Below are 144,179 nucleotides of genomic sequence, written 5' to 3' on the forward strand. Positions count from 1 at the left end.
GGATTGATTTATTCGAGTTTTTGTTTAAACTTATTTGTAAATATTTATAATTTTATAATACTATTTGATTCTAACTTAAAAAAAATTATATAACCATATCCAATCTACATATATATTTTATATTTTTTCATATGTGGTATATATATATTATACATAATTGACAGACTCGCTCAAATTTGAAACAATCCATTAATTATTAAATTTTTTAGTTATTCAAGTTATTTGAGTTATATCTTATAACTTGACTCGAATTTGATTTTTTTTAGTTGATAATAGTTTAAGAAATTACGAGTCAAGTCAAGTTTTTTTAGCATCGAGTTTAGTTGAAAATTCAAATTTTTTAGTCAAATTAAGTTTTGCTCTCCCCTAATTGATTGTAACAAATAAATTTGTTATTATATTGTTAAGTGTGTAATGCACATTGTTTTTAGTTAGAATTGGGTGATCTGATTATAATTAAAATTTTAATTTATATTTTTTACTTTTAACAATAGACTTAAATATTTATTATAATCAATTAGTTGAGTGACTTATTCGTAATGTTTTTAAATAAAATGATCCATTTATGATTTTATTAATAATTGAGTGAATGCAGTGTAATTTACTCAATATTAATAAAAGAAAGATTTTTATGTGTTTCCAATTATATGGCACTTACACGTGTCTTTTTTCGTACATTGAAATTGACATGTCTTTTTCTTTTATAGATTATTATTTTCAATCATTTAATTATAAAATAAACACTTTAATTTTCGTCCTCAAAAAATATAGAGAAAGAAGAAGAAAACACATATTTATTGAGAATTTCCAGCCATTAATAAGTGACATCCCAGCGTTGGATCACACGTGTTCGCTTGTCACTTACTGTGTTTGGGAACATCCCAGTTTCCCAACTATTCCTGTTAGGAATATGACAAACCCGAATAGTACACGCAAGTTCAGAGAATCTTAAAGATCCGATGGGACAAAGAATGATTGGTGGTGATTAAAATATATATTAATAGATAGGTTTTGAAAAATAATTATTATCTTTACTGTGAGAAATAATAAATTTTATTAATATTTTTTAACAATTATATGTTTAGTTTATAATTTGAATTTTCAATATTTCAAAATATTTTTATTAATGAAATTGATTCAAGTGATAAGCAGTTTCATATAATTAAAGCAAGTCTTTAGTTTGAGTCATTTTATATGTAGAAAATCATGATTAGGAGACTCACCCACCAAACTCAGATGAACGACCCAAATCAGTTTAGATTAATCAGGACGAAATCTTGAAAACCAGGAGGGTAGCCAAATAAAATATTTCAAAATATTTTTTTATTAAGATTAACGATTGATTTTTTAAATTAAATAAAAATTGCTTTTAATTTTTAATAAAAATAATTAATTTTAATAAATAAAAAGAAAATGTTTTAAAAAAACTATTTAAAAATCATCAAAGCACATAAATTAGCTATCTAAGAATAGAACAAGTATCAAACAAGAAAATAGTTAAAAAAATAATCAAGCAACCGGAACAAATAATAAATACAAACAAACTGACATTATCACAACTTAATCATGACCTATCTTCGGTGATTGAGAGTATTTATCCATTTAAATTGAGTATCCAAAACAAAAATAGATCAATAAAATAATCAAAATAAGTATCATTTAGGTCAGATAATCAATGTTAAATCTAATCATGAAAAAAATATGCTATAAGAGCATACAAAAGACATGCTACAAGAGCCGATAAAATCATATGTTATTTCATACAAAAAAAAAAGATTAATTAAACGAAAGATAATATAACTCAAATTAAAGGAGAGAAATGAGAAGAACAATAAAAGTAAATGGTTGACAATCAATTCAAGACTGATATTAATATAGTCATTAACAATAAAAAAATATAAGAAAATTAGAAAAACAAACAATAAAAAAAAGAAAGCAACTAAAATTCAATATTAAAATTTTGGATAAAGCGAATAAATGATTCCTGACAATAAGGTATTGTTTGGTTAAGTCCTCTGATCAGGAAATCACCTGGCGGCAAGGCTCCACGTAAGCAGCTAGCTACGAAGGCCGCTCGGAAATCAGCACCGGCGACCGGAGGAGTGAAGAAGCCTCACCGATTCAGGCCTGAAACTGTTGCGCTGAGAGAAATTAGAAAGTACCAGAAGAGCATTGAGCTTCTGATCAGGAAGCTCCCTTTCCAGAGGCTGGTGAGAGAAATCGCTCAAGATTTTAAAACCGATCCGAGATTTCAAAGCAGCGCTGTTGCAGCTCTTCAAGAAGCCGCCGAGGCTTATCTCGTCGGATTGTTTGATGGCATTAATCTCTGCGCTATTCATGCTAAGAGGGTTACGATTATGCCGAAGGATATCCAGCTTGCTAGGAGGACTAGAGTGAGTAGCATGTTTGCTTTGTTTTTAGTTAATAGAATGACTGAAATTAGAGGACTTCTGATCATAATTTGCTTTCTCCGGAATTGTTGATGTAACTCGTTGGAATTTGGATGTATTATTTTATATTTTGATCGACCATTCAAACTTTTTTCCTTGGATTTGTGTTTGGAAATTCCAGATATCAACCATTTTATCATCTTTAGCCCATTTCTTTCATCATTTTCCGATATCTGTAATTTCCCCGATTTCGTCTTCTTGGTGGATCCGATAGGCACCGAGCAAACTACTCCAAGCACAAGCCTTGCCCAATTCGGAAGGTATGTCATTGATCAATTGATGTGCTTCCTCAACTTGATCTGCTCGACCAAGCATATCGACGATGCAAGCATAGTGATCCGGTGTAGGATAGACCCCATGCCCATCCTTCATCTTCTAAAACATGTTCATGCTTGTTATTGAACTTAGAAATAAATAAGCAATAATATGATAATAATTAAAAATGAATAATATTATTGTAAAAAGATGTCAATCTAAAACAGAAAATGAGGAGTTTTCGGAAAGAAATCTCCGAATCTCTCAAGGTTCACTTGAGTATAGGATATTTGATAGTAGGGTGATGACTCCAAATGTATAAAATAATTCACGTGGAATTGGTAACTGGTAAAAGGATTTGTTGAGATTTATATAAAGAAGACAAATTTAATCCTTATATTGGCGTTTGAGAATATTGGATGTATATCTTCTGAAATACAATAAAGATAGTTTTATATTGTATGGATTTACTCTTATTAACTGCAATTGAGATTGATTTACACCCTGCGCCTACGCACAAGATAGAGCTTTTTGGCTTGCACACTTGGTAACAAATTGGTTTTATCTTATAAATACTTTCCAAATTTCATATTATTCTCGTATGAGATGAAAATGTTTTAAGATATTAAATTTTCATCAACAGTATTCATATATGGTTTACTTTAAACATTAATTTATCATTTATCACTCTATCATTTCAAACATATTATACACCGTTGTACATGTATCATAAAAATCGAATACAAAACTATGATTTTATTATTTAAATTTATAATTTATCGATAAATAATATGCCTCAAAATCTCAAAAAAATCTATTATTTTACAACAAGGCCTTCACTTACCATCCCCTAGTGACTACATGCTACAAGTATAGCAATACAAGTTACGTTATTAGGCTTGACTTCCTTGACCATATGGTTGAACAACTACAAGGCTTCTGCTCCCTTGTCATGCATGCCATAAGCCTTAATAAAGACATTTCAAGTAATTACATTTAGAGAGGGAATTATGTTTAAGTGAAATTAAAACTCTCATGCTCATAAAAACTTCCGTTCTTGTTCAACTCTTTGCATAAAGAAGTGCTTACATACTTTACCTGTATACATGATTTTTCATATTTAAAAATTCTATTGATGATGTTTTAAACCCAAATATTCTATTTATAAATCAAACAATAATCGTGAAATGGCTTCATTTACTACAGCTTTGTGAAACCATTCGCATTAAACACGACTTGTTTGGCATTACAATTTAATCATAAATGCTGAAAAAGAGAAGTATCAATTATTATATATCCAACAAACTTTAAGTAGCGAATCTCATTAAAACAATCTGATCCAAAGCTGTGTGCATGGGGGGAAAATCTTTCAGCATTAGCCAGTTATTATGATATTGTTGTTTATTAAGCACTGCTTTTACGCATGTAAACTAAAAGGCAAGTCAAGAAATAAACTAAGAGATACGCAGAGATAGGATCTCAATTCTCAACTTGAGAGGGGTAAAGTACAACTTTTTTAAAAATAAAGGATAATTCAGAATTATCTTATAAATATTTAAATTATATATATAAATTAAATGTAAAATGATAATCCTTAACGTGCACACTCGATCCGTATAGGACTATACTTCTCTTATTAGTTTTTGACCGAAAGAAAAGAAATCATATAAAGACTCCGTATAATATTAGATGTTTTCTTATCGGTAAGTAACCTTATAAATGTATAGGAATTAATTGATCACACACCCTCGAACTATGATTCTTATTCTAAATTGGTTTCTAAATTTTAAATATTTCTATTTTATCCTCAAATTATGATCCTCATTTTAAATTGGTCCTAAACTTTTAAACATTTCAATTTCATCCCAAACTATCATTATGTATTAATCACATATCTTGTTTATAGAATTGTTAGGCCAAGCTATGTTATTATATGTTTGACAAAATAAAATTTAGGTTAAACCATGGTTGAAACTTGAAACTAATTACATATTTGGATGAATTTAGGGGTGAAATTAGAAGATTTAATAGTTTGTTGACCAATTTAGAATTAGGGGCATAGTTTGAGGATGAAATTGAAATTTTCAAAAGTTTAAAGACTAAATTAAAATAAGAACCATAATTTGAGAATGAAATTGAAATATTTCAAATTTGATGATCAATTTAAAATAACATAATTTGGAAACATATTTTATTGGAATTATAGATAACCTTTGTGATGAAGATAACCTCTTCAAACCTTATAAACCGATCATATGAACCAGAGGTTAGATGTGAGTTTATTAACCCTTCAATCGCATATAGTCGTATCTATTGTAATCTCTTTCTCGCCGTGATAAAAATTCTTCTTATTTGTCTGTGATTTTCCTGTTATAAATTTTCACGTAAATATTGACGTCTTATTTTCTTTCTCTTTTTTCGTTGTCATTGTTTATACGTGATTACTTGTTGTTATCACTCTATATGGTAACATCAACCATTGTTTGTGAACTAGATGGTATCAAAACTTTTTCTTTCTCTCGTATTTTTTCTACTTAGTTTGATTCTCTTCAAAACTAATAAAATTGAAATTAAAACTTCGATGTTATCTTGGTCTAATTTATAATCTCTATTTTGTGATCATCGTAAAATCGAAACATATTGCTTTTCTCTTTACTTTTGGCCTCTTCACTATTTATATTTGGAAGAAAATACTTTTACACCAGTGAATCAAAGGAAGTAAAAAAAAATTAGATTTGAAATGTAGCCAAAAAGTTTAAACCGCGTTAAGCACTTAACTTGGATTAAAGCTGCCATACATTTATTGGAAGTCCTCCTGGTAAAGTGGCATGTCTCTTGTTTTCTTCAAATTTTCCCATTTCAAACATAATGGAGAATCATTCATTTGGTTGAATTTATGGCATACAGACACCCTTGGTTACACTAACTGGTGAACTCTTTTTGGGCATTATTAAAAAAAATCATTTCTTGGCACTGATTAAAATTTTGAAAAAGTGGGAATATTATTGTTTGACATTCAAGTTTGAACTAAGTGCCCATGCTTTCAACCATAATTGAGGGGGGAACTAACTACATGGCATGTTGGAACAACAACTGAAACTAGTCCTTTCCCATGTTATTGTTTTCCTTTACAGGAGCATTTCTAAATACGCACAACTAGTGACGGATGTAAGATTTTATATTAAAAATGATGAATTTATAAAATTTCAAGAATAAAAAAATTATACAATTTTCAGAAGAATAAAAATAAAATTTTAATAAAATAATATCTAAAATATAAAATAATTTAAAAATTTTAGGGCGACCGCATACCATTCCTGGAAACAAGTGGCCAAAAGATCATGTAAACAATATGGGGGTGGTTGTGGATTCTGTGGCATATGCCTGAGAAAAAACAAGCCAACTGAGATTATACAAATCCTTGAATTGATAGTGGAAGAGGGAAGGGAAAGGGGTCCCATGGGAGGGAGGGTATTGTCTAGTTATGGGTCGCATTTGGCCTTACATGAAGTGGAAAGTCTCTTTTCATGAACCATGTGGCAGCAATGGCCGGTGGGTTTGATCAGTTTCTTGAGTGGTGTCTGTTGGTACGCGTGCATATAATTCAATCGCACGTGTGAAGCTCGAGCTGTAGCGGATTCACCTTATGTTTAAGATAGGCAAGTATATATCCTAAAATCTAAATTTTCTGTTGTTGGTTATTTATGTATTGATTGTACTCACTTTAAAATTTATTTGTATTTACCCATTTTGTGGTGTTAATACATGTGTATGAATCCTCAAGCGATCTCAATGATAAAAGAGAGTATTATTTTTCTTAGAAATCATGAATTTAAGCAGCTACGTCTACATGATCTGTGTACGTTGTCAATTATTAAGAAATATTCTATATATACTAGCTTGTAATCACTTAAACTATTTATATATGTGTGTTCTTATTCTCAAAAATATTTTTAGATCTATCACATAATTCGAGTACCATCCTGCACGTGCGGTGCACTTGGGCGGCATTTGTTTCTGTGTTTATGCACGTGTGAGGGATAGAGATGAGTTCTTTGTCAACTTTGCTTGACCCTACTGAACAATAATTATTGTTATTGTCAACGTCGATTTTGTGGTGTTTATATATGTTTTGAATGCTTAGAGCTTATATCCGAAATTTGAAAGAAGTGAGAGTTTTGGGCAAGGGTAGTTTCATATATAAGGGGAGGACTCAGAGAAGGAACAGTAATTGAGAAATTTTGTTTTAAAAGGAAAAGACGGATGTGGGCATATAATTGTAATTTTGTGGAAAGTTTGATAATATATTTATTTATTAGGACAATGGTGAATTAATTATTATATGCTTATTGTTGAAAAGACGGATATGGGCCTGTCGTTAGAATTTCTTTTTTAAAGTTTAATACTTTTGAATGCCTGAAAAATGCTTAAATTATACATCTTATTAATTTTATGTGTTTAATTTTTTTATTAAAATAAATGTTTATGTTTTTAAAGTTATTATTTTAAGGTTAATTTTATCATATACGTTAAAATAAATTTTTTAATCGCTCCAAAATATTATATGTGTTAGTGTTTATAATTTTTTTAAAAAAATCTTTTAACTTAAAATTAATATTTTAAAAATTATTAAATTTCTTTAAAAAATTAAAAAAAAACTAAGATCCTTAATCTCTAATTCATTCCTCTGTCAACGGTCACCACCGAATATCCACATATTCGTCGAACCACCATTGTTAGTTATCCACTTGATTGTAACCTTAATCTCTTAAATCTCTATACTTAAATCTTAAATCTCCCTAAATTCTCTCAAAACTCTAAACTTTAATCATTTCTCATCGTAGGTTGTCATCACCACCGCCAAACACCCACCCACCTATTGTTGGATCTATATTGTCGGTCATCTTATTATTATTGTCTAAATCTCTTAAATCCCTAAATTTAGTTAGAAAGTTAGGATTTCATGAATTTTGAGTTGTTTTTCGGAAATAAAAACTATAGGGTTTCTCTTAAATGTTATAAATTTTATTTTTAAAAATTTAAGAAAATTAAAATTTAGGTCAAACACTAAGTTTTTGACGAACTTTTTAAATAACAATTAAAGGTCATACGCTTAAAATGGTAAGTGAGCAAATGTTAGCCACCCGCTTTGATAAAAAAAATAACTTTAAGCACGTAAAGTGAACAAGAGATATAATTTGAACACTTATTTTTTAATTAATTTTTTTATATTTTTATTTTATTTTTTAGTATAATCATCTTCTTTGATCTATTGACGGATTAATTCATAGAATATATATATATATATATATAATATTATAAGTATTGTTTACCCTGATAATTAAAAGTACTTCAAGTTTGAGTCCCATATTTGAATTCTATTATTTCCTTATTATTTATTTTTTATGTCATAAAATAAGATGATACATAAAAAATTTTTGCAATCTAATAATAAATATGAGTTTATTTTAATGGTTGACACGTGTCCGAAGTCAGTCGTAGTCCCTAGTTTGATTCTCCCAAACAATAATACTTCTTTAATCTATTTTTCTTTTAATGAAATGTATATGTAGATAGGGTGACTAACCAAACGGCTCACACACTAGTTATTTGGGCTTTACAATCTAATAATAATTTATATTTTTACTCAATTTATTCTGAGATCATAAATACTACTCTCCCTATCACATTAAATATATCCCTTATTCATTTTTTATTGTTAAAATTTTTAAATTTTGATTCATTATTTTTTAAATTTACTATTATAAAATATGAAAAGTATATTTTAGAAACCTTAAATCAAGTAATTTTAAATATATATTTTATAAAAAAATTATTTATTTAAAATAATAATAATTAAATTTTAAAAAATTTAACTTTCATCAAAAAATTATCCCATTTTTTAAGAAAATCGTACTTTAATAGTGAAAAAAAAGTGGAGTTCGAACAGAAATATAGTGAAAAAGGACAGTTTCGGCAATTCATAAAAATAAAAATCATTGGTTACCGAAAGTTGTGTAGCCAGCAGTGTTCCCTGAAAACAAAGCGCAACGTTTGTCATCATCGATGAATATAAAACCCAAAGCCTCAATTAGAAAAAGATGATACGACACTAAGGATAATTACACCACATGTCAATTAATTAATAGTAAGATTATAATTAAGGTATTGTATTTTGAAATTTTTTAAATAGACAATACTATTATTGATTATAGGGGTGAGCATTCGATGGAGCCAAGTCAAGTCAACCTTTTTTGAGTTAGTCGAGTTGACGAGTCTTGTTTAAAAAATCAAACTTTATTTAACTTTTTAGTATAATTTATGAAATTTGGATTGATTTATTCGAGTTTTTGTTTAAACTTATTTGTAATATTTATAATACTATTTGATTCTAACTTAAAAAAATTTATATAACCATATCCAATCTACATATATAATTTATTTTTTTCATATGTGGTATACACATATTATACATAATTGACAGACTCGCTCAAATTTGAAAATCAATCCATTAATTATTAAATTTTTTAGTTATTCAAGTTATTTGAGTTATATCTTATAACTTGACTCGAATTTGATTTTTTTTAGTTGATAATAGTTTAAGAAATTATGAGTCAAGTCAAGTTTTTTTAGCATCGAGTTGAGTTGAAAATTCAAATTTTTTAGTCAAATTAAGTTTTGCTCTCCCCTAATTGATTGTAACAAATAAATTTGTTATTATATTGTTAAGTGTATAATGCACATTGTTTTTAGTTAGAATTGGGTGATCTGGTTATAATTAAAATTTTAATTTATATTTTTTACTTTTAACAATAGACTTAAATATTTATTATAATCAATTAGTTGAGTGACTTATTCGTAATGTTTTTAAAATAAAATGATCCATTTATGATTTTATTAATAATTGAGTGAAATGCAGTGTAATTTACTCAATATTAATAAAAGAAAGATTTTTATGTGTTTCCAATTATATGGCACTTACACGTGTCTTTTTTCGTACATTGAAATTGACATGTCTTTTTCCTTTATAGATTATTATTTTCAATCATTTAATTATAAAATAAACACTTTAATTTTCGTCCTCAAAAAATATAGAGAAAGAAGAAGAAAACACATATTTATTGAGAATTTCCAGCCATTAATAAGTGACATCCCAGCGTTGGATCACACGTGGTTCGCTTGTCACTTACTGTGTTTGGGAACATCCCAGTTTCCCAACTATTCCTGTTAGGAATATGACAAACCCGAATAGTACACGCAAGTTCAGAGAATCTTAAAGATCCGATGGGACAAAGAATGATTGGTGGTGATTAAAATATATATTAATAGATAGGTTTTGAAAAATAATTATTATCTTTACTGTGAGAAATAATAAATTTTATTAATATTTTTTAACAATTATATGTTAACTTTATAATTTGAATTTTCAATATTTCAAAATATTTTTATTAATGAAACTCATTCAGGTGCTAAGCAACTTCATATAATTAAAACAAGTCTTGAGTTTAAGTCATTGTGTATGCAGAAAATTCCTATTAAATAAGTCAAATATTTCTCTTTAAATCATCAAAGCACATAAATTATCTATCTAAGAATAGAACAAGGATCAAACAAGAAAATAGTTAAAAAATAATAATCTAGCAACCGGAACAAATAATGAATACAAGCAAACTAACATTATCACAACTTAATCATGACCTATCTTCGGTGATTGAGAGTATTTATCCATTTAAATTGAGTATCCAAAACAAAAATAGATCAATAAGATAATCAAAATAAGTATCAATTAGGTTAGATAATCAATATTAAGTCTAATCATGAAAAAAACATATGTTATAAGAGCATACAAAAGACATGCTACAAGAGCTGATAAAAATCGTAATTTATTTTCACACCAAAAAAATATTAATTAAACGAAAGATAATATAACTCAAATTAAAGGAGAAAAATGAGAAGAACAATAAAAATAAATGGTTGACAATCAATTCAAGACTAATATTAATATAGTCAATAACAATAAAAAATAAAAAAAAATTAGAAAAAAAAACATAAGAAAAAAAGAAAGCAACTAAAATTCAATATTAAAATTTTGGATAAAGCGAACAAATGATTCCTGACAATATGGTATTGTTTGGTTAAGTCCTCTGATCAGGAAATCACCTGGCGGCAAGGCTCCACGTAAGCAGCTAGCTACGAAGGCCGCTCGGAAATCAGCACCGGCGACCGGAGGAGTGAAGAAGCCTCACCGATTCAGGCCTGAAACTGTTGCGCTGAGAGAAATTAGAAAGTACCAGAAGAGCATTGAGCTTCTGATCAGGAAGCTCCCTTTCCAGAGGCTGGTGAGAGAAATCGCTCAAGATTTTAAAACCGATCCGAGATTTCAAAGCAGCGCTGTTGCAGCTCTTCAAGAAGCCGCCGAGGCTTATCTCGTCGGACTGTTTGATGGCATTAATCTCTGCGCTATTCATGCTAAGAGGGTTACGATTATGCCGAAGGATATCCAGCTTGCTAGGAGGACTAGAGGTGAGAGTAGCATGTTTGCTTTGTTTTTAGTTAATAGAATGACTGAAATTAGAGGACTTCTGATCATAATTTGCTTTCTCCGGAATTGTTGATGTAACTCGTTGGAATTTGGATGTATTATTTTATATTTTGATCGACCATTCAAACTTTTTTCCTTGGATTTGTGTTTGGAAATTCCAGATATCAACCATTTTATCATCTTTAGCCCATTTCTTTCATCATTTTCCGATATCTGTAATTTCCCCGATTTCGTCTTCTTGGTGGATCCGATAGGCACCGAGCAAACTACTCCAAGCACAAGCCTTGCCCAATTCGGAAGGTATGTCATTGATTAATTGATGTGCTTCCTCAACTTGATCTGCTCGACCAAGCATATCGACGATGCAAGCATAGTGATCCGGTGTAGGATAGACCCCATGCCCATCCTTCATCTTCTAAAACATGTTCATGCTTGTTATTGAACTTAGAAATAAATAAGCAATAATATGATAATAATTAAAAATGAATAATATTATTGTAAAAAGATGTTAATCTAAAACAGAAAATGAGGAGTTTTCGGAAAGAAATCTCCGAATCTCTCAAGGTTCACTTGAGTATAGGATATTTGATAGTAGGGTGATGACTCCAAATGTATAAAATAATTCACGTGGAATTGGTAACTGGTAAAAGGATTTGTTGAGATTTATATAAAGAAGACAAATTTAATCCTTATATTGGCGTTTGAGAATATTGGATGTATATTTCTGAAATACAATAAAGATAGTTTTATATTGTATGGATTTACTCTTATTAACTGCAATTGAGATTGATTTACACCCTGCGCCTACGCACAAGATAGAGCTTTTTGGCTTGCACACTTGGTAACAAATTGGTTTTATCTTATAAATACTTTCCAAATTTCATATTATTCTCGTATGAGATGAAAATGTTTTAAGATATTAAATTTTCATCAACAGTATTCATATATGGTTTACTTTAAACATTAATTTACCATTTATCACTCTATCATTTCAAACATATTATACACCGTTGTACATGTATCATAAAATCGAATACAAAACTATGATTTTATTATTTAAATTTATAATTTATCGATAAATAATATGCCTCAAAATCTCAAAAAAATCTATTATTTTACAACAAGGCCTTCACTTACCATCCCCTAGTGACTACATGCTACAAGTATAGCAATACAAGTTACGTTATTAGGCTTGACTTCCTTGACCATATGGTTGAACAACTACAAGGCTTCTGCTCCCTTGTCATGCATGCCATAAGCCTTAATAAAGACATTTCAAGTAATTACATTTAGAGAGGGAATTATGTTTAAGTGAAATTAAAACTCTCATGCTCATAAAAACTTCCGTTCTTGTTCAACTCTTTGCATAAAGAAGTGCTTACATACTTTATGCTCGAACCCTGTATACATGATTTTTCATATTTAAAAATTCTATTGATGATGTTTTAAACCCAAATATTCTATTTATAAATCAAACAATAATCGTGAAATGGCTTCATTTACTACAGCTTTGTGAAACCATTCGCATTAAACACGACTTGTTTGGCATTACAATTTAATCATAAATGCTGAAAAAGAGAAGTATCAATTATTATATATCCAACAAACTTTAAGTAGCGAATCTCATTAAAACAATCTGATCCAAAGCTGTGTGCATGGGGGGAAAATCTTTCAGCATTAGCCAGTTATTATGATATTGTTGTTTATTAAGCACTGCTTTTACGCATGTAAACTAAAAGGCAAGTCAAGAAATAAACTAAGAGATACGCAGAGATAGGATCTCAATTCTCAACTTGAGAGGGGTAAAGTATAACTTTTTTAAAAATAAAGGATAATTCAGAATTATCTTATAAATATTTAAATTATATATATAAATTAAATGTAAAATGATAATCCTTAACGTGCACACTCGATCCGTATAGGACTACACTTCTCTTATTAGTTTTTGACCGAAAGAAAAGAAATCATATAAAGACTCCGTATAATATTAGATGTTTTCTTATCGGTAAGTAACCTTATAAATGTATAGGAATTAATTGATCACACACCCTCGAACTATGATTCTTATTCTAAATTGGTTTCTAAATTTTAAATATTTCAATTTTATCCTCAAATTATGATCCTCATTTTAAATTGGTCCTAAACTTTTAAACATTTCAATTTCATCCCAAACTATCATTATGTATTAATCACATATCTTGTTTATAGAATTGTTAGGCCAAGCTATGTTATTATATGTTTGACAAAATAAAATTTAGGTTAAACCATGGTTGAAACTTGAAACTAATTACATATTTGGATGAATTTAGGGGTGAAATTAGAAGATTTAATAATTTGTTGACCAATTTAGAATTAGGGGCATAGTTTGAGGATGAAATTGGAATTTTCAAAAGTTTAAAGACTAAATTAAAATAAGAACCATAATTTGAGAATGAAATTGAAATATTTCAAATTTGATGATCAATTTAAAATAAAAATCATAATTTGGAAACATATTTTATTGGAATTATAGATAACCTTTGTGATGAAGATAACCTCTTCAAACCTTATAAACCGATCATATGAACCAGAGGTTAGATATGAGTTTATTAACCCTATTATAATTTTTCACGTAAATCTTGACGTCTTATTTTCTTTCTCTTTTTTCGTTGTCATTGCTCATACGATATTACTTGTTGTTATCACTCTATATGGTAACATCGACCATTGTTTGTGAACTAGATGGTATCAAAACTTTTTCTTTCTCTCGTATTTTTTCTACTTAGTTTGATTCTCTTCAAAACTAATAAAATTGAAATTAAAACTTCGATGTTATCCTGGTCTAATTTATAATCTCTATTTTGTGATCATCGTAAAATCGAAACATATTGCTTTTCTCTTTACTTTTGGCCTCTTCACTATTTATATTTGAAAGAAAATACTTCTACACCAGTGAATCAAAGGAAGTAAAAAAAAAATTAGATTCGAAATGTAGCCAAAAAGTTTAAACCGCGTTAAGCACTTAACTTGGATTAAAGCTGGCATACATTTATTGGAAGTCCTCCTGGTAAAGTGGCATGTCTCTTGTTTTCTTCAAATTTTCCCATTTCAAACATAATGGAGAATCATTCATTTGGTTGAATTTATGGCATACAGACACCCTTGGTTACACTAACTGGTGAACTCTTTTTGGGCATTATTAAAAAAAATCATTTCTTGGCACTGATTAAAATTTTGAAAAAGTGGGAATATTATTGTTTGACATTCAAGTTTGAACTAAGTGCCCATGCTTTCAACCATAATTGAGGGGGGAACTAACTACATGGCATGTTGGAACAACAACTGAAACTAGTCCATTCCCATGTTATTGTTTTCCTTTACGGGAGCATTTCTAAATACGCACAACTAGTGACGGATGTAAGATTTTATATTAAAAAATGATGAATTTATTTAATTTTAAGAATAAAAAAATTATACAATTTTAAGAAGAATAAAAATAAAATTTTAATAAAATAATTTAAAATTTTTAGGGCGACCGCATACCATTCCTGGAAACAAGTGGCCAAAAGATCATGTAAACAATATGGGGGTGGTTGTGGATTCTGTGGCATATGCCTGAGAAAAAACAAGCCAACTGAGATTATACAAATCCTTGAATTGATAGTGGAAGAGGGAAGGGAAAGGGGTCCCATGGGAGGGAGGGTATTGTCTAGTTATGGGTCACATTTGGCCTTACATGAAGTGGAAAGTCTCTTTTTCATGAACCATGTGGCAGCAATGGCCGGTGGGTTTGATCAGTTTCTTGAGTGGTGTCTGTTGGTACGCGTGCATATAATTCAATCGCACGTGTGAAGCTCGAGCTGTAGCGGATTCACCTTATGTTTAAGATAGGCAAGTATATCCTAAAATCTAAATTTTCTTTTGTTGGTTATTTATGTATTTATTGTACTCACTTTAAAATTTATTTGTATTTACCCATTTTGTGGTGTTAATACATGTGTATGAATCCTCAAACGATCTCAATGATAAAAGAGAGTATTATTTTTCTTAGAAATCATGAATTTAAGCAGCTACGTCTACATGATCTGTGTACGTTGTCAATTATTAAGAAATATTCTATATATATACTAGCTTGTAATCACCTTAAACTATTTATATATGTGTGTTCTTATTCTCAAAAATATTTTTAGATCTATCACATAATTCGAGTACCATCCTGCACGTGCGGTGCACTTGGGCGGCATTTGTTTCTGTGTTTATGCACGTGTGAGGGATAGAGATGAGTTCTTTGTCAACTTTGCTTGACCCTACTGAACAATAATTATTGTTATTGTCAACGTCGATTTTAAGCATCCCCCTCCCCCTCAATGTATTTGAGTCTTCAATAATGTCTTCATATAGTGGTAGGACTGACAAACATATATTCATGTTGATTGAAAGGTATCTAAATCTTAGCTTGTTATAGGTTCAACTTTAACAAACCCTAAAATTAAAAAATTAAAATTTTTAAAAATAGGTATTTATCAAACCTATTTAATCCCATTTTACTTCACTTTTAGGTCAAGGTATCTTTAATTTTTCATTTGCAGCAACAAAAGGGCTTGATCTATATGATCCCATGACAGATTTCTGTAAAACTATATATAATCTTATCTAAATAGAAGCAATTTCTTGATTGATACATCTGTGATCTTCATTCTCCCTGCAAAGAAAGTCGGCTACACCGTTTTCTTCCATTGAAATCGACCATTGGGAAGCTTAAAGAACCATCATTTATGCAGTGCTGAAACATTGTTTTCATGTCAAACAGAAAGGATCACACTGTCTGTGTTACAACGTGAAACGTTTCTCATACCCCATTATCTTTTGGCTGCATTTCAGGGAAAAGTTTGCTTTCTTTTCCCTTGTTTTCATATGCCAAATAAAAAGGGTTAGTAAAACATGCTCTAAATTCTCCTTTTCTGTGAAACTTTTTCAAGTCACTGCTGGTTTCTGTTTTTTTTTTTCCATGCAGAAAAACAAAAGGTTAAGGGTCAAGGGAGCCTTTTGGGGGGCTTGAGGGGGCATCAAATGCACTAATGAAAGCTGCCTATGGTTCATTATTTTCACACAAATTTCAATACTAAAGATTGAAGATTATATATTGGTTTTTGAGTGTTCCTGATTCCAATTTTCATCTTAACCACCCTCAATCATCATCACCTTTAAAATTCCATATTTATTTTCTAAAAAAAGAAGAAGAAAAAAAAATGGTTTTAATCAGTGGTACAACCTTTCCACTCATAACTTGATAAACCTAATCCCTACCTTTAATTTATATCAAGAAACATGAGCAATAATCTGTCTCAATTACTTAGTGGAGAGTACCTATTAACTTCAACATTATTCATTTATTTGTTAGATTTGTTGCCTATAAAAGGGGAAGCTAGTTCCCAAAACACATCCAAGTTGTGAGTTCAAGTTAACATATAAGTTTAAAGCCTTCTTTCAACATATACTTCTCTCTTGTCTTCCCCTTTTCAGCATTGCTGTGCTCTTTTTTCTTCTTCCATTTGTTGAATATAAGAAAAAATGGTCAGTTCTCTGAGTTCCATTAACACTATGAAACATTGTATTGTATTAATCAAAGCTTCTGAAAATGTTTTGTTCATGTATTTCCAGGAAGGGAAGATGAGTTGGACGGTGGCCGACGCGGTGGACTACAAGGGTTTCCCCGCTGACAGGCTGAAAACCGGTGGTTGGGTTCCGGCTGCACTCGTCCTAGGTATGTTTGTTACATCAACCACCATGAACATAAGCAAAAAGTTAGGAGATCCAGAAGTAATACAAGATACCCTTCTATAGATAAGAGGAAAGGGTTGTAGATGTTGAGATCCAAACTATATTTGAGCGCGGTCAAACCGGTTTTTACATATTATTACTTCGAATATTATTAAATGTCATGTCATTTTCTGATTGGAGATTGGATAAGGAAGATCTTTATCATGCATGTAGAAGGCTCTGAATTATTGAGATGTCCTCAAAGTCAATCTGCTTGCCACTATAGTTCTTTGTGGTATTTAATATTACTCACTTTTACAACATTATAGGCTTCGCTTTCTTCTAACATTCCTTATCCGCCCAAAAACAGCGAAAAAAGGGTTTCCTTTTTTTTTTTTACTTAATTATACTATACTTAATAAGTAATCATACGCTTTCTTTGAGTTCTTACTGTTTCATATATGAAGAAGAAAAGGAAAATATAACTTTGGAATGATTTCATAGGGATTGAGGTCTGTGAGAGGCTTTCAACAATGGGAATAGCGGTTAACCTTGTGACATACTTGGTTGGGGTGATGTATTTGCCGAGTTCAACATCGGCCAATGTTGTAACAGATTTCATGGGCACATCGTTCCTCTTGTGCTTGCTCGGAGGCTTTCTTGCTGATTCGTTCTTCGGCCGGTACAAGACAATCGCCATCTTTTCCTTCATACAGACACTGGTGTGTATTTAAGAAGAGAATTGTTTATAATTTTCAATATCTTTTGTGCTGCATGTTCAGCTTTTGATCTGTGATGAATGATGATAATGGTGATCATTTTTTAGGGGACTGGGGCATTAGCAATAGCTACAAAGCTGTCACAGTTACGCCCGCCACCGTGCCATGCATCGGAATCCCATACATGCAAACCAGCAAATGGATTTCAGATGGGGATTTTATACATGGCCTTATATCTAATTGCACTAGGCACAGGTGGCCTGAAATCAAGTGTCTCCGGATTCGGAACTGATCAATTCGATGAGAAAGATGAGAAGGAGAAAGCCCAAATGACCTATTTTTTCAACAGGTTCTTCTTCTTCATCAGTATCGGAACCCTGACCGCGGTTACCGTGCTCGTCTACTTACAAGACGAAGTCGGTCGAAGCTGGAGTTACGGAATCTGCTGTGTTTCCATGCTTGTAGCCATCTTGATATTCTTATCAGGGACTAAAAGATACAGATACAAGAAAAGTTCAGGAAGTCCAATAGTTCAGATTTTCCAAGTTATTGTCGCTGCAATAAACAAAAGGAAGATGGAATTCCCTTACGCTGTTGAATTACTGTATGAGGATACCCCGGAAGCTCAAAGAATTCATCACACAGATCAATTCCAGTGAGTTTATTTCATTGCTCTTCAATGTTTGCATGGGACTAATCAATAAATACTATACCTAATCACTTACTTCTTTGTTTTTGTTACCCTAGCTTCTTGGACAAGGCAGCAATTGTTGCCGAAGGCGATTTCGAAAGAAATGTCGTTGTTTCAGCTCCGAATCCTTGGAAACTTTGCTCGGTGACACGGGTGGAAGAGGTCAAGATGATGGTGGGACTTTTGCCAATATGGGCCACAACCATCATATTTTGGACCACTTATGCACAGATGATCACTTTTTCAGTGGAGCAAGCGTCCACCATGGAAAGATCAATTGGAGGTTTCCTAATTCCTGCTGGTTCCCTCACCGTCTTTTTCGTCGTGGCGATATTGATCACCCTCGCCGTATACGACCGGCTCATCATGCCGGTTTGGAAGAAATGGAAAGGAAAACCAGGTAAGCATGTGACACCTAAAATTCTTCCCAAGTAGCTACAGATAATTGTTTCAATGTTCCTAATTAATTAATCACCATTTTCCCGCAACAGGTTTCACCAACTTACAGAGAATTGCCATTGGCCTAGTCCTATCATCGTTCGGAATGGCAGCCGCAGCACTAGCCGAGGAGAAACGATTGTCGGTGGCTAGAACCACCGGTACCACGACGACAACGCTGCCTATAAGCGTGTTCTTTCTGATTCCACAATTCTTCCTAGTTGGAGCCGGCGAGGCCTTCATATACACAGGCCAACTCGATTTCTTCATCACTCAATCCCCCAAAGGAATGAAAACGATGAGCACGGGCCTCTTCCTCACGACGCTATCGCTCGGTTTCTTCGTCAGCAGCTTCTTGGTATCCGTGGTGAAGAGAGTAACCGGAGGAAGCAATGGTGGGCAAGGATGGCTGGCTGATAACATAAACCATGGGAGACTTGATTGCTTCTATGGACTTTTAGCAGTTCTGGGGATCATAAACTTTGTACTGTATCTTGTTTGTGCCGTGTGGTACAAGCCGAGGAACCCGAAACCTGCCATACAGATGGAGACCATTGTCAACGGCTCATCTGCTGAGAATAAGTGCTAGGGTTCTTTACAAAGTTTGCATGGTAATAATTTTTGTCTTTGTGGATTAAACAACTTGTTTGGCTTTGGTTTTATTTCTTTTATTGTTTTTAATCATTTAATCCGTCGATAACACAAATCATTTAAAGAAAAAACATTACTACTAAAATTACATAATGAGTTCAACAATTTAATCTATTTAAATATAGAGATATACCATGTAATTTTAATTATCCAAATATGGCTAAATGAACAAGAATTATTGCATTCATTTTCTAAACATTCTAATACGATTATAAGTAATATTAGTATCGGATTTTAATTTAAATAAATTTAAATATATCTATAAATAAAGTTATTTATGTCTGAATATTTAAGAAGAAATTTTTTCTTTTTATTAAATCTCATTTGAATTGTAAAGTATAATACATTATTGGAAAAACATATATTAAAGGAACCACCTAGCGAATTTAAATACATGAATTTACTACAGCAAAACGAATGAACAGCCATACATGCCATGCATGCAGAGTAAAGAAAACGACGAGCCTTTCATTTCATATTTCACTTTTTCCCATAAATTTTAAATTTTTATTTACCCTGTCTGATCTAATCTTATTTTCTTAAAAATATTTGATTTAATCTGACCAAAACTCATTACAACAACAACAACAACAACAAAACCCAATTCCCATATGTATGGGGTAAGGGGGAGGTAGGGTAGTAGGCTACCCCCAACGCCAGGTTGAGAGTAGCTTCCGTGGAAGACCTCCGGCAGTCAGAAAATTAAAAATTTAGATAAAATGCAATGCATGTATAAATAAATACATAAATACATAGCTAAAACAGTATTCATATGCAGTCATTAAAATCATATGTGCGTCTGTAACGGGAAATTAATCCCTGCATAAATATCCCTGCGAAAGAATCTCTGCATATAGACAGAAACATAAGATCCGGCTAAATTTAAAAGAGGAAACATGAAGAGAATGATACACAGAAGTCAACGTTAGCAAGCCCAGTTCTAATCTTTCATAAATACCAATAACAGAAACGTATAAAAAGTATAAGTCATGGAAAATACTACAAAGACATTAAAAGAAGACAGAAATGATACACCCTATAGATGTGACCCACACTACTCGACTACCCTAGTCTTTAGCCTCCATATTTTCCTATCAGAGGTCATGTCTTCGGTAAGGGCTAAATCCCTCAAATCAGATCTCAAGCAGTCTTCCCACTTTCGCCTTGGTCGTCCTTTCCTTCTGGCACCGTCGACTGTAATCGACTCTACCCTCCTTACGCATCCGACGGTAGTCGCCTAAGGACATGCCCAAACCACCGTAGTCTTCCCTCCCTCAATTTTTCGGAAACAGACACCACCCCCAAGGACATCCTAATAGCAGAGTTTGTCGTCATATCCCTCAGAGTCCTACCACATGTCCATCGAAGCATTCTCATTTCTGCGGCCTCAATCCTCCTTACGTGATCCTTCTTGGTTGCCCAACATTCTGATCCATACAACAGCGCTGGTCTTATTGCCATTCTATAAAATTTTCCCTTAAGTTTTAGAGGGACCTTCTTGTCACACAGAACTCCAGTAGCGGCCCTCCACTTTAGCCATCCCGCCTTTATACGGTGTGTAACGTCATCATCTACACCCCCATCTTTATGTATCATAGACCCTAGGTACTTGAAACAATCCTTTGAGGGGAGAACGTGTCCTTCTATGCATACTTCTACATCTTCATCGTTTTGGTTCCCATTGAAGTTTGAACATAAATACTCTGTCTTTTCAATATTGATCCTTAAACCTTTTTCTTCCAAAGCAGTCTTCCAGGTAGCCAGTCTACTATTCAACTCATATTTTGTTTCAGCAACTAAGACAATGTCGTCAGCGAAAAGCATACACCATGGTACACCGTCTGGTGTCGCACAATAGATGTCGTCCATAATCAAGGCGAAGATGTAAGGGCTAAGAGCCGACCCCTGGTGGAGTCCGATTTCAACCGGGAATGCCTCGGTGTCGCCAACTGTAGTCCTGACGTAAGTAGTAGATCTATAATACATATCACGAATCGCCCGGATATAAGCAGTTGGGATCCGTCTCGTTTCCAAAGTCTTCCAGATCGTATCGCGGGGAACACTATCATAAGCCTTCTCAAGGTCAATGAACGCCATGTGAAGATCTCTAGACTTTTCCCTATATTTCTCCATAAGCCGTCGAAGTAGATGAATCGCCTCCGTGGTAGACCTGCCTGGCATAAAGCCAAATTGGTTTTCCGAAACCCTAGTAACTTGTCTCAACCTAGCCTCTATCACCCTTTCCCATAGCTTCATGGTATGGCTGAGGAGTTTAATACCTCTGTAGTTACCACAACGTTGGGGATCTCCTTTATTTTTATAGATTGGTATCACCGTAGACTCTCTCCACTCCTCTGGCATCTTGGCAGTCTCTAAAATAATATTAAAGATGTTGGTCAACCACTTAACTCCCTCTTCTCCTAGGGCCAACCACACAGTGATAGGAATTTGATCAGGACCGACAGCTTTGTCCCTTCCCATCTTTCTAAGAGCCATTTTGACTTCCTCAAACCCAATCCTACTTGTAGGGCAGTCATTGGCCGTAGTATGATAGTCGGCTAAACCATCAACGATACTATCTCTACATGGAGAGGCACCGTCATTAAATAAGCCAAAGAAGTAACTACCCCAAACCCTCTTAATATCGTGATCTTTCGCTAAAAGAACACCATTGTTGTCCTTAATAAACCTAATGTTACATAGATCCTTTTTCCTAATCTCCCTAGATTTTGCAAGTCTGAAGATGCCATTTTGTCCTTCCTTGGTGTCTAATCTCTTGTACATTTCCTCGTATGCCTTATCCTTTGCTTTAGCTACCGTTTTCTTGGCTTCCCGCTTTGCCTCCTGGTATCTTTGTTTAGCTCTCGACCTTTCTTCGTCGTCATTGCATTGTAGAAACTCCTTGAAGCAAGTATGTTTTGTCTTCACCTTAGTTTGGACTTCGTCGTTCCACCACCACGATTCTTTATGTTCCTTGGCCTTCCCCGTCGACAACCCAAGGGTATTTTTACCAACGTCTCTTATGGAATTTGCCATATTTTTCCATAACATATCTGCATTTTTTGAGTTTGTAGTTTCAAAACTTGTATTAGACAAAACCTTACTCCTAAAGTCATCAATTGTCGCTCCATATAAGTTCTTCCAGAGGATCCTAGGTTTACCAAGTTTAGCCCTCCTATGAGTGCTCCGCCCGTGGGGAACGCGGTACACCAAAACCAACAATTTGTGTTGTGATGCACATGCCTCTTCAGGGAACACCTTACAGTCAATGCAAGCCCATCGTTCCTGATTTCTAATCAAGATGTAGTCGATTTGGGTACAATGTCCCCCGCTATGAAACGTAATCAAGTTCGCATCTCTCTTATTAAAGAAGGAGTTAGTGATCACCAAATCGTGAGCAGTAGCAAAATCAAGCAACGTACGCCCTCCATCGTTCCTGCTACCATAACCGAAACCCCCATGAACACCATCATACCCGTCAGTTGCACTTCCTATATGGCCATTGAAGTCTCCCCCTATGAAAACTCTTTGGTCCTCCGGAATGCTCCTAAGTATATCATCTAACTGATCCCAGAAGCAACGTTTCTCCCCCTCCCCTAGGCCAACGTGGGGCGTACACTGAAAGGACATTCACTACTTCCTCTTCTATAATAACCTTAATCATCATGATCCTATCCCGGTATCTGCAAACTTCAACTACATTTTCCTTGAGCCTAGAGGATGCCAAGATACCCACCCCATTTCTAGCGTTATCTACGCCTGAATACCACAACTTGTACCCATTACACTCTCTGGCGCGAGACCCTTTCCACCTAGTCTCCTGAATACAAGCAAAATCAATTTTTCTATTATTAAGTACGTCGGTCAGCTCCAGCAGCCTAGCATTTAATGTGCCTACATTCAGCGAGCAAACTCTTAATCTAGTCTCATTGTCACCACTCTGTCGAGCCCTCCCCCTATACGCCCCATGGGATCTAAAAGAATGACATGACCTCAAGTAATCATCTGTAACCGAAGCTATGAGAAACTATGAAAAAAGAATCCAAATAAGACAGAAGATGCACTAATAAAACGCTAGAGAATTGAGGAGAACTAAAAATCCTAGTTGGTTACTTAATAGGATTTTAAGGAAAAATAATACTATCTTATTTAACTATAGGCCAATATCTAGAAACTATAATTTAAAATGTTCAATAAATATTCGAGCTAAGCAAAAAAGGATTAAAATTGTAACACGAGATATAAGAGTAATGAAATCCTACTCAACTAATTGAAAAACATCAAACCCAAAGCTGGTAAAAAAAGATCAGTATAAAAACAAGAGAAAAAACAGCAAGAAGTTAAGTCAAAGAAAGCAGATCCAACAACAACAAGATTAAGAAATATTAAGTACAAAAATATGCAAGGGATATGCAAAACAACGACAGAGCTAAAAGAGATATATCAAAATTCGTGGATGCGAAATTAACAATCTTTGTTCAGATAAAAATCTGATAAAAATCGTGCTATAACACAAAAAATCAAACCTTTATAACAGTTATACTCAATTTGAAATATCGGTAATGGTATAAGAAACTAGGAGTCTAGGATAATAAAAGAAATAAGGAAGCAAAAATAGGATTAGATCTGCTACGAACAAAGAAAATTAACTTTACTAGAAAACAAAATTGACAGATATTTGAAAGAGAAAAGACCAAATCGCAGACAAATTTTCTAGGTACTAAATTTATAATTTACGCTAAAAAATGTTGAGTTCGTTAAAACCTTCAATGCAATAATAATTTATGACATGAATATTTGGACTTGCACAATAACCAGATTTTTCAATAATCAACAGCCACAATAATAAGAGTTTATGCTTTCAGAACTAATAATCAATAAAACAACTTCAAGATTCTTCTAATAATAAAATGTAAGGATTTATCTTTTTCACTTAAAATCGTTGATTTCGATTAAAAGAAACACAAACGCACAAGCAGAATTCAGATCTAAATGCAGAAAGACTAATGATGGACTCAAATCTCAGAAGATCCACAGAAGATGATAAACAGATCTAACTTAACTTACCGAGTTCATAAAAGAGCAGAGGATAGAGAAGAAAAAGTAAGGAAAAAAGAGAGTAACCGTTGAAGGTTTCTATGAACAACTAAACCCAGATCTCGATGCAAACCGTAAGCAAATTACAAGACGACGAAGGGATTGCAATGAAGAGATGTTTTGTTGCTATTATCTAAATTTTCCACACAGATCTCAAAAGCAGAGAAAATACCTTATATATTTGTGTTAGGTACCTTCTAAGAAAATTCAAACCAACCCAGCTTGGATTCTTCACGGCCGGTCCAGAAAACGGTATCAAAAAGAAAATCTCCAAGGGAAGTAGAAATGTTAACATTTACCCACAGATCTCAGTGCAGAGCTTGGATAAACCCTGACCAAAACTCATTAGATAGTCCTAAATCGAATCAAATTAGATCAATACTAATCAAATTCGAATCAAATGCCCATCTTTAACCTTAATAGTAAGATTAAACCTAGTAAAAATTCACGTAATTACTTTGTTAAAGATAAGTGTTAAATAGGGATGGGTAGCGCCGTAGCATACTTAATATAGTTCGTCCCACTAAATGTGTCAATTTTGATTTTTAAAATTATCTCATTCAAAATGTTCTATTAGAAAATTAAACAAATAACAACATTTATATTCCTTTTTTATCCTTGTGTGTCCCACTCTTTTACACCTATCAAAATAAATCTATGAAATCTATAAATCATTTTTTAAGAATATTTTTTCATTTCCCTTAATTAAATATATATATATATCTAAATCTATGTGCATAGTCAATATCAAAATTAAGAAATGATTTTGATGGGATTTTATTTTTTATATTAAATCTATTTTTCTTTATAAAAAATTAAATTCCACCAAAATGATATAAACTTTAAATATTTGATAAATATAAATATCAAAACAGATAACATATTTTTTTTATAAAAAAATAAAATCAAAATAAGATAAAATTTGAAATATTACCTTAGTTTTAGAGTAATTTGAGTTTAGTTAAACAAAATAGAAACAAATACTTCAGAATATTATCATGGACTCTTTCAATTCCTCCCACCAAGAATCCAGGAATTTGCAGAAATATTTTCTCTCTCCACTATATCTGATATAGATATACTAAATTATTTTATTTATTTATATATATATATAATATTAAAAATGTAAAAGGAATGGCATAGTATATATATATTGCTTAATAGGGCTTTATTGATTCTATACCCCATGTATGGAATCAGACAAATTGTGGAATAGAGCCTAAAGTTCCATATTTTGTCAAAGAGATCACATCTTTTCCACCATCAAATGATAAAAAAAGAGAGCATATTCTCCCATGTATCACATTCATCGTTTTCATTGCTTTTTGGATGTCAAATCTTTGATGAACCAAAGGGGTGAGTGCACCGATTATGGGAGAGGTTGACGGGAACAGTAGTTTTTTTGTTGTTGCTATAATACGTATTATAAAATTTTATATATTTCATCTTTTAATATAAAATTATATGTTCATTTCTAAATCAGGAAGAGAAATTGAGAGTCTGATTGATGATATATTATTATTCTCTTTGTTCCAATGGTGTGCTTACTTTAGTTACGTGGGGTGTTATGGTACACAATTTTAGAAAAGTTTGGGACAGCTTGTATATAAGTTTCAACGAGGCTAGTAATGCAGTTTCAACTTTCACCACTCAATTTACAATCTCATCTGTAGAGGTAAGAAAGATCGAATCATATTAAATCTCGATTTTTATCTGTATCTTGTTTTATGTTGATGTTATCTTAATTATATTTTTTTTGTTTACAAATTTTTAACATGTGCGTTGAAGGATATTTTTCGTTATCACGATAAATTAAAATGTCATATAATTAATAAATAGTAGAACGAATAGAATTAAAGATATTAAAATTATGTATGAACAATCGGGTGAATCCTTGAACTTTGTTTCAAATCTCTTGATTTAGCGTTAAGCAAAGTTCAAACTCGTAACCCAAAAACCATGCTCAATCACGCATCACATGCATACTGCATAGGGTTTATGCTTCAAAGTTAAAATCATAAAAAAATTAATTGCATTATACATCCTCAAATTATAATTCTTATTTTAAATTGATCTCTAAACTTTTGAACGTTATAATTTCATATTTAAACTATGACTTTCATGCTGAATTAATCCTCAAACTTTTTAACATTCCAATTTCATCCCCAAACGATGACTCTTGTTCTAAATTCATCTCCAAACTTTTCGACATTTCAATTTCGTTCCAAACTATCGATATATGCTAATGACATATTATGTCAAAAAAACTATTAGGCCAAGCTATACTATTATATGTTTGAAAAAATGGGTTAATCTATGGTTGAAACTAATTATATATATGGATGAATTTGGGGACGAAATTGGAAGATTCAAAAGTTTGGGTACCGATTTAGATGAGTGTCATAGTTTGGGGATGAATTTGAAATGATCAAAAGTTTAGAGACTAACTTAGAATGAGAGTCATAATTTGAAGATGAAATTGAAATATTCAAAAGTTTGAGGACTAATTTAGAATGAGGGTCATAGTTTAAGGATTTGTGATACAATTAACTCTAAAAAAAACATATATGTTCTTTCGGAAAAACTTTCGAGATAATGTTCTGAAAGAAATTAATTCACGAGCTAATGCACTCCCAAAATTAATTGCTCAAATAGGGTGAAATCCACAGTGTTGGCCGTAGGTCGCCATGCCTTCTGGGCGACCTACTAGGTCGCCATGTCTTCCCGGCGACCTACAAGAGATTGCATGTTCCATGCACGTCCCAACACGCTGGGCATCCGGACCATCCGACCGAGGCCATCCGAACGAGCTATGCGAGGGCATCCGAGGGCAACCGAGCGAGCTATGCGAGAGAATCCGAGGGCAACCGAGCGAGGGTAGGCTCGGTTGCCCTCGGATTCCCTCGCATAGCTCGTTCGGATGGCCTCGGTCGGATGGCCTCGGATGCCCAGCGTGTTGGGACGTGCATGGCACATGCAATCTCTTGTAGCTCGCCGGGAAGACATGGCGACCTACGGCCAACACTGTGGATTTCACCTTATTTAAGCAATTAATCTTGGGAGTGCTTTATCTCCTGAATTAATTTTTTCCAGAACATTATCTCGAAAGTTTTGCCATGTTCCTTATATTGGAATCATAGAAAGAAAGCAACCTTCCTTCCATGCATGCATGATAAAAAAGGAGAAGTGGAAATACATCTTTTTTATGTAGGAAACAAAGCAACAAAAAACATAAAAGTGTTAAGCAATCAAAGTATTCAGTACTCCTAAACATGGAGATCAATGATGACCATTAGTCATCATCTTCATTGACTCGAATCTCGGTCTCTTCTCCGAGAACTTTGTGGTCGAATACAACTCCAAGTAATCTCCGAAACGATAACCACCAGGATACAATAATTTCGGAGCCGGAGAAATCGTCGCATCACCAGCGGGGTTATAAAACGTAGCAATCGAAAGCCTACTTCCTTGTTTTTCGGCCATCACACGGTGCAACACACTCTTGTACCTCCCATTGCTCAACACCTCAAGCTGGTCGCCCGTGTTGACGAAGATGGTGTTGTTTCTCGACGGGGGAATCCTCTGCCATTGTCCGTCTTTCAGGAATTCGAGGCCCGGGACTTGGTCATCTTGGAGCAACAATATGATACCTCCCGCATCGGTGTGTTCTCGGAGACCTCTCACGAGGTTCGGGTTAGGACATTGAGGGTATATCGCCACTTTCGTTCCCACGGATGGGCCTTTGGTGCCTGAGAAGGCTTGCTTTATGTGATTTTGGTCCAGCCCTAGATTCTCACACATGAGTTCGGAGAGAGTTTCCGCTAGTTTCAGCAGCTGTGCTATGTATTCATCCATTGTTTCACTGTAAAAACATTCATCATTTCTGAGTCACCAATAAATCATGTTCTTAGAGCATCCATAGAAGTTACATCTCTGTATTAGATCAACTTTTAATTCTGACTCGATTACACCCCTTTAATTCTAATTCGATCCCTTTTGATATTAAAGTCACCTTTAAAGTGTTTTACATTGGGTCTGTCTATATAATATATATATAAAAACTTATTCAAGTTGGTTTATTCAGTTTTTTTTATAATAATTTTTAATATATAAATCGGTTCAAGCCATTCTTTAGAAATATGATAATATCTAAGGATAATCATGAGCCGGGTCAAATTTTTTATCCTCCTAAACCATTTGACTCGGCTTTAGGAGAGTCCCATTAGACTCAAACTTTATTTTTGAGGTTAAACTTTGTAAATGACCTGATTTGACCTATATATATATTAAGTAAAATAAAGAACTTCAATATATATATATATATATATATAAAGAGGTATTATTACGATTATCTTTAAATATATAAGAGATAATTGTAATATTATCTCATGTCGAGTTTGATGTTTTACACTCTAAACCTAAATCCAACCCAACTTGACCCATCCTTCAAAAAACCCAACTCGAAATTTTAAAAAAAAATTAAAGCTGATCAGGTTGGACCAGAACTCGTCGAGTTCGGATCAAATGTCTCTTCATAATTATATCATAGTAATTGAACTATCAGATCAATCTATTTTCAGTTTAAATTAATTTCAACCATAGTGATGTTATTTTAATTCAGATATAAGTGTCAAATATGAACATATTTTAACCTATATAATTTATTGTTTATTTCTTTTAATTGAAAACGAGTGTGGAATATGAATATTTGTAGAAGGATAATATTAACTCACCAGAGTTCCTTTGATATGTTTGGGATGTCACGAATGTTGTTATTTGGACGATGCGAAATGAAGAAAGTGGTTTCCCAATCCCTATCTGAGATGAATTCATTGTCGTTTAAGCTTCTAACAATCTCAGATTCATAGAACTCTCCTTTCAAACTCTCGTCATAATAACCATTCACCAACTGCTTCACCTTCTCCATCAACTCCTTGTCGATCCCATGGTTATCAATCTGCACAAAACCCATCATTGAAATCACATTTGCAGCTACAAATCTTCGATGCGATTGTAAAAACACGAAAGGTTTTTAAAAGAAAAGCATATCTGGAGTTGAAATAAAGAGAAAAGGATGGATGATCCCTTAACCTGAAAGCAGCCCCATTTCTCGCAAGCTTCGTTGAGGAGCGCCATTGTTTTGCTCCTTTTTTCGCCATTGAGTGCAGCAAAATCTATCACTGGAAGCTCCATTGTTAATCGCAAATCGCAAAGAAATGGGTAACTTGGAAGACTATTTATAGGCTACCAAGATGTTGCTTGCTCTGGTTAAAGTTGTGTAATGTTTTTTTACTATTTTTTCCCTGTAGTTGATCTAAAAATATTTTTTAGTGTACACACATTAATATCATACAACTTTTATATGACAAATAAAATTACAGGATAAGTATTAATTTCAAGGTGAGCACGTGTTCACCTTCATACAAGAACGGATCCCACTTCTCTTAAGCTTAGATAAATATCAATAGATGACATTTGATTTGATTAACTCGAATTCAAATGTAATAATAAAAAGCCAATAACTGGAAATTAAATTAATCACAACTTGATACATACTAAAGTATCAAATAATTTGAATTCAGAGTAACTCAAATCTAAAATGATTCAAGCTTGAAGGTGATCTTACTCAATTTGACCTACGACTTGGACATATTTAAACTTGATATAATTGGATCTTTAAAAAATTTAAATTTTAAAATTGAACTCGAAACTGAATCAAATTAGAAATTGACAAGTCCAATTAAGAGTCAGTGTAATGAAAGCAATGCTGTCTTGTGAAGGAATCATGAATTTTCTTTCATTTTCCTAAGAAACAAAAGGAAAAATACAATTTTCCCTCATTGGCTCACTGATTCGCATCATGTGGACTTTTCTCAATACTTGCTTCGTTTACCATTTCAGTATTTAATCTAATCTTTGCTTTCTATATAATCCAATTTGTTGGAAATCCAACCGCCGAATCACCAGTTTTCTTACATTCAACAAAAACTAGGGGTGGACACGACCAATTCCTTGGTTTCAAACAACTAAACTCCATGCATATAAAATATTGTTTTTACTATTCAAATTTGGAATGATTATAGGTTAGGTTTTTATCACATATGAATCTGATCTAAAAATTAATTTTTCATCCTAAACATGAACCTAACTCGATCGACCACATCCTTAAAAGAACCTCAATCTAAACCCAAATTTTTAAAACAAAAAATTTGAATCGATCGAACTGGATCGAAAAAGTCAGAAGCTGTCAGATCCAAATGAAGTGCGCATCTTTAATTCGAAAATATTATCTTCTAAGATGTTGCAATGATAATATAAATTAAATCATTTATAAAATTTATGATATTTTGAATATTATATATGAGTTGAAATAAAACAACATAAAACAAACATATAAAAACAACATAAGAGAAACAGGGGACAGTTTATATGGGAAAGAATTTTAACAATGGGCGGTTCCGAGTTTTCTGGCTAAGTTGAATGAATTTGTAATTTTGATTTTGTCCTATCGTGATTTATGGGAACTGGTATTATGGGACTGCTGGTTTAATATTTTAATACTTGTTTCTGTACCAAATTATCAAAAACCCATCTTGATTATGCTCGTTATATCATGTTCCCGATTATACCCTTTTTGAGAGATATTTTCATGATATGGTCGGTCCAGGTCGAAATTTTTAATAATTTTATATTTTTGAAGTAGTGTTATCGTAGAATGTTTGGAATTTTATCTCCCAACTTCTAAAGAACTCTGAGGACCAGAGAATGGGCATAATCTGAAAATCGTATAGGACGTAAAATGTTTAATCGCACTTGATTATACACTTCTTAAAGGATATTTTGATTATATGATCAGTTAGAATCTTCAACAATTGTATATTATATTTTTTAGGTATTTTATCTCTTATCTTCTAATGAGTCCTGAGGAGTACTTAAGAAAAAGAGAGCACGACATAAAGATAATGTGGGGCATAAAGTGTTTACTATGACTTAACTCTTGGCATCACATGATGACCTAATTAAGGGCATGGGGTGGAGAGGACTTGATTGTGAAGTTGACAAAGCTTGGAGGGCTGATTGGTGAATAGTGGAAAGTCAGTCTAAAGTGAAGAGCTAATGGGCGTTTGGGGGCTCGGATCACATAATGACCTAATTATGGGCGTTTGGGGGCTCGGATCACATAATGACCTAATTAAGGGCGTTTGGGGGCGTTTGGAGAGTACGTTTGGTTCACGGAATGTAAGATTATCGGTAGGAATAAAAGATTATCAGGAAATAGGATTACTGGGAATGTTGTATTTTGTGTTTGGTTGGTTTAGTAGGAATGTAAGATTACCGTGTTTGTTTAAAGGAATAAAATATTATTGGAATGTATATTTGACCAGATTATCCTTATTATATATTTTTTAACAAGTTGAATTCTACTATAATATTACTATAAGATATTTATATATTTTCTTTATAATAATTAAATTCATAAAATTTATATAATTTTCTTACAAAATTGAAAATATAAAATAGTTTAATGAAAGGGTAAAATCTTATTTTAACCCCTTAACTTCATATAAAATTTCAATTATAAACTTTTTTAGTAAATCTAAAATAGTTTAAGGATAAATTTGTAATTTAACCTTCGTAGAATTTTTATTATTCAACAACAGAAGAATCATATTTTCGAAAAAGAAAAATTTTAAGGGCATTTTAGTCCAAAACGCCGATAATCCAATAATACATAAGGAAAGAGGAATAATCACATTCCCGGTAATATACCTAAAAAATCTACTATTAATAATAAAAGATTATCAGAAATAAGATTATCGATCAACCAAACGGGAGAATGAGGATTTCATTCCCCCAGTAATATAATATTCCTTGAACCAAACGGGGCCTTAAAGGGAATTTTTTATGCACGCAGAAAGACGAGCATTACACGGGAAAAATTCTTATATCCATACAAAGAGGATTCGATAGGAGGAACGAATTGATCGAATATGATACGATCTTACCCCTTTGAAATTTTAAATTTTATATAATTTAAATATTTTTTATATTTTCTATTAATGATCTAATTTCATACCCCTTAAATTTATAATATAACTTTTTAAGTTCCCACTCCCAACCATATAGTTAATTTTATTTAGTTAATTAATGAGGGAAATTAAAGGATTGGAATAATTTTATGGTAGATGCATAGTAAGGCACTAGGGAAAGCCATTTCTAAGATAAAATTGAGTCAGCGGGAATAGGAAATTAACACCATCAAAATTCAAACCCGTCCATTTCCTCTTCCATTGGAATTCTGCCCTCTAGAATCTGATGATGAACTTGGGAACACATAGCTTGATCTCTTCTTCTTAATAGTATTCCATGTAATTATTCGCTCATTCCATAAACTTCCTCCACCCTGATGCTCTGATTTTTCGACCCCAAGATCCCGATATTCGGGTTTCTTTGGAGCTGATGAACCATAGGTAGTATCTTCACTTGTTCCTTCACTTACGGCTGGCATATTGTCGTTCCTAAATTCTACCCCTATGTTATTACCAGCCAACTCATTGCTCTCATCAGCTGGAAGGTTGTCTTTTCTCCTCCTCTTGCTTGGTAACTTCTTTTCCATGTCTTCTGCATTTTCCACAGCCCTCATGAACTGTAGGTCACTCATCGTATCGGGGTAATAGTTCCCGCCCTTCCTTTTTCGCTTCCCTAATTCAACGTTGCTTTCTAGAGCTTTTACCTTCCTATCATCATCATTAAGTACAAACACCCACTCAGGTACCTCATAGTCTTCCATGAGACGAGACCGATAATTCTCCTTTACTCTTCTTTCCTCATCCATTTGCTCAAACATTCGGAACTCATCATCTGAGCGAGCTGCAAGTCGGTTGATTTCCCTCTCACTTGGAACATCTGTTCCAAGCGAACTTGTTCCTCTCCGCATGATTTCTTCCAGCATTTCTTTTCGGTCCCGAGCTGCATAAGTGAAGATGATCACATTAGCTGGGTATTGAATTAACTCGAGCAGGAATACAATCAAAACATGAACTAAAAGAGTTGTTGTCATGTGATAGATGAAAAAGAAAATTTATTCAACTCCAACCAGTTCAAATGGACTTTTCAGCATCTGGTATATATATTTTACAGAGAGAACAATAAACATATTTTAACAAATAAAAGAGGAAAAATATTCTTTTTCCGCATTTTACCGTCCCACCTATATGCATACGCATGCACAAACACAGACACACACTATGCAAACACCCTATGGATCTTACGACTGCTGATTATAGAATATAACACGACAGAACTGAGGAAATTTTCCTTATTCTTACTCATGCCATGCTGATTTTATGTTGCATGCATTACACAGATAAAATCAATTCAAGCACAACAGACCTGTGGAAGTTGTATTAAACAATCCAGCCTGGATGACCTTAGCATCAATACCCATCTTCTGCTTTGCACGCTCTAAAATAACCTCTTCAATTGATCCAACACTAACCAGCACAAAAACCCTGACTTCCTTCTTCTGTCCTATACGATGGGCTCTATCCTCTGCCTGTTGGTCCATTTGAGGGTTCCAGTCACTATCGAAAATTATTACAGTGTCTGCTGTCTGCAAGTTTAGCCCAAGACCTCCAGCACGAGTACTTAATAGAAACATAAAATACGGAGAGTCTGGAGCATTGAACTTCTTAAGCAAAGTGCCTCTTTCCTCCGTTTTTGTTGAGCCATCAAGTCTAAGATACATAAAATAGTTGAGTCTCAGATATATTTCAAGAATGTCCATGAGATGAGTCATTTGGGAGAAGAGAAGGACGCGATGGCCAGATCTGTGAAGTTTTGGAAGCAACCTATCAAGGAGCTCAAATTTCCCTGATGCTCTAACAATCTCCTCTTTCTGCCACATATTGTAGGTAGGCACAAAGAGATATGGGTGGTTACAACACTTCCTCAATTGCATTGTTAGGTTCTGGAGGCTCTTTGATTTCCCAGACCCTGCAAAAATTTAGACTTTCTTATTAACCAATTGGAAACTATTTCTGTTTTCCTGTTCCAGTAAGATAATACTACCACCAAGCAGGAAACCATGTAATGCAGTCCAAATGATCTCAAAAGTTAAACAGTAAGGTTAAAACTCAACTAGTCTAAAATTGATAAAAGGATATGGAAAAGATCATACAAGATGGATACAAACCGGGGAATTAAGAAGCATAATACTAAAACTCAGCTCCATTTGAAAAGATTATATGGTAGACATATTGTAACTCACATGTTACATTTGTACTTACCCCTCCTCGTTTTTTAACATCGTGTCAGTAACTAGAAACTAGTTGCTTAGAAGTTGGAAACAATATAAATCCTCTTAAATTAAAGAGAAGCTAAACTTACTACCAAAAGAACAATACCACACAATGTAAGTCCCAGCCTAAAAAATATAATTCAAAGAACGCAAGTACAGTTTCTTGACAAATTGATTAAGTGATAAACCGTCGAAATAGCTTTGATCACATGAAAAATAGAATCTACAAACCATTGTCTAGTCCGACCCTGCCCTTTTCTGTTACTTGCTGATAGTATGCTTTCTGCCACGCTGACAGATCACATTTTAGTATAACCTGGGATTTTCCTGGAAGATATTTCTCCACCTCATCTTTTTTTCTCCTTAAGATGAATGGCCTTATAACCTGAAAATCAAGGGATTTTATTTAGTATTAAGAAGTCAAAGGATAGATAAGTCAGTTTGAAACTAATGAAGACCTACATGATGCAGACGACGAATAATCAAGAGTTGTTCTTCATCAGTAAGAGAAACATCACCACGATCTGCAAACGGTGCATTAAACCACTCCTCAAAATTTTGAACTGAATTGAAAATGTCCGGGAGTAGAAAGTTAAGGAGGGACCACAGTTCTTGTAAACTATTTTGAATAGGGGTCCCAGTTAACAGAAGTCTGCGCTGGATCTGATAGCTGCACACAAGTGAAAATTCAATTAGAACAGCCTTTCCAGTTCTCTTGCAAATATAAGATGACATCCTCAATTCTCCAGCACTGGAAAACACTCATAATGTTAGTTATCTTAGAAATAACATATCTTTCATAATGCACTAAATGCAGTGAAATACTTTAGCCTTATGTATCAAAAGAGTAAAGTACTCGCCAAACTTCAGTTGAAATTGTTTTCAAAGTACCCATGAGCTGCTTGTCTTCAAAAGGCATTCTGAACTCAATAGCACAAGAAGAGAAAGGAGGGAGGATTTTGAAGCATTATATGCCAACATTCGAGCCAAAATAATCGTATCAGTCAAGGGGTATACTGCATTAATAGGTTTTCCAGGCAAACCAAAGCAACACTACATAGCATAATTAATAGTTAGTCTGTTAGTGCTTCCATCTATGTTTCTACACATCTGAATCCCTACATATACAAACTAAAATAAAGGCCTGTAAGTTGCAAAGTAAAATGTCGATGAGACATCTATAGGATCAAGAATACCAACAGGCAATGGTAGGGAAAACGGCTGTATAACCTTCCCAAACAACATGATTACAGTCTGCAGAAAAAAGAATCATAAAGTTTATCAGCATACCCTGAAATAAGGGTTCGTGCAAGAGCACACTCATGATTCTTTAACCGATGGCCTTCATCAACAATCATGTAGTACCAGGGTATCTTCTTCAAGAATGCTTTATCTCTCATAATAAGATCATAGTGTGTGATCAAAACACTAAATTTTTCATCTCTTGATATTTCTTCCCTCATTGACTTCCTCTCATCCAAACGTCCGTCATAAAGAACTGCATGAATGCTGAAACAAGAAGAAATTTCAAATTATATATTACATGTAGAAAAGTAAATGCAACTTTTTGAATAAATGTGTGCATGTGTTGATAATACCCATCCATGACAGATAGAGATGCTTTCGAAAAATACTTGTGTACCTAGGAGCCCATGTCGAGAATTCATGGATCCAATTTGGTAATACAGCTTTCGGAGCCACTATCAAGTGGGGCCCAGTCACCCCTTTGTTCTCCATGAGGTATGCAATTAATGAAATAGTCTGTATTGTTTTTCCCAACCCCATCTCATCAGCTAAAATTCCATTAAGGTTGTTATTGAACAAAGAAAGCATCCATTGGAGCCCTTCTAACTGGTACGACCTTAACTCTCCACCTTGAAGCATGGATGGTTGCTCCGTTACCTGTTTACAGAACACAAATTTAGTAGCTTCTTCCCAAAAAAGAAAATTATACAGAATTAACACATCACAAATATTGAGAACATGGATGATTTGCAATGCGTATAGAAAATAATTAATAAGATATCATATGGTAGCAATTGGTTGGACACCAAGGAACTAAGACTGAATTGGTAGAGGAGTGACAATTTACAGGCCTCAACCTGAACCTGTTCTATATTATTGAGTATATAGTACACTCCCATTAGCAAATTAGCCACAACCAGTAAATACCACAAAAAAACAAGAATAATCTATTATATGTTCAAAAAGATGGAATCCATAACTAAGAGATTGCAAATGGACACATTGGAAATACCACGAAATAATTTTCCAACAGTTAAAAGGAGGCAACTAAACCATTTAAGCTAATTTTATCATGATGAATTTGCAGCAAGTAGACATGCATATTGTTCCCACATTTCACAGCACAATTGAATTCTAAAAATCACATGTGAATGGTCCTTTGGCCAAATATAAACTTAATGGTCCAGGGCAAAACATTAACAATGAAAACATGGTACACAAGGATACAGATAATAAGGTTTACAATCTTACTTTTTCCTGAATTGAGTGAATGGCCAAGTTATACTGCCGCTGACCTTCAAGTAAATCACTGGATTCATCATTCTGATCAGAATCAATGGCATCTATATCCTCTTCAGGAAGTGAATCTCGAGGAGTTCCATCCTTCGAAGCATCCAACTCAGGTGAATCAGAATCTAAATCCTCAATACCATCTGAATGTTTAGCATCTTTCTGACGCTGAACAGCAGCTCCTAAATTAACAAGGAGCTTATTTGTTTCTGAAAGAAGCATAGTTAATCGTTCATTCTTGCTCTCCTTTACTAGTCTCATATATGCTTCTTGATCATCAGCCTTCAAGGCCTGGAACCTCAATTTCTCAGCTCTTGTAGCACGTTGTCTTTGCCTTCCATGCCATGCCTGTTAAAATACCAAACTTATGCTATAGGTCTCTTATGATTTATACCAAATGGTATGTTAACTACAGGTATTTGTAAGTGATGCTAAATCCAACAATAGAAATATATAAAGCACTGTTAGAATTAGAAAAGACGATTAACTGGGCAACTTATTTCTTGGAAGTCTTCCTTTTGTCTAAAATAAGTTCTTACACTTCTGTCAAAATATATTCAATATCTAAATATTGTAATCATGGTGTTGTTTCAAGTAAAAGGAAAGTAAGCATATATATAATCATCACAAAGAGTACCAAAAGCTTTTCATATTTGGCTCAGAGAGCTGGTATGCTTCTATGACATGAATAAACCTCTAGATAATATTAACTGAGGATGTTCCAATAATAGGGAAACATCAGCCACTATAAAATGCTTGATTGAAGGTACAAGTACTGGAATTCTCCATACTAATGGAAGAAGAGTTCAGAATTTCATTCGTTTTATCTGATAATTATGTTGGATTGGAGACATATGCTAAACCTTTGGTAAATGAGAGATGAGGAAGCATGACTCTGCATATAATAAATATAATAATGCAAAAGACTTATAGTTATCAGAAAAACAATAGAAACATCTTTTAGTTGGAGTACGTGCAATATCATAATTAAACCAGTTACAGTAGGACTTAATTATAATGCGAGTAAGTGTCCATATCAAAGAGTTTAATGCCTATTGTAGATAGATATCAAAAGGCCAGAAGGCACTCTATGTGGTGCTTAAGTTCACAATTCTTTGTTGAAAAGCTTAAATCAGGGATGTAGTTTTATCTATTACCTAACATCTATATGTCACTTCCCTATGCATTCCGTAAATGAGTTCCATTAGTTTGAACAATATTGGCTCAAGACAAACATGTTCCAAAAAATTCCACATATATTCTTCCCATTAACTAAGTAAAGCACATGAGTTGCCTCCTTTTAAGCTAAACTGGAAGTCAAGTGGACTAGACGGGATTTTAAGAGATGAAGCTGGTTCGGTGCTAGGTTCTTTCCAAGAAGCTGCTGGTCCGGGTCCACCTACCTTAATGGAGCTTAAGGCAATTAAGCAGGGTTTAATTTTCTTTGATTCCTTTCGAGGGTGCTTCAAGAAACGATTAATTATTGAAAGTGATAGCAAGTTGTCAATGGAGTGGGTAAAGAATATGGATAAATGTCCTGATGTTTTTGTTACTATTGTTAAGGATATTGCTGATAGGTTAAGAGTTTTGGAGGGTCTAATTCGCTGCGTAGCTAGGACAACTAATATTGAGGCTGACGGTTTAGCTAAATTTGGTGTTGGCTAAGTTAGGGAGCATCTGCTTGGGTGGTTTTTCTTTTTGATTTTCGGGATTTCAGTTGTAAGGGGGGATGATCTTGGATGTATTCTACTCTATGTAATATTTTTTATTAATAAAATTTGAGGCACTCTTTTCCTCCTTCAGCTGATTAAGGAATTCCTTTAGGCGTTCCACTAATCATGAAGGGGGTTTTTAACGAGGCCTCCTCTTCTTATAAAAAAAAAGTAAAGCACAACTTTGCATCCCTCCATCCCTACCATATGAATGATAAAACACTGAAAGTACACCACATAGAAAGAACATTTATACCAGGACTCCATCATTCCTTTGTTTTCGACGCTTTAGAGTAGCTTGAATCTGCAATTGGAAGTCACGGAATGCATTAACTATTTCTGAGAAAAATTTCTTCTTTCTATTCTCCAAAAGGTTCCTTTCCTCCTCTCTCAATCGTGATAGCCTCTGCACAAACAAAAAATCACTTCATCAACAGCACACGAGAAATTCCAATATCCTTTTGACACATGAATATATATATATACACACACAAAGAGACATACATATACATATTACTTTTAGATAAAGCTTAAAATGATTTTTCATTCTACAAGTTATCTTCCTTTTCTCCTACTACAAAGGTTGGCAACACTCGTTAAAGGGGGTTCCTATGATTCTACCATACCAAAAATTGACTAACTGAACACTCTTAGCAATTTTATCCTTTTCTCATAAATCCTCTAGAAAATCTCTGCATGGGTCGATTGCCATATCCTTCACATAGCCTCTCTCGTGTCCAAATAAATGAAGAGCTCAGGAAATCAGATCTCCAAGGGAAAATAATTTGAAAGGTAAATACAAAATGGAAAAACACAAATTTCTGAGGACAACCTCATCCCATGAAGTTGAACTTCAGTTATTACAGAGTTATTAAAAATCAATGTAGATTTCAATACCCACTTTCTCAAGCAACATTAATTAAAATGACTAATAAATAAAGCAAACGACCTCGTAGTCCTGTTTCTTTCTCGTTTGATCATCAGCTTCTGTACTGAATGGAACAAAAATGCCATATGGAGGAAAAGGCAATCGTGTCATGCCCCAGTCAAACAATTGCTTGTCAGGATATGCACAATTGACATGAAGCCAGTATTCAGAACTTATATAAGAGCGTATCTTGCTTTGCAACTCTGCTAGCTGCCAGAGAAAAGGTCTCATGTCATTCATCAATACCAAGATAAAGTGAAATATGGAAAATTATTCATCATAACCAATCTAAGACCTTCAGCTGCAGTCATTAATTAGATAAAGGGCTAAAAGTGCAACAGGGAAGATAGTGATATCATATCTTGCCCATTATATTGACTGCATTTGGTCAACTTTACAGAACTTTGAAAGTCCTTAACAGATAGTAACAACATGAAACAAAATTGTAAAACAAATTAATTCCGCATCCAAAGTCTATAAGGGGAGAAACAACTTAATGATAGTGCAATCAACAGTTCCTCTAACAGTACAACAGATGATTGCATTTGCGGTAATAATATGGAGCTCGCATAGCACTTGAGAAAAACGGATTTTTCTGTGTATCTGCAACTTTACCACATTAGTTTACCTTTAGTCCATAGAGTTCAATTAAACACTTTGTCTGCAGGTCCTCCCCTCTGCTTGAAGGCAAATCTGATTCAAAACATAAATGCATAAGTAATCCTTCTAAAATGGTTGTCAAAATACAACTTGAAATGAAGTGTTTCTAACCTTAAACTCATAGATGTCAGTAATGGCGAAGAAAATAAGATTTTCAATCACTAATTTTAACATATCATGACTACAAAAAAAGGAAAAATACAGAATATAAAGTGAAGATCCTTCTTAGAAAATGATAACCTTCAAGTTCATTCAATCGATGATGAATGTGGCTCTGGTGACGGTTTTCCTTTGATGCTGCCAAGCCAAAACCTGACGTGCATTTTGAGCGTTGTTTCGATAGTGCAACATCAAGATCACACAACAAGTCATCCTTCTCAGAAATAGAAGGATCATCCTGCCACATATTAAATCAATTTAAGAACACAGAAGTCAATTTATGACAGTTACAATTCAGAAGTACTGAAATTATTGCACACAGCAATGGCAACCAAGCTTTTGAGAAATTAATTTCCTTGTAAAAAGGCCAATACTGAAAGCCTAAAAACCTACAAATCAAATATACAAATAAAATTCGGTCAATTCAAACAGCAGAAGAGGGGGGATACGTCTTACTGAAACAGAATCCTCCAACTCCTTCCCTCCAAAAACTTCAAAATTTTCAACAGCAAAATGGAAGAACAATAAGAGAAAATTATTTCTCCCTATAACAGATCAAATTCAGATGTCATAAGAGAATCAAATCCAAAAATCTAAACTCATTTTCAGTACACGGACATGTTAGAGTTACAAACGAAACAAAAAATTACCATCTCAACAATAAAAGAGAGTGCCAAAATTTCAAAAACAGTTCGTCGCACAACATCAAATATAATAAGAGAGTATCTACTAAAGACACAAAAATACAAAATTCTCAGAGAATGTTTTTAGGTTATTAGATGAATTAAGTTACTACATTTGGTGATTCAGTTATGTTTTTCTTTAAAAGAAATACTAATTTTATACTAGTATTGCTATTTTGTAATTTAATTACAAATACAATACTTCAAAAATATGTATATTTTAGTTAATGGAAAGATCACTTAAAAACATGTATTCAAGCAACAAAAATTTAACTAAAAACTTAATAATGTTGACCAGTATTGGAAGAAAATTCACATAAAAATCAATTTCGAAAAAAATTACTCGCGGATATGGGATTCTGTATTGAAATAAACAAAAGGGTATATAATGAAATAGCATAAACAAAGAGGAATAGACGCAAAAGAAAAAACAATTCACACATTTCTAAACAAAACAAACTTAAAGAACAAAAAAACCTCAAATTCACAGCAACTGCTACGGAATGAAAAGCGAAAAATCAAAAGGGAAAATCCAAAACTACTCACCGTCGTGTGGGCAAGTCCGGGCACATCAGGTCCAACCTCAACCTGGGTCCCATTATCAATGGCCTCGAGAAGCCCCTCCTCTTCTTCATCAAAGCAAATAGAGGAAACGACGTCGAATAAATGGGGAGGGAGGGGGAGATTTCTAGAGACGAAGCTAAGGGCACAGATCAAAGACTTGACCTTCTGTAAATCGTCTAAACAAGGTTCCTCCTCCTGCTGCTGCTGTTGGGGATCTAACTTAGCCACCATGGCGAGAATCAATCTGTTGGTTTTGATTGTGGGTTTGGGGGTGTGGTTAGCATAGGGAGGGGGAAACAAAGGAAACAAAAAATCCCTCTTTAATTTATTTTAGGTTTAAATTTGTTAATGGTCCTTGTACTATTTTTAAAATATATAATTTAATCTTTATATTTTGATTTTATAATGTTAAATCCTTAAATTATTTTTGATTTAGTTTTATATATAAATTATTTTTATAATCACATCTTTTAAATTGGTGAAGGATTATGAGACTTTCTTGGCATATATGCGTGATGTATTTGTGTGTTAGACTCGTAGTTTAATTTTTTTTTGACTGATTTAGAGTATTCTTATGTGTTTTTTTAAGAATTGTTTGGTTTATCACCTGATCGAGAGTTGGAATTTGACATTGGGATTTTACTTGGTATTACATTAATATCCACAACATCATGTCATATGATACCGATCGAGTTAAAGGAGTTGAAAGCTCAACTTCAAGAGTTATTGAACCAAAACATTATAGTCTTAGTATACATCCTAGTATATCTCGATTAACAGGTTAACGTCTAGCTCATTTGACCATCAATTTTTTAAAAGAAAAGAACGAATTTGAAATAAATGAATAATTAGGTTATCATTTTGTAACTTTTAATAATTGATAAATTTAACAAAATAATTTCTTATAATAGAAATACACAACAAAACAACGTCAAGACATTTGTATATTTTACCTTAAAAATAAGATCAACCTCCTTATTACATTGTCACTATAATGATCAAACGCATCAAATAAAAAAACAAAAAAGGTAAAAACCTTAGATACGAACCAAAAACGGTCGAGAAAAAAAAGGAAAACCCCTAGAAATAGACACTCTTTAATGTGATACAATAAAAATTAAATGTTAAGTTGATGTGTTTTATAAAAGAAATAATTAAATGTAAATATGAAAAAATATTAGAACTTTTATTTCATACAACTCCTTTATAAAATATATATACATAAAAGTTGTAGGGTCCAGTTTATTTGTAAAACATATTCGTTTTATCAATAAAGACGGACATATAATTTTATGTCAAGTGTACAAACTTAATAAATTATATTGAAATTTATGAGGTAAAAAATTACAAAATTTTAACTTATGTAAAATTAAATCATCAATGAAATATATAAAAAAATTGAATAAACTATATAAAAATTTTAAATTTTTTTAAGAGTGTGATTGTAGCCTAATACTCTCCTAAATCTATCTCTCATTATTTCATTTTTTGATGATGACTTATTTTATTTTTTTTATTTTTTAATTAATTTTAATTATATACTTATAAATTTATTATGAGATCAATTTTTTTAAAAATATTATATTTATAATATTTAAATTTAAAATTCTTAAATTATTCAAAAAATATATAATATTTATCCTTACAGTAGCCATTAAGCAAAGGGCACTTCCGTAATTCAGTTAAACTGAACCGTCTTATCCTCAGTTTAGCCTTATCAAGTCGGAACAACTGAAAGACACATATTCAATCTCTGAATTTCAATTCAAAGCTTTATAAACATAAAGCAGTTAAAAAATTGGAAAATCTCTTAAGACTTAAGGATGTCAAACTCTGTGTGCTTTACTTCTGTTTGTTCCTTCAACACTCCCTGTAAACCAGGTAATCAACAAGTAGATGTTTTAGTGATATTGGTTTATTCATATACGGCCATGTTTTGACCCCTTTTTTTCTGCATTTGTTTTAGGGTTAATTGTTGATAATAAATCTTTCCCGAGGACGGATTTTCGGGTAAATGAAGTGTTTAAGAGTTCAAGGAATGCCAGAATTCAATCTGTAGAAGCTAGGGTAAGAGTTATTTTCTTTTAATTTCATTCACAGTCCTGTTAAATTGTCTTAATTTTGAAGTTTTTAGTGAGGTTTGGGAATTTTCAAGTTCGTTTGGACGGACGCCGGATTTTATGCTTGTGGCGAGCTTATAAAATTTAGAGATGAAAATAGACTATCAATAGAAAATACGAAGAAAATAATTATATGAGAATTTGAAATGTTCAAGGCAACCGCCCCCTCTCAGTCCATCCTTGAATATGAAGGATGATTTAGATACTGATGTTAGTTGGGTTTTTGGACTTAATTTCTGAGAATGTCTATGGAAGTTTCCCATTCTAGAGTGGATGATAAAATAGAGAACTAGGGGAAGCAATGCAAATTTCAACTTTATAGTCAGTGTCGATATATCAGTATCCGGCTACATGAGTATGCCGGTTATGAAAAAGGAACGATTCACTGGATAGTGAGAGTATGAGGATTATGAATTCACCCTTGATTCTGATGAAATGAATGGGCATTGTCTTGTTGGGGCATCAAATTTAGGCTTTAAAGAAATCACGGATCTTTGTATAGGACTGGAATTGGGAAAGGTAGAATATGTTTAAGGGGAAAGTTCAGTTTTTTTTTTTGAAATCTTTCTTCTTAGTTTCTTCTTATCTTTCTGTAATTTTCTGCTTGCATGTTTACTTAGATTTTGGTTTAACAGGCTGCAGATAAAAATCAAAGTGTTAAACCAAAGAGCATCGTTTGCGAAGATTGTGAGGGAAATGGTAAGCTCAATTGTGGCTAGTTACTTTATGCAGCTGGACATATGGTATCCTGAACATCGACCTAGAAGGATGCCTTTGAACTGCCAATTTTATTAGTGTGTTTAGTGATGACATTCCGCTCTCTCTCTCTCTTTATCTATATATATAAATTTCCTGCTGACGAGTGATATATGCATACTATATGTTAAGAATAAGCGAATATTAGTCTTCATCACTTTTGGTCTATATGCACCCTATGATGCTCACTTATTACTTGAGAGTTCTTTGTTTGAGTTCTCTAATTAAGACAACCGGAATACAATTACAACTACTCTATGTATCCGACTACCAGGTGCCAAACAGTGTCATCAATGCAAAGGTACTGGAGTTAATGCTGTTGATCACTTCAACGGACGATTTAAAGCCGGTGGCTTGTGCTGGCTTTGCAGGTGCCAATCTCTTTGCCTCCTCCAGTCATGATAACTTGCACTAATATCATTTATGTCAATACATCTCATTGTTCACATTCAAAATTAATTATTTATTCTTCTTTACTCCTGCTGTTTGCATAATGGGATAAGCGGCCGTCGAAAGTTTGAGTTCCTATTTCGAATCATTATCGAGAACAAGATGGAACACTGATGTAATTGTTGCAAAAGAAAGTAAAATATTATCTCTGAGCTGTTCAATTGACCACAGTTACTAGGGTCTTACCAAGTATCAGGACTTATCTGCCATTGTAGAAACAGCTGGCACATTCTTGGTTTCAAAGCCAGTTCACTGCATGAGTTCATCGATTCTTTGTTTCCCATGTAGGAATCCCTAGTTCGATGCACGATGAACCCTATTCTGTAAACCCTTAGAGTAAAAGCATGGAACATGAAGCGGCAATGTTAGGAATTATTGCTTGATACAATTAATCTGTGTGTGTTGTGTTGCAGGGGGAAAAGGGAGATTTTATGCGGGAACTGTAATGGAGCTGGCTTTATGGGTGGATTTATGAGCACATCTGATTGACTAATGTAACATGCTCAAATTATGGGTTACTTTTAAGGACATGTATGATTATCATAACATGTTTTGGATTTTTTTTTGTGTTTCTGTCATGGGATTGATTGATTGTTTTTGAAATGCTTCAAACCGTTTACATGTCTATACTATAATTCCTGCTTACGGCATTGGCATGCGCATCTCTAAGTCTAATTGGTGGTGCCATCAACTTCTGTTAATAAGAAGTAAAAATAATTTTATGTAACCGAAACATCAGCGTCGCTTTCGCCGAGTGGTTAAGGGGTGTGCTTGCTAAGTACGTGGGTTTATCCCGCGAGAGTTGAGGAGACGTTTTTAAACTTGTATTTGAAAATATTTATTCTCAAATCAAAAAATATATTAGGAAAAACTACATATTTTGTCCTTAAACGTTTAGCAAATTTTCTTTTTGGTCACTAAACTATAATTTTTTTTGCATATATTCACTAAACGTTCAAGCAACGTTCCATTTTTGCATGTATTCAACTCGACTGAAACTTTATATACTCGATTCGAATTGAAAATGTTTTAAATTTTGAGTCGTAAAATACAACTCGTTAGTTTGAATAATCCATAATTTTTTTACTCGACTCGATCGAATAATCACTCCTATGTGATCATAATATAATTTTTATTTATATATATATATAAAGATGATTTTTATAGTATTCTTCTCTATTTTATTAAATAAAATAATTATATATATATATGGATCAATTGAGTGAAGTTTAATGTTTTATCTCAAAAATTAAATTAAGTTTTGAATCAAATAAAATATTGTTAAAAATAGATCAAATTGTACAAATTGAGCGATCTCTCTGACGATTGTTATCATTATAGATCGTGGGTTCAAATACTATCTCTGTAGAAGTATTTAAGCCTTTAGAACAAATATTATCTTATAATATCTTCTGATTAATTAAAAAAATTGGATAATCAACTTCAAATTCAAAGTAAAGAAGATATACTTCTCTATCAAATTAGATTAGACAAAATTTCAATTGAATCCGATCCGTTGTAATCAATATCATATAATACACGCGGTCTGAACTCTCTGGCTGACCAACACGCAAGTTTTGATGATTCACACACACGCATATCTCATATATGTAATGTGCCCTTCACATAGACGAATTATATTGTGATTTTTAAATCAAAACAGAAGAACATCGATTCATTACTATGATTTAATCTGTAGTTTTACAACAAAACAAAGCAATAAAGGAATCCAACTGTGAGAAAATCAAATAAAATCAACTAACGAAAAGCAAAAAAGATGAACCTCGTAGACTAGTTCTTGTGGGTAGTTTTATGATACTTATCTTTGATCCATTGAATCCCCGAAAACGTTCCTTGTTTGACCTTCTTCATCCCGGTTGAAGCTGCAGATTTGGTTTTCTCAAGCCCATCCCCGACCTTCTGCTTGTACTTTGCGGTTACACCACCGCCGCCGCCGGCGCTGCTTTTCTTCTCGGTCGGAGCCGCCGGGTTGCTGGTGTCCCACTGGTCCGCCCACGATGATCCGGTGCCGTAGGAGTTGTTTCCTTCCATTACGAGAGAGATGTAAGAAGAGAATATCGGTTATATTTTGTGCAGAGGATTGGGAGTTGCTTTCGCTGGTCAGAGATGCTTGGGAAATGTTTGGCGTGCTTTTATAGCCGTTTATGACTCCAACCAAGAATACTTGGCCGTGTCGAATGGCTCGAAATCACGAAAATAACCTTTCCTTTTTATTTAAAGAATATGTTCTTTTAGTTATTGTATTTCATCTATTTATCGACTATTTCAAATCAGGTTTTATAAAAATTTATTATAGAAGTGATATTTTAAATCTAATTTGTTTCATTGGTAAATATTAGAATTTACAGAAATCCATTATAAGAATAACTTTCTCGATCTAATTTGTTTCATTCACAAACATTATGGCTTAAACTTCTGAACTTATTTAAAAGATATAATACTTAGTTTCATTAGATCATTTAATTGTTGATAAAAAAATATATATGATTTTTTAATAGTTTAAGGAATATGCTATGCATGCTTAATTAAGGGAAATGAATCCTTAATTTTTTTAGAGATTGAGAGATAATATTAGATTAATTAAAGAAATAAAATTATTTTTATAATGTTGCACACGAGGCTGTTAAGAGAGATAGATTAAGATGGAAAAGGTTTTGGATTTGAAGAAGAAGAAAAGAATAAGAGAAGACACATGATTTTTGTTTTATTTTTTTAATTGCCTCTTAATACTTATGTTAGTAGATTAACGGAAGTTAACGACTGAGGGATTAAAACCAAACAGACTAATAATGTAAGTGATCAAAATCATTTTTTTAACCGGTGACCAAAATCGAACATACCAAATTCATAGGGGATCATCTGTATAGTTTACCCTTTTTTAATTCTAAAAATAAATTTAATTAATCGTCTCACTGATAGATCCATGAATATTTTTTAAGATAGACACGTATATAATAATAACAACATAATTTTTTGAATGGGTAGACACAAATAAAATTTAACGGTGAGCATCATCAACAAAATAAGCAACTAATATAAAAAAAAATCAGATTTTAAACTGTGTACGTGTCCATCCTAAAATACATATACATATATCACTCAATCGTTGTGTGCTTTTAATAATTATTTTTTAAAAAGGAAATTTTAATAATTATTTGAATATTAATAATTAAACACATATTGCTATATTATCTTAAATTTAGATGGTAAATATCATGGTAAAATCAGTGTATATTTTAACCTCATTGAAAGCCTTTCAAGTTCAATTACGTTAAATCACATTTGTAATACGATTTAATCAAAAGTGAATTTATATCATTTTTAATTATTTTCTTTTACAAAAAGTGTACTATTGTTTTTATATAAATTGTTATCTTTTTTATTTTATCTTAACCAATTTCCGATTATCTTAATTTTTTTACATTAAAATTGCAATGATATATTTGGTAAATATTATTTTTGAAAATTATTTGGTAAATAATTGGATTAATAACAATGGGTTGAAAAGATGATCAAAGGACATTTTTATTTGGGAAAAAAAACATTGAAGGGGTAGTGTGGCCAAAGCGACATTAAAAAAAAAAAGAACCGCGTAATTTTATTGAGCTTCTAGAATTATCTAGAAAGCCAAAAAAAGAAAAGAAAAAAGGTGGTGGGATAAAGTCCTCTCCAAGAAGCTTCCGCCTATGGTCATGGCCTACGCCATGTCTCCGCCGCCACCCGTGTACCTTTCAACAATATCAATCTGTGACAAAAATATCAATTTTTGTAATGTCAATGACCAAAATAAAAATATATTAATAATTAAATATCAACAATTAAATTGAATTATTTAAATAAAACTATAATATTTAATCTTTCTAAATATAAAATTTAAATCTCAAACTTTGTTTAAACAATCAATAACAAGTGAAAAAGGATGATATATGTAATATCCTAATTTCTTCTAAATTCTTTTTAAATCACAATAAACAATTAATCCAAAATCTAAAAAATCAAATAAATACTTATTTGAATCAAGTTACAAAATATAATAACCCAATTACAAAATCCAATATCCATTACATACATTGAGCCCAATCCAACTTATCCAAGAACCAATTAAAGGAAAACATCAGTTAACCCAATGGCCTAAACGACCCAAATCTACTAATCATTGACCCAATTAAACCTATTTACATATCTACAACCCAAAAACATTACCTAAACCTACAGCCCACCACCTTAACCCATTAAAACGACCCAACTACATAACCAAATATCTAAATCGATTAATCCAGATCGAATATTGCAAATACATATTATAAGGATAATATTTCTAATTCTGTTTATTTTATTCACAATGTCAAAATTTAAACTTTTAATCTTATTTAAAGATCTAGTACCTTATTCTATTAGATTAATTGTTGATTATTAATTATTTTCTTTATTGTACATTTTTTACCCAGTATCTTAACAATTAATTTAAATGATCAAATCAAGGTGGTTAAATAAGACTGACCCTCTTATCTATAAGCAGGGACGAAACCATAACTAAATATTGGTATGGACCGAAATATTGGACTATTTAAAAAAATATAAATACTTATTAAGTATTTAAACTCGAAATTCAACATGAACTAAGCAACCTTAGTAATTAAGTGATTGTTGTTATCCTTGAGGTCTCGAGTTCGAGCACTGCTCATGTGGGGTATGAGCGTTCTTTGTTAAATAGTTGAGAGTCTTTGTACATATATTATCTTGTATTCACCCTAGTTTATTTAAAAATAAAAGAAAAGAAAAACTCAAAATTCACAAGATAACATTTAATTTGTGTAATATTAAGACTTACAATGACCTAAATTGTTATAGACAAAAAAATTTGAGAACACGAGGTTATCATTCTTTAATTCGATCCTACTTGATTAATTATAAGGAGCATTTAAATAAAATAAACCTAAAAGAATAGGACACCTTACTTAATCCAACAAAACATTACAACATTCAAGGCCAACCAATAACTTAGGCTAGTTGGCTTTAGCTACTCTAATTATTTATTTATCACGTAGTTTTTTTAAAAAAATCATGCCATTTTTTTTCTACATCTTCTTCATGAGATGATCGGAAAATATAAGAGACAATAGTATGTTTTAAAGATTTTAAATTCTTATATAATTTAAATATTTTTTATTGATATCTATTTTTATATTTTTAAAAATTTTAAAATAATTTCTTAAACATTCATGTTCCTAACATAAAACCATACATATTTTATTGTTTTTTCATCTCCAACTTTTAGGTTTTAATTGTTTTGCTAGGAAATTGTGGTTAGTAGATAATTTTTTTGAGATATAATATTTTTTTATCTTTTTTGAGACGTGTAAGTATTATTTTTAGACATAATATTAAAAATAGCTTCCAACATTTATCAAACAGTTTGTTTGGTCTCTATTTTTTTTAGTATTTTAGTCCCAAACGATTGATTTTAGGGCAAAAGACTCTTAATTAATATTTAACTAAATAGTCACTTCGACCATTGTTTTTTTCTTGAGTATTTTGATCTTTTAATATTTTATTTTAAGATAAAAATACCTTTATTTTGGAACATTAATTGTGTATTAACTAACGATTTTCATTAATGAAATAAATTTTATCTCAAAATTAAATATTGGTGGGTAAAATACTCATAAAAAGAAAAGAATTGAAACTAAAATGATTGTTTAATTAAATTTTAGGAATATTTTTTTATATTATGGATTTTATTTATAGGTTATTGGTAGGGGCTACCACACTCTTCTGTGTTTTAAGAACCCAACGGTTATTGGTGCGTAGGCCAAGGAAACCATTGTGGTCCTTCTTCTTGCCCCTTTTCTAGGATCGACGGAGATTTTATGTTGATATATAAATTTATAAAACTTTAGGAGGTAGATTTATAAAATTTTAATATATGAAAATAAATTATCATTAAAAAAATATATCTAAAATACATGAAAATTTAAAATTTTAAAAATATAAAATTAAATTTGTACTCTCATGTGCCCCTCTCTCTATATATATAACGGTAGAAGGATTCATTTGTATTTGTAAAATTGAGTTTTGCACACATTAGCAAGTTTATATACTATTAATATTTAAACAATTTAATCTTTGAATTTATTAATATCATTGTATTTATTATGAATGTAAATTTTTGAATCAATATAATATATCTATCATGTCGATTTAAAAAATATATTTATTATAAACAACTAGTTGGTCTAGAGGATAAGGCGTTGAATCCTTTAAAAAAGGTCACGGGCTCAAATCCTGATGTTTGCGAATAGAGCAAATTATATTGAGGGGGTCCCTATTGACTCTGCAGTATCCAATCTGAATTAATCGATTAATAAATAAAAAAATGTTGGTTAAAATAAAAGTAATATATTTTATTAATTATTTACATAAAACAAATAATTAAATATTTTCAATTTATTTATAACTTGACGTACACAATCTATATAAATAGAACATAACATTAATGATTGAATTATTAAAAGATTAATAGTATAAAAACTCACAAATGCATATAAAATTCACTTAATTTTACATTGATATATAAGATTATTTTAGTTACATGTCACACGCATGATATTATCAAATTCTAACATAGTCTAATTAAATTCAAATTATAACATTATATTATTATAAAAACTTACATGTGTGTATAAAATCCATTTATTTTCTTAATATTTTTTGGAAATATTTTATCAGGAGAAGTGATTGGATTAAATTCAATTTTATTTTGTCAATATAAAATTTTACACACAAAAATGGAAAATATTTTAAAAATAAAATTCCTATATCATAGATAATTAATCCTCATTTAGAGCATGATTTTCATCCCAAATCATAAGCTGAAATCAAGGTAATATTGATTAATATATTCAAATTATATTAATTTTCCATACATAAAAACAAAAATTACTATGATACCTCTGTCATTAATTTTTGCATGCATAAAAGGACTGAAAACCCAAACCTTATTATCATGAACAAAATCATGTCTCATATATCAACAATTGTCCTTTTGCTTTCACTGATTGTATCCTTTACAACACAATCACTCTCGCTATCAGTAGAAAAAGATGATTTGATCCCAAAAAACATCAAGAAAACTGGGTTTGACCTTAAAGGACTTGCGTTGATATCAGTGGAGATACTTCAAGAACATGCTAATGACACTTTAACTTTCATTGTTGACCTATACAGAAATGTTACCGACCCCAGTTTATCGAGATTCTACGGCAGCTGCGTCGAAAATTACGGTGCCTCGGTCGAAAGGTTCCTGCCGGAAGCCGTTAAAGCTTTGGGTTCTAAAGACTATGTGACGGCGAAAAATGACGCGGCAGCCGTGGCGAGTTATGTTGACGCTTGTGACCAGCAGTTCTCCGAGAAGACGCCGTTTAGTGATAGGAATAAGCTTGTGCACGATCTTTCTGTTGTGGTATCTAGCATTATTGGTTTGCTGGGTTAATTAGGTTGATCTTTGTTCATGTTGTCGAGAGTCATGTTCGGTGCGACGGTTAATCAATAATGACAATGAACAAGATATATGTTTTCTTTGTTTCTAATTCCCATTTTTCATAAATCTTGAAATTGAAATCCTTGGCATTTAGTTTAAAAACTAGTTAATCCACGTTATTATTTTGTAATATATATTTTTTTAGTTCTTTTTGGTTTATCGATTCATTTTTTATTTTAAGTCTGTTTTTCTTTTATTAAATTTGAATCACATGTTCCTCGACTATTATAAAATATCGTATTGCTTCAAATCATCATTTGGAAAGTAACTTTTTCCTTGTTGTAATTTAACCCTCCAATTTTGCATTATTTTCTTGTTCCTTTGATTCTTTTTTTTTTAAGTAAAACTTCAAATAAATTTAAAATAATAAAATGATACTCATAAACTAAAGGGTAAAGCACATAAATGATCCTCTGATTATAGGATATTACTTTGTTGAGTCCCATAACTATTAAAAGTTATAAAACGGTCCTTCATTTATAGGGAGTTATTTTGTTGAGTCCCTCGACTATTAAAAGTTACAAAATGACCACCCAACTATTCATGATGTTTCAAATTAGTCATTTTCCATTAAACAATTAACGACGGTTTGAGATGGACATTAACTTGCTAATTGAGATATGATAAAATATGATCTTATAATCTCAAACGACTATCATATCTCAGTCAGTATGTTAATGTCTAGCTCATACGACCGTTAATTTTTTAACTAAAAAAGGACGGGTTTGAAACATTATGAATAGTCATGTGACCATTTGTAACTTTTAATAGTTAAGGGACTCGACAAAACAACTCCCTATAGTTGTTGGACCATTTTATAACTTTTAATAGTTAAAAGACTCAATAAAATAATATCTTATAGTCGGAAGACTATTTATGTACTTTATCCTAAACTAAATTAACATATTTTTAAATATTTTTTAAAATTAAGTAAAAATATATTATATTCCCTAAATAAATATCAAGATTCTAACTCATAAAATAATACAACATAAACATTCTTCATCACTCTATCAATTAATAAATTTTAATATATATATATATATTATTTGAATCCACTTGATCGAATATTAAAACTTTAAACAAGTTATTTAAGGGAGGCCCTTGATAGTCCTAAGGAGGCCAAATTTCGTGTGGGTATTGGTAGGAAGTCCTACAACTGGACTGACCTCCAATTGTCATAGATTCCCCTATATAGGGTCTACCGTACCCCTCGAAAAGCCGAAAGACACCCCAACCTTGTCCCTTTTTCAGCTTTTCATCACGTAGTTTCTCTAAAGAAACAGAAGTTTCTCACTTTCTATGACATTCAAATAAAAAAATAGAAAAGATATGAAAAGAAAAAGGCACACCAATCAGATATCATCTATATATAAAAATATCACCCATTTAATTCCAATATTTTATTCAAAGTTTCACACCAGTTTGCTTGTGTTCACAACCAAAACACAAAAAAGCATCAGTTTTTAACAAACATGGCTTCAATATTGAGCTCCCAAGTAATGGTGTTCGCCGAAGCTATGGCGGTCTCCGGAACTGTAATTCTTCTCGCCTTCAGATTCCAGAAATGTTTCCCTCTCGATCAAATCCATATTGCATTCCCATATTTTAGCCCGCTGTTCATAACTATTTTCACCATTTTTATTTTCTTGGGTTCTTAGAAGGGAAGAAAAGAGAGAAGAAGAAGAAGAAGAAAGTGTCCAAGAAGCAATGGAGAAGAGTTCAGATTAGGGATGAAGAATCGTGTTGGGATATTCAGCAATGATTCTTCTTCAACTGAAGCTTTGAACTGTTCCAGCTCGAAGTTGAACAAAGTGGGTGGTAAAAATGGAGGAGAAATGCCTGCAAACAGAGTTGCTCTTTACAATGGAATTCTAAGGGTTCGTGGTGTTCAACGATTGCCTTACTCTTGCTGACAAAATGAATGCACAACCTTTTTTTTTAATAATTTGCTGCACAGTCAATTTTCTTTTCACTGCAGTTTGAGGTTTCTGTAATTTTTAATTTTGTAAAATAGTAGACTATATATATTCATTTTGATGTCATTTTTGTAAAAGGCTTTAATGACAATACTTGTCTTTTTCTGTAAAAGTTATTTTGGTATGTTTGAATTTTAGAATTTAAAATATATAATAATAACTGTATAAACTAAATTAAGATATTAAATATTTTAAATTAAGCTAATTAATTTTTTCAGGATATTGGGCATCGGTTCAGTTGACACGACTACTATTACAATATTGAGGAAGTTCAGATTCAGTGATGTATCTGACTCTGATTTTAGAAATTTAACAGTTATGAATGATCTAAATATTATAATTTTTTTCAAGAGGTTTTGGTTTGAACAATGTAATTATCTTTACTTTATAAATTTAAGAGTTATAAATAATTTAAATACAAGTATCTTTACAAAAAGATTAATTTCACCAACTCATATAAAATCTTAAGAGATAAAAACTCTTTTAAATAATATTTAGAATTCAAAATATACAAATCAATCACATTTCTCTTGAATGTGGGAAAAAGATTTGAAATTTATGACTTCTTATTAATTAATTTTCTTTAAAAATATAGAATAAAATTGATTATCATCTTTTAAGATGCGTTTGATTTATAAAAAAAATATTATTATTATAGAAAATAATGATTTTTTTCTTCAGAAAATCATTATCACATTTGTTTTGCAAAAATTCTCTCAGGTGAATGAAACATTACAAATATCGTCATTTCCCCCTCATAATAGTAGGGTTGTGAAAAAATACCCGACCCGGTTGACTCGATCCGAACCTAAAAAAATTGGGTACTTTTCTAAAAATTTTAACCGGTCGAGTCGGGTACCCGACCCGACATTTCCCGGATCGGGTCTGGGTCACAAAATTGAATTTTTTTCGAGTAACCGGTTAGGAATTTTTGTTTATATATAAAATAATATTATATTATTATATATTTAATTATTAATAACATTATATATTAAACTTATGGGTTATTTATATCTAATAAACTAATTGCTTGTAGGAAAGGAGAATGACAAATGAAGAAGTGTAGCCATGATCATGATTCAAGTATCAAGGTATCTACTCGTATATTTAGCTAAGAAATTTTATGTTTTATTTATATTATCGATTATTAGATTTTGTATTTCGAAGTTTTAAATTTTATGTTTGGATGTTGGATTATATAATTCGAAGTTTCGAAAATTTAAATTTGTGTTTATTTTTTAATTAATAATTTGAAAAAAAAATAGGTATCTGGGTAACCGTAAAATCTGGGTACCCGCAACATCCGGGCTGAGACATAAATTACCCGAAGATTGTCCGACACTTGGGATACCCGAAAACTCGGGTACCCGGATTTGCACACCCCTCCATAATAGTGGAAATATCATTTCCACTTATTTTTAGGTACTGGATTAAAACTGTATCTTATTTTATTTTAATAAAATTCACTGTCGTTTTAAGGTTAATTTTTTTTCATTATATAGATTCTTGAGACATCTTTCATCTAAATTACTTGTAAATTCAATTTTTGAATCATGTTTATTGAGACATTTTGATGATTAAAAATGATTTACAAAACTTTTGTAGTGATTTGATCTTTAGGTGATCTTACATTCGTTTCAATATTTAAAGTTTATTAAAAAAATATATCATCGAAGATAAATTGATAAAATTTACTTTTGATAAATTATATATATTTTTCATAGAATATTTATTATTTAGAACATATATTATATAATTACTTTAGATTAATAAAAGATAATCTTATATTCTATAAATAAACGTTTTTTTATAACGATCCTTGCATACAATTTATTTTCCCGAAAATTGGAACATTCCACTGTTTGAAAGTTCACGAGAAAGCACCCTTGACCTAAAGCCTCAAAGTTGATGAATGATTGATTGGCCACCTTTCAAAGAAAATATGGGATTTCCACTATTTTAATTAAAGTTTAAATATACATTTTACTTTTTTAATTGTGAGCTGATTAAATCTTTAATTGAAAAATTGTGATAAGTTGAACGTCTTTACTCGGTGGCAGATTCATTCTTACTTTAACGTGGGTATGCATTCATTTTAAAATCTAATTTTTTTGGTTAGTTATTTATGTTATTGATGTACCCGTTCTAAAATTTTAATTGTAGATTCCCTATATAAAATTTTTATATTATTAATATATATATATATATCCGTCCTAAAAAATATTTATGAGGACGCCACTACCTCTGTGATTATATCATCGTTGATCACACATCAAACTTGCATATGCTCCTTGTTTAATTATTGCAACGTATTCCACTGATTCAACATGAGTAACTTCCGTCTGGCAAGAGGAACGCATGATCCACAAAACCTGGAAACCCATGTGCAGGACGGTGGGTTGGAAAAGCTTAGCTGAAGAGGATTTGCTTGCTTCAGCGTGTCTGCGTGTCGGATTTTGCGTAAGGAGGATCAGCAAGTCATTGATCTAATAAAACTGGGACTTCTGTTGGTTTCCAGATGATACTTTCTAGCTTAGAACAGAAATTCTTGTAGAACTGCGGAAAGGAAACATCAGTATATCAGTAATTGATCGGTGATAGACATTACTTGACAATTTACTCGGATATCAAACAATATACAAGAACAAGCTAGCATAATTACACACTCTAAGAAAAGTTTATGAGCAATTAATTGCTTGATTAATAACCATCCATATTCAAGTCAAAAAAGGTTTTGCAAAACTACAAGACCAAGGCAGCTAAGAACTAGCCACATGCATGTTGGGAAAACTACAGAGACAGTACAACAAACTAAAATGAATCCACGATAATGTTCACTCTTCATTCATAAAATAGCAGGAGATTCCTATCAAAAAAAATAAAATAGCAGGAGAAAAGCTTAGAGATAGATGTTTTAACTCATGCAAAGAAGATTGAAAACAGTGGCAAAAACGGTGAAAGGTAAAACTTCGAATCGTTTAAGACAAAAATGGCAGAAGGAAAGACGACTAAGAACATGCAAAAGTACATGGCCATTTACTAGAGCATGATGAAAATTTAATCTCTCTAGCAAGCCAGAAATGGCTGAATTGTAGCTTTTGGGACCAATTTGAGAGGATAGACTACACTAGACAGAAGATTTAGTACTTATTAGAATAACAGGAGAATTCTCAACCTACTCTAGTTTAATCTAATTTGCATTGTATATAACCTATAACCTAAGGTTAAGATAAAAGTGCAACTCGATGATGATAAAAGTCTACAAATAGGATGTCTTAAGTACTGAGCAAGGCACACAACCAACCTTGTGATATTCAAGAGTATCTCCAGCAGCTTTTCGAACATCTACCATGAACAGTGATGGTGCCACTTCAAAAACCTAAATAAGATGTATAAAACTAACTTTCAAACAAAAGTCAACTTGAAATTAACCTGCCAATCCAAAAACACATTTATTACCGAATGTGATAAAAGTACTAGGAGTCTACCTCTAGGACAACTGCAAATTGCCCAACCTTATTTGCAGATCTTCCCTCAAGTCTTGTCTGTAGTTAAAAGGAAAGAACAAATATTAAGGACAAAATTAAATAAAATATAGTATACTCTTACACTGATGTTCTTTTGCAATATGAAACATGAAGCTCAATCAAACAATAGGTTGACCCCACTTATATTGCTAAGAACAGAAAGTTCAAGTAAACCAGACAGTGTTGTTTCCTCATTTAACCTTTTCCATTAATATTGTTATTACGAAAAGGGAACAAGTACATGATGTCTGGATGCAAATATTCAATTGCTGGTATTAGATTAACCGAATTATTTCCGAAAGTTCCTTTGAGAAGTATTCAAATTTAGAATTAGCTAGGTGCCTATCACAAAAGAGCCATGTCAGTGCTTCTCTATCAGCATGGTAGCATGCCTAGGTTGTTTTTATCTTCAGAAGAAAGACAAAAAAAAATGATAACACAAGAAAAAACACTTACACACACAATTGGAGTAAAAAGATAAAATTGCTTCATTTTGTAGAAAAGTCTCTCTAAAGCATACCAGTAATGAACAGCCAAGCATTTTGTAATGAAAATACGTTGTACCTTGAAATTACGTGTATGAACCTTCAGTCCCATTGATTCAGCAAGAGCTTCAACACTTGAGATTATAACTCTAGCTGGTTTGCGTGATACAAAACGAGTTTGCCGTTTTACATAATCCTACCAAAGAGAAGTAATGTCTATAACTTGTACAATATAGCATTAAATAGTATACATCTCATTCTCCAAAAGATATTATCAGCAAACTGCATAGACAGGCATTGATATCATAAAAAAGGAGAAGCGATGATCACCCCACCCACCCTTTCTCATTTACTGAATTCCATGCAAGTTGATAGCAACTCAATATGCTTTTTCTTATTTAAAGCAAACATGACAAGCAACAAAAGTATAAGCTATAACCAACCAAGAACCATGACAAAGTGAGAGAAATAGACTTAATCATTTTTTGAGGTGAAGACGGATAACAAAATAAAATATTGGCAATTCTAACTTCTGAAACCACGGAAATATGAACAATTTGAACAACAAACAACAAATCAACAAGGACTAAGATTCCATGAAGTAGCAAAAAATACTGACATGTATTGTCGTACCTGTTGCCTGTCAAACAGTGCTGACAGATTCAAGCCTTGGGATAGTGTAATCATCTCAAATGCATTCATTATCAGGGGACCCCCCTCGTTGACTAATGGCTGCTCGGATACATATTGGTCCTGCAAAGTACCAGTAACTAGTCAGCAAAGAGAAATATGACACAGAACAAAAATCCAGGGAAACGGTTCTCAAGGCAAGCAGGATGCTTTAACATGATCGACTCTAATCACAACCATTAGTGCTGACATGAAAAAATTAAAAATATGTAAGCTAGCATCAGAAGATCTCTTAGGCTATGAAGAGGAGATATAATACAAAGAACAAGAGGAATAAATTCCCCACCTCAATGTCATCAAAAACTGCTAGGACATCATCCAAACTCACTTCTTCGTCTCTAGGTTTCACAGGCACATAATGCTTCTGGAACCATGGATCTTTTTTAATTCCCTCAATTTGAATACGCTGCAGTTATTGCGGAACCAGTTAGAGAGTGGTTAGAAACATCAAACAAGCATCACAGCAGTTACTGCATTATCCACCTTGCTACATCTAACTAATGGCCATCATCATATTTATAAGAGTTTGACAAATCATAAACAGTAGTGTTTTAGAAATAAATAAGACCAGGTGTAATGAAATTTTATTCTTCAATTATCACGCCTAAACTATCGGTTGCATTTTCTAAAACTTGTCGACTTTTCATTTAAAAACAAGTTGTATCTATTCATTTCACAATTTGCATGGGCAGTGCTTTGACTGGGGGATCTTGATCTTTGTGTTCTTCAATATACATAACGTCCACCAGATCCCAGAAGGGTAGACATCAAAGCTTCTTGAGCTTAGATATTGCATGAGTATGATACAAAAACAATGCACTGAGAAGTTCAAGTGTGTGTGTAAAAATATAAGGTATTCATGGACATACAAGATAATGCAATAAATATGACATGTTGACGATGGCATTCAAATAAACAAAAAATAGAGCTCACCACTAAGCTAAATATACTTACGGTTTTAGGATTGGGATCAAGAATCTTCTGTATCAATGATTTTGCCCCAGGAGAAAACAAAGGTGGACAAGAAAACTGGGCAACACTAATCTGCACATGGACAAAAGGATTGCTTAGAAGTTTCACAGTTATATCAGCACTCGTACTAAATGCTCAAGGGGTAACATTAAGTTCAATTAAGGTGGTTCATCTTAGCAAGACATATACTAAATGGTAGGATTTTACAAGAGTGATATAAACAATTACATATTTGCGATAGCAGCCTCCATTATTCTATATGCAAAGACGCAAAAATTACAGTTTCAGCACAGGATGCAAGTCTGACAAAAAAATTATAAGAACAAAATAAGATACAAAATGGGAACATATTTACACAGCAAAGCACTCCTTACAACTCAAAAGAATGGAAGAAAAACAGCTAGAGCATTGCAACATAACTCTAGACAAATAGCTTAATAGCAATCTTTCTTGTACAATATTATTAATGTATATTTAGAAGGTAAGATTCACCAATTAGAGCAGAATTCTCAATCACAGCAGGTACTGAGGGGTACAGACAGTGTTGAGGAATTGCGGTCCTTGAGATCAGAATTGTGGAAGTTATACAGGATTGAGGAGCAAATTTGGATTCAAAATTCAAGGGTGAAATGGATAAAAGAAGGTGATCGTAATTCAAAATTTTTCCATACTTGTGCTTCAGTTAGGAGGAGGTTGAATTCTTTAACTGCTCTTAATGTGAAAGATGTAATCATTTATGACCCATCTCTCATCAAGGCAAGTGTCCGTGAGCATTTTGTTGAAACTTTTAATTTCAAGTCTACCCTGGAAGTGGAAGATATCAAGCTGAATTTTTCGAGATTAACTTTAGAACAGAGTACAAGCCTAGAGAAGGGGTTTACGGAAGAAGAAGTTTGGGAGGCCTTGAATTCTTGTGATAGCAACAAAGCGCCAGGGCCGGATGGGTTTAACATGGGGTTTTTCAAAAGGTTTTGGTCCACATTGAAAGTTGATATTCTGAAATTTTTTCATAATTTTTACTTGGGTAAAAATTGGGAGCATGGTATCAATCACACCTTCATAACCCTCATCCCTAAGGGTACCAACATTGGGGGATTAGATGATTTCAGACCTATTAGTTTAGTCTGTGGACTGTACAAGATCCTTTACAAATGTCTATCGAGAAGGTTGAGATGTTGCATGAACGATGTCATTAGTGATTCACAATTTGCTTTTACTCCGGGTCGACAAATCTTAGATTGTTCTTTTATAGCTAATGAAGGAATAGATTTTTGGAGAAAGAAAGGTTTGAAGGGTTGTGTGTTTAAGGTAGATTTCCGGAAGGCTTATGGTACAGTGGATTGGGATGTTCTTTTCAAAGTCATGGACAAAATGGGTTTTGGCATAAAATGGTGCAGCTGGATTAGAAAGTGTGTGACCACTGCTTCAGTTTCAGTGCTGGTTAATGGTGTGCCTACAGAGGAATTTTCAATGTCCAGAGGTCTCAGACAGGGCTGTTCTCTTTCCCCATTATTGTTTAATTTTATAGGAGAGCTACTTAATCAATTGTTTCTCAAGGCGGTATCTTCGGGGTTGTTCAATGGTTTGGTTGTTGGCAAAGAAGAAGGTTCTTACATGCTATCACACCTGCAATTTGCAGACGATCTTATCATTTTTTGTAATGCCTCTAAGACGGATATTTTAAACGTTAAGAGAGTTCTTCGGGTCTTTGAAATTATGTCCGGTCTACAGCTTAATCTCAGCAAAAGTAAGTTATTTGGCATTAATATTACTGATGAAGAGGTCAAGGAGTGGGCGGGGGATCTTGGGTGTGCAGTTGGTTCTTTCCCTTCTGATTATTTAGGGCTGCCGCTTGGAGCAAAAAGGAACTCTTCAGCTCTGTGGGATCCGGTTGTGCTGAAATTCTTCAAGAAGTTGTCGGGTTGGAAGGCAAGAACTCTTTCTTTGGCAGGGAGACTGGTTTTATTGAAATCAGTATTATGTTCTTTGCCTACATATTATATGTCTATGTTTAAAATTCCAGCAGCAGTGAATTCTAAGTTGCAATCCATCATGGCCAGTTTTTTGTGGGGAGGAGGGGCAGAATCTAAGAAAATACACTGGGTCAACTGGATTACAGTGTGTAAATCAAGAAGTTGTGGTGGTTTGGGTGTGCCAAATCTTAATTTTATGAATAGGGCCTTATTAGAGAAATGGTTTTGGAAGTTTGCTAATGACAGTGATTCAATTTGGAAGAGGTTGATTTGTTCCAAATATAATCAGGACACTAATCTGATTTCTTTCTCTAAAAAATTTCCTACAAATGCTTCTTGGATTTGGAAATCGGTGGTTAATAATCATTTTAAAGAGGATGAGTTTGGTGCCAAGATTCGTAGCATGTTCCAAGTCAAAGTGGGTAATGGGGAGAGAATCAGGTTCTGGGTAGATATTTGGGCCCTTGATTATCCTTTGAAGACTGCTTTCCCGAGAATATATGCTCTTTCATCGAATCAGTTTGGGATAATTAAGGAATTTGGTGAGTTTAATTCATCGGGTTGGTCTTGGTTTGTCCAGTTGAGAAGGAATCTATGTGATTGGGAGTTAGAATAGTTTTCTAATCTTCTTGCCATCATTCATAATTTCAGCCTATCCCACAAGTCAAGAGATGGTCTGCTTTGGAGAGGGAATGGGAAAGGCATTTTTACTGTTAACTCTTGTATGAAGACTTGTTTTGTTGAATCGGTAAAAGATAGTTTCTGGGAGAAATGTATTTGGAAGGGATTGATGCCTCCTAAAATTGAAACCTTTATGTGGCAAGTAGCCCATAACAAATTGGCAGTTAAGTTTGAGCTTCAAAAAAGAGGGGTTTCGGGGATTGTTGATGTTTCTTGTCCTTTGTGTAAAAGAGAGATTGAATCTATTCCTCATCTATTTTTCTCTTGCACGGAAGCATGGTCCCTATGGAATAAGTTTTTGAATTTTTGGAATATTAGTTCGGTCCTTCATGGAAATGCACAAGGTTTTCTTCTTGCTTGGAATGACATGATGTTTTCTTCTTCTATTTGGTCCTTAATTCCGGGGGTGGTGCTTTGGACCATTTGGAAATTTAGGAATGCCGTGGTGTTTGAAGGAAGGTCCTTGGATCACATTGAGTTATTTTTCATGGCTAGGCTAAGGCTTGCTTCTTGGTTCTTAGCTAAGTTCAATGAGGTTACTATTTCTAAAGATTCCCTGATAAGTGACCCTTCTATTGCAGATTTCTGGTCTTCTTCCAGAAATTCGGCTACTAAAATTGTGTCCTGGATTCCTCCTCCAACGGGTTATCTAAAACTGAATGTAGATGCAACAATTTGCAATGATTGGCGAAAGAGTGGTGTGGGTGGTTTACTAAGAGATGAGGCTGGTAAGATTTTGGGTTCTTTTAAAGAATCTGCAGATCCTGGACCTCCAACTTTGCTGGAGCTTGTTGCCATCAAGAGGGGTGTACTCTTCTTTGAGCATGACCTTCAGAGGTTTAAGAATCGGTGGATTGTTGAATCTGATAGCAAGCTTGTTGTGGATTGGGTTAAGAATTTAGATAGTTGTCCTAGTGTTTTCCTTCATATTGTTAAATATATTTTTGCCATGATAAGAGTTTGGGAAGGAGCTATCAAATGGATTGACAGAACGGCAAACATAGAAGCCGATAGCTTAGCTAAGGCTGGTATTGGATAGTTATTGTTTGATGGGTTGGGATTTGTTTTATTGAGCGTAAGAGGTGTTCTTGTTGTGTTTCGGGTTTTTTTGTAAGGGGCATGTTAGTTTTAAACATTATGTATTCTTCTACTTATTAATGAATTATGAGGCACTCTTTTCCTCATTCCGCTGATTAAGGAACACCAATCGGTGTTCCGTTAATCATGAAGGGGGTTTTTAACGAGGCCTTAACTTCCTATCAAAAATAAATAAATTAACTGTGCCAAAATGATGGAAATAACCTTCTTGTACAAGGTGGGAAGGTCTATCTCATCAAATGGGAGATACCCGGCCATTATAACAAAGAGAATGACTCCACATGACCACACATCAGCAGCCGCACCATCATAACCCTCATTGCCAAGCACCTGATGGGGATTAATTTACCATGAGATTCAACTACATAAGAGAAATTAAAGCTATGCATTTGAACCGTGTTTAAACATAATTCTAAATAACTTGGTTCTGATTCAGCGCTGACCAGCTCTCAGCAACCATTAAAAAAGAAACTACATATATTAGTAAATGGTGATGATGAAAAACAGTCAATAACCATCAATAAAAAGATACAATATCAAAAAGGAATAAACTGAATTAACGGGCAAAGACTTATCAAGAAAAACCCTGAAAGTCTTAACCATCCTAGGTTTGCCATTCATGACTTTATTTCAGCACTAACATCCCTGGTACTCTTAGCATCTCAGACCCTTGTCCCCTTAGCAAACATCACAAACTAATGATAAAAGTATTATTTTTGGGATCTTATCAGTTTCAGCAGAGTTATAGCTTGTGTAATATTAAACTGCTTAATATGTATTTAATGACCCAACTCTCGTAGTAACTAATAAAAAGTATGTTAACCCCATTGAATTAGGGATAAAGAAAAGGGTTCTGGGATTTTCCAGCAACCAGCTTAATAAAAATTCTCAATTATAATAACTTCCCTAATAACCTCAGCATAGTATTTATAATATAATTCTCACTAATAGTCCTATTTAATTAGAACTCTTACTAAGAACACTATGCTAATCAGTGATCACTAGGGATGGCAGCAGGTAAGATATCTGCAATTTTTGAATTATCCGAATTCACAAATCTGCCTAAAAATCCAAATCCATTTTTTATCTGCAAATTATCCAGGTATTACTATCCGAACCTGAATTAAATATTATTATCTGCCAGATATCCAAATCTACAAAAAATCCGAATTCAAAATTTTAAATCATATGTCAAATATTTGAACCCTCACAAATCCGAATCTGTTACAAGTTGGATTACCAAGGTTCGAATCCCCTTCGAAGAAAATTTATTCTCCATTTAGTAATACAGATTCAAATTTTAATCGAACAGAAGAACATATATTACTTGGGAAAATTGGGCTCTGCTTGACTGGTGCATGACAATAACATTGGCAAAAGTGTTGGAATTTGATTTGGAAAATTTTACATTATTTAGTGGCATTGACATAACAGAACCTTAATATACAGAAAAAGAATATATATATATACAATATATACATGTATGTATGTGTGTGTATATATTGTAAGAAAAGTCCAGCAGTTCAAAATGTAAGAGGCTACAGTAGATATCAAATAATTTTGACCAGAGTTGCAAGAAAAAATCCATTATTTTTTGAAAGTCAAACACAGTGGCAAAGCATAATAAACAATAAGGCTAATTTGATGCATAATACTTCAAGTAACTTGAAGGAATGTACCTCTGGTGCAACATAATTTGGGGTTCCGCACATCGTGTGGAGAAGTCTGCCTCCCTGCTCATGGACACCAATGCTTAATGATAGAAAAATAATTACATGATAAGACGCTTTTCTGTAAAGAACACAGATATTAGTCAGTATGCTTACTTGCTGAGTTAATGCACTCAGTCCGAAGTCGGACACCTTCAAATTTCCAGAAGAGTCAAGAAGAAGATTTTCAGGCTATAAATTACAAAGGAAAAGGAAAAGTTGGTCAGGATTATCATGAAACACTGATTTTCAAAGATATTGATTTCAAAAATATTGCACCTTTAGGTCTCTGTGGTAAACACCCTTACTGTGACAATGAGCAACAGCATTAACAAGCTGTTGAAAGTATTGCCTACATTCATTCTCAGGAAGTCTTACACGGTGAACCAACAAAGAGTCAAGAGGAGATAAATATTTCCCGGGGGGAAACCAACAACAAAGGAAGGACAATCTCCAAGAAATTAAAAAATATCTGCCATAATTATGAGATAGGAGATGCCTTACAATTTTATCAAAGAGTTCTCCTCCACTGACAAACTCAAGAATAATATATATCTTTGTCCTACTTGCCAATACCTATTTTTTTTTTTTATTAAAAAAAGGTCAAGGTAAATATCAACAATGTAACCAAGAATATAAAAGTGTGATGTACATTAATTGAATACACATACCTCGTGCAACCTAACTATGTTAGGATGTTTAACAATCTTCATTATGGATATCTCTCTTTTAATCTGAAACCAACCCAGCAAAGCAAATTAAAGCCCCACAAAAAAAAGGCTAGCCAACTAAATGTCAAAGAGGAAAAGATTCTTCTGGTAGGCAAAATGCTTCTCCAATTTCACAGTTAATTGAAGCTCTCAAATATTACGCACCTAAACATTTAAAATCCTTAGGCCTTAGATTTGAACGACCAGGGAAGCATGAACTCAAACACACATATACCCTCCCGAGTGAGCTACAACAAGAAGGTTTATCTAGTCCCGAAGAAAAGCAGCATATGAATGATATTTCTTTGAATTCATATTATAATAACAAGTTTTGAGAGGAAAGAATAATCTCCACTCTCCAGACACCTTTGGTTACTTAATTCCAGAAAAGTGATATGATCTATTTTTTTCCAATAAAAAGGTTCAAAAGCCTAGAGAAAAGCTTATAAGCAAGAGTTTTCTTCTCAAGTATTCTTTATTACAGCATGTCCCATAGCCATAATCTTGCCAACTACAATTCAAGCATAAAATGTAAAACAGCCCAAATTGCTTTCAAACCAAACAATCAAAAGGCAGAGCCAATTTGGTTATCAGCAGTGATACAGTTACTTTTAACCAAATTATGAGAAGACTTATTATTTTCTACTAGTTCTCTAAATTAAACAGTAGCAGTTCCATAAAACACTGAATATGAATTAAACAAGGTAAAGCCAAAGAATTTCAGGGATCTTTTTGAGATAATTAAATAAATACCTGATCAACCATTCCGTGCTTAAGAATGGTGGTTTTGGCCAAAACTTTAATGGCCACGCTCTCTCCAGTATCTGTATTCTTTGCAAACTTAACTTTGGCGAATGTTCCTTCACCAATCGTTCGACCAATCTCATACTTCCCTAGTTTCTTTGTTCTTTTCTTCATCTTTCTTCAACGTTCATTATAAACCTAATAATTTACACCTAAAACCCAACAGATTACGAAAAATTAAAGAATTCTGCACTTCATGCTGCTTTGCTACTCCATGCTAATAGAGACTAACAATGTTATGTAAAAATTAAAAAATTAAAAAGTACGGCAATCACTGTTTGGTTGCTAAGAAATTGGAAAGAAAATTGATTAAAAATATTACTCCGGCCAAAATCTTACCTCCAAAAGACTAGAAAAAACGGTTAACCGAGCTTCGTCGACGGATTGTCCCGATCTGCGGCTCTAAATTGATCCTTGATCAAAGCAATCATTTTATATAGGTAAACTACCTCATTAGCCACTAGACTAGTGGTATTCTTATCTTTAAGCCACCTACCTAATTACCAAAAATTACAGAATACCTACTTAACTTTACCTTTATTCTTTTTAATCCATTTCTGTTTTAAGTTTTTTGTAACCGGAGAAACGAGCCTGCTTGATCTCATAATTTTTAAAGAAAATATCATTCCTTCCCATTACTGAAACCATTTGATAAGTTCAGAAATCAAGAGTAAATATAAATCGAGATTAACCGATAATATAACTCAGACATCATATTCATGTTATTAATTGTTGCATTACATGATAATTTCACTCATGCTTAAACGTGTTGAACTCTATGCAAGCAGGGAGCACAAATCCATTACTGATAGAGAAGTTCTTTGCTATATGATTTCATGCAAGAACTCTACTGTTATTGATTGGCATATTAAGCATTCAAAATTAAAGAATTGAAGTATCAGTAGGATTTTTATTTTAGTTTTCATTTTAGTTTTTTAATTTTTTTTAATTTTCAAAATCACGATGAAATTGATATAATAAATAAATATTTAGAATTAATTAAATGTATTCTGATTTCTTATCTTTAAGTACGTTTTCGTGTATTTATTTTTTTGTTCTTTAGGGGATTGTGACGCTCTTTATAGATAGATTAATTTTTTTCCTTTAACTTAGTTTAGTTGGCGACAACATCAATTTTGATGTTTATCATCGATTGTCGATTTTGTTTATTGTTTAGTTTTTTAATAAGAGTAATTCTATTTTTGTGACATTTTTTTCGTCTTCTTTCTCTATTGTTTAGACATTCTTTCTATTTTATATTTTCTCAGTATTAGATTTGACAATGTCACGACTTATAAGATAATGCTTATTTATAATCATGTTGATATTCTCTGTTCTAGACCTTTAGATTGAATTTGGATACGCGATTTTATGTTCGTGGATAGTTTCTCACGACGCTCGACTTTAATTTACTGTTTTCGATTGTCTTTTAATAGCTTAATCTCCTATTGTAGTTAGTTTATTGATGTAATAAATTTGTTTGTATTTATTTTTCGTCCGAGTCTTTTGATTGAATTTTTAACCTTTTCCATGATAGTCTTTGTATAATCTAAAGTGACCAGTTTCATGTGCCAACATTATAGAAAAATATCCAAATAATAAATTCATTATCGATAATAATTGTAAACCTTGTTATAATTTTAATTTTTTTAAAAATTAATTTTTTTAAAATAAAACTAACAACTTCTATTAAAAAAATTACTTTTCCATGTGCATCTTTCGTTCTACCTATAAAAACGACCATCTTCATTGTCTATCTTAATCATTTATCATATTTTACACTCTATTACGTAACTGAATACAAATAAAAGTTCCATGTACATTATTACACCAAATTAAAACTCACGTAATACATCACACGCCTAATGAAAGTTCATGTGTAAATGTTTATATTTATCCACAATTATAGATTAATTACCTCAATTTAGAAGTGTTTTCCTAATTAGATTGTGTTGTATAAGTTTGTTGATGGTATAATTTGGGTTTCGACTTCCCATTGTTGTAAGTCGTTTATTCTTTCTAATTTAAATGGAGAGCCGTAAACTGTAATTTTAGGAAGAGTGATGAATTAAAGACAATGAGTAGTATGAGTTCGAGAGATAGAAAGAGTTCATTTCTCGGTCTTACATGAGGATTTATACACTGACCCTTAATGTTGATATCAGACATAAAATCATGATAACTACTCGTAGGATGACAAGACGAATGTATATGATCGCCTAATTGTGGATTTGACTCTAACAACAAATAACATGGGTTTACCAAAGGTCATGTCAAATGATTGCAGTTGATAATCCTCAAGAAACAAATGATAACAGAGACAAGAATTGCAAAAGAAGCCTGAAAAATGTAAAACAAAGTTAATAAATCGAACTTAAAGTGATGCAATTACCAACAATTCTGACTTGCACAAAGAATATATACATGAATATTCCTAGTGGAATTTATTATTTTTAGTGATGATATTGCATGTGTTCACTTCGTGGATGACAACAAACGAACATAATTTAGTTCGTATACGTTAATAAATAATAACAAAATAAAGCAAATACAAATAAGGAAATGATAAATCCATGTCCTCGAGACACACATAGGATCTCTGCCTTCGTTTTCTTCAAACCATACCTTTAAATTTACTGGGAATTTAGGGTACTTCTTCAATCTTAAAAACATAATCTTTTTGTTTATCAGATGCTTCACTGATGAGCCTGCTCGTGAAATCATCCATCTTAGTTTGATTGTTGATTTTCCGGCATGAGACCAAAGTGGATATGAGGGAAGTGCGCCCACTATGAACATAAATAATAAAAGAAGTCAGTAAGTATCATCAGGGATGGATCAAGTAGATTAAGTGCCATATATTTTAGTTTTTTTATGCATTCTTTATTGAAAATATATTTTCGTCAATCTAAATTTTATAAGTTCATCGATTCTTAAAATTTTTTAAAGCTTTTCCCCTTAATATAAAATATTTCGTTCGTCCCTATACATAATCAAACTTTTTACAGGTTTAAATGAACTTACATTCTTAGCAGCAGTGTTGAATGCTTCCCTGTGGTTAATATTTGGATTGTTGGCCTTGATCCTTTGGATCTCCCCTCTACATAAGTTTCCATATAAAATTAATCAATGGTAAATATATAGGTTTTTATCCGAATATCATCTGAAAAAAAGTTAAAAATAACACCCTTTTAATATTTTTGAGATGCTTGAGACATAACACACTCTTAGTCCACGACTCTTTCACTTATAGTCAAAATCATCACCAATTCACCATAAAGTACACAAATAATCCCCGGACTATAGGCGTTGATTTTTTTTGATTCTCTCAACTTTTAAAAGTTATAAAATGGTCCCTCAGCTGTAGATCATTATTTTGTTGAGTCTCGACTATTAAATGTTACAAAATGGTCACCCGACTATTCATATGTTCTAAACTCTCCAAACAACTCTATTTTCATTGAGGGTGGTAACCGATTGTTATTTGAAACATTTGTTTCCTATGTATTGGTCAGACCTAGAGTTTACAGTACTGGATGGAACTCATAATGTCCTTCTGGTATGTTGCAATCAATTGGAAGGATAAATACTCATTCTTACAGAAAAGTGAGAAATTCGTATGCTTGTTGAGATTGATAAATCTTACTAACAACCGAAGCTCATATAAATTGAGCAAAGTCATAGCAACTCTTATGAAAGTAGCATACTTTTCTTCAAAGTCCTCTAAGTTGTCCAGTAAGCCCTGTCAAGGTCATCCATTTCTCAAATGCAGTTGCAGATTCCACAAATGCTACTTTAGATGTTTCAACATCATTTTTTGTAGCTGCAGAGTACATTGCAAAACAAGAAAAGCCATAACCAAAACAAATATTAGTTTTGAATAGTACTGATGCTGTTTGCTAACAACATGTAGGTGAAGGTTAGAAACTATAGTTTTCTTTGATAGTCACTTGGATGATGCAACTATGCATTTATTCAACCTCGATGCTTGAATATCGAGTTCTTTTTTTATTTGAATGAGTGAACTACCTGATGATATCAATGAAGCTAACGAAGAATTGAATGTCTCGACCTGCGTTGTCTCTTCAGGACTAGAGCTCAGCTGTTAAGAGAAGTAAAGAAAACCAGTCGTGACATCTTCAGAACATAGGGCATCTTCAAGAAAACCAGCATTGTGGAATTCAGATACTAATATGACAGCAAAATCAGAATTTTCGAAAAACTAAGACCCAAAATCTGATCTCTTGAAACATTTTCTATGAATGGGGCTGTCTGTTAGAGTATAATATTGCTGAAAATCAAATATGCAAACATTGTTAAGAAGATTCATCAATGACCTTGTTGAAGGCTACATTGGCATTCTTGACCCACTCTGTATCAGTGCTTCCCCCAAGAACTGAACTAGCTGCAGATAGATCATTGTTGTCAATGGCTTGTCCAATTTGGCTCAACTTGTAGACAAGATCCTGCAAATATCCTGAAACATTCCATTTCATTGCAGTAATCTTTAGCAAACAGCAACAAAGACAAGAATATTTGCTGTTGAACTTAAGAACATGGCAGGGCTTATATCATCAGGAGTAAGAATTCCATTGAGAGACAATGTTTCATAGAACTTCAATCCAACAAAGAAGAAAACCAACCTTTCTCTTTGCTTGATGAACTGATTACTCCTTGTCTTTCAAGCCTCTTCTGTCTATCCTTCTTGACTTTCTCCAAAAGCTCTTCATCATCATCGGCCTCTAGAATTGCTGCAATGGCATTGGAGCAGCCATTTCCAGCAGCCAACACCAAGCTGGTGATGAAACAAAGGGAAAAGCCTCTTTTATTTAAAACTGGAGCGTGTAGTAGAGATTCATTGAATGCTTTGCAAAGGGTTCTTCTTCTTTGGACATTTTGATTGTTGAGATAAACAAATGCAGGCCCTAATGTTGATGATGATGAAGAAGAACAGGAAGAAGATGTTGAAGGGGAAAGAGAAGATGGGTAGAAGGAGCTAGCAGTTGAGAGAAATGCAGTTGCCATTTTTTTTTAAATTCCCTTATTTTTTCTGGAGAAGTTTTTGGGAAAAATTAGAGGTATTAGCAGAAGATAAGGTTGCTGGATTCTGTTGGGTTATCTGCTCCAGTCATTTTTCAAATACTCTAAGGGATTCTAACGAAGGTATAAATGAATATGATCGTGAACAATTATGTTTATTAAGAATTTCAAAATTATTAAATAAACTATTGCATACTGTTATATCTTTGAAGACCGACTTTTGAAAACTTCTAAATTTCTGTCAGACATAATCTATGAAAATTGTCGGCTTTTCATTAATTAAGGTCTCCAAATAGATCTTTTCGCTTATCAGAGTCTTTAGAGAATCCACGTTCTTAGGAGAAAGGTCTCAGGGTCAAGAATAATGTATAGACAAGACATCTAATAGGCCCATGTGACCTATTAGAATAAAATCTAAGATTTGATGACTAGATTTATCTATGAATAGTCATATAATGATTTCATGTCTCACATCGTAGCTAAGGATCACTATAAATAACACCAACCAAGATTGATCAAGGGACCAAACCTTCCATGATATAGATATCATCTTCTTTCTTTCTCTTATTACCAATTCTTTTCGTATAAAAACATTGATCAACGCCCATTTTATTGTCAATCACAACTTTCTATTAAAAAAATGACATGTTAATGGTAAAAAAAATCAATTTATTTTCATCAGCACACTATAATTCAACAATTTATTTAGTATGAATTGAAGTGTAATATTTTTAGAAGGACCATAATAGAATTTTGGTCGATTGAATCAGGGGTCAAGGTCCCTTCCTGCAGCGAACATGATAACTAGTAGTTTGGTTTAAATTTTGTACCGGGTTGAGCCCATGGCTTTTGTACCCAGTTGAGCCACAACTCGACCTATGACTGAACCAGCCCACACCGTGGGACTTGATCTTAGTTAGGTACAGTATTTAGTCGGGGACCAACTAAATATCCCACACCCGTTAGGAATTTTATAACAAGAACATTTTATATAGAAGAAACAACTACATCTGCTTGTCCCTTCGGGGACATCCGATAAAATTGGAACGATACAGAGAAGATTAGCATGGCCCCTGCGCAAGGATGACACGCACAAATCGAGAAATGGTCCAAATTTTTTTTATCTTCGGCTCCATCTCTTTCTCTGTTTTCTGTGCTTTTTTTCTTCTTAGTTTGAAGATCGGATTACAATCTGGGCTTCGTCTTTCTTAATTCTCCTGAACAGTGAGTATTTCGAGATTCGTTATTTAGGGATTTGATTTAGTTTGTGATCCGAGTTTGCAGGGTTTTTCATTGTAAGTTCCATATAGTTTTAGAACTTTATTTGGTAATTGGTAGTGAATATTAGTTATAAGGTGCTTGCCGCTAAGTCTACTTATGAATTTATCTTTTATGTTCCAAACCCTAACTTTTTGACTCAATAAAGCTGTGGAATCGGAGAATGTGAAACTGACCAGAATTTGCATACATAATATGCTTAAAAAATTATTGTTTATTGACCCCAACCGAAGTACCAATTGCTGCAGGATGAATTGGAATTGGTTGCCTTTAAGCTCCAAACTCACCTGCAGTTGACATGCTTAAAGAGGTAGAATGATCAAAATTTCATGTATTGGTCTTGCAAATGATTGTCAGTTTGTCACTTTGAATCCGTAAAATTTGTTGCTTCGAAGAAATTCTCAATGTGACCTAAACTAATTCAGGTTCAGCCTTTCGTTGTTGCTTTCTATCGTAGAAGACCTTGCTCCGTGTGACATGAGCTAATTCAGGTTCAGTCTTTAGTTGTTGCTTTCTATCGCATAAAGGCCTTGCTCAGTGTGACATGAGATAATTCAGCTTCAGCTTTTCGTTGTTGCTTTCTATCGCATAAAGGCCTTGTTCAGTGTGACATGAGATAATTCAGCTTCAGCTTTTCGTTGTTGCTTTCTATCGCATAAAGGCCTTGCTCAGTGTGACATGAGCTAATTCAGCTCCAACCTTTTGTTGTTGCTTTCTATCGTATAAAGGCCTTGCTCAGTGTGACATGAGCTAATTCAGCTTCAGGTTTTAGTTCGAATTAACCAAATATCCTGCATCCATATGAATCAGAACAATGAAACCCTTAAATTATAGGAACCAGCATTCAGCATATATTAACATGATAGAAATTTTGAGAAATGGTTCACACGGTTTTTTTTCTAGTTTTTTAGCTTTTGCAGGTCGGTCTCCATAGCTGTTTTCTTTGAATTTTAATGCTTAGCTTGGCGTTCAACTTCATGGAGTTTGCTCACTTAATCTTTCAACTTAAGAGTCTTCTTCCAGGTTTGGTTTGTTTTACTCACTAAATTTTATTCGCTGTATAAGTGCGGAGCTTTACGAATTCAGAGTAGTGAGTATTATGCTTTGTGTATGAATTGGGCTGATCTTTTTATTCCATCTCTGTATCTGGTCATACCAAATTTCTACTCATCAATGCTTGCTTTTCACTCTCTTAAAATTTTATAAATTCGTTTCCTTATATAAAATCATGCTTCCGTCCCTACTCTATGATTTGAATGATGTCCGACGACGTATGATGGTTGTACTAGGATCATAAGAGAGGGCCCTGGCCCTTCAAAACTTTGGTAAATTAACATTCAGTCTTTTGAAAATTTTAATTAAGTTCCTTAAAAAAGTTTAGAAATTCTTATTATGTTTCAAATGTTTTGAATATTTTTAATCAAGTACCTCTTAATTTTTTAAAAGTTGTCATTGATTCTCAAAATTTTTTATGATTTTAGTGAGGATTCCATTGAGCCGTTGAAAATGGGGAATTTTGTCTTGTTTTTCTCTGTAATGAATACGCGTTAAGGGTTCAGAATCCAAAAGTATAAAGTTGAGTAGTACTACTTTATATTGAATATATATGAACCTTCTTTTGTCTACCAATCGTTAACTTCCCTTTTTTTCTTCAAATTGCCTACTTCCCTAAGGAACACCCTTTCTCCCCCCATATAATATATATATCAGATCCAATTAAGAGTTTTACATCTTTTTAAGACGGTTGGACGAAGTAAATCAAAAGTTAAGATTAACAATAAAATATGAGAAGATATTAAATGGAAAAAAAAAATTGATCTCCGCCTTTAATTTTCCTCGTAAAACTAAGAGTTTTACACTGAGTGTAAGTTGATCTTAATCTATATATATATATATATATATGGTCTTATAACATAATGTAAAATTCTTTTAATTTTACATAGATTTAAGATCATTAGACGAATAAAAGTGAATGACTAACCATGGATCACATCAGTACTGTAACGGTCAATGACGGAAAACGTTGGTCAAAATGTCACATTTGATTTATTTTTTGAGTTGGAGAGTCATATTGAGTGTGAAAATAATTTGATTGTCATATTGGTTTTTCTTAAAAATATAAGGGTCTTAGATACATTTTTGCCTATATTTTTTTTTATATTTTTTCATATATCATATATAATTAAGAGATTCAAGTTAAACTTGAAAATTCATATATTAATTATTAAATTTTCTGAATTATTATTATTTTAATTATTTTAATTAAATTTTATAATTTAACTCAAAATTTATTTATTTTTCAATTCAAATATAGTTTTGGTGCTCATAATAGAAAATGGGAAAGTTTGAGTTTGCTTCATCTGGTCATTGCCAAGACATTAGTATACCGAACGTGTGGCAGCAAGACAACATGCCAAATAAAAGTGGTCTACGCGTTTCAAAAGATTAGCACACACATACTTCCACGCGCTTTCAGTTTTGATCAAACCCCTTTCTTATTATTTTTGTATTTATTAAAAAGATAAAATACTCAAATGATCCTTTGATTATAGTATAAAATTAAACATACTTAAATGCTCATATAGTTATATAATTTAAAAAATTATACTTTTAATACATAAACTATATATACTAAATATTTGAAGAGATTTTTTATTTTTTTTTATAAATCTCAGGTGAATATAAGATAGTATTTGATCTAATATTATAAACTATCACACTCATAAATATGTGGTGCTTGAACTTAAAATCTCAAGGAATAACAAAAATCATATAATCGTTGAAGTTGTTTGATTCGTATTTTTTTATACAATACTTAAATTAATCATAATTCGTATATGGTATAATAATATCAATAAACTATATTTACATCCGGTGACAAAATCAGGATTACTATATATATTAAAATATTATTATATATATTTTAAAAAATAAGATCTATGTTCATGTAAACGAAACTTTCTCAACGTCATAAAATATAATGAAAAGTGGATAAGACCATTTATCTTTAAGATAAATTACATGTTTAATATTTAAATTATTATTTTTGTTCTGTTTTGATATTTAAATTTTATTTTTTTAAAATTATACTTAATATTTAATTTATATTTTATTTTAGTACCCTATCAACTGTCGTTAAAAACTTACGATGATGTTAACATATCATCGTAAGGTAATATCACATCATCACTGAAAAAAAAAATTAAGTCAATAGTTCTATTAATTTCTTAAACAAAAAATACTAAATTAAAACATAAACTAAACGATAGATATAATTTTTTTAAAAATAAAATTTAAATACCAAAATAAAAAAAAAATAATTTAGATATTAAATATGTAGTTTACCCTTATTTTTTATAGTGTGATTACTTTTAGTTTAAAAAATCTTTAGTTCTTTTCATATTTATAACAAATCAAGGGGAAAAACATTTAATTCTTCCCACATTTGGCGCGTGTTATAACCTTAGAGCAAAGCGAGTGGGTAAGAAATCAAAGTTCAAAACTTCAGAATTGGGAAGGAAGCACTGATCAATAACAAACGAATCAAAGCAAGACACCAACTTTAACACCTAAACCCCCAAAAAAACTGTTATTTTTCTCTTTTTTAGTGCAATAAAGAACATATTTTAGTGATTTAAAAGGAGAAGCAGCTAAGCTAAGACAACAGAACTCACTCAATAGTTAAAAGGAAAAGAGAAAAAAAATCTGGCCTAAGCGCTTCTCCCTCGTCAAAATCCCACAGAGAACAACCTCCCAAAGAGGGAGAGAAAAAGCTTTTGTTCTGCTCTAAAATCACTTCACAGTTCACAATCTTCCATTCCCAGAGTTACCCAGATTTTAGTTGAAGAAAGAAAAGAAGCTGAGGTCGTTATGAGAGTAAAATAACAAAGGCTTGCAGGGACAGTGAAGTAGAAAGGGAGACAATCTTTACTGTGTTATAGCATGCCAGAGTTACGAGACGCATTGCATTGAAGGAATTTCTTCCATTTTCTTTTTGTCTTTCCCTTGTGAGGATCGATTCTAATAATAATAAAAAAGGCAATGAAAAGTTTTGGGGTTCATCTGTTCTTCCTGATCTTTCTTGCTGCAATTGGTACTTTCTCCTTTTCTCTTTTCATTTTTTAAGGGTTATAATCAATTCATTTGTGGATTGTTTTTTATGGTTTTTTATGTTGTCTGAATTGGGTTGATCTTGGAATTTGTTTAATTTTTTGTTTTGATCAGTTTATATTGTCTTTTCTAATGAAACTTTACCTTGTTCATGCTTTGTTTGAAAGGATTGCTCTTTTTGCAATCTGCAATTGTATTCTAATTGCTGTATATATTTAGTTGTGTTTGGGATTTGATTGCCAGGGTTAGTAGATTGAATAGGAAATCAGTTTGGTGGATAATGTTTTGATTCGCGTCTAGTTGAAATATGAGATTTTTCTTCCTTAGAACTTTGATTTATAAAGATGGTTTTACTGGTGTAAAAGGTTTATATGTTCAATTGTTAATGGCATTAAGTGTTCTTGCATCTCTTTGTATCTGTCCCTTGGTTGCTTCCTTCTTTTCAGCCTATCTTTCTAAGGGTTTGAGAATTATTTAATGTCGGGACTCGTGATCGATAAGTTAAGACTATTGTTATTATGATTGTTTTCCTGTTTATGGCATGTTGCTTAGAAATCAGATGTCTGATTAAAAAGCTGTGTTTTGAATCTTTTCTCCAGCATCTGCGAGTGTGACTGTGCAAGCATTCACCGGAACCTATGGCATTAACTATGGAAGAATTGCAAATAACATACTTTCACCCGATGAAGTTGTCACACTTCTTAAGTCTGCAAAAATAAAGAATGTTCGCATTTATGATTTCGATCTCAATGTCATCAAAGCATTTAGTGGGACGGGGCTGGAACTTGTGGTTGGACTCCCAAACGAAAATCTGAGAGACGTGAGTGCCAATGCTGAACATGCTATGAATTGGGTCAAGGACAACGTGCAGGCATATCTTCCTGATACGCAGATTCGTGGGATCGCTATAGGGAATGAAATCTTAGGAGGGAGTGATGAATTTTCGGGATTTCTTCTGGGCGCAGTTAAGAATGTTTACAATGCATTAGATAAGCTTAAATTGAGTCATGTAGTTCAGGTTACCACAGCACATTCGCAAGCTGTTTTTGCTGATTCCTTCCCTCCTTCATCATGTGTATTCAAAGATAATGTTGTTCAGTACATGAAGCCACTCTTGGAGTTTTTTTCGCAAATCGGCTCACCATTCTGTTTAAATGCGTACCCGTTTCTAGCCTACATGTATAATAAAGACCAAATTGATATCAATTATGCTCTCTTCCTACCAACGGAAGGAGCAGATGATCCGAAAACTGAGTTGCATTACGATAACCTGCTTGATGCTCAGATTGATGCAGCCTATGCTGCCTTAGAAAAAGCCGGATTTGGAAAGATGGAAGTCATCATCACAGAGACTGGATGGGCTTCACATGGAGATGAGACTGAAGCTGCGGCAATAGCAAGTAATGCAAGAACATACAATTACAATTTGCGGAAGAGGCTTGCAAAGATGAAAGGAACTCCATTCAGGCCAAAAAATGTGGTTAAGGCATATGTTTTTGCAATCTTTAATGAAAATTTGAAGCCTGGGGCAACTTCTGAGAAGAATTTCGGACTGTTTAAACCGGATGGGAGCATCTCGTATGACATTGGGTTTCATGGATATAAATCTTCATCTGCAGATTCATCGCTGCCGTCTCTGAAGGTAAGAGGTTTTCTCCCACCCTTGACATATATATTACTAGTTTTGTGTATTCTCAGACAGAATTAGCAAATTCGTAGAATAAATCTTATCTGAGCCGTCTCTGAAGGTACGAGGTTTTCTCCCACCCTTGACATATATATTACTAGATTTCTGTATTCTCAGACAGAATTAGCAAATTCATAGAATAAATCTTCTTTGACTTGCTAGTTTTCTTTCAGACTATCAGTTGTCGAACCAAAATGATTTAATGTTCATATGATGCTGGAAAGATGCCAAATAACCATAGGTGGATCAATTTGTTAGTAGGAATGCCAGTATCGCTAGGCCGAACCAATGCAGTCTAACTGTTTCCTGAACTACCTGTGACCAGAGTAGCTTAAAGACAATAAATGGTTTCTTACTGATTGAAACTATATAGGGGCCTTTGCACTCGATCTATTTCATCCACCATTATCAACCGAACAATCATACCGTTACACCAATGCTAAATGGGAAGCACTTCCTTCAATTAGAAGCATCTTATTTCCATGTGTTTTATGTAGTATTTTACTAGCCAGTACTGCATTCATACCTGGTACCTCTGGTCCTCTGGTTTGGTTTCTTGATAGCATGAACCGGAATCCCTGATGGATGAAATTTAAATTTGCACATAGCAAATATGTGGTTTGATTGAATCACTTGTTTGTGATGATTAGCTCGTATAACATCACATGAAAAGTTAAAGTTGCTGTAGTATGTTCTTTTTACCTCCTATTTCATTGTATTTTTTATGTGAAATTTCACAGGAAATTCGAGCTGCTGGTCGGTTCATCTCCTACTCCATATTATTAACAATGGCTACTGCATTAGTGCTTCTATTCTGAAGATGGTAATTGAACATTGAATCTCTGTTGGGTCGCGTTCTGTTCTGCACTTGCATTTACATTTGATGCTAAACCCGAACCCGGAGATTCTATAGTTTTTATATAAGAACTTCAGAGAAGAATCCAATACACCTGATTTTTGTACCTTTAGAAAACACATGATGGGAAGTTGCTGATTACTTCACAAATATCAGAAAAAATGCATATATCTTGTACCTCCGTATATCTCTCTTGTAACTTTAGTTAGTATAATGGAATATTCTGTGCTTACAGTTTTTAGTGTTTGCATGCATCAAATGTAAAGAAGCTTGAGACTAATCTCGTCGAGCCGAGTTTTGCATGTGTTGTTTAACTAATCAAGTTGAGAAATAATCTGAAACATTAAATCGACTGTTTTCGGCTATCTTGTTGCCATCGATAAGAATGCTCATCAGTAGAGCTACATCTTCTAGTGTTATCGTGACTTCACTATTGAAAAATGGAAAGCTCGATTCTCGTTCGTTCAACAGGAGCAGAAACAAATTGTGGAATCAATTTCATGAAATCCATTTGACCAATCGTGAAGAAACTAACATCTTTCATCTGTCCATGGATTTGCTCGTGAAGAAACTAACGTCTTCGTTTCCTTTTATAACAGTCTAAGAGACATGCCCTTTAATATTAATAAGTGCGGCGACTTTATATTTTTCGAATTTAGGGTTTTGGGGTTTCAAGAAGTATCAGGTTAATATCGAAAATATTTTTTTTTTATCTTTTACGAAACACAAACATACTTTGATACTAGTCGTTCGAAAATATTACATTTATTAATTTAGATTAAAGTGACTAAATTGATAGAATAGGTAAGTGATGAAGATTAAAATGTAATTATAGAAATTTATTTGGCAATTTAATAGTTGAGTGGCCTGATTAAAAAAATATTAGTTCGTTGGTCTAAATAGAACTTATCCCATAGTTTAGTGACTATTTAGGTACTTTACCCGAAAAAATTTAAACAGAAGAAATGGTAATTAATTATATTTTACAGCAAGTGCGATAGGAGAAAAAGAGAATTTTTTAGTGGTGTGAATGATTCAATTGAGCATTTCTCCATAATTCACTTGACTCGAGCTTCCTGTTGTCATTGCCCTCTTAAATTTATAGCTTTTCACTTCAGCTGAAGAAGAAATGCCAAAACTTCTGCATCTCCAAAGGTTTGCGGAGAAAGATGTGTTCTTCATCCCACTCGTTACATCTTCATCTTCGTATTCATAGCAGTTTTCATGTTCCATTGTCTTCACACAATTGTGAGTAAATTTTGATTTTAATGGAGAATGGTCCTCATCTAAACTACTTGCCTTGCTTCCTGTAATGTATTCAAGATTTGAAACCACCTGAAATCAAAGATAATAAGAGTAAACAATCTGTACAAGAAAACAAGCATTTGATTCAAGTATAAGCACATGCATGCATGCATCCATGTATGTATGATCTAGCTTGATGTTTACCTTATCCATGGTTAATCTTTTCTTGGGATTTTTGCTTATACATTTTTCTGCCAGTTGAGCCATCCTGTAAAGCTGGAAGACATCAATGGAATCGCCAATTCTGGGATCAACTAGCTCTAAATACCTCCTTTGTTTAATCAGTGTTCTTGCCTGTGGAAAAACAGTGCGACATAACAAAACCTATAAGCAATAAACCCCAAACCCTTTCTTAGTTTTTGTCCATGAATTTATTATAATTGTGTGATATGATTTACAGTATTTACTAAATTACCCATGTTAAAAAAACCATTACGTGCCCTAATCTCGTAACATTTAACTAAATACTCATTTTGATATTTATTCTTATTTTTTGAAACACTTTGATCTCATTGTTTCATTTTGGGAGAAAATATCCCCTCATTAGATGGAAATCATTAATTAACTGTCACCGCTACCATTAACGTGGTAAACTATATGTATTCAAAGTATTGACGTGACATATGTAACATATAAATTGATGACGAGACACATATCATGTGTCTAAAGTGATGATGTGATATATGTCAAATATTCAAATTGATGACGTGATATATATTATTTGTCAAAAGTGATGATGTGATACGTCAAATCATCACTCTAAACACTTGACATTATTATATCATCGCTTTAGACATGGTTCATATGTCATATCATCACTTTGAACACGTGATATACACCACGTTATCACTTTGGACATATAAAACGTATCACGTCGGTGATAAGTAATGATCATTACTCAACTATTAATTATTATTTAACTAAGAATATTTTACCATAAAATAAAAAACTGAGAATTAAAGTTCTTTAGAAAAAAAAAATAAGGAATAAAATATTTTGTCAAATGTTAGGGTGAATTTTAATTTTATACCTTGTTATTAATGTGTGATTTACAGTATTTAGTAAATTACCCATGTCAAAAAATCTTTATGTCCCAGAACTTTGTCCATGGCCGTCTTCCCTGTAAGTATCTCTAGTAGAACCATACCAAAAGAGTATGCATCTGTCTGAGTAGACAATGTCCCATTCTCAAGAAATTCTGGGGGTAAATACTTAGATGTCTGAATCTTGTTTTGCGTCGAGCTCGGCTCTGCTACCCCAAAATCTCCAAGCTTAAACAAAACATTTGTAACATGAACTTTCAGATATATTAAGGTTTAAAATGGATGTAATTATGACACATAAGTTGAAGTTCTTACCAGTGGTTCAAAACCATGTGTTAGAAAAATGTTACTTGATCTTATATTTTTGTGAATGATGTTGTTTTGATGCAGGTGGCTTAGACCCTTGGCTGCACCAATTGCTACTTTTACCCTTTGTGTCCAACTCAATGGCATAGGTTTACCTTCTGCTTCAAATTTGTATAAAATATTAGCTTTCGAGTTTCGACATTGTCGATGATGCCAAGTGTATGCTAAAATGCCTGAATCAGAGTTGTCCTTACTTGTTAAATGTTGATTAAGTGAACCATTGCAGACATACTCGTAAACAAGTAACCTATGAGTTCCTTCTGCACAGCAACCTAACAGTATGACTAAGTTCTTGTGTCGAATTCTGATGAGTTTATCTATTTCTGATTTGAATTCCTTCGGTTCTTGAAACGATATATTGTTTTTCGCAGGTTTAATGACAATGGCCTGCTTGTTTTCTAGCTGACCTCTGAAAGTACGTTCGAAACCGCGTTGTGATAGATTGTTCTTTGATGAGAATCCATCTGTAGCTGCATGGAGTTCAACATATGTGAAATCTTTTCTCCATTCAGTGATATGAATTCTTCTATCACAAATGCTGCATCCTGGATTTTCAAGGGTTTCTTCGGCTTGCAACCTTGTGTTTGAAGAACTGCTGGTATTTACAAGTCTCTGGTTTTGACTTACTTTATTAGCATCCGATCCACCTGTATAAAGTTGTATGTTTGATGAACAAATTTCATTTCTAGATGCTGACATGATGTTGATCTGACATGTGGTAATTAGATATCGGTCAACTAAGTCACTTCGGCATTTTAAGCTATGGCATTAGACCTTACTGGCTAGATTATATCATAGTTCATCTTACCTGTTGGGAAAAGTTCAATGCTGAAGAGATCATCTTCATCTAGGAACCCTGGCATCATATCATTATAAGTTGCACAAAACTTTGTTGTTGGTCCTCGTAATAGCTTGATGCCATTGTTTTTCTTCATCCTCGATACACCACACGAAAGCTTTTCCATAAAGATTTTCTTGTTTTTCTTCATCTTCCTGGTTCAGAAAAGGCCCCTTTGAATCAAATTCATTTGCATTTCTATTTATACATCTTTGGTTTTTCATCTCTAAATAATGCAAGCTTATGCACTGTTTTTTATTTTTATTTTTCTGCCAAACCTGTCTAGAATTACCCATGTTGGCTTCATATTTTGTGCTGATTGCATAGCCACAAGTGCTGGTGATGTTCCTGATGTTACTTCTACCCTGAACTCAACCTGAGTTACCAATGGTGATCTCTCATTAGCATGTGATATTTTTCACCTAGGGGATGATTCGACCTGACACGAATAGAATATAAATAATTAAAAACATTTTTTACTAACTTTTTCAGCTTTGCAGACCTTGGAAATTTCCAATATTTCAGCATTATTCTCAAACTCCTTCCTTGCTGCTTCCTTATCAACAATTCTGTGATTTGCTGCAACCTTTGAACTGGAATCCACTTTCTTCCTATACCCTACTTCAAAAAGCAGATCAAGAACACAAATTGGATTAAAAAAAAAACTCAGTCAAAATGATGTAAACAATCTCATAATATTGAAAAAAAGGTAAATTGCGTATTTAGTCACCTATATATTTCTATGGTTTTGTTTTGATCACCTAACTATTTTCTTTTTTTCAAAATCATACATAAAGTTAGGTTTTGATTATGTTTTGTCTATCCACCATTAAAAATAAACAAAACTACTGATGTGACAATTTTATTTTTTCAATGATGACGTGACTTTACCTTATAGTAATATGTCAATATTATCATATTTTTTAAACAAAATGTGAAAAAAACGGAAATAAAACGTAACGTTAGATATACTTTTGGGGGAAAATAGTTGGTGATCATCAAAATGAAATTGCGGAAATAGGTGAGTGATTAAATACGCAGTTTACCAGAAAAATTACGTAATCTTACAAAGCTTCCTTGTCCCCTTGACAGATTCAGGTTTAGTAGGATCAGTAACCTGATGAAGAACCCCAAGGAGGACAATCATATCTCCAGGCTTGAGAAGTAAGCCATGAATTGCCCATTTAATAGCACTTGAACAAACTTGCTTAGATGCATCTTGGATTACCATTACTCTTTGATATTCCATTGCAGAATTTGAGAACCCCCCCAAATCTGTTTTCTGAAGCTATCTGTCTCTCATTCTCTGATATGACAATCTTAAAGTTATCTACTTATAGTTTTGTCAGTGGTCAAAGTTTGACACCACATTCCTGGAAAAGTGTTTGTTTTTTTTATCTTTGAAGATATAATTCGTTAAGAACAGGGATTGGAAGATTCCAAAACTGAAATCAAGGGAAAAGATTCTATTGGTTTGGCTGTTTAGGTGAAGGAATTCACTGCATGTTCATGGCATGATAATTCCAAAGCCAAGCATTGTTGGAACAATTATTGTCGTAATTTGTTTGTTTGTAGAACAGGAAACCAGGGAAGCTCTGATGTTTTAAATTATGGGTCAAGAGCTGCAAAATTTATGAATTTTACTAATATATTTTGTTCTTATACTTGGAATTGTTAAGATAGAAGGTGGCCAGCATTTGATTCAAGGTTAAATTTGACACAATTACCTCTAACGATGAATATCAAATTAAAATTAAAATTAAATAGTAAATATAATTTTAAAAGGATAAAATTTAAATACTAAAACAGAAAAAAATTAAGTTGAATGAAGTGTAAAGGGGGGCTAGATTGTCTCCCTGATCCATATGGTAAGACAGTAACGATGGAGTCAGCAATACAGCTTGAAACGAAACCAATGTACCCTTCCCTTTCTTCCCGTTTGCCTTCTAATTCGCGTTAGGACAGTCAAAACGGAATTCCCGAAAATGTCGATACCCATCCCGAGACCGTTACCCAATGACTCGTGGGATTCCACACTCCCCGGTCCACCCACTAGCAACAACTTCGGATCTGCTGATCTAAGCCCCTCCGGTCTCCTCGCTTTCGCCTTCGGCTCCTCCGTTTCCGTCGTTGACTCTCGTTCTCTCCAACTCTTTGCCACCATTCCTCTCCCTCCTCCGTCCTCCTCCAATTCCTCCTCTTCTCTCTCCCCTTTCGTCACCTCCGTTCGCTGGACCCCTCTCCCTCTTGGCTGCGACCTCCTCTCCACCGAACCTTCCTCTTCTCATCTCATCCTCGCCGCCGCCGATCGCCACGGTCGTATAGCTCTCCTCGATTTTCGGCTCCGTTCTCTCATCCTTTCCATTGATCCTCCCGATCCTTCCTCGAAATTCGGTGTCCAGGACCTTTGTTGGGTGCAGGCTCGGTCCGATTCTTTCCATCTAGCTTCTCTCCGTGGCCCTTCTTATCTTTCTCTTTACAACACATCCTCTTCTCGGTGCATCTTCAAGTATGACGCTTCACCTGAATATCTATCGCGTATCCGCCGCGATCGTTTCGACTCCCGCCATTTGTGTGTCGTCGGACTCAAAGGGTTTCTTCTTTAGATCAAAGTGTTGGGAGAAGGAGAAGACGATATTGCCCTCAAGAAACCCCAGATTCGAACCGATTGTACTGAGTTACTTAAGCTTGAAAAGGATGCTGCTGCTGGAGGAGGAGGAGGAAGTTCTTCTTCTTCTTCTTCCTCTCCCGTTTCTGCTGTTTTCCCGCTCTATGCAGTGCGTTTGGCATTTTCGCCGCACTGGAAGAACGTCATTTACGTGGCGTTTCCTAAGGAGCTGGTGGTTTTTGGTTTGAAGTATGAAACAACACTTCTCTCTGCCACATTGCCGCGCGGGTGTCCAAGTTTCTTGATGGGAAGATCAGCATCTGGCGAAGAAAGGAATAAGGATTTTCTATTTCCATCTTATTCCTGCAACATATGGCATTCAAATTTATACTTGATACGATTGAAGAGGCTGTACTTTGTGTTATTTAAGGATCATAAATGTCGTGTAACTAAATTAGGAAAAAGAGACAAAGTTTTGAACTGGGGACTAGGCAATGTAAATACTTGGAAAGACTTCGAAATATCCTTTCAAGTTATGATAATGATAGATTCTCAGCATCCTGCCCATAAAATCATCTACTCGATGAATGTATGTTATTTAAAATCTATATCACTGGTTGAACTGTGATATGGTTTTCATCAACTTGTAAACTATATATCCACTGCTTCAGTCATGCGAATCTGTTTATTAGTTTATCATCTTGTAGAGAACTAGAGATAGAATCATATCGGCAATCAACTAAAGTTTTTTAGTTCTTTTCCGAGGTGATACTTTGTTGTTACAGTAAATATTTTTTGTTTTATTGAGTTTTTTTTTTTTTTTTGCCCGGCCAAAGAAGTTAATGATATTTAAATTCCCAAAGTTGCCTGGAAGGGATTGCTCTCATTTGGTTATTATTACAGAGGAGAACAGATACATGTAATGTGCACAATGGAGGAGTTGATGCCATCAATTGGCTCACCTGTCCCTTCACCATCAGTTCTTGCAGTCCTTATCAGCCAATCACAGTCAACTCTTCAAAATATTAACAAGCTTTATTCAAATTCATCAAATGCTGCATCTGATGTGGATTTTGATAATCCTTTCGAGTTTTGTGATGATACTCTTCTGGTTGCTAAGGCTCATTTGATATCCATCTCTGATGATGGCAAACTATGGAGCTGGATCTTGACTGCTGAAGGGAATGGAGTTATAGAGAAGGATGTTAGAAATTCTGGTAGTATTGCTGATGTCTCTGATGATTCAACTAATACAACTGTAATGTTTTCTAAGGATGGACTTGCTACGAAAGGCAGCAGGCAGCTGGACAACATAAATGGTAGCAGAATTCAGCTGCCAAACTCTACTTTTGGCTTTGCGGATGTGACATTTAAGGTTTGCAAATGAATTTTTGTCTTTCTAACTGGCATGACAAAGTGTTCCTTTTTCCTGTTTAGTGTCTCAAGTTCTTGCTGAAGACTTTAGTTTTATTAATTGAACAAAGGGATTGAAACTTTTTATTCTCTTTTCCCCTTTAACTACCTACTTGCCCTGCCCTCCCATATATGAACTTGCAGTTACGAGTCATTACTTTTCTTCCTCTCCACACATATACACACATGTATTTATCTTAGACTAGCTGATTGGAAATTACTTCTCGCAGGTTATTTTGTTGCTCAATGATAAATCATGGGTATCTTAGACTAGCTGATTGGAAATCTGGACTGTATTTATCTTGTAAGTTTAATAGGTTTCCTTGAACGAGTAGAACAATTTCATTAGCTATAACTGACACATATATGGCTTTGGATCCAATTATTCGAATTTATTGGAAAAGCCTTTACAATGAAGAGTTGTAGATCAAATTATATTGTCATACTTTGTACTTCTTCTTTTGAAACTGTAGTTGTGGATATGTAACAATCTAACTGCTCTACACTTCACCTGCACATGTTCCAACTATAACATATGTGCCAATGAAACAGGTTTTTGACGAGTACAGCCGACTTCTGGCTACTGAGTTAGAGAAACAAAGACAAGTAAGAGGAACACTGATTTTGTTTTAATTCAAGGATTTCTTTCTCTGTTCTATTGTTCTTGTCCTACTGGTGCTATAGTGATTTTTACAGTGTAAAGAACCATTTGTTATATTATTCTCTACTCACCATCCTACAGAATTATGAATCTATGCTCGCGGAAGCCAAAAGCAAAAGAGAGAGTACCATTGCTGAGGCAGTGGAGAAAGCTGTGACATCCGAAATGCAGGACATCCAGAGTAATCTGGATAAGTGCACAGAGGAAAAGAATGCTCTTACTGAGGTGTGTTTCGACATTTTCCGTTATACAGTTTCTTTTTGCGCTTAACTTTGTCAAAAAGCATTTGCATAGTTGGTTCTTTAGCATCACTATCAGTTGTACAATTTGTTGCATTTGTTACCACTCTAGTTTTGTTCGTTGCAGGTCAATCGTAAATTCATAAAAGACCAACAAGTTTGGCGCAATAAGGTCAAGGAAATTGAAGAGAGGTACTCTATTTTCCACCCTGGATACTTTTCTTGCCTGAAAAAGGGGAGATTTACTACCAGTGCACATGCAACTCACTTTGTATTTACTCTATTTACTTTGTATTAGCATTTGGCTTTTTCGGGTTCCAGATCTTACAGGTTCTCTGTTTTTCCTTTTAGGGAAGCCTCTGAGTCGAGGTTGATGGATGACAAGATACTTGATCTGGAAGAGCAGGTATCTTAATGACCCAAGTTTATAATTTTCTATGCAATGGCCTGAGATTTTCCAGCTTTGATCGTAGTTCATTGTGACAGATACGTGATCTTAAGGTCTATATTGAAGCTCAGAAGACACTTGTTGACATGACAGATTCCGATAGTATCAGGGGAGGAACGGTCTTGCCTGTTCCATCTGCACAATCATCGTCTGCTAACAGCAGGAGGCACAAGAAATCGGGTCGAAGGCAGACTTAGGGAAAAAGCACATTCATGTTTTTTGTATAGTTGAATGGTATGTTGCCAATGTCTTGTAACATATTTTTGGACTCTGTTTTGTTTCATTTTCCCTGTATGTGAGAAAATAGCAGAAATTCATTGGGACGACTCATAATAGCTGAGAATTACACATTTTCATGAAGATGAATAAGCTACCAACATAATTTAAAAATAATTGGTCACATATTAAACAATTTAACAGTTTCTGAAAAGCTAAGCTAAATGATGAACACAGAGACACCGCGCTCCTAACTATTTAAACCAACACATTATCCCTAATTTCCTTTTTCCAAGCCTAAGTATGTAATCAGCAAGTGACCAACTCCTACATTTACAGCCAATCCTCGAGAAATAATCAAATCAACGAACACTACAATGCCTCTGCCGCAAAATCCATGTCATGCCTTCTCTAATGTAAACCTATTATTTTGCTTTATGCAGCTTTCCCTTTTAGGTCACGTTGGCATGGAACCATTTGGGGATGGCAGGGATAGAACAGAAGACATACTTGCTCGTTGACTGGTTATCGTTGGGGTGGCTCTGAGTCAGTTGGACCAGATGTGCAACTTGGTCCTGCACCATTTTCAACTGGAGGAGAGGTGCCCCATTTTCCTTCGGACTCCAATGGTTCAATCACATGGACTCCGCCATCTGTTAGTCCCAAAGCAAATTGATTTGGATCCGATGGATGTGCCGCAATGACAAGCGGATAAACTTTCAAGCTGTTCCAAGGTGCATTTGTTACAAAACGTCAAATAATGACTTGACGCATTGAGTATAACTGATTTGATAAATAGGAAGGAAAAAACACCTTGCACTGGGAGGTAAATATGCAGCAGGACTTATTCGACATCTCAATCTCAGTGTTGAAGCGGTAAGAACGTCAACACCTCCGCCTTCGAAGCTCACGTATATTGATTGGCTATCACATGAGTATGTCGCATGTGTAATGGGACCACTATCTTCTCGGGGGACCCACTGTTTGAGAAAATAATTCCAAGTAACATCACCCACCTCAAAATAAATCACTAGCAAACTGTAGCAAAGCAATTTCTAAACGCTCATATTTGGCATTGCAGGGACACTTCTTACTGCAGGCATGAAACTGCAAAGCAATTACGTCCTGAAGCGCACTTGATTTAAACTTAGATTTTAAGCGATAACTTTTTGAATATATATATAGTTTATAATGCAGAAAAATAAGCTCGGATACCTGTTTTAGACATTCTAGTTTCGGTGCTTCAAATATAGCGATTTGTGATTCATGTACTGCGCACAAATGCGTCTGATCCAGGTGAAATTGAACACGAGTATCTGCATGAGGAGATGGTGCTCGCCCATTTGGGATTTGCAAGAACTTACTGGTTTGTTTCTCCCATCCATCCGTGCTCCAGACACACAGCTGTAGGGAAAAAAGGATTTGAAATAATCAGAAGATGATAATGGTTCAAACAAATACTAAAAATCATTTTACAAGACATGAATATACAAGGTAGCTCCTATGAAATTCTATATGTATCTTTTAAAAGGATAGCTAAACAACAAAACATGCAAGACCGACCTCATATAGGTGTAATAAATTAAATATGTTTCCGGCAAGAAGTTTATCCCACGCATCCTTGACAAAATTAACTTAAAACAAGCCAATTGTTACAACAATGTTGGATTTAAACATGTACAAGTTTCAATGTCAAGAGTATCAGTTATTTTAGTTTTCTCCCAGTGGGTTGTTAAACTGTTTTAGGATAAAACAAGTATACATGGAAGAAACGCTGAGATTTCTTACCTGACTGTCAGCTCCTGAAGAAACAAGCACATTTAGAGTATTAGAGAATGCAAGGCCTGTTATTCTTTTCTGATGACCTTTCAACTTTGTTTTCACCTGTGAAAATAGAGCACACAGGTAATCAAACAATTTCAATTTGGTTCTAAACAGCCATCAAAGTTCTAAGTCAATTAAGGACCTGATCCACCCAAACATTGTAAATTTGGATTGACGAATCATCCATGCCTACGGCAATGATGTTATTGTCCCGAGGATGAAATGCAAGGAAGGTAGCTGCAGGTGGTGGGGGCATGAATGTTGTCATCATCTGCACATTAAGAAAGAACAAAGATACAAAATAAATGTAAAGAAACCAAGATTTATATTAAACAAACTAGACCCCCCCCCCCCTTTTCAAAAAAAGAATAACATCATCGTCAGTCAATTTCAATTCAACAATCCAAATGAAATACCCTCATTATTTAAACAAAAATTCCTTTAAACTTCATGATCACACTATAAAATTTAGGTCTACATGCGCTATACACATAAAACACCAGAGCTTCCCTAAAAAATATAGTCATGTCCAGAATATGAAATGAATAGAGAAAGGAGCAACCTTAAATGTCATCATATTGAATAGTGAAATTTTACCCCCGGAAGCTGACATAACATAGGAATCATTCTTTGAAAGTGCAAAGCATGGAACAGCATCTTCAGGATTTGTATCACTTATATCATTAGTCATTAATATTCCACTGTCGGCTGCCACACTGGTTGTGGCCTACAACATGCAAAATCTTAGTTAATACCTAGCTTACAATAATATTAAGGGGGAAAACAATACAAAAACATTATGATACGAAGTATGCAACCTAGTAAATAAAAAGTTGTTAAGAAATTTAATACCTTCACAGTTAAGTTGCGATCAGTCTTCTGCCATTTCCAAAGCTTGTGTACAGCATTAGATGCTAATGCCAATATCGCAATTCCATAATTTGTATAAATTAGTCTAGAAACCTGACATCATAAAAAGTAAATGATTCTCCTTGTCTTTAGAAAATAAATACATACTATCATAATCTACTCAGAATAAAATCACAACCATAAATAATGTGAACTGCAAACTTTTCTACAGGTAAATTAAGTCCCCAATTGTCAATATAACCTGAAAAAACATAACAGCCGTTTGCCATAGAGTGAGTAGAGGATAAAATCTTAGTGAATTATTCCTGAGCAGATGGTTTTAAATAGGCAAAAAAAGGTGGAATTCGGTCAGAATTATTTGAAATTCTATAAAAGTACACAATTAGGGACATAGGTTTACCCTCGTTGCTGTCAAACTATCAGGAAGCCTTAAGGAGCGGCACTGTGATGGTTCATTGATTTCTGTAAGTTTCCAGATCCGAGATTCTCCACAGACTCATCAGTGATTCTTGGCTTTATATCAGCCTCGCTTCTACCATCGTTGATCTGAAGTGACCCTAAAGCAAATAGATCAGATCATAAACTTTATCATGCATAAACTAGACCTTGTAAACATTCACATTCAAAAGATACGTACATCCATCTCAATCTATGAAAAAGAATTTAGGTTATGATTATGATAGTAACTCACCATTCCAACCATAGCAGGTACTGATGCAGCCCGATCACCCATGGTTGTTCCAATAGTTGAGTTGTTGGAGCCATTTGGAGCCTGGTACATAAATCAGCCACTTAGAAAACATATTTTCATAGAATGTATGTACATTAATGAATGGTTATATTATGTGTGTGTGTGTGTCTCCCTCTCTCTATATATATACACATATAAAGACCTTTTACCTTTACTATATCAAATGAACGATTCTCCACCGTCCGTAGCAACCGAATGCCATCTGAATTTGCTAGAACTTTAACTCCATTATCATCAGTTGAAACGGCTAGCAATGTTCCTTCCTTGTTAAATCAAATGCAAGGGCAAGGCTGCGTTTTGTTATAACAAGTACAGTTAGGAGGTTGAAGTTAGTACCAGACAACCTTACAAGGAATAATGCAAATGCTTACGTACCAGCAATCCACCATTTGCTGGAGTACTTGTTAATAAATTAAGATTGTCCATGTCCCAGAATTTGACAGTAAACTCATCACCAGCAGCTAAGAACCGATTCTTTGTGGTATCAAATTGAACAACTCCCACAGATCGCTTCCCAAGACCAAAATACGTCCGCTTGACAGCTCCTTCACTTTCATTCCATTCCACCAAGAACGATTCCCTTTCTTTATTTGTTCCGCATGAGAACAGCCTATAGTAGCTGTCGTAACCGTCTTTCGGTTGGGCCCGGGATTGGGCTTCGACTTGAAAAATGTGGATTGGAGTCGTCACCGATTATTTATTTAAAAATAAATAGGTTAATCGGATACCTTATATCTTACCTGATCTTCTTCTTACCAAAGATATGTCGGATTCGGGAGTCGGTTACAGCTAAGGAAGGATTAGCACCCTTGAACTGCCCTTTCGGTACTATGTAATTTCCAGTTGTCTTTAATTAAGAAAGTTGTAAATTTAAATTAAAATGTAAAATGACGATCCAAATTACTTACCTTAGATTGCTTAAATTGTACCCTTAGAAGATCAAGACATATATTAGATAAGGAATGCAAATAAAACACCTAAGGTAAAATGGAAAACAAATAAGATGAGGAAAATATAGAATATAAAAATAATGTATATGATGGTAATAATGATAAAGATATAAACAATGGGAAAAATAAAAAGATATATATAATAGTAATAAATAAAAAAAACTAAAAACTAAAATAAATCACCATAATCAAATACGTACATAAAAAATAAAAAATAATGAAAATAAAATAAGAAAATATATATATATATAACAATAATAGAAAAATTAAAAAAAAATTGTAAAATAATAGCGTATAAAGTAAAACAAATAAAGTTAATAAAAACATATAATAACATTAATACCATATATATATAATAGCTAAATATAAGAGGGAGGAAAAAAATATAATAATAAATAAAAAAAATAAATAATATAAATAAATATAATAATAAAGAAGTAAAGAAATAGGGTAAAATACAAAATGTGTACATATATACATATATATATATATATATAATATAACATATAAGTGAAATAATACTATACTAATAATACATATATACGAGTGTAAAAAAAACTAATAATAATATAAAATATATATAAATATTATAATGTAATATAAAAAGATAATTAAAATTAAAATCCAGAGAAAGGACTAAAATGAAAGAACTGCAGGCTTGAGGTCGAAATTCCAAAGCAATATTAAGGGTTAATTTCGATTTGAGGGGAAAAAACGGCTCTTTTCGAGGTAACAAGGATCAAAAGGGTAGTTTACCCTATTTTAGATAGAAACACGCGGATGGTTTAAGTATAAAAATCAAATTTTTTATCAAAATATTCATTTCTCTCTTCTCCAAGCCGAGTCCTTCCCCATTTCTCTCTTTTTCTCTGCTTGGTTCATGTGTTCTTGATGAACACATGAACGCCGCCGTAGTTCCCAGACTCCGGCCACCGTATGCCGCCTCGTCAGCCACCGCGAACGGCGTTGGCCGCGGTCCTCGGCGGCGAAAATGAAAAAGCTTTTGTTTTCTTGAAAGGTCTTCTTGCGTAGGTTACAAAAATCCAACTAGTTTTTTTAAACGGGCCTCGGGGTCGCGTAGATCTAGCAAAATAGCTTCGAAAGCAACCCCCTTGGTCCTCGGCCAAAACGTTTTTTGTTGTTTAGAATCAAACCAGAGTGAAGGAAATACATACATACAAAGTAAACAAGAAAGGTACGAAACTTTTACCCTTTATTTTGCTACGAAACGATTACAAAATGTCGATCTCTGAAGTTACTTTGCTTGTATTTCACTAATGAACCCTCGTAATGTTTGTATGTGCGGTCTGTCGTGATGATCTCGTGTGTTCGTCCAGTGTAAAAAAAAGATCCCATGTGAGTGTTCTAGTTACATGTATTTATACAAGCCTACTTTAGAGTTTTAATCCGAGTAAAACTCGGTTTGGTTGTTGAAGTCCTAAACTAACACGTTGCCTTGCTTGTTGTTGGTGGTTGGCTTCGTATGCTTTCCTTGCGCCGGAGGAATCGGGAAGTTGGAGGCGTGGGGAATTCGGGGACAGTTGTAGCGTTGACCGGCCAAAGCGGCGCTGGAATGGGATGAAAAGCTAGGGTTTCAAAACCCTAGCTGATTTGGTGTGGGTCGTTGGTCTACTGGGTCGAGACTGGGCTGCTGCACTGGGCCCGGGTTGCTGCAAATGGCTTGTAAATTGTCTTTTATTGGACCTGTACCCAAATAAATCAACAAACAATTATATGTATTATAATATGATAATATATATATATAGCGTAATATGGGTGGATGAATTTGAGTGTCTTCAGCTGCCCCTCTTTGCTCATTGTCGTGTAACGAAAATAGAGCAAAGATTAAAAGACACATATTTCGTCCATATCGAATATCCTCTGTCGTAGAGTTGAAATCCGATGTTGAAATTGGTTTGTCAATTCAAAACACTAAATGACTCCCTCGTCCTGAGGTTGAGTCAAAACTGGAAAATTCTAAGTACGAAATCCTTCGTCGTGAAATTGAAATCCAAATATTGTTCCGAGTCCAATATCCTCCGCTGTGAAGTTGAAATTGGCTCCGAAATTGAGGAATGTTTGTTGACAGTCAGCGGTCCCTTCGTCGTGAAGTTGAACCTATACTGTCTTGAGTCCAATATCATTCGTTGTGAAGTTGAAATTGGCTCTGAAATTGAGAAATGTTTGTTGACAACAAGCGGTCCCTTCGTCGTGAAGTTGAACTTGCATTGTCTGGAGTCCAATATCCTTCGTTGTGAAGTTGAAATTGGCTCTGAAATTGAGAAATGTTTGTTGACAACCAGCGGTCCCTTCGTCGTGAAGTTGAACTTGCGTTGTCTGGAGTCCAATATCCTTCGTTGTGAAGTTGAAATTGGCTCTGAAATTGAGAAATGTTTGTTGACAACCAGCGGTCCCTTCGTCGTGAAGTTGAACTTGCGTTGTCTGGAGTCCAATATCCTTCGTTGTGAAGTTGAAATTGACTCTGGAATTGAGAAATGTTTGTTGACAACCAGCGGTCCCTTCGTCGTGAAGTTGAACTTGCGTTGTCTGGAGTCCAATATCCTTCGTTGTGAAGTTGAAATTGACTCTGGAATTGAGAAATGTTTGTTGATAACCAGCGGTCCCTTCGTCGTGAAGTTGAACTTGCGTTGTCTGGAGTCCAATATCCTTCGTTGTGAAGTTGAAATTGGCTCTGAAATTGAGAAATGTTTGTTGACAACCAGTGGTCCCTTCGTCGTGAAGTTGAACTTGCGTTGTCTGGAGTCCAATATCCTTCGTTGTGAAGTTGAAATTGGCTCTGAAATTGAGAGATTTTTGTGGACAACCAGCGGTCCCTTCGTCGTGAAGTTGAACTTGCGTTGTCTGGAGTCCAATATCCTTCGTTGTGAAGTTGAAATTGGCTCTGAAATTGAGAAATGTTTGTTGACAACAAGCGGTCCCTTCGTCGTGAAGTTGAACTTGCGTTGTCTGGAGTCCAATATCCTTCGTTGTGAAGTTGAAATTGACTCTGGAATTGAGAAATGTTTGTTGACAACCAGCGGTCCCTTCGTCGTGAAGTTGAACTTGCGTTGTCTGGAGTCCAATATCCTTCGTTGTGAAGTTGAAATTGGCTCTGAAATTGAGAGATTTTTGTGGACAACCAGCGGTCCCTTCGTCGTGAAGTTGAACTTGCGTTGTCTGGAGTCCAATATCCTTCGTTGTGAAGTTGAAATTGGCTCTGGGTATGCCTAAAAATGTATGGGCAACATATGTTATTCTGGGCTCTGGAGAGAAATCTTGATTTCCGGTGGCCTGTCGTTGTTGACTCTTGATTTTGAAAGCTTGAAGTTCTGATCTCTGATCTTGAATTCTTCAAATGTCTGAATCTGATGTGCACATTCTGGGTTTTTTTTTTTGGAGATGCTCCTCAACCATCTCAAGCATGTGCATGAGCCTTGATCGGCTTCTGGGTACCTGTACTTTTCAATGAATCTTTGCACAGTAATATGCGATTATCTTTCATAAAAAATAAATAAACCATTAGGTTTAAATCTAATTCAAGATGCTCGAAAGGAATTGGAGGAAAGATGGTCTTTATTCATAAGGGAGGAGAAGAACAAATAATACATGGCAAACATTCTAGAAGACGAATACACAATGATGTGTAAATGAATGTCTTAGATCTCGATAACGTGGGCACTTCTGAGTTGAAAAGCCGTTTGGTGACTTTGAATGCAGCCTTTGCCAAAGGATCTTTGAAAATGCGACAACGTTTGGGAGGGTGCAACATTTCTCTGATTTGTTGAGTTCGTAGAAGATTCATGTGCCGGGATGTTTCCACCGTTAATATCCAAATCGCCCTTTTCGGGTTTTCAACTTGGACCCATCCTTGGTTGCAAGACGCCCTTTGCGGGTTTTCATCTTGAACCCACCTTATTTTCTCTTCTTTTTTCCTCTTTTTCTTTTTTCAATTTAGGGTGCCCTTTCGGGTTTTCACCCTAAACGTTCTTCTCTTTTTGTTTTTTTTGTTTTGTTTTTTTCTTTGTTTTTTTTTCTTTGTTTTTTTTCCAACTTAGGACGCCCTCTCGGGTTTTCATCCTAAGCGAAGTATTTCTTGACTGCGTCCGAGTTAATGGGATGTGGCAGCTCAGGTCCGTCCATTTCAGCCAGGATAAGGGCTCCTCCGGAGAAAGCCTTCTTCACGACATAAGGTCCTTCCCAATTTGGCGTCCATTTTCCTCGGAAATCTTTCTGGACTGGCCAAATTCTTTTTAGCACTAGATCCCCTTCACGGAATATTCTCGGGCGCACCTTTTTGTCATGTGCTCGGATCATTCGTTTCTGATAGATTTGACCATGATGAATGGCTTTCAGTCTTTTTTCATCTATCAGATTAAGCTGATCATATCTGGATTGTGCCCACTCTGCATCATCCAGTTTGACTTCTGACAAGACCCTGAGAGACGGAATCTCGACTTCAATGGGTAGCACTGCTTCCATTCCATAGGCTAGTGAAAATGGAGTTGCCCCAGTCGAAGTTCGTACCGAGGTTCGATAAGCGAACAAAGCAAAAGGCAACTTCTCATGCCAGTCTTTGTAAGTTTCAGTTGTTTTTTCCACTATCTTCTTAATATTTTTGTTTGCTGCTTCTACTGCTCCGTTCATCTTTGGTCTGTAAGCAGTGGAATTGTGATGTTTTATGTTGAACTGTTCGCAAGCAGCACTCATCATCTTGTTGTTCAAGTTTGTTGCGTTATCGGTGATAATCCTTTCAGGTAGACCATACCGACATATAATTTCTTTCTTCAGAAACTTGCAAATAGTGGATTGAGTGACACTGGCGTATGACGCAGCCTCTACCCATTTCGTGAAATAGTCAATTCCTACGAGAATGAAACGGTGACCATTCGAAGCCTTCGGATGGATTTGCCCGATAACGTCCATGCCCCACACAGGGAAAGGCCATGGTGACGTCATTACATGAAGCGGATGGGGTGGAACATTTATCTTGTCTCCATAAATCTGACATTTACGACATCTCCTAGCATAGTTGATGCAATCACTTTCCAGTGTGGACTAAAAATATCCGCATCTCATTATTTGTCTTGACATCATATGCCCATTTGCATGTGCTCCACAAACCCCATCATGTACTTCTTCCACTATCATTTTTGCCTCTTCAGCATCGACGCACCTTAACAGAACTTGGTTATGGCTTTTCTTGTATAAAACCTCTCTGTCAAGGACATATCCAGCTGCCAACCTTCTAAGGGTTCTCTTCTCGATTTCAGTGGTTTTTTATGGATAACTCCGATGCTTGATATACTGCAGAATGTCGTAGTACCGAGGCTTAGCGTCTTTCACTTCTTCAATTTGGTAATAATGAGCTGGGTACTCATACGACTGCATGTTAATTGGCATCATTTCAGACTCCCCGCCAGCCTTGAACGTGGCTGCTAAGGTAGCTAGAGCGTCAGCCATTTGATTTTCTTCTCTAGGCACGTAGTGGAAGGTGACTTCGTCGAACTCTTCGAGCAGATCCAACACTAGTTTTCGGTACTCTAACAGCTTTATATCCTTGGTTTCCCACTCTCCTCGGAGCTGATAGATTACTAAGGCTGAGTCTCCATACACCCGTAAAGTCTTTATATTTTGCCCCAGTGCAGCCCGAATTCCCAAGACACAGGCTTCATATTCTGCCATGTTATTGGTACAATCAAAGTTCAGTCTGCTGGTAAATGGGTAGTGACTCCCTTCTGGGGAGACTAGAATTGCCCCGATGCCATGTCCTAGTGCATTTGATGCCCCATCGAAGTGCATTCTCCAAGAACCGTCCGTTGAAATACTTGCTTCCTCTAAAGATATGGCCATTAAGTCCTCGTCTGGGAAATCAAAGTCCAGCGGCACATAGCTCTCATCAGTTCTGCTTGCCAAAAAATCAGATATGGCGCTGCCTTTTACCGCTTTTTGGATCACGTATTCGATATCAAATTCAGACAAAAGCATCTGCCATCGGGCTAACCTTCCGGATAGAGCAGGTACACCCATCATGTATTTCAGCGGGTCTAATTTGGAAATCAGCCAAGTGGTGTGATACAACATGTATTGTCGAAGTCTTTTTGTAGCCCATACCAGGGCACAACAAACCTTCTCAATAGGAGGATATCGGACCTCGCAATCGGTGAACTTCTTACTTAAGTAGTAGATGGCTCTTTCCTTCTTCCCAGATTCGGCGTGTTGACCCAGAACACACCCCATGGAGTTCTCGAATATGGAGAGATACAAAAACAGAGGTTTTCCTGGGATAGGGGACATCAGGACAGGAGTGTGAGACAAGTACTCTTTTACCTTCTCAAATGCAATCTGACAGTTTTTATCCCATGCTCCAGGGCTATTCTTTCGGAGGAGACGAAAGATGGGGTCACATTTGTCGGTTAACTGAGAGATAAACCGAGCTATGTAGTTTAGTCTGCCCAGAAAACCTCGGACTTCTTTTTGGGTTCGTGGTGGAGGTAGATTCTGGATAGCCTTAACCTTATCAGGATCGACCTGTATGCCTCTCCTACTGACTATAAAGCCTAGTAGTTTTCCAGATGTTACCCCGAAGGTACACTTGCTAGGGTTTAGTCTCAGCTGGAACTTTCTTAATCTCTGGAAGAGCTTCCTCAGATTCTTGACATGTTCACTCTCGGTCTGTGCCTTGACAATCATGTCGTCGATATAAACCTCGATTTCTTTGTGCATCATGTCGTGGAACAGGGTCACCATAGCTCTCTGATATGTTGCCCCAGCATTCTTTAATCCGAAAGGCATCACTTTGTAACAGAAAGTTCCCCACATTGTGACGAAAGTGGTCTTCTCCATGTCTTCGGGATGCATCTTGATCTGATTGTACCCCAAAAATCCATCCATGAGTGAAAAGTAGGCGTTCCCGACCGTATTGTCCACCAGAGTGTCTATGTGTGGCAGAGGAAAGTTGTCCTTGGGACTGGCCTTATTAAGGTCCCGGTAATCGACACACATGCGTACTTTCCCGTCCTTCTTTGGCACATGCACTATGTTGGCCACCCACTCAGGGTATTTGGCTACTTGGAGAAAACCAGCATCAAATTGCTTCTTGACTTCTTCCTTGATCTTAAGGAGCATTTCTGGTCGCATTCTTCTTAGTTTTTACTGCACAGGTTTGAATTCTGGTTTGATTGGCAGTTTGTGAACTACCATATCTGTGTCTAGTCCCGGCATGTCTTGATACGACCAAGCAAACACATCTTTGTACTCCTGAAGTGAGACTATCAGGTTTTTTCTTGCTTCAGTCGAAAGAGTTGTGCCGATTTTAACCTCCTTTCGATCTTCTTCAGTGCCCAAATTTATAATTTCGATCGCCTCCTCATGTGGCAGTATTTTGCTTTTCTTCTTTTTCTATCATTCTCAACAATTCGGTAGGCAAGTTGTATTCCTCTTCATTATCGCATTCATCAAATTCCCCAAGACAAATGGTTGATTCAAAATCCACCTCTGGATCAGGATCATCCGTGCCCACATTATCGTTATCTGGGAACCTGAAAGGAAGAAGATATGCATGTGTGAGAGGATAATATCCCACACGGAACGGTCAAGAACTAACTTTGAGAGTAACTAGAAATGAAGTACTGGAATGAAGGAAATAGATAATGAATAAAAGAAAAATTTGTTTGCCATGGAGAAGAAAAATGCATCCTTTATTAAACTTAAACAAAATATTTATTCACCCTTACAAAAGATCACCTATTGCCCCCGGGTATAGGCAAATAGGGATAGTTCGAATATTACTCTGAAAGATTCTTGTAAACCACAGGTAGTTCTTCCACCGACCAACTGCTAGGCACGAACCCATGTGGCAGAAGGCATATCCCGGACCTATCTCCGTTGTCAACATCTTCTGTGGTCACGGCATTAACGTTCAGATTTTCCAGAGCCGTTTCTAACTCGGATATGGTGGTCTCAAACACATAACCACCTGACTTGAATGTCCTGAAGAGCGGTGGGAATGTCATAGGCTTCCATTGGAGTTCGCTTCCAGTCAATCTGGCCAACCTTCTCTCCCGGTTCTTTTGGACCTCCTTTCTCTTTTCATGATAGCTGGGCTGAAACCGAGCCCAAATTGGTCTAATTTTGAGATAGGAAGGACAGGATTGATCATCCCTTGCAAATATTTCCCAAAACCTTTCCCGGTTCTGGCGCCTTGGCCCAGGGTTTGCTTGATCTCCATCTTTGTGCATTTGGAGAGTCGAGGTCTTGGGATTCTCTTTCCTTCCGCCACGAATGTGGCATTCACAAACTCCAAGGAGCGGAATGAACATTCTACTGCTTCCTCGTCTACTTCGATGTATGGAGCCTCCGTGGTCACGCTTGCCACGATATCTTCCTCAGCGTTGACAACTACTAAGGCCCCATCAATGACAAATTTAATTTTCTGGTGCAACGTGGAGGGTATTGCACCTGCTTGATGAATCCACGGCCTTCCCAAAAGACAGCTATAGGACGACATGATATCCATCACAAGGAACTCAACATCATAGGTGGCTGGTCCGATGGTCAATGGTACCTCAATCTTTCCGATTACCTCTCTTTTGGTCCCATCAAATGCTCGGACCACATTCTGACAAGCTCTCATATGAGAGGTATCTATTGGTAGCCTTTTCAATGTAATCAAAGGCATCACGTTCAGGGCTGAACCATTATCGATTAAGACACTTGGTAAAGCGTGCCCCTTACAGTAGGTAGTAATGTGTAACGCCTTCGTTCGGCCTCTTCCTCCTGATGGAATCTCGTCATCTGAAAACGAGATGAGATTATCAGCTTGAATATTGTTCACCAGTCGATCCATTTTGCTGACTGGTATGTCTTGTGGCACGAACGTTTGATTAAGGACATTCAACAACGCTTCTCGGTGTGCTTCCGAGCTTAAAAATAGTGCTAGCATTGAAGTACGTGTAGGTAAGTTATGGAGCTGTTCTACAATGTTGTACTCGCTGTGCTTCAAGATCTTGAGGAACTCTTTAGCTTCTTCTTCCTTTATAGGTTCATTGACAACTAGCATATCTTCTTTGAATGGCTCCAATGGTCTTTTCCCCACCTTACTATTACCTCCTCCGGAAGTACTCACCTGACACTCGTACTTCCATGGCACTTGCCTATTGTCCTTATATTGAAAAGGCCGAGGTGCGGAGATTACCACCTTGGCTGGTGTTGTTACTGTCATGCTTGCCCTAGGGGTAATTATCAAATGACTACCCCTACCAAATTTTCTATCTGATGATTCTCCGGTGGCACAAACATCTGCTTCCAAAGAATCTAGAATTTCTTCGTAAAATTCCAGCTCTTTCTGGTTCATCATGAGTTGGACTAACGATCTGAACTCTGGGCAATCTTGTACTTTATGTCCTTCTTCGTTGTGGTAACAACAATGGTTACCATCTTCATTTTCTGTCGTATCTGGATATGGTGCAAGAAGCCCTGCCTTCACCATTTGGCTCCATACCCAAGCCAAAGGAGATTTGATCTCTGAAACACTCTATTTAACCTTCCTGCCCCCTTCGGTAGTAACGGCATTGATTCCTGTTTCCTGATGATTGGGCAAGGGATTCTGGGCGACGTTTGGTGCTCCGGAGTTAAAAGTGATCCAATTCTTGTTACGCATTCGTTGCACAAGTCTTTTGAATGCGAGACAACTTTCAATCGAATGCCCCTGCACACCGCCATGGTATTCGCAGTGGGCGCTCTCGTCATACCATTTCGGGTAAGGGGGATTTATTGGATTCATAGGATAAGGCGACATTGCATGAGTGTCGAAGAGCTGTTGGTATAATTCTTTATACGTCATGGGAATGGGGTTAAACTGCTCCCTTTCCCTTTCTCTTCTTGGTTCTCTCTGGTTCTGTCTAGAAGTACCGGATGGTACAGCTGCTGTGGAATTTGAGCTTGAGATCGTAACCCCTTTGCTGACGCTGTAGGTGTTTACATTGTTGATCTCTCGCTCGTTGTTCTTCATGGGAGGTTTTTTAGTAGAGTTTCCTCCCTCAATCTTTCCTTGTTTAATGGCCAACTCGATCATTTCACCGGCCATGACTAAATCTGAGAAACTTCCCGACGTGATTGCTACCAAGTGCCCGAAGTAAGGTGCCTTCAAGGTCTGTACAAACAGCTTTCTTGTTTCCTTTTCATCCAAGGGTGGATGAACTTGCACAGATAAATCCCTCCATCTCTGTGCGTACTGTCGGAAACTCTCATTGTGTTTCTTCTCTAGGCTTTGTAACATGACCCGGTCTGGTCTCATATCGTTGATATGCTTATACTGCTCCAAGAAAGACTTGGCTAAGTCTTTCCACGTCTTGATATGAGTTTGGCTAAGCTGGTTGTACCACCGAATAGCTGAACCGGACAGGCTCTCTTGAAAACAATGGATCAGGAGTTGGTCATTCCCGCCATATCCTGTCATTTTTCGACAGAACATAGTAATATGGGCTGAAGGGAAACTGTTCCCGTCGAACTTCTCAAACTCAGGAACTTTAAACTTTGGTGGAAGCACCAAGTCTGGAACTAGGCTCAGCTCCATTGCGTCCACTCCATAATAATCATGGTCTCCCTGGACCATCTTTATTTGATCTTCTAATATTTTTATCTTTTCTTCCATCTTTTTAGCTTTATCTTCCTCGTCAAAGTCTGGGACGTGATAATCATCCGGATGATCATCAGGGATGATTGTAGAAGTTTGTATCTTCACAACAGGTGCAACTTTCGCTTTGGTAACGAATGAGTCCCCGGGTAGTGCTGCTTTCCCTTTAGTAGCAGATGCGTCCCCGGGTAATATTCCGGGTGAGAGAACCGCTTGCGGGGTTGGTGGTATGGCCACCCCCTCGGAAGAGATGCCCCCTGATGCACTAGCTTGTTGTAGACCTGACAATTTGGCTACGATTTGGTCGACCAAGGACTCCTGATTTTTCTTGATGGACTCAAGAGTACTTTCACTGTTCTGAGCCATCTTATCTTCTAGTTCCTTTTGAAGTCTTGCCATGTGCTCTTCGATTTTCTCCATTCTGGCTTCCATTTGTCTCTTTTTTGCTCGAGTATTGTGCGGGTGATGTGTATCTGATGCTTGCGGTGGTAAGCTCGGTGTCTGAGACATGTTCTGTTAGTTAATACGAATGTAAAAACATGAAAAAAAACATAAAATAAACAGACATGAAATATAAAATGCAAGAAATGCAATGCATGATGTATGCAATTGGAGGCATTGATCCAGAAAAGTGTTCATTATTATAAATAACCCTTGTTCAGACAAAAATGTCTTATCTTTTAAGAGACATAAAAGAAAAACAGATTAAATGTACATTCGGACTAAATCCTCTAGACCCCGAACAGCTTCCAGTAGGTTGACAAGTCTTCTGCCTTCATCTGTCATTGGTTGAATGCCTTGTCGAACCACACCAGCTTCCCTGGTTAGGCCGTGAAGATGACGGGCTGCTTTTTGCACTTGATCCAGGAAATCTCGGATGGTTGCGTCTCGGGCCCTCACCCTTCGCTGTGCTTGTTCCCAACGGAAACGCCATTGTAATCCTCCATCGAAAGGCACTATCTGAAGCTCGTTTGCTTGCTTCTTGAACCCATCTACAATAGCTTCTAACTCAGCTATTGTCCTGCCATCTTTCTCATGTTGTTTTTCTAAGTCAGCTATCCGAACTCTCAAGCGTTGGTTCTGATATTGACTATCTGCCAAGCGTCTTTGGGCAGTCTTCATCTGTTCCTTCCAAGCTTTCTCATCAGGCCCCTCAAACTTCCTTTTCAGGCTATGAGCTGTCTTTCCAGTATTCAGAGGTTACCTTCAACTTGGAATTATCCTTGACCTTATCTTGATACCCTTTTCTCAAGTCTTCGAGCTCAAAACGGACTCTTTTTTGTTCTTTTTCCAGTTTTTCTGCCCGATCTTTCTGAGAGTCAACATCAAGCTTCCACTGATAACGTTCAGCTTCAAGTTCCTTTATTCTTTGCTTCAGCTCATTATTCACGGCTTCAAACTCGGTCTTGGCTATCTCGAGTTCAGAAGGGACATGCCTGAGATGTTCTTCCATGGTCCGGGTGTCATCACAGTCTGGCACAGGGATATTGTCATTCTTTCTCAATCTTCGTCACTCCACATAATCCGGAGTGAGCATGCTTCTGGCAGCTACAACATCCATCCGGAATACTTTCCTCCACGATCGGCTGCTTCTTGACCATCTTCTTATAGCTATCGCCGTGATACTCAAACTCTGACCTAGCTAACCCGCATGTTGCTGGGACAAACTGACGTGCCCCATATTGTCTAAGTGCTAATAGCGGAGCATACCCAACTGCTCCCCAAAGTCCAAGTAAGGTCACAGTGTCGGAGTCACCACATCGAAAAAGAACATCACTGAGGAATAACCAAGGGGCTCTCCAGACGATATCTCGGTCTTGAAGATGCGTAAAGACCTTCATCCATTTTTCTTTCGAAGCGCCTTCATGCCATTTCAAGGTAATAAATTCACTAGAGGTGAATAGGTGGTGCTGAAACGGCGGTAGGCAACCCGTTAGTCTTCCAGAAGTGGCTGTGAATCCAGACCTGAAGGAGCTGAATACACCCGGTAAATCTTCCTCCGCCAGTTCTTCGGCAATGGTTGAGCGATCGAAAGGTCTCGGCCAAGATGGCTGGTGCTGGGTTAACTCGTTTAGAAAGTTGCTCAAATAGTTCCACCACGGCAGCGTCAATGCACCCCAAAGCTTTCGGAAAGATAATCAAAACCGTACAGACCAGTGCAAAAAGGTCTATAGTCTTCCACTCATCAGGGTGGTTTTTCATTAGTTGCTTTATGTGGATCCATTCAATTCCTTCTCCACTGCCTCTAACTGAGTCCGATCGATTACCCATTTCTCATCTACTCCTGCAACTTTGGCCAGTGCATTCTTGAAGGGCTGACTTTTGATGTGTTTAATGTAGGCTCGCTCAAGCTTGATGCTTTCACAGTGCAGCAGTGTAGTGTATTATTCGATGGTAGGCACCATGTCCTCTTGGTTAAAAGTGAAGCAACTATATCCCGGGTTCCAGAATTGGACCATGGCTCTGATTAAGGGCTTATCAGTTTTAACATGAAGCAAGAGTGCAATGTCACCGTACCGTTGGCTGAACTTCTATCTCCGATCATTCTTCCAACTATCCCAGATATCTCGAAGCTCTTGTACATTGTTTTGTTTTAGGCTGATAGGGGTGAAGCGAACCAACTCTGACACATAGCATGGCCTTTTGTTATGATGCAAATGCTAAAACAAACACAAACGCAAAAAGGTTAGTAAAATAGAAATAGATAAAAATAAATAAAAATAAATGGTAAATGAAAAAACATAAAAATAAAAGGTTAGGAAAGAAATGTCCTAGGTTTTGGAATGTGGTTTTGGGGTAGGCTATTTATTCAAAGCCTCCCGGTTTGGGTTCTAAAAACGGTACTCGAGTTCTCCTTGCTGGCGCCCCCTTGGACCGACCAGACCCTTAGTCCGAAACCCATCACAGGCTTGTGTGGACTAAGTTAAACTCGAGAGGACACATTCCCTTTGCCCATACGGAGAATAAATTCACACGAACGGCATAAGGTATATGAATCCCGAAGGCTACTTGCTAGGCCCATACGGTGAATAAATTCACACGAAGGCGTCGCTTTCACCCCCACTTAAAACGGGTTCGGAGCTCGGGTATAGAGCCTTAGATGAAAAAAGTTTATAAAGCTGAAATCATTAGAAAACAGTCAGTACAACTATTTACTCGAAAATGTAATCAAAAGTAAGTAATAAGGATCGAAAAATTACCTTAAAATTCAAACTTACCCTTTTCGTTAAAAAGACAACTAGAAATTACCTTAGCCTGACTCACTTACCTGCGTCCCCAGCGGAGTCGCCAAGCTGTCGTAACCGTCTTTCGGTTGGGCCCGGGATTGGGCTTCGACTTGAAAAATGTGGATTGGAGTCGCCACCGATTATTTATTTAAAAATAAATAGGTTAATCGGATACCTTATATCTTACCTGATCTGCTTCTTACCAAAGATATGTCGGATTCGGGAGTCGGTTACAGCGAAGGAAGGATTAGCACCCTTGAACTGCCCTTTCGGTACTATGTAGTTCCAGTTGTCTTTAATAAGAAAGTTGTAACTTTAAACCTTTCGGTACTATGTAATTCCAGTTGTCTTTAAAAGAAGTTGTAAATTTAAATTAAAATGTAAAATGACGATCCAAATTACTTACCTTAGATGCTTAAATTGTACCCTTAGAAGATCAAGACATATATTAGATAAGGAATGCAATAAACACCTAAGGTAAAATGGAAAACAAATAAGATTAGGAAATATAGAATATAAAAATAATGTATATGATGGTAATATGATAAAGATAAACAATGGGAAAAATAAAAAGATATATATATAGTAATAAATAAAAAAAAACTAAAAACTAAAATAAATCACCATAATCAAATACGTACATAAAAAATAAAAAATAATGAAAATAAAATAAGAAAATATATATATATAACATAATAGAAAAATTAAAAAAAAAATTGTAAAAATAATAGCGTATAAAGTAAACAAATAAAGTTAATAAAACATATAATAACATTAATACATATATATAATAGCTAAATATAAGAGGGAGGAAAAAAAATATAATATAATAAAAAAAATAAATAATATAAATAATATAATAATAAAGAAGTAAAGAAATAGGGTAAATACAAAATGTGTACATATACATATATATATATAATAAATCAACATATAAGTGAAATAATACTATATAATAATTACATATATACGAGTGTAAAAAAAACTAATAATAATATAAAATATATAAATATTATAATGTAATATAAAAGATAATTAAAATTAAAATCCAGAGAAAGGACTAAAATGAAAGAACTGCAGGCTTGAGGTCGAAATTCCAAAGCAATATAAGGGTTAATTTCGATTTGAGGGGAAAACGGCTCTTTTCGAGGTAACAGGGATCAAAAGGGTAGTTTACCCTATTTTAGATAGAAACGCGGAGGGTTTAAGTATAAAAATCAAATTTTTTATCAAAATATTCATTTCTCTCTTCTCCAAGCCGAGTCCTTCCCCCGAAAATGAAAAGCTTTTTTTTTTTGAAAGGTCTTCTTGCGTAGGTTACAAAAATCCAACTAGTTTTTTTAAACGGGCCTCGGGGTCGCGTAGATCTAGCAAAATAGCTTCGAAAGCAACCCCCTTGGTCCTCGGCCAAAACGTTTTTTGTTGTTTAGAATCAAACCAGAGTGAAGGAAATACATACATACAAAGTAAACAAGAAAGGTACGAAACTTTTACCCTTTATTTTGCTACGAAACGATTACAAAATGTCGATCTCTGAAGTTACTTTGCTTGTATTTCACTAATGAACCCTCGTAATGTTTGTATGTGCGGTCTGTCGTGATGATCTCGTGTGTTCGTCCAGTGTAAAAAAAAGATCCCATGTGAGTGTTCTAGTTACATGTATTTATACAAGCCTACTTTAGAGTTTTAATCCGAGTAAAACTCGGTTTGGTTGTTGAAGTCCTAAACTAACACGTTGCCTTGCTTGTTGTTGGTGGTTGGCTTCGTATGCTTTCCTTGCGCCGGAGGAATCGGGAAGTTGGAGGCGTGGGGACTTCGGGGACAGTTGTAGCGTTGACCGGCCAAAGCGGCGCTGGAATGGGATGAAAAGCTAGGGTTTCAAAACCCTAGCTGATTTGGTGTGGGTCGTTGGTCTACTGGGTCGAGACTGGGCTGCTTCACTGGGCCCGGGTTGCTGCAAATGGCTTGTAAATTGTCTTTTATTGGACCTGTACCCAAATAAATCAACAAACAATTATATGTATTATAATATGATAATATATATATATAGCGTAATATGGGTGGACGAATTTGAGTGTCTTCAGTAGCCAATAAATTGAAAAGGTAAGTAATACCAATAATGAATAGAAAGATAAATAAGAACAACTTCAAAATAAGGAAGACCAAAGTCAGAGAGTAGACATATGACAATAAGAACCTTGTTCCATCTGCACTGTATGCCATTGCTGTCGAGGACTGGCCTGGTGCATTATAGTCAACTCTTGAACCCATATTATCATACAACCATGCCTTTATTTTCCCATCAGTTGCTGTTGAGAAAATGAACTGAGAAGGGAGAATAAGAAAGAAGAAGATGGAAATCTTTAAGCATTACAATAATAAGAAACTTATAGATATCAACTGCTAATAATTAGAATGTGAAATTAAAAAATACTAGCATTCACCAAAAGAGAAACAGAGATTCTTATGAAGAGTCTTTAGAAAGGAGTTGTGGACTCTATGGTTGAAAGAAAAAGTGCACTAAATCCCAAATCTGATTGTTCTATGACAGAATATCCCAAAGTTCGAAATCTTTTCACAAATTCTGGTTTTCATAGAATATATACACTTTCAAATATCTTTCAACTCAGGTACATTATTTAAAAAGATTTAAGCAGGAGGTGATAATTGAGGGTAAAACTAGCTTAATTTACAAAGCAGATACCATGCTAGGAGCCAAAATCAAATCTGCACACAAAGTACTCCAGAACACTGTAAATTAAACAAGCAAAAATAATAATAATCACCAAGGCTAAAAATGACTCGGATTGAATATAACTCAAGCATCCAATGGTTGTTGTTTAACATCAACTGTATAATTATTCTATGTTATACATTTCATCTGTTAAGATCTATGAAAAGACAGGCCAAAACTTTAGAACTTAGTTTTTTGAGAGTGATATTGGCTCATTTTTGTATCTAAGAGGAAAATAATTAATATAACCCCTTTTTACTCTGTTGAAATGGAAGAGAAATCAAAACAAAGGGACAAATGAGTGCCAATCTCCATGCTCTTGTCTGTTACCTGAATATTTTCCTTGTGATGAGGGCATATAGAATAGACAGCTGCTTCATGACCTTCAAAAGTATACTGCTTAGCCCCAGTATTAGCATCCCAAACCTACAAAGATTAAACTGTTAGTAATGAATTCAAACAGATGCAGTAAGATAAAAGAAATGAGATGAACAGCAACCTTAATAACCCTGTCCTCGCCACAAGTGACAATGCTCAACTGTTTGTTTGGATAAGAGAATGCAAGATCATTGACACTCCCAACATGAGCCTCAATCTAAAATAGAAAAGAATTCAATGACTGTATTAGGAGAAAGGAAGGAAGATATCAGCTTAAAAATCCCTTGCTGGACATAACTGCATTGACTAGTCACACAAACCTCTAGGTGATTACGTAGATCATCGCCACCATGGTAAGAGTATATGTGCACAATATGCTTGGAATAAGCAACACCTGAAAATAGGGAGAAAACTTTAAATCTAGTGTTTAAGTAGATGAATTTACTTCCTTTTCATAGTGGCAGACTATCAGAAATTCAATTGCAACAGCCCCAGGCATTACCAAAAAGAGCTCCATCAGGGCTCCACACAACACGGTTGACTGCCACAGTATAATCATTTGCCAGAGATGCCTGATTGAGAATCAGAAGGTTTACATTTGTGACTACTTCAAGTTCAATAAATCTTGTTAGTGGCAAAAGATATCCAAACCTGCAGAGGCATTGAAAATGCTGAAAGGTCCCAGACCTTGAAAGTTTTATGAGCTATCTTTTCACCACTACCTACTTCCCACACCATGATATCACCAATGTTTCTCCCCACTGATTATAAAACCAAACATGGAAAAAGAAAACACACAAAAAATTAGAACACAACAACCAAGGGAAGAAAAACCAGCTTATGATAATATAATTTACAGAAAATGATTCTGAGCAGGCATGCAAATTTTTGTTCTTTTCTCACCAAGTAGAATTTGTTGCACCGGATGGAAATCCATGCTTTTGACTGTAGACCCCTGACTTAAAGTCATAACAACAGTCTTAGGCAAGTCATCAGGAGAATAAGAACTTTGACCATGGCTCTGGCAGGCATATGGAACCGGAAAAATATTTATAGGCAAATTATTGACCTGGTGGTGAAGCATTGCTTATTAGGTACCAATAATTTATAATATACAGTTTCAACAAAAACTAGAAGGATGCTGCAATGCTACAAGATGAAGCAGACCTCCAACAAGACAGCTAAGACTCAAAAAATACCATCAAAACTACATAAACTGTAAAGTACCATTTTCTTTCTTTCAACAATAAGGGAAAACATGATGAGGTTTAAAAGTTAGGAGAAAATCTCTTTATTTGATTACCCATCTTGAGAGAACTAGAGGAGCAACAAAATTTCAATCGCTAATTATTATAACCAGAAAAGCCATAATATGCAAATAAATTTCAAAAGGACTAAATTTTTTATTTAAATCACATTCTTCACATGAATTAATTAATATCATCTAAACTCGATACAAATGCATCACATACATCTCATAGTCATACTTCGGCATACAACAATAGATATGTATATGTCACACTGGCTATTCAGGAGGTAAATCTATATTATAAACAATCACATATGATATGATTAGCTTGACATACCTCATCTGGCATTCCAAAGGGCCTTGGTCTCTTCAAAACATGTTCAGAATCTGCTGACTGGTAGTCCAGAGCAGGGTTATTGGTTGGAGGAGTTCTAGGGCATTTTAAGATTGCAGCTAGCATGAAAAACAAATATAGAAGGTATATGAAGTATCCATCAAGATATGCATTTCACCAGGAAAAACTGTCCGATATCCTAAAATCTCTATGTTCTGGTGACTTCTCAATGTATCATGGTCTTACATCTTAATAACACATTAGCAACAAATATGCCTTTTCCTAACAGGTTTATGCATTATGTATCTTGTCAGAGGCAACACAAGTAATTCTAACATGCAAATGAAGCTTTACAACATGCATATTCACACCAGCATGATATGATTAGAACTTGGTAAAGAAGAAGCAACTTGAAGTTTGAACACAATGGACAGGTTCTCTAAATAACTACCTGCATTATTAGGTGCAGCTAGTCCAATTGGTCCTGCAGAAGCTGTAGGGTGAGGCATAGGAGCTGGGTTAGCCATCCATCCAGCAAGAGAGATAGGAAGAGCAGAAGGTGTGGGCTGAAAAGGCTGTGCATATATGCATAAGATGTCAAAAGAAATGCACAATCCAGAAACAACTTAGTTACTTAGGACTTCTACAAACTTACACCATGAGCACCCAGGGGAGGAAAAAACCCGCCTTCGGAATGGCACTCATTAAAGGATTAGTAACAGGGGATGGAGCTCGTGCACCATTTGGTTGTCCACAACTGTGGTCTACAAACAGTGTTTTTATGTCCGGATTAGACCTTGGATTCTTACAAAGCTGATGCTGCCAATTCAAACTGCATTATAATAACAGAAACTGTTAAGAAGCTCAAAGAAGGAATTAATTAAGTTTAGAATAAAAAAAGGAATAATATGACCTTTGATTTATTAGTGTCTGCAGTCTTGAATTCTTCAAGGAAGGAAACTGAAGCTTATCGCGGAAAAGAGGGTTAGCCTCTATTAACTTCTTTAATTCTGCAAGCATTATACCTATAGCAGATTTGGTATCCCCATATTTAGATAGCTGTTCATTTTCTCTGCATTTTAACATAAGCCATAAAATTGCATGAACTAATGAAGTATAGACACAAAGATGCGAAAGTGATGCCACAGTGGACAAAAAATAAACCGAGCATCAATATTTCATCCATACCTAAAGTTGTCCAACGTCAGCAGATGTGTAATTTCCTTAAAAAGTTCCTCATTAAATGCTGAAAACACTTTCAAGTCTTTAACTAAAATCTCCACAGCTTTACCACGATCTCGCCTGCGTTTATTTTCAGTAAAAATACAAATGAACTTACAACACTTCCCCTTTTTCTGTAACTAAATTCACTCGCAAACTTACAAAAATGCCAATAAACAAACTAAACAACAGTTATAGACGACACTCTTAAGCTTAACGAGAAGGAAAAAAAACACCGACTTGCCAAGAGCTTCAAGGTATTTCTGTTTCCGAATCTCGAAAAATATCTTCATGGAATATCTGTTATCATCGACCTTTGTAAAACCCGAGAAGTAGTTCTCTACCTCATCCCACTCCCCATTTGTCGCCATGTCCTCAAAATATATCAAATTGAAGAAAAACCCTGACTCTTGCTCCAATCTATTAAATTCAAATTCATTAACCAACAAATACAAAAAAAAAACACAAATAAAATTTCAACGCATTCATATATTTATTTAAAAATAGACGAAAAAAACTGCAATCATCAAAGCATACTTGTGAACAGTGTCTTTAAATTTCTCTTCATCAAGGAATTGAAGTATAAGGAACACGAGTTCTCTGCTAATCGAGAACATGATCGTAATTCTGTAAAAAAACAAAAAAAAAGAGAAAAAAAAACAAAGAGATCTGAGCTTCTCATAGATCAATTATACTTAAAAAAAACCCAAAACCCTTTAGAAATAAGGGTCTCAGCTCAAGAAATCCACCAACTTAAAATAATCATCCAAAAAATTAATATAAATATAGAAATTATAACAAAAATTACCAGATTTAATTTCACAGATCGGGAGAATTTCTTCGGAGAAAGCGAATGGAAAAGAGCGGTCGTCTCACTGCTTTCTCTTTTAGTTCTTTTTTTTTAATGTGTGTCTCTCTTTTCTTCTTTGGTGATGCTTCTGGTTGAAGTATTTATACAAAGGAGGAAAGTGTTAGAGATTTGAAAGGTGAAAAGAAAAACTAAAAGGAGAATGGAAAGAAAAAGGAAACAAACAAAAATGAAATATGCAGACATATCGTGATCAGAGCGCGACAAGATATGATATGTTGTAAGAATGAAAAGTTCGATTGATAAGTACTTGGGCCTATAAACTTATAAGGTATCTGATAAGTCCATTCTTCAAAACTCTCATCTCCCGAGCATCAGGGCACACATTTATTCTCAAAACCCTAGTCATGTTTAGACCTTACGTCATCAATATTTATAATTCATTGTCTAAATTAAAGGGGATTAATCAACATCGACATTTCTCTCTTTGAACATCAACATTTACAGAATTCATATTATAAATATTAGGATAAACTACATGTTTAGTACTTCAATTATCATTTTTGTTTCATTTTAATCACACAACTATTTTTTTAAATCGTACCTAATGTTACGTTTTTGTCACTCATCGTTAAAATATTAACATACATTTTTTTTCAACGATGACATGTCACTATCTTATGGTGACACGTCAATATCACGTTAATTTTTTAACGACGGTGATCGAAATAAAATCAAAACTAAACGTTATATATGATTTTATGAGGTACTTAATAAGGAAAAAAAAGTACTATGTTTGGAATTCGTAAGGTAAAAAAATGAACCTAATTGATCCATTTACCAAAAGATTAAGTAGGAATTTGGTTTTGGGTTCATCGAAGGGAATAAGTCTTAAGTCCATTCTAACACTCAAAAACGATTAATTTCTGAAGTAAAAGACTTTTATGCCACTTAAGCAAAGACTCCTTCTGCAATAAATGCCTTCTGATGGTGTGATATAAGGCACGTTGTGTAGGATGCGCCTTTTGCAGATGTGACAGAAGGCGATCAAATTGGATTGAAATGAAATAAAAGGAAAATAAGGGGGCAAAAGTATAAAAAAGGTATACAATTTTTGTCAGAAAAAATAAAAGCGGGTGGAGCATGTCTATTAATTTCATCCCAACCCGACCGGTTTATGAAATTAAAACAAGGATTTAATTGATAAAATTTTGAAATATGAGACGCTCCTATTCATAAATCTGGTGTGGGTTCCACTGACATAAACAGGTTGAAACCAGTACTTCTTTTATTTATTTTAATTTTTAACGCATAATGTTAATAGGGTAAACTATACGGATGGTATCTTATATTTTTGTCTTATTTATTTTGGCCATCAATTCAAAGAAAAAGTGATTTCCGTCTGTTTGTTTTAACCTCTCGACCCAATAAATGGATGTGTGATTTAACCAATTTTGGTCACCGATTATGGATACGGATATGAAAATCATAGACACGATCTATCGTGAAAAGAAAAGAAGAAAAAGTGGTACAAAGGTTTCGCATAAGGTGGAAGAGAGTGGATAAACTATACTGATGATCCTAGAGTGGGAGTTAGGGGTAGGGCTAAGGAAGACGGTGGAGAACTTGAAAGGGTGGATTTTTTGCAACTACAAGTAGAAAACAAATAATGGGATAACGCTTTAATGGGAGGAGTATGAGGAGAAGAAGAATAAGAATAAGAAGACACACAACACGTGGATTTTTTTTAATTTTTAATTATCATGTAACACTTTTGTTAAGGAGTTAACGAAATTTAACGTTAGATAGATTAAAATCAAACCGATCGATAACGTAAGGGATTAAACCCACTTTTTTTAAACTAATAACTAAAATCGATCAGACAAAAAACACGAGGGATCATCCATATAGTTTACCCATGTTAATATTTGTCGGAACCGTCTTTCGGTTGGGCCCCGGAATTGGGCTTCGACTTGGAAAATGTGGATTGGGAGTCGCCACCGACCAATTTAGAGCGAATTTTGGTGGGTCGGACACCATTTTACCTGATCTGCGTTGTACCAAAAACATGTCGGGTTCGGGAGTCGATTACGGTCAAGGAAGGATTAGCACCCTTGAACCGCCCTTTCGGTACCAATTAATTTATCGGTTGTCTTTAATTGCGAAAATTAGAATTTAAATTAAAATTAAAATTATTCGATCCGAATTACTTACCATTTGATCGGCTGAAATCACGACTGAAACAAAATATGTTAGATAAAAAGCGAAAACAAAATGCTAATAAACAAAAAATGAATAAAATATATAAAAAAATAAAAAATAATAATGAAAGAAAGAAATAATAAAAAAATAATAAAAGGTTAAGTTTAAAAAATATTTAAAAGTAAAATAAAAAAATAAAGATAAAACTTAGGATCAAATTGGAACAAATTGAGCTTAATGAATTAGAAAATGAACTGCAAAAGAACAAATAAAAAGTTAGGGGACCAATTCACAGAATATAAAAAAATATAAATAGGGACCAAATTGATTAAATCAGAAATATGGAGGCAATTTTACAGGTAGTGACCAAATTGAACTGCGACTCAAAAATGATAGGGACTGCGGAGAGGATTTAAGAATCCTTTATTTGCACACTGGTCCCTCATATATAAATGCCCAAACACACCTTTTCTCAGCTCATTTTCAACATTTCCTTACAGATTCATCTCTCTCAAACGAGAGAAGGCTCTGAACCCCTCTCCCTTGGCGATTCCGACCACCTGCCGACGCTATCCACGACCGTCGACGGCCGCCGCGAGCGGCGGCCGAAAAAACCAAAGCCCCTCAAAATACTCCTATCCACCCCGTAAACCTAAATCTGTGACTCAAAAACACAAAATATGCCCCTACCGGCGTAGATCTAGGCGTAAAGATTCGATTTTTACCCTTAAAACCCTTCGTATCCCGACGTTTTTCGTTCCTCACGTGGTGCTTTTCCTCGCGCCAAGGGTTTCGATCCTTCTTTGATATATTTTGCTTTGTATCTTGGATGTATTTGGTAGTTGTGGTTTGATGGGTTTTTGATGTCTTCTGGTTTCTGGTTTTTGTGACTCTGATGTACTGTTGGCTTTAATTGATTTTCGTGGTTGGTTGCTTTGACCTTGTTGATGGTCTCACTCTCGTTGTTTGTTTGTGGTTGTTTAATTCTCGACGATGCTCTCTGTGGGTTTTGTTTGGTTCCCGATAACCCCCTCTGTATTGTGTTGGTCGTGGGTTTTTATAACCCCCACCGGCCGTTGGGAGTCCCGACGATCTCGGGATCGTGGTTGGTTGGCCGGGGATTTCGAGATGGGTCAGTCCCGATCCCCTCGGCCGGAAATCTCGGTGACCAGTGTGTGGTGGCGTTCAGGCTTCTGGTAACCTTGATTTGATCTTGACCGTTGGATTGGGTCAGATCCAACGGTCCAAGATCGGCCGCGGCTGATAGCTCTTTGTGGATTAAACAAACCCTGATTCTCTTGCTATGTTGGCCGTTGATCTCTTTGTTGATCCAACGGTCCCCTGTTGTGTGGCGCTATGACATATACTGGAACCCTAATTTGACCTCTGGGCTGGATCAAGCCCGTCTGACTGGATTTGGACCCGTTTATGGACCCGTTTTTGGACCTGGAGAAAAAATATATGAAATTAAATTAATAAAATAAAATAAAATAAAATAAATAATATGATATAAACTATATAATATATATATTTCAAAAATATGTTTTAGAAAACTATATATTATACTTAAAAAAAAAAGTTTCCAAAACTATATATTACATAGTTTTCAAAACGTTTTAAAAATATTATATAAGTTTTCAAAAAAATGTTTTTAAAACTATATATTATATAATTTCACAAAAAATGTTTTTAAAACTATATACTATATATGTTTTCAAAATGTTTTAAAAACTATATAATATATAAACGTTTTCAAAATGTTTTCAAAACTATATATTATATATATTTTAAAAATATTTTCAAAAACTATATAATATATAAATTTTTGAAAATCATTTTCTGAAAATTATATATTATATTTTGTCAAAAACATTTTTACAAACTATAATAAAAAAACACAATAACTCCGGGCGAAAATGAGTGTCTACAATATTAGTATCCAACGTTTACCAAAATGACCATTTTGGACCTTTTTTTGTTTTTGAAATATTTTGACTCAACATTTCATTTTAGGACAAAAAAACCCCTCTATTGATAAAAATTGTTAGTTAACAATTGGTTAACACTCTAAAATAGAGTTTTTACACTAAAATGAATCGATGATTGCTAAAATGCTCCATAAAAAAAGAATAAGAGTAATATGACTATTCAATCAAACGTTAGAGGTTTTTTTTGTCCTAAAATGAAATATTGTGGACAAAATACTCCAAAAACTAATATGAGCCAAAATGATAATTTTGATAAATATTGGGGATTCATTTTAGCATTATGTTTTTTTACTAGGTAAAGAGTCTTGGATAAACCTAAGAGAAGAGTGTAGTTGTATTCCTAAAATTTTTAAATCTTCCTATAATTTAAATTTTTCTTGTATTTTTTATGGGTGATTTAATTTTGTACCTTTAAAATTTTATAACTTGTACATTTTAAATTTTTAATATAATTTCTTAAATTTATATTCATCTTTATCAAAAGTCTATATGAAATGAAATAGACCAAATAATAATTAAACCGATATCAATATTATAAAAATAATCTTTTGAATTTAACTTGTTCTATCCATGACATTCAATTTTTTTAATAGTATCGAATAATTATAAAGTAATATCTATTCATAATATTTTTAATAACATATACTCTACAGAAACATTCGTTCGAACTCCTAATCTCTAGACATAACAATATTTTCTTTTATTATTATAATCAGTAAATGAATTCATAATATTTGAATTTAAATCTTATTATGTCACCTTATTTTTCACACCGCCGCATCATTTCCATCAAACACCATTATCACCCAACATCGTTGTCAATGCAGTGGTTAATTCTGTTGTTAGATTATCTTAATATACGGTTAATAAAAGGTATTTTTTAATATTTTTTAATATTTCCGGTAAAGTGTTACCTAAAATATTATTTTCTTACCGAAAATGTTAATTTCGCTATCTAATTTTAAGTATAAAAAATAACATTTTAGGTTGTGCCCAATATTTAATAGTTCCTGAAGAAAAAATAATGTTTTAGGTATTGTTTTATCGGAAATGTTAAATATTTCAGGTAGCGTCTAATATTAACATTTCTGATAGAAAAAATAATATTTTAAATAAAATTTTACCCAAAAAAATTTAAAATAATAATATTTCCGATATCTTATTTCCATAGTTGTATATTAAAACTTCCGTACCTTAGACATGCCCAATGCAGCCGCACCAAACATCTCATTCCCTTCATCGAACCTCTACTATTGTAGGGGCGGCAGGAGGGGGCTGCCGTCCTTTAATTTGGTATTCTTTTAAGGTCTTTGCATTTATCAAAGTTTCATAAATAAAATGATTTAGAGATGGGGATTATTTTATTGATTTCATAATTATTATAAGTTATAAAATGATCTCTTAATTATATGGAATTATTTTATTGAGCCTTCTAATTATTAGAAGTTACAAATGGTCACTCAACTATTTGTATATTCCAAACTCGTCCTTATCCGTTAAAAAATTAACGGTCATCTGGGCTGAAAGTTATCATGCTAACTGAGATATGATAAAATAATATTTTAATGATGTTTATTGGAACCACTGTTGCTTTTAAGCAATAATTCGATGACATAATGTTTCAAGCACCAGCTCAACGACATAATGTAAACGAAGACCAATCTGAAAGTTACAACTCAAATATTTATGGGGATCAAATTTTAGCATATCTAAGTGAGCAGGTTAACATCCAATTCAGATGGTCGTCAATTTTTTAACGAAAATGATGAGTTTGAAATATATGTATGATTAGGTGACTATTTGCAACTTTCAATAGTTTAGGGACTCAATAAAGGAACGCCCTATAATCAAAAAATCATTTTGTAATTTTTAATAGTCGAAGACTCAACAAAATAATGTATAATTAGGATACCAATTATATACTTTTAATTGTACGATGCAATTTAAATTTTTAACTACAAAATTAAAATAGGATATAAACAATCACAATGTTAATCCTTATGATAATACATAACTATATATACTATTGCAATAAGAGATTACTTTAAATGGTTTAGGATGGTTATAATGTAGTATATGATCATAATTTTTTTATAAATATTAATAACACATGCATAATATGTAAATGTATTTGCTCGAACTTATGATTTCGAAGAAAAATAACACTCTCCTTATTCCCTAAAATTACTAAATGGATTAATAAGTATTTTCTCTAAAACATTTGTTATAATAAAATATAGAATATGATGGGAAGTATGGGATACATGAGGAAGTTGCCCAGCAGTAGCAGCCGCTGGCCGCTGCACATTAACCTTTGTTGGCCACTAATTTCCAATTTCCTTTAGGAGGTTAGTGCGTTAATAAAACTACTTTCTCCCATCTCCGTCACATTTTGTGTACTTTGTTTATTTTCTCTCATGTATAAAATGGACGGTCCAAAAAAAATGTCAAATTTTTTATTTAACTTTATTAACTTTTATCATTTTAGCTAGACGAATTCTAAAAAATATTATTTTTTAACTGTTGTAATATTTTTAATTTTTAAATTTTTTAAAATTAAATCATCATGTCAGAATGTGAAATTCCTCTCAAAGTAGTCATTATATTTGAAAACTTTTGACCATTTACAAAAGTAAACAAAATCAATATTCAACAATGTTCACGTATAGTGTTTTTTTCTGGGATTTTCCCATTTTTAGAGTTAAGAAATTGTGCTTGGTGAATCGTTGTTTCTCATGCATCCCCCAGGAAGAAGAAACCTAAACCTATGTGCATATTGTATCAAATAAGAAGGAAGATGAACTGCTGAAACCGAACGCTCAATGGGACCTATCTTTTTAATCATCTCCTTGAACGAATACGCTTCGGGAAACATATTGAAAAGATCATCTCCCCTGCAAATGATTCTCTGTATTCTTGATTTGATCAGAAAATTTTTCCTTTTCACTCTGTCTGAATGGCTATAACCAGTCATCTTGAACGTAAATTCTTCCAGGTTTCGAAAACAAAAGCTACAGTGCCATCCCGCATCGGATAATATCACGTCCGACTGCCGCGAGTGGCGGTACCGAGTCGTCCCGGGACTGTAGACGTGGACCGTGGCTCGCCAGCTGCTGTAATCCACAGGGAACTCGAACGAATACATGTAATGCTTCAACTCAAGGTGCAATATTGGTGGCAATTGATCACACCATTGTAGTAGTTTCAGTGTGTGTGGACTCGGGATCTCGTCCGTGTCCGACATTATTAGAAGGTCTCCGTCGGATATTCCGGCGGCGTGAAGCAATCTGTTCATCGCTCCGCGTTGGAGCGACTCGAGAACGAAGGGATCATCGTGCGAACCGGGGGCTGCAATTCGGCCGGGGAATACACCATGGACGATCTTCTCCTCGGCGAAGGCGAATCTTTCACGGTTCGATTCAAAGAAAAGAGGTTTGTGGATGCCGGTGAAAGTGGTGTTGGATTCCAAGATCACGAATTTCGAAACATAGGGATCGAGCTCATGCCATCTGCATAATTTTATATTAAAAAGATTAATTTATAAATTTCAGATATCGAAAATATATTACTATTAATAAAAAAAATATCTAAAAATATATAAAAATTAAAATTTCCAATGACCACCTGATATCAAGTATGTCTAGTTCATTGCTGAAGATGATGGCGTCGAAGATAAGGCGTGGTTGCCGACGTACGGACCAACCGTGGAGGCCACAAAGATGTTCAGTCGAGACATTTTCGGCATAATAGTGAGGTAGGTGTGTGAATGGTTTTGGGGGACTGTCCCAAACTGGTCGGAGAAAATAAGATATCTTCTGGAAATGGCTATATATTCCGATCACACAAACCGACAAAAGCATGAAGAGAACGACAACTCCAAGCTTCGGAGCCGGCGGCGATCTTCTGTTGGTGACGCGGCGGAGTCGTGTTGCCATAGTTTGAAGTAGAAAGCTTAGGAGAGAGAGGAAAGAATCAAGGAAGTGATGAATTCGATCACCTGCACAAAATTTGCCGACCGAACCAATCTTGCAGCTGAAATCAAACAAAAGGACTGATAAAACAATCAGAAAATCCAAAGAAAAGAAATTTAAAGCTTGAAACTTGTTCTTGGGATAGGTTAAAGATTAAAGATTTATTTTCTTTAAATACGGAAGGGAATCTCAAGCATGAAAGAAAGTGTTTCACCTTTGTTGTTTTTGGTGTTGCATGCAGATTGTTGCAGAGACTGGGTGTGTGTGCGGGCCGCCTGAGACTGTCGGAGTCAGGAAGAAAAAGATGGAAAGTTTTGGTAATGTGGCCCCTTTCTATTTGATCATGGCCAATTGGTAATCGACACGTGCAATTTCATAACATGGGGTATTTTCATTTTCGACGAATATATATTATGCAAGGTGAAAACGAATCAAGCGATAATATCAAAAGGTCAATTTTATCAGAACAAAGAAAGGAAGAAAACGGGGCGTAAGACAGGGATGGCTGTTACGTCATGCGAAACACGTCTGACATTGCGTATTTGCATTAATGATGGGACAAAATGCAAAAAGAAGAATTTTCTTTTTAACAAAAGAATAAATATTGAAATTGTATAGGTATTAATATAGTGATATAGAAACATGGCTATTTTGCCGGAATAATGTATACGGGGAGGTTTAATTCCCCAAATAATGTACTTTAATTATTATTTCCTCAAATGGGGTGATTGCTATAGAAAATATGGAAAGCTCGGCGTCTTCAGCAGATGTGGAAGCGTGGGAGCTGTGCATGTATGATTGATCTCTCGGCGTCTTCAGTTGGATTCTTCATAGGAACTCTCGGCGTCTTCAGTTGGATTCTTCGTAGGAAATCTCGGCGTCTTCAGTGCTGTGCATGGGACTGGACGTGAGAAATCACGGGTTCTGCAAGGAGAGAGCACGAGTTCTACAAGGAGAAATCACGGGTCCTGGGTCCTGCAGGGCTGCACGTCTGCATGTGGGGGTCCTGCACGTCTGCATGTGGGGAAAATGCAACTGTTGGATTTCTCGGCGTCTTCTTTACATTTAGGTAAGGATTTCTCGGCGTCTTTGCATGGAAGGCTGGATAGCTCGGCGTCTTCTTAACAAATAAACCCAATAATGCATGGATGAGTTACGAATGTGTTTATAAGAGACTGCTCGGGCTGAGGCAATGTGAGAGTTTGGGGCTGAGGCAATTCACAATTACAGAAGCAGTGAGAGCTTGAGAGGGAGATTGATCAGCAGTAAGATCACAAAGCATAGCCTGAGGTAATTTAAACTCAAGCCCTAGATCTCATTTGATTTTTGTTTTAAAGGTTTAGGGTTTCATATTGATCTCATAATTTTAGTTTCATAAGTTTATTAATTTTGTGATTATATGTTGTTACACTCTGAAATAATAATTTATATGTTGTTACATAATTTGAAATAAGGTTGGGACCATTTTGGAACATTGTAAAGTTTTAGGGACCGTTTTGTAAAATTTAAGGAATTTAAGGAATAAGAGTAAATTATTAAAAGTTGCTATACTATGCTGGAATTTAGTATTAGTATGCTTAATTGGTTAAATTAGAAAGAATTTAAAATTTATGGATTAAATTTCTAACTTTGAAAATGTTGAGAACCAAATAGTAATTAGGGATCGTTTTGCAAAATTTGAGGAATTTAAGAAATTAGAGTAAATTATAAAAAGTTGGTATACTATGCTTGAATTTAGTATTAATATGCTTAATTGGTTAAATTTGAAAGAATTTATAAATTTAGTGATTAAATTGCAAAGTTTGAAAATGTTGAGAAGCAAATAGTAATTAGGGATCATTTTATATTTGATGTTTATTTTTTATTAAAGTAGATAACATGCAATTGATTATTTGAATAAAACAATGTAATAATTGAGTGTAATATTTAATTTTTTTTGTCTAGATTTGTTGAAACATGGCCGAAGAAAATGTTCTTTTGAGACTAGATGGTCGACACATTTCGAGTAATTTGGGAGAACTGGTAATATGATCGACTTATTTTTTTTATTTGAGAACGGTGTATTAATTCTAATTACAATGACTAATAAATTGCAGGATGACGAACAACGAGTCCTTCGTCCTCGACTTATCAACTGTGAGATGCCAGATCAACGTATTGTTGATAATTTGAAAACAGTGGGTTTTTATGATGTTGCTTTTGTAAGAGAATTTCGGTTGATCCCCGGTTTGATAAGTGCATTAATTGAAAGGTGGAGACCAGAAACTCATACTTTTCATCTTCCATGTGGTGAATGTACGATCACTTTGGAGGATGTGGCTTTACAACTAGGGGTTCCTACAAATGGAATGCAGTGGTTGGAAATACAGATCTTGACATGTTTGCAATATGTGAGCGTTACCTTGGGAAGGTACCAGACAAAGATGTAGCAAAAGGGTCACGGCTGAGATTATCCTGGTTGGCAAATGAGTTTAAGCTCGATCCACAATGTAGTGAGCGAGACATTATATATGCAACTCGAGCATATATATTACGTTTGATCGGCGGAATCTTGATGCCAGATAAATCCAGTAATCTTGTCCATATACAATATCTTCCGTTTTTGGAGAACTTCTTTATGACCCGTCAGTATAGTTGGGGATCAGCAATATTGGCATTCTTGTATCGCGAGATGTGCAAGGCATCATTAATTGTTAATGATGCGTACACGACTGAAATCGGTGGATGCACGATGTTATTACAATCGTGGGCGTGGTACAGAATTCCATGGTTAACACCGATTAGCCGAACTGCAGTTGACTTTCCTCTTGCCGGAAGGTAATTTTATTGATTTAAAATATTTTATCTTTAATTAAATAAAGAATATTTTGTAAATGAAAAATAATTACAAAATTTTATTTTGATTGGTATACAGATGGAGGCATAAAATAGAAAGAACGGGGTTGGCGCACAACAACGTGAAAGAGTTTAGGTTTAAGATTGACATCAAATGCAAAGTTGAGGTATATATAAAATTAATAAGTGAATTTATTTTTATTATGTTTATATTATAATATTGTTATTTATTAATTTGTTGATTTTTATAATTATTTAATTAAATAATAACTATATAATTTTATTTTATAGTTTATTTGGAGGTCGTACCATGATCAAGAAATTATGTCATGCGTACCGCAACATGTCTGGGAGGGTTGTGAATATTGGTGTGCTGTTACACCATTGATCCATTTCATGTTTGTGGAGTTCCAATTTGTCGATAGAGTGTTGAGGCAGTTCGACTTCCACCAACATATTCCAGTCATTCCAGAGAATCATGATGCTCTCCATCGATTAGATGGGCGGGGTAGGGTCGGTGAGGATTGGTCGGTGAGGCATGCTAACCATATCAATCATTGGAACAACATGGGTTCATACTTGCCAACGCTCACTCCCATACAACCAGATGACTTTGACTTCAAGAGTTCGGATTACCTGAATTATTTTTAGGAACATGGAAAGCCGTTCTTGACAACGATCAGAGAAAGGCGACAATTTATAGAGTATACCAAAAAATTCGGTAAACCCGAGAAACCAAGAAGGACTGGGAGTGGAGTGGGAGTGGGAGTTCTTCTCACCGTGGAGCAGAACAAGAGACAATGGATAATATCCCACCAGAATCTTTTGATCACACAAGATCATTTAGTCAAATGGTTGGTGATTCTGGTGTTACGCCCTACACTCCTCAACATGTTCCTCATCAATCACTCATGTTCCCTCCTATGTTTGGGGCAACAAATGATTTTGATCAGATGACATCTATGATCACAAGTACGAGTGTTTGTCCTCAGATGGGAGAGCATAGTGGTGGTGGGCATGTATTTACAACACCAGAACCTATGCCCTCGATGAATGAGCAGGTTGGTTATGCTGAACAAACTCCTGAACAAGTGCAACGACAACAACGAAACCGACGTGGGCCTCGACATTATTACTCAACAACACCCCGACACCGACAAGAGTTGTAATCCTTATTTTAATTATTTGTATCAAATTAAAGTAATTGAATCGAATATATTTACTATTATTATATCAGTAAATATAAATAATTAAAGTCAAGTAATTATTATTAAATCATTAAAATTAAATCATTAAAATTAAGTAATTATTATTAAAATTAAATCATTAAAGTAATTATTATTAAATCATTAAATCATTAAATCATTAAATCATTAAAGTAATTATTATTAAATCATTAAAGTTAAATCATTAAATCATTAAAATTAAATCATTAAAGTAATTATTATTAAATCATTAAAGTTAAATCATTAAAGTAATTATTATTAAATCATTAAAGTTAAATAATTATTATTAAATCATTAAAGTTAAATAATTAAATTTAAATAATTATTATTAAATATGTACTCGAGTAATTGAATCGCATATAATATAAAAATTTATAAAATAATAAGATTACTGCTGAGGTCTATACTGTGGAAGGTTTGGACAATTTCTTTTTGAATGCCCTTCACCTCTATATAATCCACACCTCTTCGGTTGGCCTTTCTCTCTAATATGTATATCCATACTGGTATGAATACGAGTAGATTCCGGTCGACCCGTTGGACTTCTACAAAGTAGTGGATTTGGCAACCATTCATCATGATCTCGATTGTCCCAATAAGATTCATTTGGGATCGGTCTGAACTCATGGTTGTATATATTTAATATCCTCTGTAGGTGAAAGCACTCATCAACATAAGTGTATGAATTGATTCCAGTATGCATACATGCAGCGACTGCATGAGCACACGGATATCTCCACGCCTGAAAGCGGCCACAATCACACCATCTTTGTCGTAAATTAACAGTAAATGATTCTCGATCTGCTCCTTCGTTGCGACGTATGCATGCGATGACAACAAAAGTATGTCCAATTCGATCGAAGTCATGAACAAACATTGAGGTTGCCATACGCTCATTTGCTTCCATTGCTTCTACCACCGCCGGAGCCCAGATTTTACCTCGATTTATCAGACACTCGATCTCTTTCCCTTTATCAGACCAAACTTTAGCCAACCTAAAGTATGTCTCTTTCACCACACTCGCTATTGGGAGATGTCGTGTACCTTTTAGTACTGAATTAATGGCCTCAGCAAGGTTTGTAGTCATGTGTCCGTATCTCCGACCACAATCGTATGCTTGCGACCACTTCTCCCGCTCGATTTTTGACGCCCATTTCCAAACACGCTCATCTATGGCCTTCAAATCCTCCAATCTCTTGTCAAAATTTGGTTGGCGTAGTTCATATCCTGTTTCAAAATAGATATTGTGTTAAAGTCAATTTATAAACAAACACATAAATGAGTACAAATGCTGAAAATAAAACTTACCCATGCTGACTATCTCCCTACGAATACGGCCGTTATGAAACTTCTCAATACAATTCTTACCAATATGACGGATACAATATGCGGGATATGCGTGCGGAGGTGTCCAACGACTTCTCGGTCGTTCAATTGCTGCCAAAAGGCCAGTTCCTCGATCGGATATCAAGGAAACTCCTTCTTCTCGGACGACATACTTACGTAGATTATTGAGAAAGAAGTCCCAAGCCTCTGTTGTCTCTCCTTCAACGATGGCGAATGCAATTGGGAATATATTTCGTTGACCATCCTGCGTAACTGCTATCAATAATATATGTCTGTATTGACCGTATAACCACGTACCATCTATTTGGACCATACGTTTGCAAAATAGAAAACCTTCTATGCAAGACTTGAATGCCCAAAAGAGTCTATGGAATATTCTCTTCCCTTGAACAAGTTGATCTTCTCGGTCGTATGCAGGCATGGTCTGAGACTTCACGATGGTTCCAGGTATGAATTGTTTCATAGCTCGTAACAAATCAGGTAACTCATTGTATGATGTATCCCAATCGCCATATATCAACCTCCTTGCCTTCTCCTTCGCATGCCACACGGGTTTGTATTTTACATTGTATCCGAACTGGTCTCGAATAGATGCAGCTAACACTGAGCAAGGGATCCTTGGATTTTGTTCAACCAAAACCTTCACATATTGACAAATTACATCAGAGTCCAGTAGTCGGTGGTCTTGTTCGATAGAGTTTTGCAAACATGTGTGTGGACCATTGTACCTTGTGATGACCCAAGCATCTTGCCTCTGCATTTTGGACACTCTGATCAACCATTTACACTCGGGCCCATATTTAACACACTTTGCGTACAAAGTTTTCTGGTTGGACTCTGCAGTCTTGCAATCTACATGGCCTCTTATGCAATACTCTTTAATCGCTAGTGTAGCTTCTTTTTTTCCTCTGTATTGCTTCCCAACTGCTAATTCACCAGAGTTATCGGACGATTCAATCATATAGCCTGAAGTTAAATGTGGCATCTCCGGGAATTCAGGTGCCCTCATTACTTCATAATCAATCTCCTGCATGTGAGGGGTAGGTTGATACGATGTCGAATATTCATCAATATTGATATCAGCTTCATCACCATGGAACATGGCATCATCCTCAGCCAAAAGAGGTTCATCAGTTTCTTCATCTTCACTGGAATCTTCAAGTATTTCTTCCCAGCGGTTTTCAGCATCATACTCTGCGGCTCCAGATGTTCCACCAACTTCATTTGCGCTTTCCAACATCGCCACAAAGCTGTTCATCGACCTATATGTTGGGTTATCGAAATGACTCTCGAAACCCATTTGAGATGAAGTTTCAACCGCATTTATTGATGACCCAGGCACATTAGATATATTACACAACTCAACAAATAACTCAATAATTGGAATATTTGTTGAGTCATGTAATTCAACCATAGTTATAATATCATCGTCTTCTTCAAGTGGTACTGCAGCATACCTGACCGGATTGGGACATACCATAAATCTGTACCTCAAACCATCAACTTTAGCACGTATTTTTCTTTCTATCCTCTCCTTGATCTCTGCAAATGTGATGTCCCTTTTAAACATCATATTTATAGGTGTTTCAGACTGAAAAATAACTCCGACCTCATTTTCCATCATATGTCCATTGTAATGGACAATCGTGAAAAATTTGTTGCTCATTTTCTCTACACGTAAAAATATAGATATTTAGAATAAATTAAATTAATAATGTAATGAAAATTAATTATTTACAAAACTATAAATAATAAATATAAATTATGTTAACAATTGTTTTATAAAAATAATACTTAAATACATTATTATTACGGTAAAAATATCAGGATTACATAATGGGAATTTTTTTCCCACTAAATCAAATAAAAATTCTAATAATTATTATAAAAATACAACTAAAAATTACACGAAAATTTAAATTAACAATAATACTCAAATTTAAATTTTCTGTATACCTAATCATCAAACTTACATTTTCTAATTTTAAATTATCATTAGTACTCTAAATTACATTACTATGGTCTCATGAACAAAATTTAAATGTATCATTCTCCTAACATATATGAGCATTCTTTCAACACGAAAAAAACAGAGTTCGCATGGGAAACGAGAAAGAACTTACGTGTTTTTGAACGACGTTAAACCAAAGCTCGAAAAATTACCGAACCAACAAAAATCTCCAATATCACTTCAAGCAGCAGCTTCAATTGAATCTAATGCAAAAAAAAATTCCCTCACTTGCTTCTGTAAGTTAAAACCAACTGCATGCAATGAAATACAATACCCACCCCTATTTTATAACAAGTAATTGAAGACTTCGAGTAAATTATTAGTCTCACGCTTCAGACGAATCTCACGCTTCAGACGAATCTCACGCTTCGGCCACAAAGAATGCAGACGCATGCAGAACGAATCTCGGAAGAAGAAGACGCCGAGATTTCACGACCACCTGCAACCAAATATTCTCCATGTATAGCTTAAGACGCCGGGAAATCGAACGCCCCTGTAACCCTATTAACTAAAGACGCCGAGCACTCCTATTATTATTGTATTCAACTGTTAAATCAACTCTGCATGCATGCAGAGAGTCATGCAGAGATGAAGACGTTCAGGCCCCCAGAATGCATGCACGATTCAGAGAGTAATGCAGAGATTCCCGCCAGACGACAGGTGAAGACGCCGAGAGATCCACCTTGGCATTCCTTGTAGCATGCAGAAGACGCCGAGAGATCCCACAGTCCAATTGCTTGAAGACGCCGAGCATTCCCATCAGACGACAGGTGAAGACGCCGAGAGATCCACATTGGCATTCCTTGTAGCATGCAGAAGACGCCGAGAGATCCACCTTGGCATTCCTTGTAGCATGCAGAAGACGCCGAGATATCCCACAGTCCAATTGCTTGAAGACGCCGAGCATTCCCATAGTGTCATAACCCCAAAGACGCCGAGAAAGCAATCATGGAAAAATTAACCCTAAAAACGCCGAGATATCCAAAGAACCACTTGAAGCACTGTACATTTCACCCCATTTCGGGAAATAATAAATAAACTGGATTTTTTTGGGAATTAAACAATCACTAAATCATTATTTGGGCAGTTTTACCATAGAAACATGGGTTCAAATTTTACCAAAATAGATTTAAAATAAATGATAAATTGAATAAATAAATAAAAATCATATAGAGCTGATAGACTAAATGGGAAAAAAAATGTTTTCAAAAAGAATAATTGAAGTTACAAATGTATTTTATAATAATATAGAAGCGCATTGTTTAATTTTTTTTTATCAAAATAGACTTCAAACAAAGGATGAATTAAAGAAACAAGAAAATCATACAAAATTAAAAGATTAAATTAAAAAAAGAATAATTGAAGTTATATAGATATTCTATTGTGACTTAGGATAGTTATTTTTAAAAAATATATATATACTTAAATGAAGGAGGAAGAGAGCTAGAAATAATATTTAACATGTCATGAGACCTTCATCCAAATGATCTTCTTCTTCCCCTTATCTGGTTTTCGAAGCAAATAAGTTGTGGGTGATCTCAACAATCTATTGGCATTGGCGACGTAAGAGGAAGAGAGCTAGAATGCCTTTAATTCGTCATCTCAAATGAAGTTCATATAACGAAATTTAATAATTTTACCTCAAAATAAACGGTTAATTTCAACATTATGCCAAACAAGAATTTCAACTTTTTATATAGAACGATTAAGTTTGTCTATTCTATTCTCGTATAACTTTTTGCTTTTTATTTTTTTCACCGATTTAGAAAATATTTATATTAGTTTATCTAAAGATGTCGGAGAAAATAAAATATATTTCCGCCATAGTTATATATTACGTCCACAAAAATCGATTCAAGAGTTTTATATTATAATAGATAAATATATATAATTTTAGAATATACAAAACTATAAAATTTTAAAGATAAAAACATATTATTAACAGAAAATATATATATAAATTTAAATTATATAATTTTTTTAAAAAAATAATATTTTCCACAACTCTTTTTCGATCCATTCACGACTTCGATGATGATCTTCTAGATTTGTGTTGGCTTAGGAGAGATGGCTGGGATGTCTTAGGTGCGATAACCTTAATATACGGTTAAGAAAAGATGTTACCGGAAATGTTAATATTTTTTTAACATTTTCGATAAAGCGCTACCTAAAACATTATTTTTTTTACCAACAATGTTAATTTCACTAATTAATTTTTTATATAAAAAATAATATTTTAAATAGTATTTTATCAAAAATATTAAAATAATTAACATTTCTAATAAGATATTTTCTTAACTATATATTAAGGCTGTAATACAATAAAACTACACGATATGGCTAAGAATCATGGCACTGATAAACTCAATCACCTGCACGAACTTTACCCAACCGGTCATCATAAAAGTTAAAAGACAAGCATCGGTATTCTCTAGGGCAAATTTTGTCCTGCAGTGTCAGCCATACAATGCTCAAGACAAGTTACGAGGAGGAAGATGGGATTGATGAAACAATTACAAAATCCCAAGAAAAAAAAACAAATTTAAAGGCGAAAATTTGTGTTTTTAACGAACAATTATGGTTTTTTAGTGCAATCGAATTCAAATTTATCTAAAGAGTCTAAAATGCAATTTATTAATATAAAATTAAAAAAATAACATAAATAGGTTGTAACAGAAAAATGTTATCAAAAGCATTTACAATAATTTAGAAAAAAGTTTGTAATTTTATCATTATATATATATATATAATTGCGCGAAACAAAAATGACTTTCAGCAAGTTATTACCGAACTTATCATACTTGTCTTGATTATACAAAAGTTTATCATTTACAATAAATTATTATCTAAATTGTAAGTTTTTGCATAATTTTCAACGCTATAAGGATATGTTTCCAAGCACGATCAATTGTCTAATTTGTAACTTTTTGAAAATTGATATTCGATTTATAATATTACTAATAGTTGATTGACATGGTAAAAAACAGCCCTTAAATATTTATATTATATAGTTAGGGTAAATTCAATGACAAGTCAATCAGTAATAATATTACTAACATGTCACTAAATTTCACAAAATTACAATCGAGTCATTCTATTTATTAATTGTGACAAATATGTCATTATGTCATTAAGTGTGTAACATATATTAACTTTTTAGTTACAATTGAATGATTTGATTCTTATAAGCAATAAATAGAGTGACATGGTTATTACAATTAATAAATAGAGTAATCTGATTGTAACTAAAAATAATTATTCTAAATAAAAAAGTGTTAAATATAATAATAATGCATATTTGCACTCTTAACAAGAGATCCATATTTAAACTCTAAAAATGATAATATTAGAAAGAATAATTTTAAATTCAAAACATAAACCCTAAAATAAACCTAAAAAGTAATTCAAACTCAAGCCCAAATCCTAAATGGCTATCTTTGAACATATATAGTAACAAAGTAGCCCACTCTTCATGGGGTAGTCTCAATGACTCAATCAATTTTTTTATTAAAAAAATAATAGAATTATGATACACTTATATAATGTAAATATCTTTTAATTTTACACATATTTAAGATCGTTAGAGAAGTGAAAATAGATGGTTGAGATTAATTATTTGTTTATCTATTTTCACTCATTCATCGATCCTAAATTTATGTAAAGCTAAAACATCTTTACACCGTAGAATTGGATCATATCCTAAACTCATACATACATACATACATACATAATTAGGAAATACATGTCAATTGTCTATACGGGTTTAATACTTTTGGATTGATGCAAATCGTAAATAGGAATGAAGAGTGGATCAGATTTTCGGTTGACCAAAGATTTTTATTTATCATTAGACACTCTATCTAATTTAAGTTTAACAAAGCTTCATCTAATCTTAAAGTCTATCTGAATATAAAAAAAATATCAATTTTATTTAATAAAATAATGACTTAAATTAAAAATAATAAAAATGAGTATTATAACGTTTGTATCTAAATATATAAAAGTCAATTATATTATTATTCTCAAATTAGATAAAATAAAATATTTTTTATCTTGAATCCAAACAGAATTTATCTCTTACAAAACTTGATTCAAATCTAAATTTTAAAAAAAATCAATCTTATAAATTTGATTTAACATATAAAATTTTTTAAATAAATTTTAAAAGATAAAATATAACTCATTAATTCGATTAACTCATAAATTTTTAATTTGACTCGATCAAATGCACACATCCTAATTCTTTTTACCCTAATTTATTTATTTATTTTAAGTTTATTTTATCAAATTTGAATAACATGTTCCTCTACCATAATAAAATATTAATTTGTTTTCTTCCTATTAATTACTATTTTTTATTTTTCATAATATTTACCAAATATTTTTAAGACCCAAAACAAGGAAAAGCTTTGAGATTAGATAATAGTTATTGATCAAGTAATATGATTTCAAACTTTTAGAAATTACAGGTTTTAAAGAATCAATATGCACAATGTCCTCTAATGAACAGAAAAATGTAAAACCTACAATAATTTTTTTTATAACCACTTGTTTTTCTCTGTTGAACGACTAATCTAAATTAAATGTTGTAGTGTTCTAATACGAGAGCAATAATTTTTATTTAATTTATGTCATTCATAATAATATATTTCGAACCTTTTACCTTGATAAACTTATTAAACCAAACCAGGAATGAGCTCAAATCCTTTACATTAGTAGTGATGGCGAACATTAAATTAGAGATAGGTATAAAACTAGAATTGAATGAGTTTCGATCCAATTCGATTTCATACTTACATAATATTTACAATTAATTTAAACATTTTGCAATTAGTTTTGATATTATTTTAATTATCAAATATTAAATTTTAATTTAAACTAGAATTGAATGAGTTTCGATCCAATTCGATTTTCACCTTCACGTACGTTGAGCTAATCTTCGCCGCCGTCGCCGCCACCATGCGATTGTTATTTACTCTGCCACTGTGTACGTGGCGGCGGAGCTTCTTTCTCCAGGCTTTCACCGGTGGCCACCCCACTAAACCCTCTCCTTCATTCCTTTCCAAAACCAAAGATCAATTATAAAAAAAAAAAAACTACTATAAATAATATATATAATTTACCAAGAAAGGGAAAGTGAAGGGTACTTGAGAATGTAAGAAGAAGAAGAGTTGTCATCGGGATCATTCGGGTCATCTTCTTCATTGGGATGGTCATTGTTCCAAAGAAAAAGAGGCAGAGTTTTGGGAACAACCCGAGTCTCATCATCAAAGCAGCTTCGTTTTTTTCCGCCGTTGACGCTGCTGCAACTGCCATTACCGTCTTTAACATCAGCGTCGAATGGACACTGTTTTAGCTCGTAACCGATGGGGAGAAAAGGAGTGGTTGGAAGAGCGAGTCCAAGGTGAAGCTCCATGCACGACAAACAACAACAAAAAAAAACACAAGGATTTGCTCCAAAATTGAAATAGTTAAAAGAGGAGGAAATGGGAAGAAATATGGGTTTATTGGGAGGGGAAGGGGGGATTTTAAGATAGATGGTGAGATGGGGACATGTAGCAGACAGAGGGTAACATTTGGTGAAGTGGGTCAGGGTTTTGTATCACTTTTAGCTGACCTATGTGTTCCCTTTCTCTTCTTCTTCTTCTTCTTCTTCTTCTTCTTCTTCTTCTTCTTCTTCTTCTTCTTCTTCTTCCCCATTGTTTTCTGCACCAACACTTCACGCGCATCAAAGCTGGGACTTACTTCTTCTTCTTCCTCTCTTCCAGCTCTTTTAACGCCAGATTTACAACTTTTCTTCACTCATTCGCTAACACTCAAGCTTTAGGCTACATTTTAGTATAGTAAGTAACATGATTCAAATTGCGATTACAATAACATTTTTAATTATATTGCCTTCATCGTGATTGTGATAATAGAATGTATTATTACAAATATAGTGATTGTGAAATAACGGTTTCGGACAATACTTTTATTGTTATATACTTTCATAAGTAACAGTTGATTAAGTAAATATATTATAACTAAAATATATATTTTATCACTCAATTTTATCATGTTTTAAGTTTATATCACTCGATTTATTTTTTTTAATTTAATCATTAAATTTCTAAATATTTATATTTTGATCACGTTAAATAAAAATACAAGGTTGATACGGATTGTTTTATGCTGACGTGGAGTGCTTTGTTACTTATATAATTGTCATTTGTCATCCACATAACTTTTTTTCTCTTTCATTTTTTTATTATTTTCATTTCATCATATATCCAACAACAAAAATATTTAACAGTTTCATCTCATATGTTGCCGCAATTGAAATTGTTATTCTTTGGTGTCTTCTTTGACTATTTAGATACTAACAAACTTATTTCAGTGTCGATTATTACTCTATCAATTTAAAATTTTTTAAAACTCACTTTAAAACTTGTGAAACTTAATTCAAAATAAGAAAAATTCAAAAATTTAATAAAAAAATTAAAGTTTTTAAAGTTAAATTATCCAAATAGTAACACGATCAAAATTGAATGAATGTTTGAACACACTCTCATAGAGAGAGTGAGAAAGATTGGGTATTGTTGAGATGGAAAAAGCAAAGGCTCGAAGAGAACAACCCTACGTGGGAGGGGGTAACCTTTTCATATTTTGATTTTCTTCTCCATTTCCCCCTTGGCATTAACACGTCTTTGGGTTCATCATTTCCTTTTATGGGAACACTTACCCCATCCGCTACCCCTTTCTTCCTTCCTCGCTTCATCTTTTAACCCGATTCATTCAAATTTCAAGCATTACTTCCTTTTGATTTTTGTAGTCTTAAATTGGTTGGACCGTTTGTCTCATATCTTAATTCAAGATGCATTGAATTTCAAGTATAACATTTTATGTTTAAACACATTGGGAATCTATTTAGTGGTCTTATTGGTTAAACAAAGTGTTGTTCTCACTTGAGGTCTGGGGTTCAAACATCTACGCTTGTCATATGTATATACGCTGTCAATGGTTAAGTAAAACTATGATCAAATACTACCTTGTAATCGCCTCATACTATTAAAAGAAAATATTTAAACACACATGATTCCATTTGTTATTCAACAATATAAATTTTGAATTAAAAAACTAGAAGAATAAAAATTTTATTTTTCTTAATTTTAAATTGATATGAACCTAAAATACCATTAGACTCGAATAAGATCTTGATCTATCTTATATCGATACAAGATGGTTCTATTATGATTAATTAGTGTAGACAAACCATTTTTTTAAAAGATAGAACTAGCAAGAGTTTCTCTCCTAGAAGGACTGTTCCACCACCATATCTTTTAAAGCAATAACCACACCAACAAACGTGCAACAACCGAACAAGGAGTCTAGTTTCATTAGGATTCTATTGTTAATAGGATTCTAAAATAGTTAGTTTTTTTCACTATAAATACATGTAATTCTCCCCATTTGTAACACACGACTTACATACAAAATACAGAGGAAAACACTGAAAATACAAAAGCAAAGCTATTGTAAACGATTCGAAAAGGAAATAAAAGGTATCATCTTTTTTACTTTTGATTCGGCCTCTTACATTTACGTTTTAATTATTATTATTTTATTTATTTAACTTTATTTATACGCACATTTCCCTTGTTACCCATTTTATTTATTTTGTTATTTTTTTCATGTAATATTTTTTACATTTTATGCGTTTTCTTTTTTAGTTTAGTATATATTTTTATTTTTTTAGATTATATATATATATATATTATTTTTTTATTATCAGTTTTATTAATTTATATATATATATATATATACTATTTTTTTATTTTATATATATATTATTTTTACTTTATTATTATTATTTATTATTATTTGTTTTATTTATATATTTTTTTCTTTATTTTTTATTTTTTTATATTTATTTTACTTACTATTTTATCTTTGCTTTCTTTATCTTATCTTTTATTTAATTTATTTTTTCTTCATTTTAATTTAATTAATTTATTTATTTCTTACCTTTTTATCTAACATGATTTTTTAACTTTCTTAAGGCCACACCTTTAAAACTATCTAAGGTAAGTAATTGTGATCGTATTTTTACCTTTTAATTTTAAATTACAATTTTCTTAATTTAAGACAACCGGCAAATTAATTGGTACCGAAAGGGCGGTTCAAGTGTGCTAATCATTCATTGACCGTAACCGACTCCCGAACCCGACATATTTCTGGTAAAAACGCAGATCAGGTAAGATGGTGTCCGACCCATCTAAATTCGTTTTAAAGTGATCGGTGACGACTCCCAATCAAATTATTTCAAGTCGAAGCCCAATTCGGGGCCTAACCGAAAGACGGTTACGACAATTAGTTTATAAAATGTATCCATAATTGATATTTTGATAGATATAAAATATAATATTTTTGAATTAGGCATATGTTGTATCAGATGGGACAATAACGATAAATATAAATGATTGCACTATAAAAGAGACATATTTTATATGAAAAATTTTAAAATTAAAAAAAAATCATGTGCATGCGAGAAAAACCTATTATATGTCGATGTTACTAAGATTTACGACTACACAACCTCACACAGATTCTAAGAGCTCGTCTTTTACGATAATTTTGACATCTATTATCTATTTATAGGTAAATTACTTGATGAAAAAGAAATCTAATATTATGCGAAATTCTATTTTTCAACCAAAAAACTAACATAAGAAATATATTTATGTACAAATGAGGTGTGCAATAAAATCTTTATCTCTTAGAGAGTCTTCGTATCTACCACATATATCTTTTTTTCTTCTAATTTATTTCTTCTACCAAATGAATCATATTAAAAAAAATTAAATCAAAATATAAATCACAAAACTCTAACCTTATCTAATATAACAATGTTTAGCACGACCACATGTTATATGTCATTTATTAATCAACACGCAGACTACCTACCATATTCATTGTATATATATTTTCAAAGTACATGTTTTTTTAATAATTAATTACACTGCACGAACATACAAGAACTCACTAAATAATAGTTCCACAATAAATAAATGTTTTTTTTTTATTTTTTACCTTTATTTTATGTTTAGAATAATTGTGGAGGATGTAATCCCAGCAAGATTGTCTTCTCCTAGAAGATAGGTTTGTCTTTGTCATGCTAGGAACAAAAGACATATTCCCATGTGTGCTTTGTTTGTGTTATGTTTGGTGCTGAATCACAAACATCAATTAGCTACCATTTTTATTGATTTTTATATTTTAATCCAAATACAATGAAATTTGACAACACTACCCTCTTCAAACTCAAAATATATTTCGACCAATTCTAATTTTAGGATGGACAAGATTAAGATAAATCATGAACGGATTTTGGCCTTTGACTCTTAATATGAAATTCTTGAACCTGTCAAGTGATTTCAATACTAAAAAGGAATGTTGTTCTTTTTAGAAGATTCAGTTTGAGCAGACACGACTACAAGACATTCTGCATGTTTGTTAATAGACTAAAAAAATTCTGACCATATATCATATTGTAATTATCTCATATTATCTTAAAAGAAATTTTATGCCTTTACTGGATTAAAATTGCGATAAGAGCGACATTAGAGGATGTAAAATCGGACACACGTGGTGGTGCAATGGTGGCCGATCAAATCAACGTCTTAATATTAGTCAAGCAATTAGAGGGAGTAATTACTAGGCAGACAATATGGACCAAATTGTATGAATATTTTGGAGTGAGTGAGCGACCCTAATTTTTTTTAAACCCAACTCAATTAGATCAGTCAATTAAAATCCTCGAATTCGAGTCTCATGCATATCCCTAAAAGGGTACAATGCTTTGAATAGTCAATTGAGCATGCAGAAATGGATGTAGGAAAAGTAAGTCCAGATAGTTGAATGGTTAAGAATTGAGTTGAGCCAATGGAGTGAATGGGTTGTCTTGTTAGGGCATTTTCAATGAGTTTAGAATTGTAGGTTGGGGCAACCTATATAGACTAGGTTTTTGGGACCCTTGATTTTCTTTTCTTACCCATCTTAAGAGGTCCCCAAACTTCTTTTGGAATCGATGAAAAACACATAAATATAGCTTTTAATAAAAACAACCCCTTTGGATTGAGATTTTGTTTATTTCTTTATTTATTTAGATTTACAGTAGTACTTCTATAAATTAATACTGATAAATTAATAATCTATCTAAAATAATATTTTTTCTAGATTCCGATTTGAGCCCAATGTCTAAATTAATAATTTTGATAAATTAATAAGATAATAAATTTTTAAAAACTTTTACATAAATTTATGATTCTTTTAATATTATAAATTAATAATTCTATAAAATTATCGGTAAATTTCCTGACAAAATGAATATCAGATTTTGACTTAAAACATTGAGTTAAGACTACCCGTTAAATTTGATGAATTTACAATAGGAAGCACACATTTTCTGCATTTTTGGATAAATTTGTTTTCGTTGTCCTTCCACCTTTGTATATGTTGTAATTCCGTTCTTTTTGCTTGTTTTATTGTTATCTCGACCTATTTAACTTATGTATTTATAATTGGGTCCATGTATCACATTTATTTATATTTTAGCTCCTTAATTTTTTTGATTTCATTTAATTTAGTCCTATCTTACAGTTTCATTACTATTTATACCCTTGTAAGTTCTATCTTTTGGTAATTTGAGTTCTAACATGTTATTTATTCAAGTTTTCAGAATTCTTTATTATTTTTGCTTATTAATTATTATTATTAACATCTTTTTTCATTCATTTATTTAAAAAGTGAGCCAATAATCAATTCTTTCAAAGATATTAATTTTGGGCGTCGTGAAAGGTGCACTAACTTTTTTTATACGCACTCGACTCTCGAATTTGGTATTGATTATGATGTTAAATGCATATTAAATTTGCAATTAATCGATCTCACATATCCCAAAATAATTAATGACAACTCCAACATGTGATGTGTTCTTCAAACATTCAACCTATTCTAACTACCACAAAAAGATTTTGATAAACATTATTTAACTTAAATTGTTAAAATAATTAAAATTATGTATAAAAATATATCAGAATTAATAATGGACCTCTGTAAAATCCGATCTATATTAGATGATTAATAGATCAGTTAATTCAAATATGGGTTAATGTTACATGATGTCCATCATTGTTAATAATAACTATAATAAGGTAGATATTTGGTTAAATTCTTCTATTAATCCTTATACTTTTTCAAGTATAATGTTAACCCAAATCTTATCATTATTATATGCATTATATACTTAATTCATGTTTCCCATTTAATACTTTAAGTTTAATAAATTTATTGCATTTGGGTGGGAGAATAGATCACTTTCACACGTGGGACAGAATTGATGACAAATTGAAAGGTATTCATGTGAGTTAGGCTTCCATTGAGAAGTACAATTCTTTGCTGCTTCCATTTTGGTTTTTTATATGTTTGGATTTTTCTCAAATTTATTCAATATTTTAAACTTACTTTATCCCAATCTTTATTTTTTTCTGATATTAACTCTAAATTTAAATAACATTTTATATTATGATTATTACTTTTAACTCGGATAGTAAAGAATGCAAAAATCAAAGTAAAAAAAGTAAAATAATACATTTATAAGGTTGTAGTAATTTAATTTTGTACTAAGTTTGGTGACAGTAAACTTAGGGATAGATATTTTCATTAAACTTTAATTTACAATTTTGGCACTATACATTTCCAACCGTCGGTGACAACCGATCATTGCTCATCATCGGTCGCCTTTACGATAAGATCGATACCAAAACGTTCACTTTCACTCCATTTGCTTCTATAGGTTGGTTTTCCACAAAACACTCATAACCGAAAAACCATTTAAAAGTATGACATGTTACTCAAATCTTTTTTCGATAGCTGTCTGGAGTTAGTTTTGAGATTTGTAGTTCATCTTCTCGAAATAATGCTTATTATCGTTCGATTTCGAACAAACATCTTAAATCCGATTTTGAGTTGGTTTCGTGGAAAAGAAATCCATGAGAAGGAGGTGAAGAAATGCAAACGTTTTGGTATTGGTTTTCATGAAAGGCGATTGATATGATGATTGACTGTCGACTGCGGCCGAAAAAATGCAGTGCTAAAAATGAATTGTTTAAAAGTTTAGTGACAAATCAATACACTCATAAATTCAATGCCTAAAGCGACATAATTTTAGGTATCAGTAGCCTTACCAAAACGAAATCGTTTTGTCTATGTCATCACACAATTTGAATTATAACGGTCCAATGACATAATTGAAGTTAAAACAAAAGGTCATTGCTATATTAGAGAATTAAAAGTTCAATGGTATAAATATACCACCTAAAGTTCAAAGTTACCTAATGTAGTTTACCCTAAAAATATAATACGTGAATTGTGTTGTCCCTTTAAACAGCCTAGCTTTCCTAAATTAACCATGCACAAACTATTCCACATAATGGCCTAGAAAATTTGGTAGTTGGTAAATTAAGGGAGAATATTGGGAGTTGAGATTTGAATAAAAGTAATACGTGGATTCATATATTTAAAATATATAGAATTTTATTATATTCATGTATAAGTAATATATTTATATAAATGATATAGATGTATTTATTAAATTATAAATGAACGATATAAGATTTATACATAAATTTATTAACCATGTGTTGAATTTTAAGTAATAATTTTAATTACTTTATTTAAAGATTTTATATAAAAATATGAGAAAATAAAACACTATTTAATATATTATTTATCATTAATATTTTTTTTTTCAAATGAATTAAGACTCAATTAATTGATGATACCAATTCAATATAAAATTATATATAATATGTATAAAATAATTTGTACTTTCTATAATATTTAATTAATTTGTGGATATATTATCAAATAGTTTATTATATCATAATATTTTAAGATATTTTCATATATATAAAATAATTGTACTATATAAATTTGACTTAAGGATATTTAAAGCCTTCAAATCTTTGAAAAAATATAATAAATTCATTTATTTATTTTAAAAAATTAAATCATCGAACTTAAAAATAAATATATAATAAATAACTTAGAAATTAAAAAACTAAGTTATCGAATTAAAAAATTAAACTAATCAAGTTTTTTATCAATTTTGACAGTTAAATCTTAACAATTTTTTCGTAAATTTTTTAGTTTTTTTCCTAAAAATTCGAGGGCTTATGAAAACATTAAAAAAGTAAAATTCCCTATATTTTAATATGATTGTATTTTTTAGATTACATTTTAATTATTTTTCCATTAAGGGCTAGTGCATTAATTATGGTTGGTCCATTAAGGGTTCATCGTTTAGTAATTTAGGTATGGAATGGGATGAAAAGTAAAAATACAAATGCACTAATTAAGCATCTTTTAAATGGAATCTACAAATTTTTGTTCAGTGAATTGATAACAATGGTCGCGCCATCAATAGACATTAGCTTTTGCTAGTGTTGGTCTATAAAAGAATGAAAATAAACCAAAAAATTAATATGGGTAAAACTAACACGTTACACTATCATTTTTGTTTCGTTTTATATCTAACGTTTATTTTTTGTTTCGTTTTGATATCTTGCCGTTAAAAACTTACCGGAAGTGTTACCACATGACCTTTTTTATGGATAATTACATCATTCATCCCTTAATTATCTTCTCACTCATATTTTGGTTACCGAAGTTTAATTTGTTTGATTTAAATTACTTAACTTCAAATTACTCCTTAATTTAATCACTCTAACTTGTAAATTTATTTTTATTTTAGTTATATATTAATAAAATAATAATAATAATATTAATGTCGCAAAAATTATAAATAAAATAAATTAGAGTGATTAAAATATGAC

General features: G+C 33.8%; 13 protein-coding genes, 1 non-coding gene and 2 pseudogenes across 17 annotated transcripts; 7 read left to right on the forward strand and 9 right to left on the reverse strand.

Annotated features, from left to right (window-relative positions):
* Positions 1 to 2,023: 2,023 nt before the first annotated feature.
* Positions 2,024 to 11,320, forward strand: LOC120176879 (the record flags this gene model as incomplete). The annotated part of the gene is made up of 3 exons (XM_039183181.1): positions 2,024 to 2,478; positions 2,572 to 2,710; positions 10,858 to 11,320. Coding segments are annotated over 3 exons (1,057 nt in total), but the record flags the coding sequence as incomplete, so codon positions are not given.
* Positions 11,321 to 16,570: 5,250 nt separating this feature from the next.
* LOC120176888 (protein NRT1/ PTR FAMILY 6.2-like) lies at positions 16,571 to 19,458 on the forward strand. The gene is made up of 6 exons (XM_039183185.1): positions 16,571 to 16,800; positions 16,888 to 16,990; positions 17,491 to 17,708; positions 17,813 to 18,360; positions 18,453 to 18,796; positions 18,888 to 19,458. The coding sequence occupies exons 1-6, from the start codon at positions 16,798 to 16,800 to the stop codon at positions 19,421 to 19,423; spliced, it is 1,752 nt and encodes a 583-aa protein (XP_039039116.1). The 5' UTR covers positions 16,571 to 16,797; the 3' UTR covers positions 19,424 to 19,458.
* Positions 19,459 to 25,471: 6,013 nt separating this feature from the next.
* LOC120176891 (protein BUNDLE SHEATH DEFECTIVE 2, chloroplastic-like) lies at positions 25,472 to 46,006 on the forward strand. 2 transcript variants are annotated; one of them, XM_039183189.1, is made up of 6 exons: positions 25,472 to 25,481; positions 43,938 to 44,004; positions 44,090 to 44,190; positions 44,879 to 44,942; positions 45,274 to 45,370; positions 45,863 to 46,006. In XM_039183189.1, exons 2-6 carry the CDS (start codon positions 43,947 to 43,949, stop codon positions 45,936 to 45,938), a joined length of 396 nt encoding a protein of 131 aa, XP_039039120.1. In that variant the 5' UTR covers positions 25,472 to 25,481; positions 43,938 to 43,946; the 3' UTR covers positions 45,939 to 46,006. The 2 variants fall into 2 exon arrangements, with proteins under 2 accessions (XP_039039120.1, XP_039039119.1); XM_039183188.1 differs by lacking the exon at positions 25,472 to 25,481 and adding an exon at positions 40,277 to 40,281 and having other exon boundaries at positions 43,939 to 44,004.
* On the reverse strand, positions 27,822 to 29,802 carry LOC120176890 (1-aminocyclopropane-1-carboxylate oxidase 1-like). Its single transcript, XM_039183187.1, has 3 exons — positions 29,674 to 29,802; positions 29,316 to 29,539; positions 27,822 to 28,444 (listed from the first exon to the last, which is right to left on the reverse strand). Exons 1-3 carry the CDS (start codon positions 29,773 to 29,775, stop codon positions 27,862 to 27,864), a joined length of 909 nt encoding a protein of 302 aa, XP_039039118.1. The 5' UTR covers positions 29,776 to 29,802; the 3' UTR covers positions 27,822 to 27,861.
* On the reverse strand, positions 32,773 to 42,393 carry LOC120176889 (probable ATP-dependent DNA helicase CHR12). Its single transcript, XM_039183186.1, has 12 exons — positions 42,106 to 42,393; positions 40,958 to 41,114; positions 40,686 to 40,750; positions 40,079 to 40,267; positions 39,386 to 39,535; positions 37,379 to 37,765; positions 36,525 to 36,784; positions 36,173 to 36,391; positions 35,345 to 35,552; positions 35,114 to 35,267; positions 33,976 to 34,578; positions 32,773 to 33,552 (listed from the first exon to the last, which is right to left on the reverse strand). Exons 1-12 carry the CDS (start codon positions 42,352 to 42,354, stop codon positions 32,849 to 32,851), a joined length of 3,345 nt encoding a protein of 1,114 aa, XP_039039117.1. The 5' UTR covers positions 42,355 to 42,393; the 3' UTR covers positions 32,773 to 32,848.
* A 1,177-nt stretch (positions 46,007 to 47,183) lies between the features above and the next one.
* On the reverse strand, positions 47,184 to 47,561 carry LOC120176898. Its single transcript, XM_039183191.1, has one exon. The coding sequence runs from the start codon at positions 47,499 to 47,501 to the stop codon at positions 47,241 to 47,243; it is 261 nt and encodes an 86-aa protein (XP_039039122.1). The 5' UTR covers positions 47,502 to 47,561; the 3' UTR covers positions 47,184 to 47,240.
* A 4,927-nt stretch (positions 47,562 to 52,488) lies between these two features.
* Positions 52,489 to 52,962, forward strand: LOC120176900 (putative invertase inhibitor). The gene has a single exon (XM_039183192.1). It carries the CDS (start codon positions 52,489 to 52,491, stop codon positions 52,960 to 52,962), a length of 474 nt encoding a protein of 157 aa, XP_039039123.1.
* A 4,198-nt stretch (positions 52,963 to 57,160) lies between these two features.
* LOC120176914 (CBL-interacting serine/threonine-protein kinase 24-like) lies at positions 57,161 to 68,062 on the reverse strand. Of its 2 annotated transcripts, XM_039183199.1 has the most exons (15): positions 67,978 to 68,062; positions 67,588 to 67,790; positions 66,796 to 66,858; positions 66,629 to 66,700; positions 66,404 to 66,511; positions 66,242 to 66,316; positions 66,095 to 66,148; positions 64,620 to 64,745; positions 60,646 to 60,735; positions 59,978 to 60,097; positions 59,635 to 59,754; positions 59,081 to 59,197; positions 58,478 to 58,534; positions 58,294 to 58,368; positions 57,161 to 57,545 (listed from the first exon to the last, which is right to left on the reverse strand). In XM_039183199.1, the coding sequence occupies exons 2-15, from the start codon at positions 67,750 to 67,752 to the stop codon at positions 57,468 to 57,470; spliced, it is 1,320 nt and encodes a 439-aa protein (XP_039039130.1). In that variant the 5' UTR covers positions 67,753 to 67,790; positions 67,978 to 68,062; the 3' UTR covers positions 57,161 to 57,467. The 2 variants fall into 2 exon arrangements, with proteins under 2 accessions (XP_039039130.1, XP_039039131.1); XM_039183200.1 differs by lacking the exon at positions 60,646 to 60,735.
* Positions 68,063 to 71,200: 3,138 nt separating this feature from the next.
* On the reverse strand, positions 71,201 to 72,678 carry LOC120176917 (thylakoid lumenal 16.5 kDa protein, chloroplastic-like). 2 transcript variants are annotated; one of them, XM_039183204.1, is made up of 4 exons: positions 72,282 to 72,678; positions 71,976 to 72,115; positions 71,668 to 71,740; positions 71,201 to 71,380 (listed from the first exon to the last, which is right to left on the reverse strand). In XM_039183204.1, the coding sequence occupies exons 1-4, from the start codon at positions 72,661 to 72,663 to the stop codon at positions 71,352 to 71,354; spliced, it is 624 nt and encodes a 207-aa protein (XP_039039135.1). In that variant the 5' UTR covers positions 72,664 to 72,678; the 3' UTR covers positions 71,201 to 71,351. The 2 variants fall into 2 exon arrangements, with proteins under 2 accessions (XP_039039135.1, XP_039039134.1); XM_039183203.1 differs by having other exon boundaries at positions 71,201 to 71,461.
* Positions 72,679 to 73,694: 1,016 nt separating this feature from the next.
* Positions 73,695 to 73,797, forward strand: LOC120176925. Its single transcript, XR_005521362.1, has one exon. It is a non-coding gene; the product is annotated as a U6 spliceosomal RNA (small nuclear RNA).
* A 3,830-nt stretch (positions 73,798 to 77,627) lies between these two features.
* Positions 77,628 to 80,790, forward strand: LOC120176915 (glucan endo-1,3-beta-glucosidase 14-like). Its single transcript, XM_039183202.1, has 3 exons — positions 77,628 to 78,049; positions 78,666 to 79,708; positions 80,494 to 80,790. The coding sequence occupies exons 1-3, from the start codon at positions 77,998 to 78,000 to the stop codon at positions 80,569 to 80,571; spliced, it is 1,173 nt and encodes a 390-aa protein (XP_039039133.1). The 5' UTR covers positions 77,628 to 77,997; the 3' UTR covers positions 80,572 to 80,790.
* An 839-nt stretch (positions 80,791 to 81,629) lies between these two features.
* LOC120176901 (probable serine/threonine-protein kinase PIX13) lies at positions 81,630 to 85,394 on the reverse strand. The gene is made up of 8 exons (XM_039183193.1): positions 85,230 to 85,394; positions 84,646 to 84,782; positions 84,440 to 84,537; positions 84,132 to 84,316; positions 83,273 to 83,970; positions 82,985 to 83,185; positions 82,059 to 82,208; positions 81,630 to 81,944 (listed from the first exon to the last, which is right to left on the reverse strand). Exons 1-8 carry the CDS (start codon positions 85,390 to 85,392, stop codon positions 81,645 to 81,647), a joined length of 1,932 nt encoding a protein of 643 aa, XP_039039124.1. The 5' UTR covers positions 85,393 to 85,394; the 3' UTR covers positions 81,630 to 81,644.
* Positions 85,395 to 85,807: 413 nt separating this feature from the next.
* Positions 85,808 to 136,000, reverse strand: LOC120176897 (annotated as a pseudogene).
* LOC120176896 lies at positions 86,110 to 89,813 on the forward strand (annotated as a pseudogene).
* Positions 121,617 to 122,850, reverse strand: LOC120176902 (beta-1,4-mannosyl-glycoprotein 4-beta-N-acetylglucosaminyltransferase). The gene is made up of 2 exons (XM_039183194.1): positions 122,540 to 122,850; positions 121,617 to 122,424 (listed from the first exon to the last, which is right to left on the reverse strand). Exons 1-2 carry the CDS (start codon positions 122,848 to 122,850, stop codon positions 121,617 to 121,619), a joined length of 1,119 nt encoding a protein of 372 aa, XP_039039125.1.
* LOC120176903 lies at positions 135,174 to 135,780 on the reverse strand. The gene is made up of 2 exons (XM_039183195.1): positions 135,453 to 135,780; positions 135,174 to 135,363 (listed from the first exon to the last, which is right to left on the reverse strand). Exons 1-2 carry the CDS (start codon positions 135,719 to 135,721, stop codon positions 135,174 to 135,176), a joined length of 459 nt encoding a protein of 152 aa, XP_039039126.1. The 5' UTR covers positions 135,722 to 135,780.
* Positions 136,001 to 144,179: the final 8,179 nt, after the last annotated feature.

This window comes from Hibiscus syriacus, unplaced genomic scaffold (genome assembly GCF_006381635.1).
Source record: "Hibiscus syriacus cultivar Baekdansim isolate YM2019G1 unplaced genomic scaffold, ASM638163v2 tig00112260_pilon, whole genome shotgun sequence".
Lineage (NCBI taxonomy): Eukaryota > Viridiplantae > Streptophyta > Magnoliopsida > Malvales > Malvaceae > Hibiscus > Hibiscus syriacus.

Coding starts and splice junctions, on each gene's coding strand:
- LOC120176891 (XM_039183189.1), top strand. CDS start 43,947: ATGTCAAACTCTGTGTGCTTTACTTCTGTTTGTTCCTTCAACACTCCC. Junction 44,191..44,878: donor TTCAATCTGTAGAAGCTAGG/GTAAGAGTTATT, acceptor TTGGTTTAACAG/GCTGCAGATAAAAATCAAAG. Junction 44,943..45,273: donor CGAAGATTGTGAGGGAAATG/GTAAGCTCAATT, acceptor TCCGACTACCAG/GTGCCAAACAGTGTCATCAA.
- LOC120176903 (XM_039183195.1), bottom strand. CDS start 135,721: ATGGAGCTTCACCTTGGACTCGCTCTTCCAACCACTCCTTTTCTCCCC. Junction 135,364..135,452: donor TCTTCTTCTTACATTCTCAA/GTACCCTTCACT, acceptor GGTTTTGGAAAG/GAATGAAGGAGAGGGTTTAG.
- LOC120176900 (XM_039183192.1), top strand. CDS start 52,489: ATGTCTCATATATCAACAATTGTCCTTTTGCTTTCACTGATTGTATCC.
- LOC120176901 (XM_039183193.1), bottom strand. CDS start 85,392: ATGGTAATCCAAGATGCATCTAAGCAAGTTTGTTCAAGTGCTATTAAA. Junction 84,783..85,229: donor CAAGGGGACAAGGAAGCTTT/GTAAGATTACGT, acceptor TGCTTTTTGAAG/TAGGGTATAGGAAGAAAGTG. Junction 83,971..84,131: donor CATTGAACTTTTCCCAACAG/GTAAGATGAACT, acceptor AACTTTATACAG/GTGGATCGGATGCTAATAAA.
- LOC120176889 (XM_039183186.1), bottom strand. CDS start 42,354: ATGGTGGCTAAGTTAGATCCCCAACAGCAGCAGCAGGAGGAGGAACCT. Junction 40,268..40,685: donor TTGAACTCTATGGACTAAAG/GTAAACTAATGT, acceptor TTTCTCTGGCAG/CTAGCAGAGTTGCAAAGCAA. Junction 36,785..37,378: donor TTCACTCAATTCAGGAAAAA/GTAAGATTGTAA, acceptor TTCTGTAAACAG/GTAACGGAGCAACCATCCAT.
- LOC120176914 (XM_039183199.1), bottom strand. CDS start 67,752: ATGAAGAAAAGAACAAAGAAACTAGGGAAGTATGAGATTGGTCGAACG. Junction 66,149..66,241: donor TGAGTGCATTAACTCAGCAA/GTAAGCATACTG, acceptor GTCCATGAGCAG/GGAGGCAGACTTCTCCACAC. Junction 60,098..60,645: donor TTGATCCCAATCCTAAAACC/GTAAGTATATTT, acceptor CAATAACTGCAG/CGTATTCAAATTGAGGGAAT.
- LOC120176898 (XM_039183191.1), bottom strand. CDS start 47,501: ATGGAAGGAAACAACTCCTACGGCACCGGATCATCGTGGGCGGACCAG.
- LOC120176902 (XM_039183194.1), bottom strand. CDS start 122,850: ATGGCAACACGACTCCGCCGCGTCACCAACAGAAGATCGCCGCCGGCT. Junction 122,425..122,539: donor CTAGACATACTTGATATCAG/GTGGTCATTGGA, acceptor AAAATTATGCAG/ATGGCATGAGCTCGATCCCT.
- LOC120176915 (XM_039183202.1), top strand. CDS start 77,998: ATGAAAAGTTTTGGGGTTCATCTGTTCTTCCTGATCTTTCTTGCTGCA. Junction 78,050..78,665: donor GATCTTTCTTGCTGCAATTG/GTACTTTCTCCT, acceptor TCTTTTCTCCAG/CATCTGCGAGTGTGACTGTG. Junction 79,709..80,493: donor CATCGCTGCCGTCTCTGAAG/GTAAGAGGTTTT, acceptor GAAATTTCACAG/GAAATTCGAGCTGCTGGTCG.
- LOC120176890 (XM_039183187.1), bottom strand. CDS start 29,775: ATGGAGCTTCCAGTGATAGATTTTGCTGCACTCAATGGCGAAAAAAGG. Junction 29,540..29,673: donor AGAAATGGGGCTGCTTTCAG/GTTAAGGGATCA, acceptor GGTTTTGTGCAG/ATTGATAACCATGGGATCGA. Junction 28,445..29,315: donor AACATATCAAAGGAACTCTG/GTGAGTTAATAT, acceptor ATGTTTTTACAG/TGAAACAATGGATGAATACA.
- LOC120176888 (XM_039183185.1), top strand. Junction 16,991..17,490: donor TCCGGCTGCACTCGTCCTAG/GTATGTTTGTTA, acceptor ATGATTTCATAG/GGATTGAGGTCTGTGAGAGG. Junction 17,709..17,812: donor TTTCCTTCATACAGACACTG/GTGTGTATTTAA, acceptor ATCATTTTTTAG/GGGACTGGGGCATTAGCAAT.
- LOC120176917 (XM_039183203.1), bottom strand. CDS start 72,663: ATGGCAACTGCATTTCTCTCAACTGCTAGCTCCTTCTACCCATCTTCT. Junction 72,116..72,281: donor TTCATCAAGCAAAGAGAAAG/GTTGGTTTTCTT, acceptor GGAATGTTTCAG/GATATTTGCAGGATCTTGTC. Junction 71,741..71,975: donor CCAATGTAGCCTTCAACAAG/GTCATTGATGAA, acceptor TTCTCTTAACAG/CTGAGCTCTAGTCCTGAAGA.